Source organism: Rissa tridactyla, chromosome 3 (assembly GCF_028500815.1).
Source record: "Rissa tridactyla isolate bRisTri1 chromosome 3, bRisTri1.patW.cur.20221130, whole genome shotgun sequence".
Taxonomy (NCBI): Eukaryota; Metazoa; Chordata; class Aves; order Charadriiformes; family Laridae; genus Rissa; species Rissa tridactyla.
Genome location: NC_071468.1, coordinates 110,316,607 through 110,460,785, shown reverse-complemented (window position 1 = coordinate 110,460,785; position 144,179 = coordinate 110,316,607). Strand labels below are relative to the sequence as shown.

Here is a 144,179-nt window from a genome sequence, read left to right as displayed (position 1 = left end):
TACCTTATTTTTGTCTTCAGCTGAAGCATAAAAGGCATCAGATGAAATCTTCACATAGCCTGTGTAAATGCAAGAGGAAACAGCAGGACACATCTTAAGATGCTGTATTTTAATCTCTCTGTAATTCCTGGTATCTGTGAAACCAAAATAAATGCGTCTGTATTCTATGTAGCCCTCAGTAAAGGCATCAAATGTTGTTTTGAAAAAGTCTTTAGCTTGCATGGTGAATCATCTTATGGTACCTGCAGAGAGTAAGCAAAATGCGTCCTTCGAGGACGGCAGGAGGGACGCCGTGAGGCAGACACTAGATTACACCCCTGGCACATGTACTCACGCTCTGGTTGTCTTTCCTGCAGCCACCTTCCGTGAGACTGGCCATCGCGTGGTGCCTGAGAGCTCAGGAGCTGCCAGGCAGCCCGCAGAGGTGGGCAGCAGAAAGGGAGACAACCTCCCGCAAAGCTACGCGAGCTTGGAGGCAAGAGCTCCCAGCACGCTGCCTGGGCAGCTTTGACGGGACAAAGGGTAATGGTTTTAAACTGAAACAGGGGAGGTTTCAGTTTTAAACTGAAACAAGGAAACTTAGGTTGGACGTAAGGAAGGAATTCATTACTGTGAGGGTGGTGAGGCACTGGAACAGGTTGCCCAGGGGAGCTGTGGATGCCCCATCCCTGGAAGTGTTCAAGGCCAGGCTGGATGGGGCTTTGAGCAGCCTGGTCTAGTGGGAGGTGTCCCTGCCCGTGGCAGGGGGGTTGGAACTAGATGATCTTTAAGGTCCTTTCCAAGGCTAACCAATCTATGGTTCTACGATACCTTGGTGGCCCAGAAGTAGCCAGAGCAGAGAGCAGGTGTCCTTGCATAGCTTGGGGGAAGTCGGGTGGGCCCTCTGGAGCAAAGGCTCTCCAACCCTCCCAAAAAAATCCACTTTTGAATGATAGCACTTTAGTTTTTGGCAGGAACAGTCACTTTTAGACCTATTAATGCTGCTGAGCTGTGGCAGGAGCACAGTTTCTCTGCAGCATGTCGTGTCAGCGGGCAGATCTCCCAGAGCTTGTATTAGTTTTCAGCAGCTCTCAAAGACCTACTGGGGTGAGCAGAATGTGCCTGTGGAGAGCAGAAGAAACACCAGAGACCTGCTGACTCCAGCACCATAGGTGACCACAGTACTCCGTTCGTTCGTTTTAATCGCCGCAGTGTTTTAGATTTCCCTTCAATTGGGATTTCATTCTTTCAACCAGGCCCTTCCTCCTGCCGAGGTCCCCCGCCTCTCTGGCACGTGTGGGGAGATGCGTTGAGGAGCTCAGTCACAGCTCCCCCATCGCCAGGGCAGGCTCCTTTTTGGGTGGCCTCCAGTAACACAGTAAACCAGAAGAAAAGCCAGGCTGCTGTCAGGCCAGGCTGCTGTCAGACCATGCTGCAAGACGAGCTGGCAGGGCACCGCGGCAGTTGCCCCCGCACCGGGCAGGGCCGGCAGCTCCATCCCGTGGCGTGACACTGGCAGGGACCAGGGCTCTGCCACCCCCCGGGTCCCTCCGCCCCTGCCCTGTCCGCCCCTCGCAGAGATTCATTCTCTAAGGCTGCATTTGGTGACTGACCCAGGTGATGGCTCTACAACGCATCCCAGGCTCTCATAAAAGAAAGCCTAAGTTTTAAGGATTTTGTAGAGAGTGACTAATAAAAAAAAAAAATAAATAAAATCTAAACTGAATATATTCTTGTCGGGCTGATAGAAACCTCTTGACTGGACACAGCAAACCATTAAGCTTCCTTACAAAATTAACTTATTAAATAGCCAAGGGACAAGTATGTTTCTGCACCTGGAATAAACGTGCAATGGGTTTCACAGGTAACCTTTCCAGCAACCAACACTTCAACTGCCTGGTCTCCACGTAACCCTACTTTAAATCCAGCCTTTGCTCAGGGAAAACAGGACACTAGATCATTTGGAGGTGAATAATCATATTGAAGAAGTACCTGAGCCCTCGACTGATTTTAAGAGAAACTTCTTGAATCAATAGTTCTTTTCTTAAAAAAAAAAAAAAAAAAAAAAAGGGGGGCGGGGGGGACAATTGCACTACAGGGATCACTTTGCCACATCTCAGGCAGTGAATGCTCACGTCCCATGGGGTGAATTATCCGGAAGTTTGTTTTCTTTTCATTGTATTCCTCTATAACCATCATCAAATCACAGCCGCTTGTAAGACAAAAAATTATTTGGCTTGCCAGTACTTCCTGGCAAGTACTGCTGGAATTAAGTCGGGTTCCGGAGAGTCTCTCATTCATCATTTTAGGAACTACCCTCCTGTCCAATACGGACAGCGTAAGACGGGGTAGCTGAGCACAGGTCTTGAGCTAACACTATTAATCCCATTAATAAAACAGCAAAAGGCCATGCCTATTAACCACATTACTGCATTATTCATCTAACAATGACAAACGCTACACACTGTGCATGGACTGTGTTTTGCACCAGTCCAAAAGAGGAGAGCTGGCTGGCTGTATCTAACTCCTATTACTATTATTTTTTAAGCGAGGCAAAACCACAGTTGCTGAGAGGACAGAAGAGGGTCATTTTTTCAGCTAATCATGAAAAATTACTCTTTGGTGCGTGAAGAGATATCGCCACTTCTGAGCTTAGCGACTTCCATGCATTGAGAAGGTTTCCTGCCTGGCCACGCAGCAAGCTGCCAGCTGCAAGGTTCTGGTGGTGAAAGCATTAAAGCCATATTTTTTAAATTACTCAACCCAAGATCTTAAAAAACAAAACTAATGAATGTGAAACTACAGAACCAGTTTGCATACTTACTCAGACTCTTGATTTCACTCAAATCTGGGTTTTTCATGTGCAAACAAATGCTTTGAATCCTTTCCCCCCCCCCTTTCTTTGTAGATGCCTTTTTCCCTGACAGCACTGCAATGGATGCTGCTGCTTTTTGCAGAGCTCTGCCTTTTCGGCAGCCCAGTAAGTGGGCAGAACTCCTTCCCAAAGAGCAACTGAGAAAACAGGTCAGTGATGGAGTAGTTTTAGGAAGCGAGTTGTCTTTTACCGGGTGGGTAGCTATCCGGTAAAATCTACAAGCTTCAAGAACGCAGTCGGGAGCTGTAGGTAGACTTGAGTGGGGAAAACAAAGCTGTGGCTTGATCCGTGGGAGGGTGAGACGGCTGGAAAGAATGATGAAGAGCAGCCAGTCACCATACCCACAGCTACCCAGGGAAGGAGGCCTTTATAGACCACCTCTGTCTCCAGGATGCTGAATGCTGGTCCTTTCGCCCAGCATATGCGAGGACAGTCCCCATACGTGCGTATCTGCCAGCATCCCATCGCCAAGACCCCTGAGAGCAGAGCAACTAATAGTTCCCTGACGCATCGTGTCCAGCACCCTGCTGCCATCTACTTGCCTTCACAATTTTAGAGGAGAAGGGAGGGTGGCACCACCCCAGGGATGCTCTTCCCCAACCTCCTTCCTCTAAGGATCAAACCCCAACAAGTTTTCAGCCAAATTATTCTCACACACACCCCCTGGGAGCTGAAACAGAGCCACTGTCCCGGAGGAGTTGTGCCACACGAGCATGGCGGAGCTCCCCATCGCACTCAGCAGGGCATGCAGAGCTCCAGCTGCCTGGCACCGATGGCATCCACAGCAGAGTTGGGTTTTTTCCCCCACAGGGTGAAGGGAGTTTACGTGGACAATGACAATCAACAGAAAAGAAATCGCTCTGAACTCAAGAGACACTACAAGGGGGAAAGTTAAACCTAAGGTATTCTTCCCATCTAGGAAAAACCCTCCCAGGGAAGGGTATGCTCCAGCTTCCTTGAGTTTTCTGCATGTTTAAGATGTGCCCAGGGCCTTCTGCACACATCAGGATGTGAGCGTCACCCCATTTCCTCCTCCTACACTCAAGGGCTGAAGCAGAAAACGAGGAAGGCTGCATTTGACAGAGGATGAAAGCAATCTGGAAAGAAAATGTCCCAGTGCTAACATACCCGCTGCAGGGACCGTAATCCCACCGACTGCATGGACTGCAAGCAGAGGTGGCTGAGGCTTTGTGGCTTCCTCGCGATCCATCCCACCGTTTCCTTAGCCTGTAGCTTGTTGGGTTTTGAGTCATGATTTGCTCTTTCTGCACACATGGGAGAAGTTTGCTTTTTCATGGCCATAGCCTGCCTCAAGCTACCAGACACAAACAGAAGGTAAAAAGACAGATGGGCTTACAGATTAGACTTCAAAACCAGTTAGAAGATTTATCCCAGCAGATGAACTCAAGCCAGATGCAGCCCTGAGGCTCGCAAGAGGTGACGGATGAAGTGCCACCTTCATCATTCACAGGATGTTGAGCACGCACAGCTTTCACAGCTGGGAATGGAGAGTCAGCCAGAGGAGCACACCGAGCGCGCAGCCACCCGGCACCACAGGCCACCTCTGCCCAGAGGTGCCACCTCAGCACCAGTATGGATTCACGCTTCCGCTACCAACTGCAGGCAGACCAGTGCTCATCGGTTTGTGAGCAAGATGAGGCAAGCGGCTGCTAAGCTGAAGTTTGGCTGTATAACCACGCACGGGAAAGCAATGCTAGTCTAACTGCAAAACGCAGCATTAAACCAATGGACGCATCTGAGCGCACATGCATTTGTCTTTAGAAAATTATTAGTTTTCATGGATTTAGAATAGCTGCAAGACAAAGAGACTTTTGCCCGCACGGTGCCGGTGCTAGCACAGCAGTAGGTAGAAAAGCTTCCTCACGTGCGAGCTGTTTTCTCTCGCAGGATGAGGACGTTCCAGACTCCGGCCCCATCAGGATGAGTACAGAGGGCACCTCCTGGCTGCACAGAACTGCTCAGAACTCAGCTTGGTTCTAAGGAAGAGCAGAAAGATGAGCACAGAACTGTGAAATCCATAGTTGTGTTTCACATAAGCAAAGCGAGGGAGACAAAAAAATTGGCATAAAAATTACAGCTCTTGTTTAGGACATGACTCAACGCCCAGGAAAATCTTCCTTGAAAAATAGTAGCAGGAACAGACAGGTAGGACATGTCCCCTTGGGAGTCAAAAGTGTTATGGAGACCTGCAGAGCCCAAGGGCTGAAGAGTTTGTGCTGCTCTGACAGAGCATCGATCCTGCAGTAAAGCCTTCCCTTCCAGCTGTTCTCCTGAGGGGGAAGCAGGACCATCCACGGGATCTTCTCTTTTCATCTTCTGCACACTTCCAAAAACGATGTGCTCTTCTGCAGACAGAGCCTTGAGTCACCCCTCCCAGTTTGTTCTCCAAAGGCTCTGACTGCAGAGACTGAGTCACCTCGCAGTGAAAGGCTGTGACAGAAAGCTGGTGTCACTACATCCTCTCCTCCCCATCTCTTCCACCAAAACACGATCCTGCTAGAAATAACTATCACTGCAGTTTGGGAACCTGTCAGAGGGAAAGAAACAGCAGAGATGCTTAAAAATTTTAAGTATTTGCTGCTGCTGTCACCTCTTTTCCAGCTGAGACCTGGAGGTGACAGCCAGACTGCCAGAGCTACTTCCTCACCAGAGCGCGGGAACAGGAAGAACCAGGGCTAATGCAGCCGTCTTTTGGGTCAAAATCTCATCTCTTCTTTATTTCCAGTGTTTGTGCCATGCACAACTTGCAACACTAACAGAGCAGCACTCAGACCTCCACCTTTTGTCGACAGCTTCCGGAGGCCACGCTAGAACAGAGTTACAAATCCCAAGACTCTTGTTTTCAGACAGCATGCAAAAACCCCTAACCCTGGCAGTGGTATACACCTTCCACCAAATACAGGAGCAGGGGTGTGTAAAATTACACATGGACAAGCACTGGCCAATTTACAACAGGACCCAAGAAGTCCTGCCTTTACAGGTAAGTGAACTAGTGAGCCCCAAAGTCTTCCCTGGCCAAGATATATAACTTAATCCAGATGGATTTACATAGTTCTAGAAAGGGCATGTACGAAACCTGAAAATTCACAACTTTTTTGTGATTTAAAACCAGTCACATTACATACTTTTTATTTAATAAAAGTTAAAAACAGGTACAAAAATGTGATTCCATATCTTTAAAATATAGGTTCAAAATAAAAAGACTGAACAATATAGTTCAGGCAGTAAAGTGCAAAGAGAGCAGTTACCTCAGTCATGCTTAGTCCGTAAATAACCCCTACACAGCAGGAAGGAACAGAAAGAGCAAAGAGAGCAGACACAGCCACGCCACGGCTCGGCTATTCGTGCACATCCACGGCAGAAAGAGCCACACATCCTGGGCACAGGCGGCAAGAGGCAGCGCGCACCTGGTGGGAGCCAGCTGCGAGGAATCCCAGGCCAAGTAAAACTAACAAAGAGGGAGCCATCGCTTTTCCGCGTCATGACACACACTTTTTGAAATTCCATATTCTCCAGTCTTTCCCCCGCTACGATGCAACAAACTAACATGACAATTTACTAAATCATGACACGAGTCTCCAAACTGTTTTGCTCAGGTGAACACCATAAATGGTTGGTCTGTAAAAAAAAAAAAAAAAAAGTAGTACTGAATTGGCTACTAGACTGAGACAGGACATTCTTTCCCCGGTTAAAAGCATGCTAAAATGGCATCCAAAAGTCAAACTGCTTGTTCTAAGGGACTTCTAAAGGGATTTTAACAAAACAAAACCAAAAAAAAACCACCAAACAAAAAAAAAAAGAGGAGCAGCAATGTCTTTCGTCAGCACACAAATTTGGGAAACTGGGTATCAACAGAGACCAGCAGCTGTGGTGACCAGAGCCAACAGGGTGCAGACACTTCAAACGTCAGGCACAAAAACTTCAGTACACCGAGCACAATATTCCAATTTAGTACAGTATGAAAACTTACTATCATTAATTATAACTATAGCCTTAAGTGTAAAAGTAATGACATACTCCGCTTTCAACTGAAATGGGTCTCCGCTGATTTCAGGGGAGTTCTAGCCGAGATCAGCAAGTGTGCACTTACATCGACGAGAACCGCGTTTTGCCCACAGAGAAGCGAGACCAGGGTTTTAGAACAACGAAGCAGTGCAAGAGAGCGCATTCCTAGTTATCCACATTTTACACATCCAGGAAAAAAGTCCTCCTCAGTGCTCAACTAAGCTTCAGCGCGGGAGTGGCTGAAGAGTCCAGCAGGAATAAACGCCACAGAAATATTCCGTTCAGCAGGTGAGCCATCTCCCAGCAAAACACCACCTGGTGCCTGACAGCACAACAGCTCCGCTGTCAGCTCCGCTACAATACGTACGCACGTCCTTCCGCACCGCGGAAACCCAGCAGTCCCATTGTGTTAGCGGCATTTTATTACTCACACCACGCCAGTGCAACACAGAGCTCCTGCAGCCAGCGATTCCACTTCTTAGCCGTATTTACACTTGGTGTAAAAGAAAATCCATTCAACTGGGAGAATACCTCATTTAATAGAAAAGGGTGATTTTATACAAAGTACTGTGGAGAAGTATAAGGCCACACGAAGAGCATCATCAAGTTGACACGGTGGCTATTTCTTAAGTCAAAACACAATTAGTACTTCCTCTGGTGCTTTGATACAGGTAAATGAAAGCCTTGAACAATTTCCTATAAGGTGCACAAGCATCCACGATACATAAAAAAAAACAACTTTAATTTTCTATTTATCCTGTACTCAAAAAAAAAAATTACAGAGACCCAGCTAATTATTCACGGCTTGCCATTTTTGCATTTTTCTGTAGATTTTGATATGCTGGTTTAGTAGGACTGAAAAGTATAGCATAATTTTTAGTGTCAAAGCTTCTAAACAGTGTTTGTGCTTCTACCTCCATCAGAGAAGCCTGGCTCCTCCAAACTTCGCTCCAGTGGAGTGTGGACTCAGGAATGCCCAGTACATCAAACTTCTACCAAAAGTCACAAGGGCTTCTACTTGCAAAGGGTATGAATTTACAAAATGTCGAGGATTTCAACACTTCTTTTCTGAACGAAAGTCGTTCTGGTTTGGTTTGTTTTAAAAATGACGACACACTTAGATCTCAAACCTCCAAGGTTACCTGCGTAAGGAGGGTGTAACAGCACCAGCCCATTGCAGGATCAGGATCTGCAAGTGTGAAAATCCCAACCACTAAGAGTTATCAAATATGTGTTTACAAAATGCTCTGAATGCAATTCTTTAGGTTTACTGAAAAGGAGTTTCCAAAACTCTGGGTCTCATCCTGCACACCCCTACTAATGCAGGTCAAGTAATTTGCCTGCACATCAAGACCAAAATGAATAAATACAAAATATATTTGGTATAGAAAATACTAGTATAAAAATTAAAAATCACCCTGTTTTACTGTCCATCAAAATATTAACAGCAAACATTACAAGTGACTTTTTTAACCTATTGCCAAAATAACTTCCAAAGAGTTCTGGTTTCCTGAAGTGCTGGTGATTGCATTTGCCCAAGTATTGAAAAAAACAAATAGGGAAGGGACAAGGAAAGATATGATAGGTGTCTCACATAGCATTATTAATAGAGCGCTCAAGGGAAACTAAAGTATGCACAAACACGGGAGGGGAAAAAAGCCATTGTCAGTTCTGTTGTAGCCATCAGAGCTCTTCCTGATTTTCAGAAAGCTTGTAGAGAAGGAGCATCCTCTCACTAGCCCTGACAGACGGACGACGGCATGGGGATGAGCATGCTCAGAGCACTGCTGCTTTTCGGTTTCTCTGCTGTGGCAATTCTGTTGAGTTTGCCAACCTCTGTCTGCCAGCTGGGGATCTTCTTTGTGGTCATATGGCGGCGGGTGTGCTTTGTCAAGTGATCACTGCGCATGAAGCGACGCTCACACACAGGACAAGCAAACTTCTTCTCTCCCGTGTGAGTTCTACGGTGGCGTGACAGTTCATCTGAGCGGGCAAACTTCTTGTCACAGCCTTCCCAGTTGCAGCTGAAAGGCTTTTCTCCTGCAGGACATAAAAGAAGCATAACTTACTTTTGAGAAGCTGTGTTACAGTCTTAGCAAAGAGCTAACTTAAATCTTGCCTTGCAAAAATTGATGAACTCCACAGAACTGCTCATGTGCGCAGTCAACATTAGCTTAAGCTCAAGTTGCGTTCCAGAGAAAAATCTACTTATTCCCTGACACATATCTCTTTAAATGTTATTTAAACGAGTCTATTTTTTCCAATTATCCAAAACCATTCTTCATCTTTTTCTTTAAACTGGGTTTAAAGCTACCTTATCTGCTGACTGAACTAGAAGTGACCCCCTGCCCCTGTCCCTGCATGACCACAGCTCTAGGGCTGCTGCATGTCATCAGCAAATACCGCGGGCAAACAAGAAGCCTGGAATCGGGCCTCAGAGCTCTGCTGCTCCAGTCCTACACACAAACGCACCACTCCAGCGAGTCCTACCGAGGAATGGCCTGTCCTGCCAACCCCAGGCAGCTGGAGGTCCAACAGACAGCTAGGGGAGTTCTGCACGCCCAGGAATGACTGCAGTCAGGATGGCTGTCCATGTTAGCTTCTGCTCATCCTGGGCAACTGCGTAACATCAAAGCTATCCTAAACAGTGTGATCTACCACGAGCAAACCCCATAAAGCTCAAGATAAACATCTACCACATGACACAAATTTATGGTAATGCTCTGGAGCGGAACAAAAGCAACCAGCAGAAAGGAAGCCCCACAGAAGCGTTGTTCTTATTTCAGATATTGAGAGTAAATGTCTATTGTTTGGTGTACGTGGTATCACCTAGTTACTCAGCGCGCAGGGAAAAGGTGGGAAAAGAAAGCTGAACTGCTCTGCCTCCTGATCCTGTAACGTGGACTAGCTAGTGAAGGGTCTGTGTGCTTCACCTCCCATAGACATCCTACTCTTAATCACAATGCAAGGACACACACAGCTTCCCTATGGAGCAGCAGCAGCACGGGCTCAAAGCAAGACACTTATTACTAGTCCATGTTTATCCTGTAGTGCCAGGTTAATTGAGCAGCCTGCAGCACTTAATTCTCAAGCCAGAAGCAGAAGCATCATTCTACCTCTGAGCTCTGGTTTACGAGGATTATCAGCTTCATACAGGGTTTAAGCTCTTTCCCCAAAGGAACTGTAAAGACAAACTGGAAAATTAATGCAAATCCTGCCACAGAAGCTGACATCCAATAAACCGCAGTGTCTGTGGGGCAAGGGACAGTGGGGGAAAAAAGCCAAGGAAAACCAAAATTAGACAAACTTTTGAATGAGCTATTCTGTACCAATCTCCTGCTATGCCTATCCCTCAACATCAAAAGTAGTCCCTAAGCACTCAAGTCAGTTTTAACTTAACAGGATCTCGGAGCTAGAAAAAGGATAAGTAAAACACATGTACACTGACAACACAGTGACTGCATTTTATGGAGCCAATCAGCTCACATTAATTACAATTAATTTTCATTTACCTTTAAAATTCCCTCTCTGTAACTGAATAAACAGCTACATTCCTGTAGTAGCTCTGCCTCCTAACACAGCAGCCCAAAATCTCAACACATTCCCATTTAGCCTAAACAAAACTCCACAAAAATGTGCAGTTTCTGACTTTCTCTCTTTTCTTTTACTTTTGTAACAATTAAGAGCAACTACCTGTACTATGGTTTGCTTACACCAGATTTCTCCATGCCCCAAAAAAAGGGACTTGCACAATTCATTTCGGTCTAGTCCAGATGGCAGGATTCCACTCAAACCTAAACACACACACACAGACGGCAAAGCTTCGCTCCAACTAAAGCATGTGAAATTCAACTAACACTATGGGGTCAGATGAGGTCTCAGAACAAAGTCTGTCTTGTTTTGCTTGCCCATGGAGAATGAACATTCCTCTCTTCCCCGAGATGAGCAGAAGTTTCCCGGTCACCTGCCTCTTCCCTTTCCCACCCCCTCCCCCCAAAAAATGTGCATTTCAGCTCCCCAAGGCAACACAGTGCTGGAGTAACAAAGGACCTGCCCTGTCATACACACCAGTGTGGGTACGAAGGTGGGCTTTGAGGTGGGAGCTTTTGAAATACGTTTTCTTGCACCCAGGGAAGTTGCAAACATAATTCCTCCGTCTAGAAAAGTCCATCTGGGGGGCACAGCTTTGACCAGAAGCTATGAACACAGGAGCAGGAGCAAGGGGCAGTAACTTGGTGTTCCCAACAGTCATTACTGTTTGCGGGCACTGTGGTGTCTGTGTGACAGCAGTCTGTGGAAGAACCAGCATGACGGTCCCCTGAGGCACAGAAGGTCCCATGAGTACAGGCTGAGAGAGCGGGGCTGTCTGCGGTAAAATAGGTTTCATGGGAGTTGAGACTGTTGGAGTTGAAGGCTTGACATAGGCATTGATCATACTGCTTTGTCCATTTAAAGGGATCATTTGACAGAGAACCTGGGGGCTTGAAACGGGGACAGGTGTCACTGGGGTAGCTCTTTTTTGCAAGTCATTCTCACAATTCTTTGGTAAGTGGGTCTGTGGCGAAACAGGCCAGACTGGTAGTTGTCCTTTATTGGTCACAATATCACTGGAGTCATGTGCATAAGGCTGATGTACTGGAGAGGTTTTGTTAATTAAATCATGCGTGGCACACGTGTCCTGTGGCAGCCTGGAATGTCTTCGGTCATCTGCCCCACACCAGTCTCTGGAACTGCTGCAGCCTGAAGTTACCTTTGTTTTCTCTTGCACAGCAGGAATGTGATGGTAAGCAGAACTATCACCTGTGTGACGTATCACACTTGTTGCCATGGCCCTGCAAGGCTGAGGGGCAAAGGATTCAGATATCTCCGGCTTCTGACTGCACTGTCGCTCCATGTTGATAACAGATGGCTTGGTTATGGGGGAGGCACCAGTCGCTGACGTGACTGAGCAGGCAGCTGTATTTGCCATGACAGTCCTTGGTTTGGAGTAAGTGACTTGTGAGGAGAGAAGCATAGCAGCTGATATCTCAACAAAGTCGGGGCTGTGCGGAGGGGTCATGCACTGCAAACAAGAACACACCATTATTATACATCAGGTAATTTCATAGCTCAATTTTTCACTATCTTTACTGTGAAAAATAAAATTACACCCTCTTCTCAGAATCTCAGAACCTGCCTCTTGGGACAAACTGATTAAAGCACACATTGCCTCATCTGATGGCCACTCTGAATATGCTCAAAAACACATTAATAAAACGAAGGCAATGAAGCAGATGTAAACCTGCATAAAACATTGCATGTCCACACACTGTGCTACAAAAACTCTCTCATTCCTTTCTCCTCAGCAACAGGCGCAGCTGTAAGAGGCTATGAGACTCTCTCTGCTGTTCACAGAAAATAGACTAGCAACAGATATCGATACTGTATCATTTCAATTTCAAGCTTCCAGCAAGCCCAACAACTTTTATCCATGATTACCCCATCAGCTGGTGGCAACCTCTGAGATATATACAAATAGAAACGCTCTATCCCTTCTTATTCATCCATTGCTCTCTTGCTGACACCACCTCTCCTTCCTCCTTTACCACTGAAATCTCATGCCTATGTCCTGTGCTGCTCAAGAGACAGTGCCAACACTGAGCGGCAGGAGTATGACAGAACTCCGTCAACCCGCTGCCATACTATGTCAGCCTCTTCCCTGTATTATTCCCCTTTTTCCTGACATAATTGTATACTAGAAGCCTACTGGTTGAAATGGGCCTTAACCATCTGAAACCTGAACAGCACCAAGCCCTTTTTTTTTTTAATTCCTACTTCTGTTGCAACATAAACTGCAACAAAAAAACCTGTGATTCAACCGACATTAGTCAGCCAGAGTAGACCGATGCTCTGGAGAAATAACAGACTACATGTACAAACACATAGCATAGAAACTAATTAAACTGTATATTTCATAATGGTAACCTGTACTTTCTCTTATAATGACCAGAGTGAAGCCAAATGTCGTCAAGTACCTTTTTCATATAGTGCTTGCAGATAAGTCGGTGCTGAATCACTGAGGCTCATTCTGCCATTTTTACTCCAAGTGCTCCAAGAAACCTGCAATAACCACCCAGGCAGCATCCTCAGCTGTCAAGTTAAGTAACCCATCAGCAAGCGCTTTCACATCTAGATTTAACAAGGGATCAAACCCCTACATTCGCCATTCCAGAGACAGCAGAAAAAAACCAAACTCAACACTCCCACCTCACTATTCCATGTACACACACAGCACTGGCTGCACCATAGCTACTGTACGCAGGGACACATGATCAAGCTGTCTTTGCTGGCCAAGTTAAAACATTGCAGAGATGTAACACCCAGGTATCAGGCGTATTTATTTTGCATTCATGTTTTTCTTACCAGCGTAGATAAATAGTCCTTTGGTAATTCAGATGTAGCCTCAGCGTGCATTGTGAAATCACCAGAATCCGAGAAGGGTGTAAGTGGCCTTATCTTTAATATGTCACCTTTCTGCGATCTTTGACCCCAGGAGCTCATACAAACAAGCGCTTCAACAGCTTCGATGTCGTTCTGCTCCAAGGTGCTGCAGGTAGACCTTTCGCTGTCATGACGCTGCCTTTCACGGATAGACTCATAGATGTCCACAATGTCAACCTAAATGTAATCGGATTACTGGCTATTAGGACAAGTCAGAATACAAAGCCACCACCACCCACATACTGTCTGCTCACGATGAAGGTCATCTGAAACAGATCCCATGCCTGCGGCAAGGCTTTTACCAGTCAGCTCAACTCTTACCCTCCCCCCACAGGCTCATCTTCCCACCCCTGCCACTCTTTTAAAAAAAAAAAAAAAAAAAAAGTAGTATGATTTGGAGGAAAGGAACAGATATGTGTGTAGCTCACATTTCCAGAGTTACTTTCCTAGATTACACTGCTCTGAGTAAACACATCCCACACTTGTATACAAACAAAAAGAGCAAAGAAATCCTGACTTCCAACCTTGTTTACACAAGGCTGTTTCCCAGACCCAAAAGGCAACTCCTATTCAGTACTGATTTCATTCTGGTAACATTGAGAAGATAAATTTCAGCTGACAGTAAGATGCTTTAAGGTATGATCACTGATTCAGAGTACCACACCTTGTAGAAGCATTTTAATCTTAATTTTACCAACAGAGAAGCCAGGGTGCAGGGAAGGAAAGTAGTCTTCAAAGTGCAGTGGAAATTGCTTGTATTGTACTTTAGAAAGGTATGATACTACAAAGGTGCTAGGTATCCCAAGACGCACTAGAAGTAACATGAAGACCAATGTAATCATATTGTTTCCAAATGCAAGCATCACAGAAAATTTGTGTGTGTATGCATGCATGCAAAACACTTGACTTCTCTGTGAAAGGATACACAAACTTCATAAAATGCCTTCAGTGCTTAACAGTGATTCCAAAAGCTACGCTGAGCTGCTGCTTTCTGGCTCACGTGCCCACTCGGTCTCAACTAAACATTCAAACTCTTCCAGTCTTTAGGCACACCAACTAACTGCAAAGGCTGGGATTCAGCAGCGTGGACCCAGATTCTCGAGCCTAATGCTGTTACACAGCGTGCTTATATACTGCAGCAAAGGGTTTTAACTAAAAAAGCAACAACAAGCACCATCACACCTTTAAGACAGTCTAAAGCCCTAGAGGACTTGTTGGATGACATCATTTACACACTTAGTCAACGAATTTTGTCTTAACAAAGGTGGAATGATCCTGGCTCAACAGTGTCACAAAGATGCAAAGCTGTGTGACATTGTCTCAACTATGGGGATGTGCGTGGCAAACCCGTTAAACATAATGCCAGTACTGCACTCAGCGAGTACTTTCGCCTAAAACAAGAGGTACCGCGCATGGAGATACCAAGGTTGGGGGCAGGAAGGGGTTAAAGCGCTCTGAAGCTATTAACCGCTCTGAGAGGCGCTTCCAAAAACTTCCACTGAAAAAAACGAGAAGGGGAACGAGGGCAAAAAGCGCTGTCGGGACCTAGAGCGCCTGTCAAACAGGAGCCGCACCGGGCGAAGCTCTGCGCTAAACCTGCGAGTCTTCCTCAGAGCCCGACTGCAGGCAACCAAACCGCCAGATTATTTTTTTTTCTAACTCAACGTTTCAGGAGAGCAGTTTTCCCTAAGGAAACGTGACAAAATATTCCCCTTTTCAAAAAAAAAAAAAATAAAACAAAAACAACCACCCTTTTTTTAAGGCGAGGGCAGCAGCCCGGTCTCTCCGGCTGCCAGGGAATGGCTGACGGCGCCTGGCCGGTGTCCTCACATCACCCCGTACGTGCGCGGGCAGGGACGGTGCGGGCCCCCCTTCCTTCCCTCCCTCCCCGCTCCGGGCAGCGCCTCTTCCCGCCGGCGGGGGCCGCGCCACCCCCGCCCGCTCCACGCCTCACGGCGGCTGCCCCCGGCCGGGCGGCGCCGCGGAGGGGCGGATGGCGGGAAGAGGGGAAGGAGGAGGAGGAGGAGGAGAAAGGCAGCTGCCGCCCTGCCGCCGCCCCCACACGGCGGCTATGGCAGGGCCGCCCCCCCCCCCCCCCCCGGCAGGTGACCAGGGCGACACCCACCCCTGAGGGAACGGCACCGACCGACCACCCCCCGCGGCGGGTAACGGTCCCAACCGACCCCCGCCTCGGCTGAGCAACGGTCCCAACCGACCCCTACCCAGGGTGAGCAACGCTCCCAATCGACCAACCCCTGGGGGTAACGGTCCCGAGGGACGACCCACCCGCTCCTGAGGCGACACCGGTGTCCGCGCCCCTGCCCGCCGCCGAGCACGTGCCCGGCCCGGGCCGGCGCCGGCTGCCCCCGGCTCGGGGGGCGCCCGCCGCCCCTTCCCTCCCTCCGCTTACCGTGGACGCATCCCCCATCTCCGAGCAGGGCGAGCTGTGCATGGCGCGGCTCCGGCGGGTGGCGGCGACAGCGGCAGCAACAGCAGCGGTGTGGCCGGCGAGCAGCCACAGCAGCGCGCGCGCGCACACACACACACCGAGCACCAGCAGCCGGAACCGGCACCGCCTCCCCCCGCTCCCACCTCCCCGCCCGCCAGGGCCGCGCTGCGGGGCACTCCCTGCGCCAGACAACGCGGGCGGGGCGGGAGGGCGGGCGGGGGGCCCGGCTCCTGGCCAATCGCCGCCCGCCGCCGCCCTCTTCCGCCCAATCAGCGGCGGCGGCCGGGCGTGATCGCTTCGTGCCGGGCGGGAAGGGCGGTGCGTGGGCGCGGCGGGCGGGAAGGGAGGGGGCGGGGCCGTGCGGCGGGCGGGGGAGCGCGCGCTGGAAACTGGGGGAAAGGTCGGGGGGAGAGGGGCGGTGGCCGGGAATGCCCGCGCGCGCGGGGGGGGGGGGGTGTGGCGGGGCGGGGCGCGCGGGGGCGCGGCTCCCCTCCCCCACCGCCATCCCCCGCGCGCCGTGCGTGCCGTGCCGCGCCGCACGCAGGCACCCCTCCCCCCCCCCCCATCCGCCCCCCCCGCGGCGGCGTCTGGTGAAAAATGTCACAATTGGAGCGATAAAATGCAGCCAAAAATAAACTTTTTTTTTTTTTCTCCCCCTTCCCCCCCCCGATTATCCGTCTTTGTCCCTTCCGCCGCTCCTCGGGAGGTGACACCGCCCCTGTCCGGGCGGGGGACGTGGAAGGACCGTCCCCAGCCGAGCCCCTCCCGCCGCCGCTCGCCCGGCCGGGCGTGCCCTTCCCCTCTTTCCCCGCGTTTAACCGAATCTCCCTTTTTTTCATATCGAATGGTTCGGGTTGGAAGGGACCCTAAAGACCATCCAGTTCCAACCCCCTGCCATGGGCAGGGACACCTCCCACTAGACCAGGCTGCTCAAAGCCCCATCCAGCCTGGCCTCGAACACTTCCAGGGATGGGGCATCCACAGCTTCCCTGGGCAACCTGTTCCAGTGTCTCACCACCCTCACAGGAAAGGATTTCTTCCTGATATCCAATCTAAATATCCCCTGTTTCAGTTTAAAACCGTTACCCCTCATCCTATTGCTCCACTCCCTGATAAAGAGCCCCTCCCCATCTCTCCCATAGGCCCCCTTCAGGTACTGGAAGGGGCTATAAGGTCTCCCTGGAGCCTTCTCTTCTCCAGGTTGAACAACCCCAGCTCTCCCGGCCCGGCTCCCATTCCCAGGCCGCCCCCTCCCATCTCCCCCCGCAGGGGCTGCGGCAGCCGGTGCAGCTACGAGCCCTTACAGAACCATGGCATGGTTATGTTGAAAGGAACCTTAAAGACCATCCAGTTCCAGCCCCTTGCCATGGGCAGGTGACTGTCACCCTTCACCCCCTTCACCTTCATTTTTCAGGGAAAATGCTGTCAGTGACTAAATAGCAGGATGGGGGGGGGGACAGGGAACGTGCCCCTCATATAAGCCACTAGCCATCCCTTGTGACACCGGAGCCACTTGCTCCGCCCGGTGTGGAGGGAAACCTTTAGGGAACTGTAATTGATTTCCAATTGAGTAACGGCATCCGAAGGCGGCACAGTCCCTGCGGCGGGGGGTGGGGAGCGGGACAGGGAAGTAGAGCAGGTCACCGCTCCCGATTCCCAGAGGGATCTTTTCCCAGGCCATGTACCGCAGACTCTTCCTCTGTGTCCTGAGCCCACAGCTGGAAACCGCTGGAAAGGGGCTCCTCACGCGGGGGCAAGGCTCGTTAGACGAAGTGATGTTACACGTCTGTGTGCCGACTCGATGTGTGTGATGGCGCTCCCTTTGCTGAGCTAAAAATGGCAGCTATCGGTTTTAACATAAATCCTTAGAGCTCTTACCAAAATCCCCTTGTTCTGCTGCTGCCAGCTGAGGCCACGTTAGGTGAGGAAGGAGCATCATCTTCATCCTCGCATCGGATGTCGGTGGCAGAGCCCCGGGCTGAACCCCACGGACCCCGAGCCCCCTCACAGCCTGGAGCTTCTCCCCTTTCCCTCTTCCCTTTCCCGAGGCTGCGCTAAGGTGAATATTAATGCAATTAATACTATCCCGCATCTCTGTCCTTCCGCCCGCGCCCACCACCTTCCCTGGGGGCTCCAACCGGCGCCACCGTACCCCCAGGCCCACGGGGAGGACCCAGGGGGCTGTGGGTTCCCTCCTGCAGACAGTGACCTGGAGCGAGGCCCAAATATCCCCAAATCTCCTTTCCCAGGAGCTCGGAGGCGCCTGCCTGTGCAGGTGGCTGCGGGACGCCGGTGTCCCTGCCCTGCATCACTGTGGTCCCCAGCCCAGCAGAGCCATCCTCCGCCAGCTGCCCCGGCTCTGCCGCCGCTCCCGCATCCTCCGGATCCCTCTCCCCGCCGACCCTTTGGTGCTATAAAGGCCCGTTTAATCCAGACCGTGGGCAAACACTCCAGAGAAAAGCTTTCTTTGTCGGAGACAGACACTGTCTTTGTCCCGAGGTCGGAAGGAGCGGATGTAAGGTGCTCCGGAGGAGGGATGAGGAGGCTCCGCTCGGGTCGTCTTATCCTTTCTCCTGGGAAAACAAGGAAAGAATTGACCATTGCGTGCGAGCAGGAGGGGAAATACTTAATACTGTCAACTGAAAACAACAAAAGGGCACGCAGGCAGCTCTCCCCCATTCCCTTTTTGCAGATAATTATACAATAAGCAATTCAAAAGAGACCAGAGGAAGAATAGTACAGGCTCAGACGGTTTTCCTAATGTTTACCAGAGGTTAAAGATCAACCAAGGCCGTTGTCTGGCTGCAGCTTTGGAGTTAGTGCAATTTGGCATCAGCATCTGCTCTGGCTGAACACAGCAGCAGGCTGCTGGGGCAAACGCGTACAGCCGAGCACGTGGGGCGGGATTAAATAAATACAGATAATTACAACCCAAGCTCCCGCACAGGAGACGTGAGAAGGTACACGGGAAGAAATGAGAGACTGCGACGCATGTGTCGGATGTGTCTCTCCGTCTGCTCTCCCTCCTCGGCTGTGCTCTTGGCTGATGGAGCAGTCGGAGCTGCCGCAGCCTTGGATTGCCCCAAAATGCGCTTCCTGGGCCAACAGCAGCAGCCAGAGGAGAAGATCCCCACCACGGAGCAAACGGAGCTGCTCTGCCAGGTGGTGCCGGGCACTGGCTGATGGAAACAGCGGCAGCAGCCCCCGGCTGAGGGCAGGAGTGGGACCAGAAGGATTCACCAGGGGTGAATGCACCCACCTCGGTGGGAACAGCGGAGTTACAGAAGGGATTTTCATTGCAGAGCCAGAGGGATGTGTTCCCCATGTGCCGATATCGCAGAGCTAAAGGGACACGCTCCTCACATGCCTACATTGCGGAGTTGGAGGGACACGCTCCCCACATACCAACATCATGGAGCTGGCGGGACACGCTCCTGATGTCTGACATTGTGGAGCTGGAGGGACATGCTCCCACGTGCCAACATTGCGGAGCTAAAGGGACACACTCCCCATGTGCCAACATTGCAGAGCTGAAGGGACACACTCCCATGTGCCAACATCACGGAGCTGGAGGGACACACTCCTGATGTGCCGACATTGTGGAGCTGGAGGGACACGCTCCCACGTGCTGATATTGCAGAGCCGGAGGGACACGTCCCACATGCCGGCATCATGGAGCTGGAGGGACACGCTCTGGATGTGCCGGCAGGGGCGAGCGCGGTGCGGGGCAGGGAGGGGGGTGCAGACGTGCGGTCCCCCCCCGCTGTCACGCTGCGTGCGGGCCAGCTGCCGCCGGGGAGGTCTCATCCGTGGCTGCAGGCGATGGAGGAGCAGAGCAAACCCCCCGCGCCGGCACACTGCCTACGTGTCTGCCGGCAGGGACGGGCTGTCACACGGACAGCTTTCCCACAGGGAGGACGAAAGCGCGGTCCTCGCGTGCCAGCCCCAGCTGGCGCAGGAGCCGACAGTCGACTTCTTCCTCGCCTGCATCTTTTCGTATTCTCTTTCAGAAACAGATCAAGCTTTCCATACGTGGATAAGCATCCAAGGAGCGGGTAAGCAGCTGGCACGGCATAAGGAACCACATCCAGGTTACGGCAAAAGGAAAGGGTTTGAGAGAAGAGTCATGCAGACTGTTTCCCACTTTATTTTGGACCCAGGGTGCTGATAAAATAAACAAACACTGCCGATTACAATTTTTTTTTTTTCTCTCTGCTCCCCAAAACGTGTTTCTACCTGAAAAAATACTGACTGCACCAAACACTTCCCGGGACCTGGCAGTACTGCAGAGAGAAATCACCACTCGACCGGATTTCTTCCGAGTACGCGAAACGTAATGTTTACTGAATTAAAAAAAAATCCAGCCCACAAATACTGATGACAGGTGAGGACCGTCCAGAGACCCACCGTAACAGAAATAATAAAGTAAGCGACAGTAACGAGTATGACACACCAGCGCGCCATCTGCTCGCTCGAGTGCACCGTCTGGTTTTTCTACTGCTGCTATTCGTGCCCTGGTCTTATTTTAGTGGCACCAGGAGACAGATTCAAATAGCAGCAAAAATAAAAATGACACGTTATTTATTTATTGTTCTGCTTAAGTGGATGTCTTCATCGTTCCCACCATTCTCTTCGCCTCGATATTGCCGTTGGCTAAACCCACGCGTGTTCTGTGACACACAGTGTATTAAAGCATCAGCAATGCCGACAGATGTTCCCCTCTCTTGGTCATCTCACAACTTGCTTGGGCAGGTACCAAGCCTGTGTGCAAGCACACGTTTCATCCTGAATCATCTTTCATATTTTATTAACTCTGAAGTGTTTTTGTGCAGCGCTCGGATGCTGCGAAGGTGTCCCGTGTGACCACAGACCGACCTATGGACCGTCGGACGTGGTTCACCCGCACAGCTGCGGGTGACCGGTACCACAGGCTTTCACCGGGCAGGAGCGTCCTCGCAGGCAGAGAGAAGGTCCTCCAGCACTGACACTGCCATCTCCTCTAGGACATTGTCCATATTGACCTGCGCACCTGCACAGCGCCGAGCACAGCGTGCTGCCAGGCCCAGGGGACGTCTGGGGGGGCGGGATTTGCTGATCACAGGCATCCAGCAAATCTCATCAAATCTTTAGTTGTCTCATCAAAGGTCTTCAGTTATCTCCTCGCTGCCTCTTGGGCCGAGGTCCATGTGTGGTCAGAAGGGACGGTCAACGTGTTCTTCCCGCACAGCAGCAGCGGGCAGCTCACCAAGGGTGTTTTGAGCCCCGGTGGGGTTTGTTTAAGACCCTGGCACTTTTTCCCATTCCTTGCACCACATCTGGATTAGCCGGCTGCTATCAGAGGGGTTCCCATGCCCTGGTAAAAAGTCCCTCTCCAGCTTCCCTGTAGGCCCCCTTTAGGTACTGTATATATTAAACAGACGCCATCAAGTACGGGATTTTACTACTGACAGATACATTTTCCATTAAGAGCTGAATAAATAGAAGCCACCTATGTTCTTCTGAGCCTTTGGGGTGCTGGGGGAGAAGTCAGTAGCAGCTGAGCCGCTTAACAGTTTAAATCCCTGTCCTACTCTCTGAGGGGGACGTCTAACCCCGGCGATGTCCGCATCCCATCCCTGCCGCAGCAAAGGAGCTGGAAAACCCAAATTCCTGCTCTTATGATTCTCCCCCAGCAGTATCGCTGGTCACAGGTGACTCAGTCTCCTCCACCCCCTTGCTCAGAAGCCAAACATTACCCCACTTGCTACTTGGATAAAGTATCCCGCCAGGCCGGGCTGCTGAAGGTGACTTTGTGTGACTTGATGCTGTTTCTCATAAAATGGTTGCTTGGACTTACTCGCCGCTACTCCCCCCGCACAGCAGAGATCCTACCGCCCTGCTTCAAGGGCACTTTCCCACTTAGTTTTATGCTGTTCACGTAAAAAGGGCAAGGAATCCCTATTTTTTTCACAGCCTGGGTAAATCCTGTCGTCAGCCTCGGGTGTGCGCTTCCCCGCCACTGCTGCAGTGCTTCGGGACGGTAAGGAGACACAGTGAGACAACTGGGAAGCTGACAACACAGGAGACACAGTGAAAATAAACCCAGGCTCTAATTCTGCGCCGTGGCTCTGCTGGTTTGTAGCCACGCTGTTTACACTGGATTTCTTTTTCCATGGTGCCAACAGAGCAGAGAAACGAGCCGCCGCCGCCGCAGAGCTTTTCCAGGGGGTGGCTGCTGGCCAGGGGACGTCCCCATCTTCACACCCCACTTTGGGCTGCTCAGGGGGTGCTGTAGCTCTGGGGACCGAGGTCCAGGCACATGCTGGGGCTACCGGGCTACAACCCAGCAGAGCCAGCCAGGATGCTGCCTCCTCCGGGATGCTGCCTCCTCCAGGATGCCTCACTTCACCCAAGTCTTAGAGCCAGGATCCACAACTGCTCCGCGTGCATTCCTTAGGGTCTTTAGGTCCCTCCAACACACTTGATGGGTAGAAAGGCAGGAGACTGTCTAATGCCAAAAATACACATTTCATACACCAGTTGTCATCCCCAGTATGCCCAAGGGTCTGACTTTCCTCCTCTGCAGAGTAGGTGAAATATTTGATGCTTTCCTGCCCTGCTGGCCCATTGCAGGGCTTTGCTAGTCAACGTGTTCCCAGGGCTTTCAAGCCAAAGGAGCTTCAGCCACCTTCTTCCTGCTACAGGTTTTCTGTCCCCTCAGCTTTCACACTGTATCTGCCTCCTTCCCTGTAAATTCTGATTGTGCTTTCCATTAGAAAGAACCGACCGCTCCCGGGCACAGCAAGACCTCCTCGCACTCGGCTGTGGCTCGCTGAAGAGGCACCGATGGGCTGCATGGGACTTGAGCCTCTGAGGCTGCCAGGACATGTATGAGATGGGGCTGCAGGGCTCGCAGCACCGTGTCTGGGCACGGAGCTGTAACGCCAATACCCAGCATGGCCATCCAGCTGCTGGTCCTCTCCTTGCATCCCACCCCCAAGCCTCTTGTCCCACCCGTGAGGAAGGGTGAAGCCCTTCCTCGTCTCACCTCCCACTTAGGCGCAAGCCTCAGCCCCAGCTGTTCTCACCATCCTGTTCTCCGCTCTCCTCTCTGAGACACCCCGATAGCAGTAGGTACCATTTTATTTTCATATTTATAACAAAATCACCGCTTCATTTCCCTGAACTCTTGGCACGGTTTCCTCCAGGAGACCCACCACACACCTTCACAAGGCAAGAGGCACGAACTGAAACACAGGAGCAGTTTCCAAACATCAGGAAACACTTTTTCACTGTGAGGGTGACCCAGCACTGGCGCAGGTTGCCCAGGGTGGTCGTGGAGTCTCCATCCTTGGAAGGTTTCGGAAGCTGTCTGGACACAGTGCTGGGCAACTGGCTCTGCGTGGCCCTGCTTGAGCAGGGAGGTTGTACCAGATGACCTGCTGAGGTCTCTCCCAACCTCAACCATGTGGTGACCCTGTGAAGAGCCGCCTGAGGATGAACATTCACAGCTCTGCTGGATGGGAAAGGCCACAGACTGGGTAGAAACGCTGCTTTCACCCCAAAACCTTCCCCACACACCCAATAATTCCCAACCTCATGGTCAAACTGAGCCCGTGCCCGCAGCTCCTTCTGCTCCACAAAGATTGACCAAAATAAGCTGAGCTGTGAATGCCCTGCCCTTAACCCGGAGGTTTGTGCTTCAATTTCAGAGCAAAGACGGACTTGGCTGGCTCAGAGCTTACTTTGTCTCCAACTCTATCAGTCCCAGGCCAGGTCCTCCTCCTCCCTTCACCTGGGCATGAAATCCCAGCGCCAGGACAGATTTCCACCTGCTGTCTTTGTCCTTTATGGCATTCACACAGCCTGTCACGCCGCATTACATCCGCCCGAGCGCCGTTGTCAGGGAGCTCAAATATGCTTCGTAAAAGTCTCATGATGCACCTTTGGAGGAAAACAACAGCGGGGTGATGGGCGCGTGTAACGCAGCGTGAAAAAAACCCCAAGGATCAGAGAGGGCGGGTTTTCAAAGTGGGGCGGCGGGGGGAAATTCTGCCAAGAAATTAAATATTGAATCATGGAATTGCTTAGGTTGGAAGGGGCCTTTCAGATCATCTAGTCCAACCATCAACCTAACTCTGACAAAAACCATCACTAATCTAAACTATCATAGAATCAAGGGTTGGAAGGGACCTCTGGAGATATCTGGTCCAACCCCCCTGCCAGAGCAGGGTCACCTACAGCAGGTTGCACAGGAACACGTCCAGGCAGGTTTTGAATGTCTCCAGAGACGGAGACTCCACCACCTCTCTGGGCAGCCTGTGCCAGTGCTCTGCCACCCTCAAAGTAAAGAAGTTCCTCCTCATATTTAGATGGAACTTCCTACGCTCAAGTTTGTGCCCGTTACATGTTGTCCTGTCCCTGGGCACCACTGAAAAGAGCCTGGCCCCATCCTCCCAACACCCACCCTTTAAGTATTTATAAGTGTTGATAAGGTCGCCCCTCAGCCGTCTTTTTTCCAGACTGAAGAGACCCAAATCCCTCAGCCTTTCCTCACAAGAGAGGTGTTCCAGTCCCCTAATCATCTTGGTAGCCCTCTGCTGCACCCTCTCCAGCAGTTCCCTGTCCTTCTTGAACCGGGGAGCCCAGAACTGGACACAGTACTCCAGGTGCGGCCTCACCAAGGCAGAGTAGAGGGGGAGGATGACCTCCCTCGACCTGCTGCCCACACTCTTCTTGATGCACCCCAGGATGCCATTGGCCTTTCTGGCCACAAGGGCACTTTGCTGGTTCATGGTCATCCTGTTGTCCACCAGGACTCCCAGGTCTCTTTCCACTGAGCTGCTCTCCAGCAGGTCAGCCCCCAACCTGTACTGGTGCATGGGGTTATGTCTCCAACTATGTCTCCAAGCACTACATCTACCCCTTTTAAACACCACCAGGGATGGGGACTCAACCACTGCCCTGGGCAGCCTCTTCCAATGCTTAAATAACCCTTTTGGTGTAAACATTTTTCCCAATATCCAGTCTAAACCTCCCCTGGCACAACTTGAGGCCGTTTCCTCTTGTCCTATCACCTGTTACTTGGGAGAGGAGACCGACCCCCACCTCTCTACAGCCTCCTTTCAGGGAGTTGTAGAGAGCGAGAAGGTCTCCCCTCAGCCTCCTTTTCTCCAGGCTGAACACAAAAATTTGATGGCATTGAACAGCATCATTAACCCCAAGCGTACAGGAATTGGAAGGCAAGGGTGATTTACGCAGCAACAGATTATTTTTTTTTAGCTTGCCATCACTGCTTTTATAATTGTCTCCTTTTGTCTCACACCTTATCCTGACCTGGGGCTTCGTGCATGGCGAGTCTTGACCAGCCTCTCGCCTGCAGCCCGAGCTCTTATTTAAGCGCACAGAGCAGAAGCAAGCGGGAGAGCAAGGGCCGTTCTGGGGCTCAACACCCACAAAAGGGGGGACCCGTCACTGCGCCCCCCCGAAATCCCTTGGCCAGCGCGGGCTGACGGGCTCAAAGCAAAGTATTTCAAGCGAGAAGAGTCACAGGGCAGAGACTACGGAGACATGGACGCAGAGCTGACCACTGAGTAATCATTTTTACTTTATTTGCTTACTAATGTTTGCAAAGCTCGTGTAATTATTTAAGGGAAAAAAAAAAAAACAAGCAAATCTTATCATGACAGAATTAAAGGCCCCAGAAACAGGGCCACAGACTCAGCGGGTTGGCAGGGGCAGCACTGCCTGGCCAGGGCTCCGTCCAGCTCCGCCAGGCACTGGAGAACCCCAGGAGTTGATTTTCCTGGTGCTGGGGAACCCAGGACTCAATCCACCCACCTTTCACCGCCGCTCCAGATTTCACTCCGATTTACATTGTCTTTTCCAGCCTGGTGGCAGCAGCCACCCACGCACCAGGCTCCACCATCCCTCCGGTGTTGTCCCTCGCCTCCGGGCATCGCACCCCTAAGAGGTACAAGCACTTTTCCACCACCTTCCCACTTTCCAGAGCTGCTGCCAGGCTCAGTCACGCACCTTTCCTCTGCCCGGCCTGTGCTTCCCACCCCTCGAACCACGGCGGCGGTGACTGACCTGCCGACCAGCGCTGAAACGGGAGCACGCCAAGTGCCACGCCACTGACATGGGCCACCAGCTGCTATTTGCGCACGCACCTGCAGCGTGGCCACGCTGGAGGGGTAGCAAAATAAACAAGGTTTAATGCAGCGGGCATGCCATCCACCCCCTAGCTGTGCGCGCAGGGCAAACGGGTCGATGGGGCGACGGAGCATTGTCCTGCGCAAACAAGAAACTGCAAGATGCACCAAAAACCCTGCAAACGCCCCAGACGCAGCAGCTGGGGAAACCAGCCCAGAAGAAAAAAAAAAGCCAAAATAGCCCTTCTGCAGCATTGTGAACTACGGGAAAGGTGCCCAGCAAAGAGCACTGGTGGTGTAGCAGGGTAGTCCAAGGAAAAACAGCAAAACAAGTTATAACTACTCTTTTTTTTTTTTTTTTTATTAGAGTTGAGGGGTCATCAAGATATTGTCTAATATTTAAAAATTTAATCATCATAATAAATCAAATAATCTAAAATAACAAACCAACCCAGCTGAGGAGCATGTAAGCTCCACGTTCTTGCAAAGCCTTGAGAAAACGCTCCTGCAGTTAATTTGTATAGAGAAAAGATTCTTGAATAAGCTGCAGAATTCAGCTTTCCCACACAAAAAAAGATTGGATCTTAAAAAGCTTAACTAAAAGTTTGTGATTAGAGGCCCGAGTCACGCCCCAGGGAAGCTGCAGGGATCAACCCTGTAAGGCTGCCTGACTTGGGAGTTCAAAGCTGCATCTTTGGGAAATCCACCTTTCCCCCACAGGTAAGGGCTGCTTGAAAACAGTCTTTAAATTCACGAGGTGAACAGCAAAGGGCCGACGGGGCGGCAGGAGGAGGAAGGAGGGATGGCGTAGACACACGCACAGACACCGTGTAAAGGCCTGGGAAGAGGAAGCTATCACACGCCCAAAGGGGCAGTGGCACCGCTGCCGTTTCACTGCGGATCCATCCCCACGCTGAGGTTTGCTCTGAGAGGGACACCACGCCACAAACCCACTGTCCAGGCTTTGCTAAACTCCGCTCAGCCTTTCAGCGGGCACCAAGCTGGGTGGAGATGACACTCGGCCTCACCCAGGGCACCCCAGGACTGGCTGGGCGACGTCCCGCAGCATCACCCTACCTCTGGGACACAAACTGCGAGCACAGCCCGCATCAGAACTAGAAATAAATGAATAAATAAATAGTTACCCGCATTTTTCTAAGCCCAAAATTCTTCTGCCTCCCACGTTATTCCCCGGACACGCTGGTGCAAGCCCAGCCATTGGGAGGGTGTGGGCACCGACGCTGCCCCAGGGCAGCACCCCGCCACCGCTGCGGGGGCTGGGGAGGCAGCTAGAGCAAAGGCTTGTCGAGACATTTTCTAACGGCGAAGAGGAGGCGGCGAACACCTCTCCAGACACCAGAGCAACAGCGGGGCACAAGGTGGCAGTGCCCACGATGCTTTTGTTCGACCCCCAGCAGAGACCTTCACGCATCACCCACGGCGCACCTGAGCTCACCGAGGGCCTTTCGGTTTTGTTTTACTGCCAGAGGAAAGCGTCCTTCCCGGACACGACGCTACACGGCTTCCCCACGCTCAAAAATGAATGAGGCTGGCTGAAATCAGGCAGGGAATGAGAACGGGACTAACTCATGTGGGAATAACAGCAGGGCTGGCATTGGGATTATTTCCTTCTGCGAGTAGGAGAAACTACTAAACAAGTCACCAAAGTTTTGTTTTATAGATCCCCTGTCAAAAAAAAAAAAAAAGGGGGGGGAAGGGCAGATGCGTTTACTAGATAAAAGACTCATCGTTAGAAATGAACATATAAAATTTAATAGCTTGGTTTAAAATACATTTTTCAATTAAAAAACAGCAGGCAAAACCAAAAAAATCAGTTTCATAAAACATACATGACATTGCTGCTACTGTTATAAGACCCGTGTCCCAGAATATCTTATAGTGGAAAACAATCGTCAGATTTAGTTCACATACTTCATTAAGCAGTAAAAAGAAATAACGTTCATGTCAATCCTACCTCTATAGAGACTCTAAATCTACTTCCCTGACCCTAGACTGAGTTTCTGTAATAAAACTTCCATTTTCAATAAAAATGTGTAAATATATACGTATTCTATATATCAGGTTTAGAAAAAAAATTCCCTTGCCATAGTAACATTATTCCCCGTGACTGGTGAAGGGAAGCCCAAGCGGCGGGTCGGTCGGCTGGGTACGAGTCCCGTGGCTGCTCTGCAGGTGGTGGATTCCTCTACGGGGTGACACGTGTTGGCCAAGTCTCTTCAGCACCGTGCTCCATGCCGGCCTCTCTCCTTTGGCTTCAAGGCCAACGGGCTCCATCCACCTGCCCACAGTCACAGATGCATCCACGTGGAATTTGCTCGACTCCAGCCACAGAGCGAGAGGGGACCATGCGGTGCCCAGAGCGCTGGCAAGCCCCTGTGGGGCCCATCAATGGAGGAGGAGGAGGGAGGGGGGAATGGAGCAGTCTATGAACCAGCTCGGGACTGGTCCAACACAAATCTCAAAATACTATATTTCATGTAAATCATTAAAAAATATAGTGGGGAGGGACTTCAAGTGGTCACCTAGTCTCAGCACCAAAGGAGAATCAAATATACCTGTGACAGTCCAGAGCTATGTCCACCCTGCCTGGCTATAAAGACCTTCAACGCCAAACTCCACCGCCCCCCTGGGCAAACTGCTCTTCTCACTGGGGAAAAAATCACCTCGACACCTAACCTGAATTTCTGCAATTTACACCCACTACTTCTCACTGCACTTGCGATTGACCAGGAGAACACCTTCATGTGTTGGGAGGCTGCTCCCCTAAACCTTCTCTTCTGAAGACGGCCCTTCACCAGGCAACTCATCCAATCCTTCCTCCTCGCAAGCCACGAGCTCTGCCTGGAGGACCAGGCAGTCTGTTCTCTCTGGGACATGGGATAGGACCAGGCTCTGCTGGAAAGGCCAGGCTCAGCACAGGGCACAGCGCTCCAGCGGAGGCCTCGGCGATGCCAAGTAGAGCAAAAGGCGGGTCTCATTTCTCACAGGTCATGCTCCTGTTTATCAACTCAACATGGCATTTACCTCCCTCTTCCAAACAGCAACATGACACAGCTGAACAACATTCGGTTAGGATCTGTTAACCATTAAGTAGAATCGTTAGCCATTAAGTAAAATCATACCCTACTTTTCCAGACTATTTCTCCAGCCTATCCAGATTGACCTTCATGTCCCAGGTGATGCACCTGCAGCTCTTCCCAGCTTTCTGCTGTCTGAAAATGTTATAAATGTCTCTTTCATTATCCAGATCCCTAACAAAAGCACCGGGTGACACTGGACCTGGTACTCACACTCATCTGCTCACCCTGTAACACAGGTTTCGCGTTAGAGCCAGGTGCTGCTGTTTAAATGTTCCTCGCTACTAACTAAAGGGTGCCTTTCCTTCATAAGCACATGCATGCGATGAGTAAATACTGTACAATCTACTGCAGAGCAGTATTTTTTGGAGGTGTCTGGCACTCCCAGCTGGGGCTAGGCTCAGGACGCCTGCTACCAGCTGCCCCTGTTTGGTCTCCCCACCTCAGCAATGGGTCAGTGCCCGGCGATGGACGCACACCAGGAATGCCTAACCTGATTGCAGCCCTTAGTCCGCGCTAACGCTCGGCCTGCTGAGCCAGGATGCTGCCTTCCTCTCTCAAAAGCCCTGCCTGTGCCCTTCCAGCTGTCAACATCCTAGGACCTTGCAAGCTATCTCTGACGCAGGAGCCCATCCAGCCTGAGCTGCTGTAGTGGGCAGCATTCAGCTGAGCCTGAAGTACATTGCTACAAAAACACAAACAAACAAACAAATCAACCAACCTACCCTCCAGGAGACCTTCTTCCTGACCCCCAGAAGTGAGACTTCAAGGAAACTGCATCTGCTCAGCTCCTCTTGGAACCCAGCCCTCAGACTTGTCCCAAATCACCTCTCAGGGCAGCAGCGCGCAGACTTTGTGGGGCTCAAACTGGCAGTTTATCAGAGAAGCCAGGATTGCCGTCACCTTGCTGTGCAGGAGGGCTTAGGAGAGAGCCGGAACCTTTTTCCTTCCATGTAGGAAGATCCATGTTAAACAAGCAGGTCTCTTGTGCCTTCTATGAACGTACAAATGTGTGCTCACCTTTGGTGCGTGTTAAGGGTTTGTCCGTTTTTAAATAGTTACATTAAATATCTGTTTTCTCTGTATATGGCATCCTTTTAGATGGGCTTCATTGCATATATTCACGGTATATACAGAACACCGTATTTTATATATATTATATATCACTTGTATGTACACATTTACAAACCTTCAAAAATATATTGCACTTATATACAATATAGCTTCATCTGATGAGAGTTCACACAGTTACTAAGGCGAGTTCTTCATAAGCAAGGCAGTTTTACATTCCCCCCAAATGACACAAGTGATTTCAGTAGTCTGCCCCTGTTCAAGAGTAAACATTATAAAGACTTTTCTCCAACCTGCACGCAATTCCTACTAGTATCAATTAGTAGTTTTGCAGCTCTACTTAGCAGAAAACAGTCCAATAAAACGGTATTAGCTGATAACGGGCTCAAACATGGATACTGAATAGATAAATAAGATATCACCACTCTAAAAGGCCACCTTTCCAGGGGGTTTCCCCTCCTGTATTTACTAATGTTTTATACATGCTCTCTATTTAATCACTGATCTTTGCTCGCTCATTTCAAGTGCAAATAAGGTCATGAGCATTGCAATGTTCTTTGGAAAGAACAGAAACACAAATGTATTAAGCTAAAACACTGCTCTGCTCCCCAGAACAAGTCAACGCCTGGCTTTCTTCTGGAGAAGGTGATTAGTGTTTTGCCCAACATCCTAAATTATGGGAAAATGTTCACTTGAGACCTTTGTTTAAAATCCACAGAGGATCCATGATCTTAGATCTCAGTGAGAGTGAGCTTGTAAGATCCTCCAACTTCTTCAATCTGCAACTGGAAGGTATCTTCATTAGAATAGTGTTTCACAATGTTATCGTCCATGTTGACCAGAATTCTGGAAAAATAAAATAAGTCAGGGAAATGTTACCTTTCTAAATGCCAAAGATAGCAAAGGTGCCCTCAAATCTCAGAAAGCCTGGACTGTCCAGCGGTAACGCAAGATCCCTGCTCACCTCTCTCTGACGCATGGCTTCCTATTGCAGATCTAGCTGTTTTTACACAATCCTGCCATCAAGGCTTGCAGCCACACTTCTAGGATCTGAATGAAAGGGTTAACTCAGGCTCCCGGGCCAGGAAGGGAGGGAGATCTCAGAACTGGTGGAAAACCTTCTGAAGCTGCAAACACCTGGGCAACCTTGGGGCTCTGAACTGGTTTGTTTGACAGCTATAAACAACCATCACAAAACCCTATAGAGCTTGTGGGGAAGAAACAGCCAACGCCTGGCCACTCATTTCATTTGCTACAACAGTGAAATACTCGTGTGTTTGTGGGTGCGCACACGCACATGAATGCAATGCACACGCATACACACACACACAAAGCTGTCCTTAGCAGTGGTTTAACTACCACCAATTCAAACCTTTTGCAGTTATTCCAGCGTGTTAATTCTGCTGTGAAAACACAAGCCTTTAAACTACATTCCAAAGGTGATTAAGGGATGTATTTTGCTAGCCAGAGGGGCTTTGGGGAAGGGGCTAAGACACCAAAGTGACTTTAGAGAAAAAAAAAAACACACAAGAAAATTAGTGAAGTCAGACTACCTATTTCTATAGTGCCTTTCCGGTCTTCTATGAATGACATTGCAATAGGATTAGTATGTGGCATCCACACCCACCCACCCGCAAGTTGCATTTGCGTTGCACAGTGCACGGAGGAATTACAAAGCAGATTTGCCTACAAGTTTGAAAAGAGGAGTTCATGTTCTCAGACAGTTGCATACTCACCCTTTTTTACATTTTTTGAAGATTTTTCCTATTTTATCAAAAGGAACGTCATACTTGTCAGATATCTAGAACAAAAGAAGAAAAAAAAGCATTTGTGAAGCAAGGAGACTGCTGGCACTGCCCTCCACTTATGATTTTACAGAAAGGAACAATAAAAGGTCTGCAAATCCAAACACCCGCTCTGCCCCATAAAGGCAATACTAAATCCTGAACTGCAGCATAAGACTACCAGTGAGAACCCTTCTTCTGCAGTCTGCCAACTTCTGTGCAAAACATTTAATCGTGTTCTAAACTTGGCCACTGACTTCTCAAAAAGCACCCTCCTGCTCCCACAACAAAAAGCCCATGCAGAAAAAAACCCCACCCCTCACCCTGGTTCTCATCCTCTCTTGGCTCTCTGTTCGCTTAGCATACAGAAAACCATTTCTAAATTCAGTGTCTGATGGATCAGGTGAAAGCTAGTCATCACAGAGCTGGCACAGGAAAAAAAACCGCAAGAGAGCGAAGACCCCTGCTGCTAAGGACAGGAGCTGATCAGGAATGCCCCCCTTAGCTAGGAGGGTGACCTCAGCATGAAACCACAGCCACTAACCACGGCAGTTCATCGTGTGAACCTCCAGAAAGCCATGAGGTCAGCAACTGAAGCCTCGTTTAGTTTGGCAAATTGTTCTTATCACACTGACAGCAAGTACAAAACTGATATGCCATTTCAGGATGCAAAGGCACAGGGGGTTTTCCTCTAAGACACAGTTGTGAGCTCTTGGTTCCTTGCTTTAAGAAGTGAAACAACAAAGGCGCAACTTCACTTCAGGATCACGAGGTAGGAGAGGACTTCATAGCCTTCACTTCCCCCGCAATTAGCCTCCGTCTCCAGCCTGCCTGTGCTGGCAAAGCCCCACAGCCAGAAGAGGGAACTTCAGGTTACAGAACCATCTCTGGGCCCCAAAGCTAACAGCAGGAGCTGGCTGTACAGCCCCGAAGCCTCTGTACTCTGAGCTTCGACAAGGCATTAGTCACAAAGAGGCAGCCAGAAACGTCAGTTTTGAGCTCGTGCCAAACATTACACCATTCCTCAGAGTTAAGCTCTGTACTTCCTTTGCAGCACTGCAGCAGGGGTAGTAGAAAGCTACTTTGGAAGTCAAGCACCAGAGAGCAATTTCACGCCCGTGTGCACAGATATATAAAAGTCTTCAAGCACACTCAGAAGCTGGGGCACGGACCTCTCTTCATAAGCAAGTTATGAAAGGGGAGGGGGGGCCCCCAAACAAGGCTTTGAAAGACTGAAATAAACCCAAACCACTGAACGCATTCTGGAATTCACTCCATCTTCTAATTAAAACGCCCTCTCTGACATGAGGGACACCCACAGTGGGAGTCTGTTGATTGTTTTTTGATGCAGCTAGAAGAGACCTACACAGCTGCTTCTGCAGCTTGGCCAAAGCAGAGCCTGCATTAGAGAGGAGCCTAGAAGGTGCTTTCTCCAGCTGTGCCTGTTATTTTGGAACTATCTCAGGTCTCCAGTCATTCAAGCGTGACACACCTGGATTTTCAGGAAGGTCGAGAAACACCTTCTTACACCCAGACCCCACAAACGTGGAGTAAGACACTCAAAAGGGAAACTTCCTGAAGTCCTTTAATAATAAATTAAAGTATTGTTTACATTAATTGCCGTGTTATTGAAAGGAAATCTGCGTTACGCTTCTTATCCAGAAGAGCAGGAATATGTGGACATAAGCTGCAATTGAGAGTCTAGCTCCTGATTGTCCAGTGTATAAGGACTGGATAGCAAGGGACTACACTCGATTTTTCCTCAAACTTGTGGCAAGGACTATTAAACAGCTATATTACTTACCGCTTCCATTAGACCTTTCAGAGACGGTGTCTTTAACATTAGCGCGTCAAAGACTTCCTCTGACTCTTTTCGGACATACAGCAACACTGAAAAGCAAATCGGAGAGAGGAATTTACTACATAATTACTCCTCAAGAACAATCTGTATATGATAATGGCTAGGTACTGAATAATATACATTGAGGAGCTCATGAAGAGATATATATACACACCCATATATTCAATATACATGGAAGACTGCACAAAAGTCACGCACAGCTAGGTTAGCTCAAAACATACTTTTTGCACACAGAAATACTGTGTGCTCAACATCTTTATTGTCAAAATACTTTTAAATTTTTCACTATTTGCTATTTTCTCTATTACTTGAAAGAAAAAGGTTGTATTTGAGACTCAGAAAAGTGGAACGCAAAAAACACAGCTTCGAGACTCTTGGGTATCCGTATTTCACAGGTCATCTGCCACAAGACCTTGCACAATAAAATCATTTGACACATGCCACCACAGCAGGTGAAGCCAATCCTGGCCACCTCCTCATTTTTAAATTATTTATTTGTACAGTCCTCTGCTCCTCCTGCGCTGTCTCATTTCTCTTCCTACCCCTTGCCATGTTTCAGTAACGCTTATACCACCCCAGCTGACACACAACGCAGACTTAGTCTCCTACTAGGAGGGCAATGAAAGAATAAGAAACCCAATTAGGTAAGCATCCCTAGCGTTCTCAAGCTAGCAGGGAGTCCTTGTGTATAACATCAGCCTCATCAAAACTGCATTAAGGCTGAGGAATAAGCCATGAGAGCAAGAAAGCCTGGACTTCAACAGCTTTGCTGTCTTTAATCCATCTTCTAATGACTAGGTATTGCAGGCCGTTTACAAGGGTTCATCAGCCACAGCTTTGACACACCTGCAACACAGAACTATTACTGACATATCTAATTGAACAAGGTGAACTCGGGACAGCACAGCACCTTGATGGATTTCCTCTGGTAAACGCAGGCTTAAAAAAAGGACTGTAGATTTAAAAAGTGAAGACAGCACACGCACCCTCAGTTACAGCACAGGTCGGACAATACACCAGTCAAAGGAGAGAGAAACCCATGGGTCTCATTTTATGGCATACAGCAACAACAAAACCCAAGAAGTCTAATTTCCTTTTCTAAAATCCATCCTTCCTTACTAGTTTATCCAGACTACGGAAGTGCAGCTCCATTAAGGTCAGACTTGCTAGACTTAACCTTCGCCACATCACAGGTTTAATCCTTCTCTTTTAATCCTTTAAGCTTTGTCATGGTTCTTCCACACACGGCTGTCATTAGGCAGGTAATCCAGTACACCATCTCCAAAGGGATCTCTCACCTCTTTCCACAACAACATCCAATCCCACATCAAATTGCAAACGTGGACAACGAGTTAAAAATAAGCAGAATATTCTCTCAGTTTGTCTCTCAGCAGTGAACAGCCCATTTTCCGGCACCGTGACAGATGCAACAGTTTTATACCCAGAACTGGTTCTTGACATTCATTGCGTAAAGTCCTGGAGAAGATTTCCAAAGTATTTTGTAGTGGATTACATGATGATTTTTCTTCCCCCAAGTCCACCAAGGAGATTGGTAAACTGCTCACCGCCTCTGAGTCTCTTTCCTTACAGGTTCAGAGCCAACCAGCTTCTGAGTCAGCAGAAAACCCCCGAAATTCTGACATTGTAAAACATTTGCAGAGCTGACCTACATCCTAATATACCAACTCTTTCTATTACTACTCAAAGCCAGAAAGATCAAGCTAAAGTATACTCCAAAATAAATTAAATTAAAACAACTCTTTAACCTCAGATGCATCTCTCTATCGTGATGGACAAATAATCCAATAATTCAGTCTCTGAAAGAAGAAAATAATACCTCTTTTTGGTTCTTCTATTCTGGCCATTTTATTCGGAGTACCAATAAAGTCCTCTTCCCCAATATAGGCTCCTCTCTTTAGGTTGGAGCTGTCAACGACAGGGCAAAAAGTCAGCAGCGGTACAATTACAGCAACTTACACCTCTGTCTGAGGGCCAGACTTCAGTAGGCTGAAGTACAGCCGCTCTTACCTTTCACCCTCCAGTTCTTCTGAAGCAACAGGAAGGACCTTTTAAAACAAAAGGGAGATTTTCTTGACATATGCAGAAAAGCACACAATGAATTAGCTAGCTAGTGGGAACCTTATGTGTTACTCGGTCTTCGGAAAATACTACAAATCGCTCTGAATGCTACAAAGCAAAGTTGCATAAGGACAGACCCATTAGCTGGCGTTAACATGGTCTTGGCAGCCAACGCTCCCCCCATCCCTCTAAGTGCTTAAGTGCTATCTGTTAATAGCCACTTAACAGCAGCTTTGTTTGCGTTAAAGAGTCACTGGCATGGGAACAACAATTCTGCTACACCCAGCATGAGCAGAGGTCCAACAGCATCAAGTTAAAGGACAGGGAACCCCTGAGCCCATGGCGGGAGCCACAGGGGACAGGCAGATGGCCCACCCACCCACCTCAGTTGTAAGCACATACTGATGTGCTGACAGGACACAGGGGAAACCAAGGCTGTCAAGGAGAGAACCAGCCATGACTACATTACTGGAAGTAAGATGCTTCGGTCCAAGCAATAAACATTGGCCTTCATTTTAATACACAAATAATACTTGCACTTCTGTCCAGAATTAGAATTAGTTTCCCCTTATCATCTTTCAACCCTGCATCAAACAACACTTTGTCTCAATCTTCCAAAAGCCAGTAAGCATCTTCTTTACCTCTTTTCATAAAGAGAAATTAAAGGATCTCAAATGAGAGAGGCGGGAACATACAAGAGCTAACTAGCTTTCTATCTGGAGTGGCACAGAGTCTTCTGAGAGCTCAGCACTAGAGCCTTCATAGGAAAACACGCGGAAAAGTCAGCCTTACAGATACGAGTTTATTCTCCATCTCTGTTAGGAGTTTAGGCAGTGCTCTTAAAAAGTAAGGTTTAAATTCTGTTAGAGCATGCCAGGACTCCCAGCACAGGGAAGTTCAAGATTTTGAAACTTGGTTGCACTCTAATTTTTTCCCTTCCCGTTTCCCGTCAGCTGGGACTTTCCAGGAACGCCAAGGCAGGGCACTCTGGCAGCGGATCACAGAGCTGACACGCTTGCCAGTTCCACAGAACGGCTTTTCACCCTGCAGCAGCAGGCTGGAGGAGCCCGAGGTCTACAGCAGCGCACCAGGAACACAATGGATTTTACAAGAGACAACCAGCCTGCAGTTCACTCAATGAACTCTCAACTGGACGTGCTTTGGAAACATTATTTCAGGTTAATGGAAGCGGGAGTTCACAGGCAAATAATTTATTCATAAAACATCCCCGGTTAACTCCAGCCAATGCGACTAGGAGCAATGTCTCTTGCTCACGTGAGACTCAGCCTGTATTTGTTTACAGAATCTGTGCAGATATTCTGGCATTTCATACGTATATACATAAACACAGCATCCTAGGCTTTTTGCAAATACATCCCATAACCCTCCTCATCCCCACACCCACGAGCTTTACTTACGTGAGCCCCACGCTGAAGATTTGCAAAGTGAACATCAGGAATGAAAAGGACTGGCTGAGTGTCTAGATCCATGAAGGGCTTGAAGACGGTGATGTCTGTACGTTTGTGTGAGGGAAGCATCGGCACTTTGACATCAGAAACTGCAGATTGTAATAGAGAATAATGAAGACACCGACGGGGCTGTGGCAAGAGGCATATATGCTGTTGAACGAGGGCACTCTGCAGGCAGGGTCAAAGGGAGAAGCTCCTGTGGCAGAGGAGTCTAAAGTGGGGTTGTCTATGTCTCAGATGAGGGCCTGGACCCCAAGGAAACAGCTTTTTTTCCCACAAAGGAGTAGGTGCTTGCTCCATCTCTCCAAGAGAGCTGCTTGACTTTGTTCAGATATTAAACTGGCCTGGAGAATGGTCTGGCCACTCACCCCAACAAAGAAACACAGGTCTTCCATGTACCAAGCAAACCATCCAAACAGAGGGCAAAACCTAGTTCGAGACCCTCTTTTCCCTATCCGTTCCCTCAAAAGGTTGCTGGATTTCCCATACCATAAAGGCAGAAAGAAGACAAAGAGACAACCTACATGGTTCCAGTTGGGAGCCTCTCAAAGACAGCACCACAGAAGCACTATCACACTTCAGAGGTGGTACAAATACTGTTTTTAGTGCAAGATGTGACATTTGGAGTTACATTCCTATTCCACACTTTCAAATTTTACATTTTTGTTCATCCTGGTCACCTCAAGCTGCCAGACCCCAGTTCATCCCCCTCCAGGACCAGCATCATTTCCTACAGAGTATTTTGGTTCTCACAATGCACCAGCTGACGTGACACAAGCCACCAAGTGCACAGACTTCACCCACAAAGACCCATTTGGGAGAGAGTGAGGCAGGAGGTCCCTTAAAATGCACTTCAGACACATTCATATCAAACTGACCCCAGCTGAAGATTTCCATTCATTTTAACAAGCAGAAACATTTCATTTTTGTGTCAAACCAACTGCAAGTAAAACATTTCTCATATCCCCAGTGGAAAAGATACTTTTTTTGTTCCCTTGCAAAACTTTTTTTTTTTTTTTTAAAGATTGCTCAATCCCTTTAGAAAATAACTGTCTAGAAGTCACAAACTATCTCTGCTGTTGATGAGTCCATGCACACATGGCATTTGTGATCGTGGAGGTGGGTATAATAGCTTATGGCTTAAAGCAATCAAAAACTTCCCACACAAGAGCAAAACAGCAATGGATTGTACTTTCCAGGAAAGCAGAGGTCACATCAGGCTAAGCCCAAGCCTAGGAAGTTCACACTGGAAAGCGGCTTTTGTAACATCATAAGATCCTGGAAATCTGTATTGAAACTGTTTGCACTTTCCAGTCATTACAGAGGGCTGCATGCGGTAATCTTCTGGGAGCCGTTGGGGCTACTACCTTTGTGAAATGCTAACTGTGGGCCATAAGCCTACCTTTCACACCACATACTTTGGGAAAAAGCCCAAAAATCCAGCCCTTTCTGCAACTGTCCTTGAGCAAACGGGTTCCCTAATAATCATCTTCTGAAGCTGCTCCAGCAGCCTGTACCTGCTGCGTCAGGAAAATCCTGCCCAGCAAGCCATGAGGTGCATGCTTGTTGAACCGGTTGGACTCTTAAAAGCACGGCTCTGACAAGCACACTGAGCAGAGCCAGGGAGAGCACGCACCTGCCCCGTGCAAAGGAAGAGCGGGGAGATACATTTTCCTCTAAGCAGGTGAATAACTAGTCATCCAAACACAGGATCTGTTGCAGTCATCCGCAGCGGTTAAAGGAAAGATGCTCAGCCAGAAGAAGCTCCACAGTCTTTACATACTACGAGTGCTGAGGCCTTCACATCTTCTATTTAAATTATTTACTAAGGACCACTTTGCTCTAGAAGAGTAAGCATAAGGCTGGGAGGTGGGAGGCTCAGTCCCAAGGCTGCCACCACCTTGCTGCACAGTTACGAACGTGTTTTTAATGTAAGTTAAAGCCTAAGTTTAGGATCAACCTGGAAACACTTTGGAACAGCTCCAGTACCTGCTGCCACCCATTGCCACAGGGTCTCCAGCAGTGCCTAAAAGTCACACACTCACCCTTTCAACTGCTAAAGAACTCACACGATTTAAAACATAACAGGATCCTGCCTTGGACAGGAAGAACTAGGTAGACGTGAAATCCTAACTGACTCAGTGTGTTGCAAAACACAATTAATGGTTCCATAAGCAACTGCTTAAAACAAACACTACTCCATAGGGGATAAAAATTGATTTAGAGTTCTACTGCACAAGTTATTTGTAACCAAAATCAGATCTAATATTTAAAATACCGACGGAATAATTTCTACTTACAGGCATTCAACTGAGAGCTGGGGTCACTGCACTTGCCTTTTCTTTTGCTTTGCTTTCGCTCTTCATCCCTGATTTTCCTCTCTGCTCCCTGCCAGACAAGAGATTAAGGGGAGAGGGGAGAGAGAGAGAGGGTTGGTTTTAGTTTTTTGGGTTTTTCTAGATGCAGAGGCAGGAACACCGATTCTTCCAGAGCTGTGTTTGTGGAGATCAGCTCCACGGTACCCAAACTGCAGGTTTGCCAGAGCGTGACAACTTGGAGATCTGCCCAGTGTTTACTTTCAAGTCCTGTCACCTAATGAAATCCAATAACCATATCAAAGATGCAAACACTTGCTCTTCCTTCAAGTCAGATGGGGATATGATGACAAAAGACACCCACAGCTTTAACAACTGTATGAAACGTGAGATAAAATAAACCTGAAGTGTTCAAAACAATAAAAACTTGCAAGTTCCCCGAGTTTAAAAGTTCACTACATCATCATTAAATCCTGATGTGTTAAAAAAAAAAAATAAATAATCAAGCCACACTTGGATCACCAAGTGCAAGATACCCTCCTGCACATTGCACATGGAACCGGCAGCAGTTATACCAGCCTGCACTGATCTCAAGTTGAAGACAGGCATAATTGTAAGGTAGACATTACTACTACTCTTTTTTTTGGGGCCAGGCTATGGGGGAATCCACGAATACCTAACCAGGTCCTTGCCATGGTTCCCAGCCCTCCAAACCAAGCAGTAGTAGGGAGAGAACTACGTTTTCTGCAAGGTGCAAGCAGCTATGACAGAGAGAGAGGAGGAAGGAAGGTGGTTTGTATTGGAATCACGTTCATTCCTCTAGCTCTGCCCAGCCCTCCCAACATGACTGTGGGTTAAGGTAGGGATGTCGCATTGCCAGTTGCATACGGTGATAAGCCCACAATAGATCCCCAACACTCAATCCTGATGCTACCACCAGATCACTGCCCAAACTGGTATAACACAAGTTCTACCTGTCTCCCAACACCCTCCTGCAAAGCTAGGCAAGAGGTAACAGTTCCAGCCACAGGAAGCCATTATTTCTCATTCCCACCCCTACAATGCTGCCAAAACACACCCACATCCTTGGACAGTGCTGGAGGAAGACTAGATTAGTTACGGTGAACAAGATGACAAAAAACACTTGGCGATGGGGTGGGAAATGGTGCCTAAGGCAACAGCCCTGCTAACCTCCCAGTAAATCAATACTCTATAGGTGACAGGATGCCTACGCCTGCTAGGTAGCAGCAGGCACGTTTGCACTAGGAATAAAAAGGAAAATTAGCCTAAATATTTGATGTGCGTTAACATATATCACCTTTTCTTCCACCTAACAGCAGGGACACAAGCAGTTTCAGGCAGCTGCTGCGAAAGAGGCAAAAAAAATACTAATGAAGACACAGACACTGCCAGCTTCGTTTGGCCTCATAAAGGCAATACAGCCCACTACAGTGAAGACATCCCACCTAAACCTCAGCACAGCTGGACCCGCACCTCTCTGCAACTTCCCTTACCAGAATAGTCACAACACCTCAGCTTGACAGCAGAAAAGATCAGCTTTGGTTCCAGCCCTGCGTTTTACCTTTCACATGAAAATAATAAAGTTCTGCTACTCAAACACTGTGCTACAGAACAGCACCTGCTTCCTTGTGGAGAATGTGCTAATCCATCAAGAGCACACAGTTTGAGAAAAACTCTGCCCTCCCATACCTACAGCCAGAGTTCTGCTTGAAAGTCAACTTGTTCCAGGCTACCGGGGCCCAGGTAAACACATGTCAAATTCCACATAAAAAGAGAAAGTTGTGTCTTGATAACAGGTTTTTCTGCCTTGCCAGTGGAGCTCAGCAACAGCCACGCTCAGATACTTTTGAAGAAAAAACATTAGCAATCCTGTGTTCTGCTGTTATGGAATAAATAAGCTTGTAAGAAAGAGGTTTCTCCAACTTTATCACCTAGAGAACAGCCTGCAGTCTGAAAAGCAAGATTTCACACTCTTGCTTGTGTACTAAAGGCTGCAGGGTTGTTCTGGTTTTTTTGTTGTTTTTCTTTCCTTCAAAGTCTCCAGTTGTGTAAGGGACTCTTGGGCTGAGAAAGGAAAGCGGCATTTTTGAGGAGAGCTGCCATCCCTTCACTCTGCAGAGAAATGTGATGTATTTGATAAAGCAACAGAGATGCAGGGAGAGGATGCAACATCAAGTCATGGCACGTTGGGATCCGGAGCCCTCATGGCATCACAGGATTCCCCGCTTCCACACGTGGGCTGTCAGTCAGACGTGCTCCAAAGCCGGAGAGCTGCTCCCCCGCCCCTCTCTGCTCTGCACGCCCTCTCACACTGGGTGCAGCTCTGGCACACAGCCCACAAACCATTCAAGCTCTTCCTCCGCCCTGTGGCCCTAGCAGCCAAGCCATCAGGGGATACTGGTGGACAAAAAATTGGACACGAGCTGGCAGTATGTGCTTGCAGCCCAGAAAGCCAATTGTGTCCTGGGTTACATCAAAAGAAGCGTGGCCAGCAGGTTGAGGGAGGCGATTCTCCCCCTCTACTCCGCTCTGGTGAGACCCCACCTGGAGTACTGCATCCAGCTCTGGAACTCTCAGCACAGGAAAGACATAGACCTGTTGGAGCAGGTCCAGAGGAGGGCCACGAAAACAGTCAGAGGGCTGGAGCACCTCTCCTGTGAGGACAGGCTGAGAGAGTTGGGGCTGTTCAGCCTGGAGAAGAGAAGGCTCCGGGGAAACCTTATTGCAGCCTTCCAGTATACAAAGGGGGCTTATTAGAAAGATGAAGAGTAGCATTTTACCAGGGCCTGTAGTGACAGGACGAGGGGCAACAGTTTTAAAATGAAACAGTGTAGGTTTAGATTGGATGCAAGGAAGGAGTAATTTTTTTTTTTTTTTTTTTTTTTTTTTTTTTTTTTTTTTTTTACAATGAGGGTGGTGAGACACTTGAACAGGTTCCCCAGAGAGGCTGTGGCTGCCCCATCCCTGGAAATGTTCATGGCCAGCAGCCTGTTTAGCGGAAGATGTCCCTGCCCGCAGCAGGGGCATTGGAGTAGGCGACCTTTAAAGGTGCCTTCCCACCTGTATTCTGTGATTACGCAAAAGAAGGAACAGTCTCCATGTTGCTGCCCATCCACATCAAAGCTGCCTCGCCCCATCTCTCTCTCCTTCCAACAGGATCTCACTCGCTTATTCCTACCATCCTATAAAAACCTTCCCACAGCACTGCCTATCACAACAAGAGTAACAGCAGGTCCCAGAGGGCAACACTAGCTATAGCCTGTTAAATCCTGCATTTAATCTTCCCTGTGTGGATGCCTAGCTGAGGCACAACTTACAGCACAGAAGGTTGTCTTCCACTGGGACAGGTCACCCCCACACAGCCCAAATAATGCTGGGCCAAGCATGAACGAAGCTTGTGCTGTAACATGCCACAGGATGTCACCATTACGCCCACACAGCTTTACTCAGGTCTTGAAACCACATAGCTCTAGAGGAAAACCAAACATCCTGGGCACCTGTGGACCCCCTTTCCACTGAGAGAGAACAAAAGGGAAGACACAAACACATGAAGAAACTTGATCTCAAAAACTAGAAACAAGTTATCAGCAGCTTTCCCTTCCACACCAAGCGTGGGAATCCTCCTCCTTCACTCCTTTCCCGTGCAAGTGTTAACTAAACTGTTTGACCTTCTGTAGGATATCTACCAATTTGTATGCACACACCCCAAAAAAAAAAAAAAAAAAAAAAAAGAGAGACAGCAGAAGACTGCCTGCCATGCCAGCGTCTGGGTTCAAAGTCAGTTCAGGCAAGCAATGGAAGCACAGCCTTAACAGACAAAAGGAATAGAGGGGACCTACACAGAGCTGTCCCTGTTAGGCGGCCACAGCATCATCATTTTGTGCTGGGCTTTTTTTTTTTTTTTCTCCAACAGACCTCCACAGGATAGACTTGGCCCTCCACAAAGAAAACATGGACAACAGTGCTTCTACAGGTAAGAGTGGCCACCTGAGGACAAACACATTAAGGACCGCAATACGTGTGGATACTATAGCAACGATGGTCCTCTAAACATTCAAGACCAGCTGATTGATTACCCAAGATTCAAAGCAGGGCAGAAGATGGGTGCTCCTTCTGAAATGCCAATGCTCTTACAGGAGCCTGGAGAAGGTGGCCAGCGCTGGGGTCTACAAATCGGTACCTGCAGATGTAAGGACATGGGTCTGCTCACAGGAGCACTTGCCTGGCACCTCAAACAAGCGATTGAGTACACAGTTTGAATCAATGTGGTGATAAACGGTATTCAGCTTGTTGGCCTCCATCCCCAGCTCTCATTACCAGACCCGGCCTGATCTGAAAGGCAGCAAACTTCAACACCGTTTCTACAAATGCAAATTACAGAATCATCAGGCACCAGCCTCACACTGGCTGCCTGTTCACAGAACGAGCAACAGTCAGATTAAATACTGAAAAGTAATCTTTTCTCCTTCCCTCCCTCCCCTTTTAATTCAGGGCCAATCTGCAAAGTATCTGGAGGAATAAAGCAGGAGGAAAGGTCAAAATACCAAAGGAAAAGAAAAGATACATTGGCATGACTGTACTAATAGCTTTACTGAGATTTATGGTATAGACTCAAATGGTTTCCTTTAAGCTATGTTGTTGTGGTTTAGGCAGGGCTGGCCACTAAACGAATGACAGAGTGTCCCTTCCCCTCTGGGATCACACATCTACCCTTTTATTGACCGATTTGTCTTATTAGCAGTAGCACAAGCCTGTCAGTAATTTTAGCGCAGTATCGGTAACTGACTGGTCATCTTATGAGTAGAAGATTCCCCCCCTTCCCCACAGCAAGTCTATATTCTCTACAATACCAGTGAGTACAGGCTCATAACACACAAGAGTCCCAGATAATGGAAGAGTTGTAGATGACACACTTGCTTCAATCTCATTTTAGAGGAGAAAAGGAAAAGAGAAAAAAAGAAGGGAAAAAAAAAAAAAAAGACTGACGAAAGCCCAAAAGACGCAAGCCTTTTAGGCTCACTGGCAAGCCTTTCAGATAGCTCTGGAGAGCATTCTTTAACTCCATGGTAAATTCTTTGCAGAAATCATCACAACGGAAGCCTTCTCAGGAGGCACTTGAAGGAAGATGACTAAGTAGCTTTACACTGGCAGCTGCTACAGGCAGCTTCTCCCAACCATGCAAGGAAGCAGAGGCCTATTTAAAGTATATAGATGGGACAATAAAACACGGCAGGATGGGTCAATGGGATGCTACAGCAGAGGCAGACTGCAGAGGGCTCCGTATATTTTGGGAGGTAAGTAGAGCAATGCAGATTAATATTTGCAGCAGTGTCCTGAGGGATGACAACAAGGCAAGACCACAGAGCATGTAACCAGTGCAAACCTAGCACAGAACTCGAGAGTGACGGCCACAAGCCCATCTCAGACCTGCAGCTGCACAGAGAGATATTCGAGATATGACTTGCAAAGAGTCTGTGCTATGAAGATGGAGTCTGGATGCAAAAAACGAGAGGCCCTAATCAAGCGGGATGCCAGCAAAATAGGAAGTCAGTGTGGTTCACAGCGATCAAAAGGAAGACTGGGGAAGTCCAGGCGGCATTCATCCCAGTCAAACAGCAACACTGCACATTACTTGCTCTGGTCCTTCAAAAGACTGGTCAGGCAGGAACAGATTACAAAGACTGGGAAATGTCCCTTCTTTGCGAACTCGGTGAGGCTTTTACAAGTGCTTTCAGCTCAGCTCCTGCTATGTTTCTTTCACAGCTTCAGGTGAACAGTGGCTTTGGGAAGGGTGTTCATTCTGTGTGCTAAACGTGTTAGGCAGAGCAGTCAAATTACAGCACCCATCCAGCTTGTAAATGGGCTTAGTTATACTGCTGTATCTCACAGCAGCACAATGAAAACAGCAACATCTTCTGTTCTCAAGACATGCACGTCACCAGTTGGTTTTTTGTTGGTTTGTTTTTTAATAACAAATGCAGTAAGAACACTAGAAGAAATTTAGAAGGACCAACAAGACATAACTTGGGCAAAAAGACAAGCCTTCACTTGCTCCAATCAATTGCAATGATTTCTCCTCCCGATGGCACTCTGCGGGACTTTCCAGTGCCTGGAGTACTGACAGCCAGTCTCCTGCCACTGACTGACCTTTCTCCAAAGTCAATGCTCAGGAACACTTCTCAGCACTCCAGCAATTTTAGAGCAGCAAATTTATCTGAGGTCATCATAACATCTATGAGCCAAGCAGAAGGGGCTGAAATTCTTTCCTTGCAAAGGCTGAATGCAGATGGGAATTTTCAATGGGCCAAAATAGCAAGTGCCAGAATTAGAAAAAAAAAAAGCTGCTAAGCTGTGGAATAGCCTTTTCCAAAGGGTCACTGGCACATTGACTCAACCTTACCTTGTCGCAGAAGACTTTAATCTGGCAGTAGGCTCTGTGGACAGGTTTGTTACTCCTGTTATTGTAGCTGTAGGTGTCGATCTGAAGATTCAGGGGCAGGCCTTTAACTCCCTTCTGAGAGGAGAAATCCGTGCTGAGGCAGTTCACAGAAATGAAAACCTGTAGAAGAGGAAAGCAGCACCCATCAGCAGTGACACACAGACTCCTGGCTGGCCGCTGAGCAAGGGACTATTTGGCAAGTGCAGAGATCTAAATGCTGGTCCTCAGCACTACAAGTAGGACCTTCTGTCTTCTGAGAGATCAGGCAAAATCCACAACAAGCAGTACTACGTTCTTAATCCTTTATATAAGCCGTTACAAGGGACAAAGCCGCTTTGTCCAGAGTGAATTTCAACAAACTCTCAAACTTTATGAAGACTCCACCCATCTTTTTCAAGATCTCAAACTTTCTGTAACAGTAATCCTCCTACACCCAAGTCTCACTGCCCAGTGTTTTACCACCTTGGTAAGAATACAACCATGCTTCAAAAAATTTACGTTACTTTGGGCAAGTTAAAACAAAGCTTTTCATGAGTTTTACGTAAGCTGCTATGAGCACAGCTTATGCTTGAAACTACGTGGAGGTTTTTTTGGTTTGGTTTTGGTTTTTTGGTTGGGTACTTTTTTTAGTGATATTAAAAGCTTTTAAAAAAATACTAGACAACATGTTATCTTTAAACACAGGAATAATACCGTTATTTCAGTGAAAGAGTTTCTGCACTTTACACTTTAAAAGATGAACACCATTGTGAATATTCCCCAGTAAGACCTACAATACCCTGCTAGCGTTCAGATCAAAAGGGAAAGAGTAATATTTTCATTACTCTAATTAAAAAATTGAATTATGGGGAAAACAAATTAAGAGAGATTTTCAACATATCTAATTTAATTTTCATAATTGCCTTAAAAAAAACAAAAAACAACACACAACCTACCCCAACAACAACCCACAACCAGAGAACAAGCTAAATGCTGCTTAACAGAAGGAAGAAATATCCTTGTGTGGATATGAACAGATAGACCAGAGCACTTTGTATCCAGAACGTGCACTTGCTTTGTGCCAAGCCTTTCTGCAGACACAATCCTCATTACCGGTATGTCTCAGAAGAAGCTGTAGTGATTAATTACCAGGAATTTATGAGCTACCAAGACCTGCAACGGCTCCTCTCCTCTCCGTGTCAAGAACAGAGGCTGGGAACCCACTGCTTAAAAAGAAATTAAAAATAATCAAAGCCCTGGAAGCCTGAGCATCTTGGCAGAGATCTTGCAGGAATACTGTCCCACCACCTGACTGCTCACTTATTCTGCTACTACCACGAAGCACCCGTTTGACAGGCTCCGCAGTCAGTTAGTGCCACCTCCCGGAGCCATCCCGGTGTTGCAAAGTCTCGAGGTAGGTTTTGAGAAGCTTATGGGTTTGGGTTGGATTTGCGGTTTTGCAAAATGTTTATCACGGGCTTCTTTGCACAGGTTCAGCAACACCTTTTACTAGTTTTAACAAAAGAAGGGAAATGGAAATGTAATAACTTTCACCAGACTAGGGATATAAGCTCTTTTTCTTTCCCATATATAACACAGTAGTATGAAAAGCCTGGGAGGAAAAAAAAAAGAATAGCATAGATAAGCATCATCTCTCGTAATAACTTGTCTGAATGTTCAAGATTCACATGCAACTCCTTGCAGCCCCTGTGAGCACCGGTTATCCCAGGGCGCGGAGACAGCTGCTGGCACACCATCCCTTCCCTTGTGCACACACACCATCTCACAGAGCTGGCAATGCCCCCCCTCGAGTCCCTCTTGTGCAAAGGGACATTGAGACGTGCGAGACAACATCTAACTCACGCCCGCGTGGCATGCCAGCAGAGCCCCATCGCCAGCCACCCGACCTGCGCTGCTTGCACTCTGGTGGCCCAAGCCAGGATGACACAGAGGGACATCAGCGCCGAAGGAGCCAACGCTCAGTGCCCGCTCACCTTCCAACCAGTCCCTCAGCATCCCAAACTTGCGTTGTTCCAAGACGACTTCTTTTGAAAGCGTTAAACACATCCCAAATGGCAGCCAGGAAAATTATTTTAAAACAAGCTCTTTTCAATCTTCCCCAGACTAAGCTTTGCTTGCTTTTATCCACCCCGCTTCCCTTTTTGCTGCCTTCAGCTTTACAAGGGCATTTTGCTTGTGGCGCTGGCACACCCCGGGGGAAAGCTTCAAGGAGTTTGAAGAGCTGCTTTCATCCACTTCGCAGCTAGGTAATCAGATGGATGCACAGCCTGAATAATTGTGTTCCCTGAGCAGGGTTTTGGTTTTTTTTTTTTTTTTTTTTAACAAGAGCCTCAGCTCTGGTGTTTGCATATTTTTACATTTTAAATTTTAATTTTAAATTTATTTACCCATACTGAATATTCACACGCAACTCTCACGTCTGTATGAAGAAATGACTGCGTTCTACAAGAAAACATGCCCGAGCAGCCATGTCAGCAGGTCCACCACAGCCTCAAAATTTCTGCGAAATCCCTCATTTGAGTTTCACACCACGGGACACCAGTGGACTCCATGTGCAGCATCCGCCACCAGTTCCCTCGCAAGCAGTGTCGCTTTTTTACTGGATAATTCAGGTCTATGTTTTCAGTTTTCGTGGCTTACCAGCCACGCAAAGCCCATGCGGCACACTGTCTTGAAGGTAGAAAGAAGCATTGGTCTCAGCACAACTACACGTGCTACAGCAGCAGAGCTGCATGGGTATCCCATGGGAATTTGGGATTGCCTGTCAGATGACAAAGATTATCCTCCTACTTTAGAGTCTCCTCATTTGATTAGCTTTGACTTTAAGCAGCTGACTTCATTTTCATGCCATTTAAGTCTTTGGGACTCCGGGCAGGAGATGGCAACTAAAACCTAATCACCTCTCTGAGGCAACAGAGCGCCAGCCTGTCTTCTCCTGTTCGTACAAAGCCATTTCAGTTCAAAGGGATCATCTACTCCTCTCTACCCACCCTGTAACTCCTATTTTTGAGCAACTTCAGGTTGCCTCAAGTTCTACAAAGACAGAGTTTTAGCGAACAGCTTTTCCAGTTTGGGCTAAAACAGTTTCAAGCCAGGTGCTTTTTCGTTCAGGAAGACTTGACTTGCGTTTGAAACGTAAGGCCAAGTGACTGCGCCAGCTACATCCCCACCCCAAAATTGCCAGAAGAAAGAAAAACGTAACCGCAGAAGTTGTTCTGCGTCTTCAGCCTGCTGAGCAGGATTCCTTTTCATGTGTCCAACCTATTTTTCTAAGGGCAGTTCCGCATTCTCAGCTATATTAAGATTTGTTGTTACTTTTAAAAAAAACATTTTCATTTCACCTCCCAAGATTCAACATAAAGACAGCACTTAAAAATAGAGTACTGTCAAGCCCAAGCACTTACAAACATGAGTCAAGCCCTCAAAAGTTACGCAGATTTTCTTTAAAACTGAGATTTCTAAAAGGATTAGAAACCTGTTCTCAAGTAATTTTGCTTGCTCGGCAGTTAAGCCTTAAGTCTATATTTGAATCACATTTCCAGGCTTTTCTCTCCAATCAAAGCCTGGCTTTATTTTCCCATTCTTTTTTGTTGATTTTTTCAGGCTTTTTAAATTATTATTATTATTAATCAAAGTTGAGATTCTCATCGAGACAAATGGCTTCACAATGGTGAGGTTTAAAGACAAAACACCAAACAGCATGAAACCTGTGAGCTGGTACGAGCTGTTAACCGCCCCCCGCCCCCACCTGTTGGCCAACACTCCAACACACTACAAACCCTCCTCCACCCAACACCAGGCTGGGTTTCCTGCAGCCTTTGTGGCAGAGGAGCAGCAGCCCAGCCACACACAACGAAAGACCGAAGGCAGAAGGATTAAAGCACCTCCTCCAGGATCCCGCTGGAAGTCAGTGTGGGAAGAAACCAGACCTCATGACTTCCCAGTCTGTTTCAACCACCTGACCACTCCTCGCCTAACTCAGGAGAAACACACCGTGCACCTATGTTCAAATCTACGAGAAACAATCTTCCATTTTAATAATGCAGGAAAAAAAAAAAAATTAATCCGGCAGCTCTGCTGTGTGCCCTCAAGGAAGGGCAGCAGAGACAGCCAAGTTCTTTCCACACAGCACCTTCCACACAAGATCTGCCTTTCAAACAAACCAGGAAAAACAGGCATAATTAAAGCGCAATCAAAGCGCTGCAGGAACCTCACTGTCAGCGAGATGAAAGATGCCTTTTTTAAATGAAGGCTTGCATACCCAGATCTCCTCTCCTTGGTTTATCTTGGACACCATGCTCTTTTGTCACACAAAAAGCACCAGCAATTTTTGATTAGTCCAAAGGCTACATATGCAGCAGCTTTAGATGAAATGTCACCTTGTACAGCCTCTTCTGACTCACTGCAAAGCAAAGTTGAAAAGGAACAATATGTAGGTACACGGCAACGTCTGTATTGCCATAGGCAAACAACACAGATGGGTATTAGCACACTGTAAACTCTGGACAGTCCCCAGCGCACACACAGGTGTGGGCAAGACTGCAACAGCCACGTAACAGATCCCCCCGTCGTGCAAAGCCTTGTACGTCCTTCTGGGTAAGACCCTACACAGACAGACTTGGGACTATTCCAGCCCTTGCTCCACGTGGCTTTCATTTCAACAGAAGTCGGGTAAATTGAATTCACTTCCTCCTACTTATGCTCCATTCTATTTTTGTACCCAAAGGATGAAGACTTCACTCAATAATCCAAGTCCATTAGGTATTTCTTTCTCCATTGAGAATTCAGATAAAACTTTAGCTCTATTCTAGCACTAGCAGGCAAAAGCCTCTCATTTTAATGTTATATTCAACTTTAAATTGTCAGGATGCTTTTGATTATGGATTACTGTGTTTGGACACAATACAGAGTTTGCAGCCTACAACACGACAACCAGGGACAGGTTAAACTGCGATGAGATTCCTTCCAGGGAATGCACTTGGATACTGTTTTTCTTGACCTTGACTAAATAATTTCAATGTTCTGCCCAAGATACAGTAGGCAAAGGGATTCCGGTGTGTCCTGGGACCATTTCCCCAACACAAAGGCAGTGTCTCACCTGTGGACTGATCACTGCGCATCCTACTTGCAGACCAGCCTGAGGCCACACGCAGCCCTTGGGACTCACGGGACGCATCCTGTCTCTCACTTCCCGCAGAGCAGCAAGGCCATTCCTGTGGTCTCTGGCCAGGGAAGGCTGCAGTCACTGCACAGCTGACTTGATCTACAAGTTATTTTCACTTTTTGCAGGACAAGGATTTCTATAGCCCTTCACTGAACTGATCTGAACAGAAGCCTTTGAGGCTACCACAGCAGATTAAAAAACAGAGGAACAAATAAGGTAAAGGATCCATCAGACCTAAATAAAAGGACTTGGATATGGACTAGAAGACTCGAACTAACCTCCTCCTCTTCTCCCTCAGAGGACCAAGACATGCACCATCCAACAGTAGGGAGCAGGAAGCTACACAACTATTACCAACGCCAGGACAGAGCCGCTCCTCACCCTGGCTGCCGGCAGGAATTCTGGGAATGTCAACGCAATGTCCAGCGGCCACCAGGTTGGTTGGTCTCTGGCAGCTGCATGCGCAACTCAGGGTTATGCAGCCGTGTGGTCACAGCACTCTTTGCTGGCTAGCTGAAGGAGCAGTCCCAGGCCCAAATTCCACAAACAACTCATTTATCAGCCCTCCGCTAAAGAAAAATTACCCGGAAGCTCAAAGGTTGTTATTTAAATGTTGATGATGGCTGAATGCATGTGGTTTCTCCAAAGGCTTGGACAAATATAAACATAAAAGGGAAAAATAAAGGGTCTTTTCTAAAGACTTATCCACATGCATGTGCACAATATAGGCCTTAACATACTTCATCCGTGCTGTGAGCTGGCTGGATTCAAATCACCAGCAGCCCAAAAGCCTTATCAGTTACACCAGCGCAGCCCCAAGCCCTTCGAGAGTCAGAGCTGTCAGCCTGGGCACCGCAAAGTGCTAACGTAGCTAACGTGGCTTCCAGGATTGGCACCGGGTCATGGCCAGGCAGCTTGGAGCACGGGCAGGGCAAGCACAGGTCTGCCTGCACACATCCGTGAAGGCACGTCCTAAGAAAACAGTGCTGGGAAGCCTCTTCTGTCTTTAAAAGAAGGAGGGCGGGGGTGGGGAAACCAACAAAAAAACAAAACCACACCACACTTTGGTACAGATCACCTGAGAGGTGGATAATCTTACTGCTCTCACATTCGTTTCTTCACCTCCCACATGCACCACAGGTTTTGCATCAGCAGGAGGCATGCCAGGAAAGAGAGATTTAAAAAAAAAAAATTGGGCAATTCATGCACCTGTGGGCTCCCCAGCCGCCTCCTGCCTTCGGGATCGGACACTCCAAATAAGGTTTGTCTGGCAGATGTGCGATAGGGCCGCATCCACTCCAGCTCTGCTCAGCCAGACCCAGCACCATCCTCCTCGCAGCCCGGGGAAGTTAGTTTGCATTCAAAACCTACGAAGCCCAATTTGGGTGACTGACACAAAACACATCGCGGGTCCCACACCATGCCAAGGAATGCCAAGTGGGAAATATGACCCAACCCCGGATGAGAGAACATCCTCCTAGCAAGTTCACTCCATCAACAAAACGAAAATGAATGGTAATGAAAGGAAAATACATATTCCTGCTCAAAGAGCAATGCCGATTGTTATTCCAACCTGTTCTGAGGCAAGGAAATACAGAAACATCTCCGCTCTCAACACGTGGGAAACCTGGGGATAGAGGTTCCCAGTCCCACTGATACTTCCTCCCACCCCACGCTCTGATAAGATAAAGGTGCGGGGCCAAGCATCAGCTTTTGTTGGGTTGGTTGGAAAGAAATGAAAAGCAGCAGTTTGGCAAAAAAAATTGCAGCATGTTAAAGAAAAAAAAAAAAAAACAACAAACAAAAAGCACAAAACCCACATCACCACCAAAACCAAAAATCCCTACACAAACGGAAAAAAACCCACAATCCACCCACCAAATAACCTCAACAAAAAACCCCAAAACAAACAAAAAAATAGCAACACAAAACTGAAAGAATTTCATCTACAAAGACACAAAAATGGCTGAAAAGGAAGTTTTGCCACCAGGTACTACAGGAATAGAGAAAAGGAAAAAGAAGTCACCTCCCAGTTTTCTCTATAGATAGATAGAAGAGATAACATCTGGAAGATTTTTTTTCCAGCTTAAGGACACACATTGGGAGCTCCACAGTTGGTTGTAAGACCAGACAGGTGGTGGAGTTTGGGACACCGAGTTCTGAAGAAACACTGTTGAGTTGAAAACCTGCTTCTAATGTGCAACACTTGAAAATCAAAGGTAACATATGTTTGTTTTTAAGAAAACCCAGGACAGAGCAGGGAGAGGTGTGTATTAAGAGGCAGGTAAGCAATACTTGCTATGACTTTCCTATGTCACTGCTCCAAAGGCTGTGTGTACTTGTGCCTCAAAGTATTTGTGGTCTGCAGCCTTGGCTTCAAACCAATCTCTTTCCTTTAAGTATGTTTGACTCATCACATTTCATAGTTTCATTTCCAACTAGCCAAACCTGTACCTCCTCAATGCTGCTGAAGGTGGCAACACCTTTTTTAATGAGGCATATGACTGCTGTTTCATTACAATGGCATCCATATAAATGCATGCAATATTCATCAATCAGAAAAGTTGAAGTTCTTCCTACAGTGAAGACCAAGTGAGGATTATGCTAGAATAAACTCTTAAAATAAATCAGTGGTGTACACCCCAGCCTTACTTCAAGTTGTAGCAAGAGATCCACCCTCTCCAAAAATTGAGCTCATCTGAACAAAGAATCCTGCCCAAGAACTGCAGTCAACACACACGAGGATCTGCCAGACCACCCTCATTGTCCAATCTGCTATTTCAAAAGGTCAACCCAAATTAGCCTCAAATTACTTTAGTACAGGACCGTTCCACTTTTCTTGGACCCCAAAAAAATAAAAATAAAGCAGCAGCATTAATTGCTCTGTCATTGAGTGTGTCACTTAAGAGATACCACAGCACCTTTCCTTTGGTGGAAAAAGCAAAAAGCTCTACCATAATATTCTCCAGCTCTAAATCCCCCTGTTACGCCCTTGCTATGTACCCCTTTTTAGTAGAAAGGCTCCTTTCACACTCAGCATCTGGCTTACAATGCCTTTTTTTTTTTATTATTATTTTTTTGGAGGGAAGGAGTGGGAGGACAATAGAGCCCTTAATGTGCAGTGACGTCATTTTTGGCTACGGTCCCACCATCCAGCCTAAAGCAAGCCAGACAGAAGACCTCCACAGGGGCCCTTCTCCGGGAGCTGCTGGAAGCAACACTACATTTCAGAAGGGACCCATTGGCAAGCATGGAAGGGGTGCCCCAGCGCAACAGCAGTGTTCTTGCACTGTTAGGACTGCAAAAGCGGGGCAAAGAGGGTCTCGCAATCACCGTGCAGACAACAACTCGCCCTGTTCAGACATGAGGCCCCAACCCTCCTGTTCCACCAGGCAGGAGCTCAGACGGGATTTGAGCAAAGCAGGATCCAGCAAAGCCAGTTAACCCTGGGGAAACCGATCTGTCCAGATTGTTCAACTGCCACTGACCTGAGAGCAGGCCATGTCCCCAGGCCAGAGTTAAGGGATAGAGAATTTGCTTCACAGCCTAACGGGTAACACAAGAGGTAACAGTACAGTGGCCAACATTATGAACAGCCTAGCAGAAAACACTCAAAAGAAAAGTGCATTTGACCATGCACATAGTGGCAGTTTTCATTAAAAGACTTCTATTGGGTATCAACCAAGAGAAGGAGCACTGGGCATGCCGAACAGACCTGGGAAGAGATGGTTCCCAACCTCAAAAATTCATTACCTGAACCTACAAATGCTTCTCCCAGTTGACATATGGAGGTCAAACACATAAAAAGGGCTGCAAGGACCAGATTCCTCTCTTCCCTATCTTCAAAATCCCCTGATTTTAAAGATGGCCAAGCCCACTCAGTCAATGAGGAGGGGCAGGCACCTCCAGACAAAGCTCCATCCCAGCTCTAGACATCCCGTCCCTAATGAAGTCATAGAAGCGAAAGATCACGAGCTTGTGTTCAGACATCTAAAAGCTGTTCACAGGAGAAGAACCCCACCTTGACTGTCTGCCCAACACAACAGACATGCAGGACAGGGTGGGAAACTGTTTGAAGTCTCCACAGGCCTCAGGGTAACTCCAGCATTACCTGTTGCATGCAAGCGAGTATCAGCTACACATCTTTGTCAGACTCATCAGACCACACTTCCACCCAACCAGGATGGCTCCTGACTCAGTGCACTGGCTTTCCTAAATATCCAATTCAACAACTCACCAGTTTATTAACTAATTTCCCAGTTCACCATCTCCCTCTTTCTGCTCACAAAGCATGATTGCCTCCTCATTCAGTTCTTCCCCGCCCCTGACGTGTAACGTGGTGTGGCCAGACCTCACCTCTAACGCAGACACACCTGGAAGCCCACCAGAATCACCACCTCCCCACTCCGCAGTGTCTCTTTGTCAATCTTTCTACCCTGTCCTTGCTCTCCTTCCAGTCTCAGGAGCACCACTTTGGGGCAGTCTATCTTTTCCTCCCCACCCTCGGCTCCCTTCATTGTCTCAGAGCAAGGAGTCTTTGGATCCTGGCTCTGTTTTCAGCTTGAACACACTTGAAGAACACTTAACCCACCACTCTTCCATAGAGTGGCCACTTCTAGCAGCTCCTGTGATGTCCCAAAGCAACAGAAGAGGGCAGAGAGGAGCTGCTAGAAAGAAGCACACAGCATTTGCTCTGAAACCCATGGACATTGACTTGTCCCAGAGTGGGAAGTGTCTGTCATGCATGAAATACTCTTGGTTTCTACACAGATGGGCTCACAAACAGCACACCAACGCAGCCAGATGTGTGACAACTTCAGTCGTGCAGAGCCAGACTTGCCTGCTGTGTCCAGCGTCTAAAGCCCTGGAGTTGCCCTCAGCTCTCCCAGCACAATGCAACTGGGAAATGCTGGTTGCTGAGGGCATCTCAAATATCCTTTCCATCCCCCAAAACTCCACAGCTGCAAAATCCACATGTTTTCCTTGCTACAGAGTGAGCATACGACTCTTATCACCCGAAAACAGTGTTCCTTCACCAGAAAGCTGTATTGTACAAAAACCTTGAAGTGCTCCAAGGGAACTGGCAAAGCACACTCTCAGGCAGTTGGCAACCCTCCTGCACAGCAGAGATCCGATATTCCTGTACAGCCCCACAATGAGGGCTAGCACAAGAAGGGCATGAACCTGGTCCCAGAGCTGCCAGGTTCTTGTGATAACACACTATTTCTCCCTTAAACATGACACACACACACACAGAGTCCTGGCTGCCTATATGAGTAATTACATCAGAAACCCCAGATGCAGAGCCTCATCACCTCCTGTTTGACACTGCTGCACAGGACCAAATCACTCCCACAGCAAACTGGGAGCAAGAGGGAAATGGAAGAAGCAGCAACCCCAGAAGAATCATTCGGCCCTGGTCCAGGTAACCCCAAGGCTCAGGAAGTAAGTTTCTAATAATCGAGGCTTGCTAGCTGGTTAAACATATCATCTGTGCAACACTGCTGCTGTTATTAAATGTAAGACACTATTTATTACTGTGGAGGATTTTCTGTAGCATCAGAAACTCATCTCTCTCCATTGCCTGCTCTCTTCATGTACTTCAAGACTATTACTGGGGGAAGGAAGGGGGGGAAAAAAAAGGGGGGGAGGGAATGAAAGAGAGAGAGCATGCAAGGAAAAAAAAAAAAAGGAAAATGTAAAAGAGAGAGCATGCAAGGTAAATGAACCACGCAATAAAAATTGTTGAAATTGGCTCAGGCATCTCCTGATAGGATCACAGGAGTTGAGAAAGAACTGCAGCTCTACTGGCAAGAAATCTGATCATTGACAAAACGCATCAACTCAGGTTTAAAAAAAAAAAATACAGTTAAACAGATGCTTAAACACACAGAACACTTGCTAAAAATGCCAACTATTTGAACACTGAAGTCCAGAATATTTTTATCTTTGTATGATTCTGATCCCAGGAACTAAAGCTTGCACTCTTGGTATCAACAGTCCTCTGCAGCTTCATACAAATCAATACTCAAGTATATGGATCTCGCACACTAAGACTGTGAATCTGGAGCTAAATTTGCCTATGTAGCTGCAAAACCACTCTAGGTCACATCTGCCTGCACCACCTCATCTGAGCTCTGAGCTGAAATACCGCTTTGAGGGTCCTTAGACCTTTTCAAGCTGCTATTGGCAATTTCACTAAGGACTGAAACAACTCATTCTGGGGTCTGTAAAGCACTTGGGCAGTAACAACCTGATTCACAGGGCTGGGCTCTGTCACCTGGTGGGAAAGGATGGCTTTCCTTGGGGTAGCTATGGGCAGCACCAGCTCTAAGCCCTGCTCCTGGGTTAGCAGCACATCCCTACTGCTGTAGGATGGCTCAGCCAGCCGAGAGGCAGCTGCAGAGCTGCAACGTGCTTCCAACTCCTTGGGGACCTGAAATCATTGCTCTGTCTGCATGATCCATCCCTGCGTGCAAATCCTAAACCCTCAAGTGCATCTCAGACACAGATTACGAGGGTTCCTTGAACAGAAACATGTTAGACTGGCTATAGCAGCAGGGTACCATTTTGGGAATACTTACTGACTCCTTTTGACAGCCCTTCTGAAGTTTCATCTATTTGTTCATATAGCAAACTGCTTCATGCTTCAAAAAGATCACATCAGCCTTTTAGTCTCCTCCCTGCCACCCCTCTCAACCCAACTGAAACCAAGTCTGGTGAACAGGGAAGCCTGGCACCCAACACCAGCCTCAAAGATAATGTGACACGTGCTGCGAGGCAGAACTTTCTCCCATCAGCAGCACACATAGCTCCTCGCTGCTGCCTGCCAACCATCCCAGACTTCTCCCACAGAGCCGAAACTCAACAGCAGCCCCCACACAACCCCTCCCACTCTCTTTTCTCCAAAGCTTTTGTGCTGCACAGAGCAAAGCTCATGCTAACAGTGAGGTCTGTGCAGTGACACCATCCCTTGTGCCTCCTGCAGAGCATAGTGGCACACGCAGCTCCAGAAAAGGACCTTTGCATTCTCTGCTGAGAGCTCCTATGTCCCCCAAGCTGGGGCTCTCTCTAGACAGCACTCTGCAGTCACCAGTAGTTTTCTCCATGATGTTAGTGACTAGCATAGGATGTCCTAGCAAGAGAAGAGCCAGCCTCCAAAAACCGAAGGAAACTGTTCCCAATTTTTAACAAAAACCCAGGAAGTAATGAAGCTCTCCAAAGAACACTCCTGCACCTTGACTCCAGCAACAAACCACAAACTCCAGCAAATGCCTCTGGAACAGAGGCGACTCCGCTCTCTGACCTCCGCTCTCCTGGCACCCAGAAGATGCATAGGCTTTTTTCAAAAACTGGAGTGGCTTCAAACAGTTGCAGTTAGCTACTAGCTAGGGAAGCTGCCTGGACTTACACGCCTACCCTAGTGACCACAGTTCTGAAAAAAAAAAAAATCAAACCGGAGTTCACCAGGAGGCTGCTCTAACTTGAAATAGGTCACTGGGTGCTGGGATCTGAGGTTTCAGCAACACATGCTTTGGAGCTCAAGGGCAGCAGCTACTCTCTCTTCTGCTAAAGCCAAGCCCATTGCCACAGCCTTATCTTCCTCAGAAGCTGCCCCTCGCCTCCTGCGGGGATCCTCCAAGATACTGTGCTCCCTGCCAAGCCTAGCTATGCTCCATCACACTTCCCGTACCACTTCATCTGCTCTGGAAACGCTTGGCGCTTCCTTTTGTCAGTACTTGTCTGTCAGGTAGACAGTTCTGCCAAGAACCTTAAAGCAGTTGCAAAGCTCTCCTCAGTTGCACATTCAAACCCTATTAAGAAATAGCCAGAAGGTTTTGCCTAATATAAGAGCGTAAACAAACTTGTTACATGCTAATCACCAGGTAGGCCACACACCCTTCCCCTCCCCCAGTCCCCGAATCTGCTAAAAGGACAGGAAATATAATCATGGTCACATACCTTTGCTTCCTCGTTGATGTCCCAAGTGAAGGATATGGCATTGTACGCAATCTCCTCAATGTTACTGATGGTGTTGAAGCTCTCCTTGTAGTCAGCTGTTAGAAAGAAGGATGCATGAGTGAAAGGAAGAGGCGATACCCATCTGGAGTCCTCAATCACACAAAGCAGCCAAAACTGCAACTCCTCGCCAACCTCTTGGGGGCAAAGGAGTAAAAATGGATCATTAAAAAGGCTGGAAATTGTTCTCATACAAAAACCAAAAAAAACCCCAAGAAACGGGAGGAAGGAGGAAAACAGGACTCGGCAGAAATTCCAAACTAGAAACTCCAGTGAGAAAGGCAGACATCCCAAATATCACATGTCCTGTGCTATAACCTGCTATGTGCAGGAAACTCTACCCTGTACAGCAAGGGCATAAGCTCTCAATAAAACTCCTTCAATAACAAACAAAGATTTGCATGCGCGTCTGCTTTAAGTGCCAAGTGATTAATCCCTGCTTTTATTCACAGAAGGAAGGGACGAGGAGTACAACTCAGCCTTCAGCCAGAGAAGGCTGGAAGCCAGCCAGCCCCAGCCTTGTCTGGAGGCAAGTGGAAATTTGCAGTGTTTTCTTTTTTTACATGTACCAAAGACCAGTTATGAGAGAAGCTGTGGGAAGGAGGATCATTAGTGTTGAGGTATTTCTATGAGGATCTTGTCCTTTGAAGAAACACAATATTTAGGACAGCCACAGAGTCTATAAGCTGCGATTTAGCTACAAGCACCAGGATATGCCAAAGCAACTGTAGTTTGAAGGGTGGTGCTAGATCTCCCAATGCAAAACCCTAAACTCTGACTGCTCACCAACAAAAATCCTCCAAAAATCAGCCTCTTTAAGGAGTCCTGAAAACTACCGCATTAGCTCCAAGCAATCAAAAGCTCTCTCCGGGCTTTCAGCAAAGCTATGGACAGCAGAGAGCATGATCCAAAAGTTACCTAAAACAACAAAGCTTCAACAGAAAACCAAACCTTGCCAAGGAATTAGGTTTGGAGTTTGACATCAGCAATGACAGTGTTCCTTACCTATGTCAATGCATCTTTGTTTGGCCGTGTGCTGTCTTGAGTGCCAGTATTTCCAGTGCCTGAGCTGATCTTCCCTTGTTTTGTCTTCAGCAAACACAACCATGATGACACTCTGAAAGGACAGGGGGAGGGAGTAAGATATAAAAAAAAAAAAAAACAAAAACCACAAAAAAACCCAAAACGCAAACACATGAAAGAAAAGGCCAGAGAGTACATTTGTTTTGGAAGTTCTTGTTGGTATCAGGTTTTCCGCTTTAGGCTTTCCAACCTGACGCACCACAGTATAGCTGGCACACCGCTGCCAAACAGGAAGGCAGACAGCAGCGCTTTCTGGGTCATAAACAGAGATGAGCAGAACTGCTCTCCTAACTGGAGTTCAAGGATCTCATTCCAGGTGTTGCATCACCTTTACACAAGTGCTGACACCACTTCTTAACAGACTGAGCCAGGATGGGTTGGTCTGGAAGTAGGTGGACAGCAAAGGAATGAACATTGACGTAAGAGAGCGAGTAAGCTAGCCTTAGTGCTGATGCTCTGGTTTAGATTATTGCACTTTGGGAGAGTTTAAGGCTAACATTGTACACACCCTCTTTCCCAAGAAACCACAAGAGCTGCCACTCACTCGGACTTTACTGATGGGGTGATGGATTCCTTCACTGCTGCTGACTTCTTTCAGCGTGATTGGGTAAAACTGACCTTTATTCAGGTAAGTCATCGTGCTGTCCCCAGGCTTCTGTCGGAGGGACTTAGAAGCTTCCAGAGTGTATTCAAAGTTATTCCTACGGAGCGAAGAAGGCAGTGATTACTAAGGTATTTTCCTGGAAAGCCGATTAAACATTCCACATTTAATTTGGAGAAATTCCAAAGTCGTTAGTTGACTCACTAAGCCATCAACAGGCAAGGAAGTTGGAAAACAGGATGAGCCCCTTTTTCAACCATTTCCTTCATGAATGAACATTTAAGAGAAGTTCTTGGCAAGCTAAATCCCAAGACACATCAGCAGGCAAGACTGGAAGCTCCCTATTCAGGCTGAGAGCAGCAAGCTGCTCTCATGAAACAGGAAAGTTATCTATTAGCAATTAAATTAAATTCACAACCTAATAAGCCATTCCGCGGCCATGGCCTTTCTCTTCTCTCTTGGTCAACTGCAACTAACCAAAAACTAGTTTATTCCCCTCCCTAAGAGTTCAGATGAGTTTCACACTTCCTATTTCTGCTGTAGATTTCCAGCAGGGAGAGAGCAAGGCAAGCCGGGGAGAGGGACACAGCTGAAAGCCAACTCCAAGACCACTGCAGGGCTGACAAACAGCACCGCATCTTCCCATGGGACAGGGAGCGGGTACAAGGACAGCAACTGAAACTGGGTGGTATTTCCAGCCCTGCAGGTAAGTTTTCCTTGAAGTAGTTTTCCTTAAAGATATAGGTAGGGTTTTCAGCTGTGAAATTCAAATGAGCAGACACTGTTGTAGTTTTGAGACCCACAGCCCCCCCAGTGCCAGACAGAGACTCGGCACAGAAGTACTGCTTGCTCGTGGAAATTGTAAGAGAACAGGAGGATACAGGCAAACAGGGGCCTTAAGCATTACCCAGAAATGCTGTCAAAAACATAGTCTTCTGAATTCATGTTGGCCATCCGGAGATTCAGTTCAGTAGGAAAGAAAACCTGGGACAGACACAAAACAAAACAGCACAACAATTAACAAAGCAGCAACAAGAAAAGTCAAGATTAAACAGATACTTGTTACCACAGAACTTCTGGCAGGCAAACTGATAATCCGATAACAATTGATTTTTTGGTCTGTACCAACAGGACACTTGAGCAAGGCTTTAATCCAAAAACTTTTGGGTGTCAGCTAAGCACATCATCTCACAAGCCTTCTGAGTCAGCTTAGGGCAACACTTTAAAGCTTTCCCAAATCACAAAGAAAGGGCATAGCTACACAGTTCCTTGAGGTCTGGCTTAAAAATCAAAACATGGTTACGCTGTTGTTTTCAGTTGGTACCATAAAACAAAAACCACGCATTTTCATCCAGGTTTAGCTCTCACTCAAGGCCCCTAAATAAACCACCTGTTTTCTACTGACACACACCACACCTAGAAACTGTCAGTAAGGAAGCTTACAGACATAGTCACTTCACTTCGGTACCTGCAAAGGCACCGTGGAGTGCTGAACTCTTGCAAAATCCTGGCCCAGTGCTGTGGATCAAGATAACTATTTCCATGCTCTGCAAGCCAAAGGTTCTGTCACTAGTAAGGTTAGTCATTCGTTTTTGATAAATGATTTTATGTTGTGAAGGTTTTATTTACTAAGTTATACTTGTGCACTTTTTCTCAGAAAGTCTTCTATTCCTAAATCACTGGGCAGATTTCTGGCTCACATAACAAGAACAATTGAAGATGGAACCAGGTCTCTCCATCCAGACCAAGACACGCACACATGCACACAGCGCCTTCCTCTCTTGGTACCTCTTGCACGCCCTCCTTGAAAGTCTCTGAGAAGGTGGAGTCTGGCGTTCGCCTCTGGGAGTTTTGAGGCTGGGTGTTGGAATTGAACTGGTCGGGATTGAGGTTCCTGTCGAAGACCACGACACGCTCGGGGGGCTCGGGGTGGTAGACGCTTGGTGGGATGCCCACTGTAAAGCCATGGGGCTGCGTCTCCGTTTTGATGGAATGGGTGGGCATCGTAGCAATTGAAACAGTGACTGTTGTGTCTGGGGTTGTAAGGTGGCCTCTCTTGTCCATGCCCATCTGGGGCGTGTGTGGAAGGACAATATTGAAAGGCACATTTTTCAGAACCTGGACTCTGTTTTCTCCAGCAGAAATGAGCGACTGTTCTGTCACATTTGGGATGCTGTTCCTTTAAAGGGTAAAGAAAAAAACATGCATAAATTATACAGCTCATTTTCTCATTAACCAAGAGCTAGAAATACTTCTCAGCCTTTTGGACAAGGACAGCTGATACCACCTCTCCTGCTTGTGCAAAACAGCTCAATCCTAACCTGAAAAGCTGAGAAACTCATTCAAAAAAAACCTCACCCACTAACAACCTCACCTTGGATATGAATTACCCTGGAGCAAAGGGTGAGGGTTCGCAGCCCAGATCCTCACTGCTTGGAAAACAGCGGTCCAAAACTAAGCACTTCGATGCCCTTCCCACCGTGCATTGGCGCACATGGGCTCCATGAAGCTGCTCTTTGGTGGACGGAGAACTGACAGCAAGGTTGCTCCTCCTCTGCCCTAGGACTGCGCATCACCCGGGAAGCACTGGTAGGGAAATTACACCCCTCTTTCATGCACAAACCCCCGAGAAAATCCACACCGAGACTCCTGGGAATGGTTTGCATAACTTCCCACTCTCCACCCCACCACACTCATTTCTGCCAGGACAACACTGAGGTCTGTGGCCGAGCTGACCTCATTGCTAGTAGCCACTAAGTCCGCCTGCCCTCCCTTTCTCCATCCCCACAATGTGGTTCTGCCCTCTCCTTTGCACCAATTCTGACGCTCCCCCATCCCCTTGGTGAGCCAGTTCGGCTTGTTCCACTGGCAGAAAACTAGCCATTTCTTTTTTTCATCCTGCTAGGTTATGGGTCAGTGGAAGACCAGAGCTGGTAGGAGAGGAGCAGTGGTAACACACGGCTGGGAACCAGACTGCTCCTCTCAACAACAAGCTGTTCAATCGGCTCAGCCAGACCACAAAACCTCACCTTGAGTCCTTCAAGCATTCTAGCCTGTCCAAAGGAAGAGGATGGTAGGAGTGGAAGCCTGGCTTGAATGAACCTCTCATTTGTAATATTTACTTAATCAGTATCATCTTCTGCTTGGGAGGCACAAGAAGGGGAGGGGCAGGAAGAGGGAAGAAAAAAAAAAAAAAAAAAAAAAAAAAAAAAAAAAGGAGTTCCAGAGGATACTAAAGAAGCCCACAAACACTACAAACCCAAAACTAAATCACAAGCACTCTCAAGTCCTTCCCTGTCAGCCCATGCACAAGGAAGCAACGCTGCTGGTGCCTGAAGAACAAAATCATCAGTGAGCAACTGAGACAACCACATGCAAAAATAAAAGGGTCACCAGTCACCTCCGCAGCCTTGGTGTGCCTGTGCTACCAGGCTGTGCTTAGTGTTACAGAGCTGCTTTTGCTACACTGACTTTATGACACCAGCACTTAGAAAGCAGATGGATGGTGATGAGCAGTTTGGGCGTCAGCTCTCGACATCATGGTCCAATCCCTGTCCTGTTCCTGGGGCAGCACAGGAATTTGGGGCACACAGTAAGAGCAAACAATTTCTCTCTTCAGCACAACATTGCAGTGCAGCAAGTTATTTTCCATCAGCAGCTTCGGCGGTCTAGGAGGGAAGGGAGATAAGCAGACATGCAATAATAAAAACTAATACCTTTTGCTATGGTCTTGGTCAGGATGTTCTACCTCTGGTTTAGCTGTCGAAGATCTCCTCTCCCTTGGAACCTGGGAAGTGCAAGACATCCTATAATTGCACTCTTCCTCTCATACAAAAAAAAATAAATTAATTATTTCCTCAAAAAACACAGACATTTAGTCAAATTAAGAAAGCACTGCTCTCTGATACCAATCATTATTAGGATTACAGCTCCACCAATGTTCGCGCAGCTTTGGGATAACAGGCCTGCCCCAGGCCATGCCCTGCAGATCCCCATGTAGCTGACCCAGCCAGCTGTGCCAGCCCTGGGCTCCTGTGAGTGCCAGGCGGTGGGAAAACCAGTGCAGAAAATCATCCACCCCTGACTGGAACACCAGCACCGAGGTGAGCAGCACCACGAGGACAGTCCCCAGGGTTTGTGCTGGCAGCGCAGGTTTTCTCTTCTGCAGATTGGCAGAGTTCAGCTTGCTGGATGAGCTCACGGCTTATGAAAGGATACTGCTTCACAGCCCTTTCCCAAAGAACACATGCTCTCCAGGCTACTTCCTCAAAAACCACCTGAGGCTTTCCTTTCTCCTCGGAGAGCAGAAGATTCAGGGAGGACCAGGTCCAATAACTGTAATGCTCATTTTTGAGCATTAACAGCTCATTTTTGTGCATGGCCACCTACAACACATTGGCCCAAACCGTATTAAATCTTCTATAAACAAAAGGATTTAAGACAGCTCAATACTGCTCCTCTTATTTTATGCCACGGACAGGATTTGCCCTGTAAACATCACACACTGCAAACACTGTATCACACAAACCACCTAGTTCACACACAGACATATGCCATTTTCCTGGCTGCGCTGCAAGGCCAAAGCTTACAGAAGGTGGTGAACTCTTCGACCTGCAGTGGCTTGGTTCACCAGAGTACACAGCCAGCGCCCCAGCGACCTGAACGGCTTTCGCCACCACTGGCACAAGCCCGTGGTGCTCAGGCCCCCTACACTGCACACAGCAAGTCCACGCAAGCTCCTCAGCAAACACATAAACAGTGCCCAGAACTTTTGTCACCCTCATCACGCCTCCTGAATGAGCAAAGCAAACATTTTGCAGCGTAAGGAAGAGTAAACTCTCACCACTTTCCATTGCTGAAGCCTGCTCAGACACTGCCCGCGTTTGCCAGCTTGGGTGCAACGTGGGGAACCACTGCTTTACTGCTAACTTGAGGACTGATGGCATACCTGCACGAACAGCATACTTCTCTAAACAGCCCCCAACTAAAACCCACGCCCTGGCCCTTGCACATAACCTGGAATCTCTAGTAACACCAGAGTTGTTGGATTTTCCGTGCTAGGAAGCCAACACTAACTAGCCACTGAAAAACAAGAGTCTTCCGAGCTGAGTTTGGCCTCCAGTCCAACACTCCTAGACTCTAGCTTTTGATCAAAAATTTGTCTCCCATAAGGCCTTATTAACGACAGTTGAGGTATCAGGGTACCCCATTAGTCAAATGGAAGAAGACTCAAGTTGTTTTCTGTTGTTGTTTTGGGTTTAGGGGTCTGGGTTTTTTTAATACAAAGGTGATCTCATCGGCTGCCTTTAATATTGCAGAGGAGGTGTACTAGAAATGTCTAAACATCGTCCCTCTAGCAGCCCTCAATAAATCTTTCAACCTCTAGCCATTTTGTTTCATGCAAATACATGGCATACCTGCTCTTCCACTGATTTTTCTGTACACCCACTGATACCCAAACATAAGAGGAAACCCTGAATTAGACATTAACATACAGAAAATCCCTTCTGCTTTGCCAACTGTGACGGATCGACATCAACATTCTCTCTGTAATCTACAGGTTTAGAAGTCAAAATTGATTTTGTGGATTAAAATCACTCTGGTGAAATTGTTGGGGTTTTTTTTCCAAGAGCATAGCAAGTGCAGGCACAAAGCAGAAAGCCAATTTTCTCACAAAAGTAGCTGAATAACATCCACATCAGTGAGTCTGTGGCATTTTTTCATGTGCGTGTGGAGTGCTAATCTCCATATTAAGCATTACAAGAATATTTTGATATATAAGACTTATTCAGTTCTTAAAAGCACAGGCAATTATTTAGCATGCACAAGGCAGCCTTCGCCTTATGCTTGGAGGCTGGCAATTGCACTCCCTACTGTTAAAAGGCACTAGCCAAAGTATCAGGCACACAAGCCAAGTCAGCCTCCCAGCCTCCCTGCATGGTCAGCAAAGAAAAAACAGGCATCTCCACCCAGTGAGCCAGGCCACCATAACGCTGGACTCTAACATGAGCAGGACACTTCCCTGGTGTGTGGGAAGTGTCCTGCTTCCCCAGGGTGTGGGACCCTGCTGGTCCCTCTCCCCTGACTTGTACATGGACTGGACCCTGCCTCAGACTTCTGGTATTTAGGAAAGAAAGCTCAGCAAAATGTATCCCACACAAACTGGGTGGTTATCTGACTGTGTCCAATTCACCTGTGAGCACCTAGGAAGGCGCCTGTCTCTGAGAAGACCGTGAACACTGAGTAAGACAACCACAGTTGCCAAAGGATTAACAGATTACAGCAGTTGAAGCTCATTGAAGGTCAGAGGGATGCGGGCAGCAACTCCTCCAGGTGGACACTTCTACCACCAAAAATCTGTAATTATAGCTTAGTATCAGCTGAGACTAAGGTACTACATCAAAGACACAGCAAAAGCCAATGATCCCACCAGAACTGGGAGCAAAAGGAGAGAAATTTCTTCCTCCACATGTCATTCAGACACAGACATGCTTCCAAAGTTTCATTCTTCACGACTATTTCTACAATATATTGCTCCCTGCAGAACCTGGAGTTGACAGGCAAAGTGCAACTGAAGCTTTTAATCCATTACATTAAGATCCAGGGGATCTTACTCTACTAACCTAAAAATAAACCAATTTTAAGAAAGTGAGACATGGGATTTTTTTTCCATTTAAAACCCACATAGTTTAAAGTCCTTGTGATCTATTCATAGCTTCTGTAAAATCCTCCAGCAAATGACACCTTTTCCACAGGTGGAACAAGAGCTCCGCTGGCTGCCAGAGCACACCCACACCAATCTACCTTGTAGTAATCATACAGCAGTCCGAGGGCAGCTGCGCTGTCTTCATCACCATTGATACTCATCATAGCTTTGGTAGCTGCTGTAAGGGGATTTTCAAGAAAGGTTTTCCAGGCCTCATCTTCACTGGTGTACGGACGTCTCTGAGAGTAGAGAGAGTCATTCTGAAGAACCAACACAGGTCTTTTACTTGAATCGTGAAAAAAGAAGAAAGAAAAAAGCCACCTGTTAGAACACATGAAAAACATTCCTAAAGTTCTTCTAAATTAGCTGCCCCAGTTTCACAGGGTTCATATTCTGATTCAGTGCACTGCAAGGATTAGTCAACACAAAAAGCCCAGAAACCTAATTCTGATCTCACTCATGCTCAATGTAAATCAGGATTAATTTGACCGAACTCAGCTGGATTACACCAGCCTATATAAGATTGCAAAGCCGTTTCAGAGCACAACTGACCTGCTCATGCTCTGAATGCAACCCAGAAAGAGTTACACATGCTTACTGGTCTGCCACCTACAAAACCTCTATCACATCCTATGTAATACTACTGAGTCACAACCTGCTCCAGTTCCCAAGTGGGACTAGAAAACGTGAATTAACGAAATATCTCTTTCCCCAGAGCTTTCAGAAGGTGCCTTTGCTCTCAGAGTATACCTGAAAACACCACCTAGAAGCTACCAATTAGTTGTAGACTAACACAGGGAAATTGGCCAGAGGGATCTCAAATCAATTTGGCAGTGAATTTTTCTGACAAGGGAAGCCAAAAGACTTACTACCTGGTCACTGCTGAAATAATCTGTGACACTAGTTTGAGAAACCCTCAACAAATAACTGGGAAAAAAAGAGAAAAAGTGGAGGTTTTGCCCTTTAAATTGTAGTATAAAATATATATATATATATTTATTTATTCTGAACATTTTGAGATTGCTGGGAACAAGAAAGCTCCAAGACTACTCGGACTTTCTGCCCACAGGTGAAAGTAGGACCATCTGTAGAAAATGCTGTCCTACCACCCTAGAGAACTTAATATATTTTGTTTCTATTAGCAAAATACATGCTTCATCTTTCAAGTCAGTTCAAGCAAATGTTGTTTAAATCTGACTTTTAAACCAGTTCAAACAGTTATCTTTCCAGTACAAGCATAACATGAGTTTACTGCAGATTGGTGGGGAGAGAAGTGAGGCTTTTTTGTTTTCCTAAATATCCCAAACTTGGCATTTTTTAGTGAATTGGTAATAGTTTAAAATAAATAAATAATTATTTTAAAAAACCCAAACCCCACAAAAAGCAGTTCCCCACCACCATCACTCCCCTTCCCCAGCAGATAAGCATTCTTTTCATCTATTTACCCAGATGCATTCAGAGATTGAAATACACTACAAATACGAAAAGTTGTGAAATACCAAGTTGTGAAATACTCTAATCACTATAATCAGCTTAACAGTATCCTACATTTATCACCACCTTCTACCAAAAAGATTGCAAAGCACTTTGCAAATTATGCGTTCAATCCTTTATCAGTTACACAAGGAGTCTCACTGAGCTGCAATGGGACAGCTTGGCTGAGCTGAAGTCACTTAAAGCGAGTGGGTGTTTCCAGGACTTGTAAGAGCACTTTGTGGCTATAAATCACTATTATACAGTTGGAAAAAAGCAAACAACAACAACAAAAAAAGACATGCTCCGGCACCAAGCCCTTTCTTCAGGTCTTCGTACATATTTGTGTACACACTGATGCAGATACCAAAACACAGTGTACCGAAATGCAGATACCTCCAGTATCGAGGACACCCACCTTCTATCATGGATTGCACAGCAGAAGACAAAGCAGGATTTTCTTTAGAGACATAGTACAAGCTCCTATTCTTATACATTGTGACAAAAGAAACCTCAAATATCCATAGCAAATGGGTAAATCCTCCAGTTAAAATCAGTCGTTAATGAAAAAGGCAACTAAAGTAACCTGGGTGCAGTTCACTTGATCCAACCCTGCCAAGCTGAAGGGCTAAATCAGCCTTGCTGGGACTCACAAGACTATTAAGCTGATTCCTTCCAGCAACACAATGTTCACATGGAAAAAGAGAACCAAGGGAGAACTAAAAAGACCGAGAACTAAAGCAGCCACTAACCAGAAACGCAGCAAATGCGAAACCTACATATTTTTGTGCGATTCCTTTGTCATTGCAACACCTAAACATAATGCACGTTGTCTACTCCCCTAAAAGCAGTGCAGAAAGGATTATCTGCAGAATTATCAAGAGAAGCGCGGGTTTCGGCAGTAACTCAATCCCTTAGCAGAACCACAGCTTCTTTCAGGAAAATGAGAATGTATTAATAAGAGAAGGCAAACATTTATTTTTCTAAGTTTTAGGTTTCAAGATTACTGGCACGTGGATTTGCTCACAAAGTAGAGGACGTGTCCAGCAAAGGCTGGAAATAAGTTTCCTACTGCAGTTTTAATAATTTCTGAATTATATTTCTATGTGGCCGAAGCAGAAGGAGAGGAATATGACAACAAGCAGACACGCTCCCTTTGCCTGCAAGGATCCCACAGCCCACAACGTTCCGTGCTAGGACCACAGAAACTATTCCTACTTACTTCACCGATCCAAAAGCCTCCCTTTCTCTCCCTCACTGTGCAATTTAAGTCAAGATGTCAGGAGATCCGCAGCCGCAGCATGTTTTATACCTGGTCTTTGGGCAGAGCACACCTTTAATGCTGAGGCAGCAGAGAGGATTTCCATCACCGGCTTCTACGTGCCAGAAGAGCGAAGCGCAGGTACCTAAATTGCTATAGCCTCATCTATTAAGTGTCATCGGAGGTAGAAAATACGTATAAAAAAATCCTAATTATAGGGTGAAGTTAGCAAGCTGCTGCGTTTGAGTCCTCTTTCTAGAAAGTAGTACGTTTAAAAAAAAAAAAACAACAAACTTCGGTAAAAAAAAAATAAATCACGCTTTCCCTGGGAAATTAGTGCATTTGAGCCACCGATCATTCAAAACACGGTAATTTTATCATCGGTTCTTCGAATCGCCTCAGAGTCACCCCGTTTTCTATTCGCCCAGGGTGCCCACGGCCGCCGCCTCCAGACGGACACGGCGACAAGCGCAGGACTAAACGCGGCGAGGGATCCGCTCGGAGAAGACGCCTCGGCGTCCGACACCACGAAGTTACAGAAAACCGGCGCTATGTTCAGTTTTAGGTCTTTTAAACACCCGGTTCCGCGCAGTACGAGGCAGCTGCAGCCGAGCTCGCCGAAAGCCCCCTTGCTCGGGGGAGGGGGGCCGCCAACCCCCTTACCTGCCGAAATCCACCTTGCCGGAGGGATGCGCCTCGTAGAAATCCATGGGGGCCTCTCCCGCCGCCGGCAGCGGCGCGGGGCTCCGGCGGGGCGGGGGACGGGACAGCCCGCCGCTGCGGCTCCGCCCGCCTCCCTAAGCCGCCGGCAGAGGGGCAGCCCGGCGCTGCGGCGGCGCCCGCTCCTCCCGACGGCGCGGCCCGCTCGCCCGCCGCCGCCCCGCATTTAAGGCGCGGCGGGGCGGGGGGCGGACGGCGGCGCTTGACCCACGCCTCGCCGCCGGTGTCGGGTTTCAAAGCCAGCCCGGCCTCGCCGCTCGCCTCGCAGGGGCGGGGTGGCCGCCGGGGTCGCCCCACCACGGCCCCCTCCGGGCTCACCCCCCCCCCCGCGCTGCTCGCCCCCCCCCCCCCCCCCATTCCGCCCCCTGCCATTTCGCACCGCCCCGCCGCAAGCTCCGGTTACTCCTCCGAGAAGTTGGAGGGGGACACCGGCTTCTCCCCCCCACCCCGACCCGGCCCCTATAGGAGAGTGGGCCCCGGGCGGGCGAGCCCCTCTCGTCACAGTTCCGTCCCCCCTAGAGGGGCGGCAGCACCGGTCCGACCGGACCCGGTTCTTCATCTTCCCCCCCCTTCCCTCCCGGCTCACTCACTTGTCGTAGTCTTGTGTCATGTCTGGCGGAGGCAGCGGGCGGCAGAACTGGCCCGGCGGGTCGGGAGGGCGAGGCGGGGGCGAGCGGAGCGAGCAGCGCGCAGCCCGCCGCACCGACGAGTTTTGTCGGCTTTTCTCGCCCGCTCAGGTGGCTGCCGCAGCCGCAGGTAGACGGGCGCCGCGCGCCGCCCGCCATTGGCTGCCGCCGATGGCGGGGCGGAGCCGCCGCGCCCCCATTGGGCGGGAGGGCGCGGGGCGGTGCCGGCGCTCGTGCGGGGCTCCGAGAGGGACTGGGGGCGCCGCGGCGGAGGCGGCCGGTGGGGCTCGGGCCGCGCCAGGCCGAACCGAAGCCGGCGGTGGGCGATAGGAGCCGTCGCCCTTTCGTTACAACGCGGGGGAACGGCGAATAAAGGGACGAGTAAAACTTCGCGGGGAAGGTGATCCCCGGCGCAGAGGCCCACCCTCCCGCCCCCAGCAGCGCACCTCGCTGTCAGAAGCCGCTTTTCTGAGGGAAAAAAAGCCCTTTTCCTCCCGTTTTCACCGCTCCCCCTACACGTATAGCGTTCGCGGGCGCTGAGGCGCTGGCACCGGCGTCCCCAGCGCTCTTCTCCCGGCGGCAGTAGGCGAGGGCTCGGCGGGCGGCCCGTCCCGCTCCGCGCTGAGGCCCGGGGCCGCGCTGGAGGGGAGTCGCCTCACGGCACCCCGGCCGGGGGCCAGGACTCGCGGCAGGGGACGCGGGAAGCACCTTGGGATCTTTTTCCGCACTAAAAAAGGGTGTACCCTTCTCCCTCTCCTATCCCGTATAACCTTCCTTCTTTTTCCTGTACTAAACGCATTTTTTGGAAAGTCTGGAAATGACAGAAAAGTTTAGTGTACTGTACAGCAGATCCTATCATCGTTATGTGCCTCATAGATGAACCCGGATTTGGAGAGAAAGAGAGGTTTAGGATGGAGTTACTGCTGGAAATGCATCTAAATCTTCTGGTTTAACAGCAGCAGAAACATTACGAATCCATCGGATATATCCAAAGTGGCATGCATGAATTTAAATCAGAAAAATCTTAAGTTTCTCCTTGAGAAATAAGGGTGGGAGGTTGCTTGTTTAAGTAACACGTTGAATCAAATCCATATAGCAACAATGCTATCTATCATATGTCATGCTTCAGATAGCTACTGTAATTTAAAAGTATGGACACTAATAAAAGGTCTCTCCTTCTAGGTCAAAATTCTCTTCCCTATTTGTACAGGATATACTCCAATGCAAAATTATAGAAGGATAATTCAAGCAGCCAACCGAAGGAAATATGAAACTAAAGGGAACAAACTTTCACTAAGGGTCTAATCCTGGAAGTTGCTTAATATCCTCTGACTGGATTACAACTAGCGTTCTAGAAACAAAATACTTTGTTTGGATCTGCAAACATTGCTATTAGGATGGCAAAAGACAAATAACATTACTGAAGTAGGATCTTGCTCTACAAAGTGAAATGAACTGATGTAAATTGTTCTTCATGACATGCAATAAAAGGTGTCCTACATTTTTAACCTATTTGGAAAAATATAATTCAAGATTACACAGAAGAAAATTTATCTGCTCTCACATACAAAAAAAACCTACTGCCATCCAATTAAGACGTCAGATAGTTACATTTTCTCAAACGAGTATAACCTGCTTTGTTTCCAATACAAATTACAAAATGAGCTCAAAATTGCAAGTATTGGAAAGGACTGCTAACTTTCTCAGGTGTTATTCACTCCTCACACTCCCCACTTGTGCTCGTAGAATTCTGGGATGTGCAGACACAATCACTGCTCTTTGGCACACATGCATACTTTTCATTAACAATAAAATATAATACTACCCTGTAGCTGTAAGTGACCCAGATGCGGTACGTGATGAAGTTCAGTCGCATGTTTACGTTGCACCGGAATTGCTGAAATCTTAGTAATGTGCCACACTTGGTATTTCTGCTTAAACTAGAATTTACCAGGATTTTATTCCAAATAAATCAAAGCTGTTGTCTTTGCAAAAGGGACAGCTTTTTTTAACAGCCTGATCCGACAATGAAAACTTAGTTATCAACATAGCAATCACTTCCACGTTCAGGAGACAATGATATAAACACCGTATTGTGACACCGCTGACTAATCTACCGGTCACAATCTAGACTTGGTAACACCATTTGTAGGTGTATTTCTGTGATGTCACTAACCGGGTTGCATCATCGCTGAATAAAATCAGGCAAGAAGCACAAAGGGATTTAGCAGAGCTTTGGCTTGGGCATAAAGCTGTGCTGGCCTGATGCGGCAGCGCTCTGGCAGGACTTCCCTTGCCCTGCGCTGTCGGGCGTTCGCTCCAACTTCTTCCCTCGCTCGGCCCTTTCGCCTTAATCTCACTGCTCTCCTCCGCCTCTCATGCCTTTCCCTTTACCTTTCCTTCTGCCTCCATCCTGCCTTCAGCGTTCTCCTTCCCGTCTTCATGTATTCGTTGCCTTTTAAATGAACCTCACTCAAAATACAAATGGAGCCCCTCTGAACTCACGCGCCATTTGCAACGACCCGGCCAAGCACTGTCTCAACGTGCTCGCACCTCCTCCTAGTCTGTCTTTTGACGGAGAATCTACCTAGAGAAACAGGGAAGTATTCTGGGCAAGGATTAGCTACTGTTACAACTTACCTAACAAATAAGGTTTTAAAATCTCATACCTGATAATTATCATCTACACGCACTGGCCATTCACACCTGTGTAATATACAAACAAGTTGCATCAAGTTTGTAGCAGTACTTTTGATTTCACAAAACGCAGCAGGGAGTCAAAACAAGGTACTTTCTGCTTAATCTGAATCCCTAAAATGCGAGGGCCAGGCTGCAGAGCTGGCTGTAAAGAGCGGTGAATCTTCTATACTCCCCTCCGCTACACGGCACACCAGGCAAGCTTTTCTCTTCTGCAACAGGCCTGTGGTCACCGACAACAGAACTGGAAAAGAAGGCCCAAAGCAGAATTCGCTGAAGGCATCAAAGGGCTGGGGAAAAACAAAAAAAAAAAAAAGAAAAAAAAAAAAAGAAAAGCCCAGGCAGAAGTTCATGAACTCCCTAGGAAGTGAGGTGAAAGCAGGCACAGTGGAAAGAAATAGAAAGACAAGTGACAGCGGAAAAGGAAGCTGGAAATGCCTTGTAGGAAAGCAAAGATGGAAAAAGCTGGGGCGGGGAAAAAGGGTAAAAAAATAAATGTAAGTACAGTATGTGAAATACAGGACAGGAAAATAAAAGAACCAGTTTGCTTTTTTGCTTCAGTCGTATCCCTATGCACGAGCTTGCAGGCCGTCCTTCGAGATTGCCCTTTTAATTCTGTATTTAGCCCTAAAGATAACGCAGACGCTGTTGAGAGCATGCAGACTGTCCAGGGACAGGAGATGCAGCTCCATCAGCCTGACTGAGGCTCCTCTGAAATGATTATAACTTAAATGAATCAGTTTTGCAGTAGCCTATATATTAAAAAAATAAGTCAGACTGAAGCCGAGAATTTTATCAATGATAAAACCTTTAGCACACTAACCAGTCTCACTGAACATTTCTCATCTCTGCTCGATGTTGCGCTTGCTCTGGGTTTGACTTCTGCGTACGCAGGTCCTGCCGCACAGGCCGACAGCGGTGGTAGCAAGGGAACAGCGTGTGCAGCTCTTTGGCTGCATACTGTTCTCTGCCTAATCCGCTTGGCTCCGCTGCATGGAAACCACCCAGCTGCCCAGTTAGGAGTTACAAGTGCCACGGATCTCAGCTCCCTAAACAAAAGTGTTTTGTCACAATCGTGTATCAACGCAGCACAACTTACCGTGCATGTGAGCTCCAGGGCCGGGTGGATTCCTTCGCATCCTGGCATCACAGCAAGTTGCAGGTGGTGGTCACAGGGAGCCCTGCCGCCCCACATCACGGGACCACGGTCGAAGTCCTGCTCAGAAGCACAGGAGCCAGCCTGCCTGCAGAAATGAAGCCTGCCTAGCTTGTGAGGAGCCGACAGCTCACCAGGAACTCGCTAGCTCTGCAGTCTGATACCCTGACCTTGAGAGCTGGGGCACTTGGATACAGTTTTAGGACTTTCTTTTCTTCCACGGGCCTGTAAAGAGGTGGCGTCTTCACCCCTCTCTCTCACAGCTGCCCTTACTCCGCACCCCTCAGGCAGCCCTGTCAGAGGCGTGCAGTGCTCCTCCAGACAGCATTGCAGGTGTCCTCCATGAACAGGCAGCACAGAAGCACCCCAGGATCCAGATCAAGCTTTCGGATTGCAACATCGCCACTGAGTGTCTTTAGCATCTTTCTCATGAGGCAATGGCAGGGTCTGCAGCTGATGAGCAAAGCCACTGCTAGGACAACAGGGAGCAGACACACAATACTTCTACGATACAGAGCAGCCATGTCAGATTATTAGAGGAATGTGGAGGCTTGTATTTTCTTTTAAAACTACCTGATGTACTGCTGGAGGCAGAGTGTAGATGCGGAGGATCGTGGAGGAGTGTTCTTGCTCTCAAAATGCTGCCGTTAGCAGTTGTACAAGGGCAGCTATAACCTCATGTGAGGACACGAGCATTCATCATCTCCTGTTCTGCCAGCCCTTACTCGCTCTCTTGTTCACTGTTTCAGCAGCATCCTAGCACAAGCAGTGGTGAGGAAAGCTCTTTCACGTACACCTTTTTCCACATCGTGGCATCCCCTTTATATCCTCCCTCATCTAATCTGGCCAGGAGCAAGGGAGCTTCATGTGTGAGCAGCAACAAGACCAGTAACTGCAGAGGAGACACTGGAAAGCATGCATTCTGCATTCAGTGCAAGGACAACTGCAGCGAGAGACACTGCTTTGGCAAATCCACATACTAACATGCTCAGCCAGGAAATACGTATGACTGTATGTGCTGGGAAGCCCATTTCATTTTGGATCAAAATAGGAGGTTCATGAATTGAAGTTATCCTGATTCTCCTGTGCTTGCAAAGCAGCATAAAACTTACTCAAGCTGACATGGGGAAGGGACAGATGCACCAGGGTGCAGACACTTACTCAAGGACTTAACATTTTCAGACTTCACCTCTCCCAAAAGCATTGTGGGTCCTGATCCTGGCCCTTTTTGCTCCCAGCCCTGCAGAAGCACCCTCTTAACAACTTCCTGTAAATACCCTGAAATCATCTTTTCAGGATCATCAGCAAAAGTCTTGTTTGTCCATAAAGGGAGAAAAGTCATTTTGAGGCCTTTTGAGCTTCCCAAGAAGTTATGAGAAAGCGAGTTATTCATTGCGTTGCCTGCAACATTGCATGAAGCTTTCTCAAGTCTTCCAAACACTGTTGTTTCAGGGGACATGTTAAAAATGAGTTAGGAAAGATGTAATTGCAGTGAAGCCCATACAACACACTATAGCCAATAAATTAGGGTAGTATTGCTTACAGGCATTGGGCTTTGACAATTCTCATTCTCTTGTTAAATCAGGTTCAGGGCCCTCGCTCTGCATCAAAGGTTAAGGAGAAAGTCAAATACCTCTCCTTCGTGTCTGGAAAATGGTAACAACTTTAAAAAGAAAAATGTATTTGACTGAGACTAAGTTGATGTTGAGAATGCAGACACATGGAGGTAGTGAAAAAACTAGTAAGGTAAAATTCCAGTTCTGCTGAAGGCTGAACCTTTCAAAAGAAAATGAGACATCTCTCATATTTCTCCACTGAAACAACAGAAAGGCTGCATTATTTAAGAGAATTCATAAAGCAAGGTTACTTTTGCGCTTTTAAAGATAGAAAAAACATAGTACATTAAAATATAAAAACCTAGGAAATAGCCTAAATTCACTTTAGAAGGCACATCAAGGTCTCAGAATAACTGATTTGCTATTGTCTAAGTTAATAATTATTTAACTATTCTAAATCTTAATATATAATGTTTTAAAAGTTTAATCTAAAAAAACCACTTGCCTTTATCTACACCCTTAAGAACTCTGTTCAACTTTTTGAGTAAGAAACAAAACAAACCGGGTTCTCTCTACTTAAAATTTCCATGAGAAAAAGTACAAAAAAAAAAAAAAAGTAGCTATCAGAAAGTTGAGTTTTCCCCGGAAATTTTCAGCAAATAGTTACAGAAAGGATCTGTAACTTAAAAGTCAATAGAAGAGGTGGCTGGAACTGTGGGGTTGCGGCAGACACCCTCCCCTTCAGCTATCCGCCGGTAGCTGTCTGTTCAACCAGCGCGGCTCCACCTCAGGGTTATATTAACTGGACCCAAAGCAGTTGTCCCAAGTGAGCTCAACTGCACTTCACTGAAGATAAGGCACTCTCGTGGCTCGTCAGCTTCTTAAACATCATTACTCCAACATAAGTGTTGATTGATTAAACTGGATAGAACTAACATTAAGTATTTCAGGGGCACACCCTTTACTTTTAAATCTGGCTCTTAACCTATGTGTCCAGAAGGCACATGGCTCTTGATGATTAACTGCAAGCTTTATTCCAGTTTATTAAAGTACAGCTTTAATTTATTCTAACATCTAAGGGAGCTTTGTTACGTTTGTAACAATGTAACAATGAACACAGTATTTTTAATTTATGAAGCTCAGATTTTACTACTACAGTACTTTTAAAAGAAAGGTGTACCTATAATTAAGTGCATAAGTCTTTCAAATAAAGACTTCTGAATTAAATAAATCCTTTATGTGTAACAAGGTGTCTTTTAGATAGTTAATTCAAAACTTTAACAGATGTTATAGCAAAAAGCATGAGACACTTTCGGTCGCTTGAGCAAGCACTGTTGAGAACACTGACAATGTGTATTACACTTCTGTAGATTTTTAACTGACACAAATACTCATCTAAAGCAAGAACAATGAATAATTTTACCAGATGCTTAGAAAGTTTAGTGATTCACTCAGGTGAGGTCAAACATAAAAGATAATGGCTAATTTCAAAACACAAACACCGGACACAAGATGAGATTCAAACTGGTCTATTCTGAGTCCATTAATGTTAACATCAGTTCAAGACACATCTTGCCAGAGGTCTGAAGTATTTGGCACAACGTGGCAATAGATTTAGACATACTAAACGGTACCCACTTATGAAACCTCTAACACATACAACAAGTAACAACTCAGTCTGCTCTTTCCTCTTCCCCCATGAAGCACAGTTTAGCTCTGTACGGCTAAAACTATGCCTTCGCATCTGCATGTTACAATCGCTTTATAGACTATTGCTCTAAATCCTTGTTTTACAATATCTACTTAAAATATCTGAAAAAGTAAAAAACTTTCACCCAAACTGTGTCTTCTCTGTCACCTTAAGTTAGGACACCATGCTCAATTACACCCTGCCTCTACTGAGCCAGCAAAGCCTCCTGGTTTGCCGGTATTTCCAAGTAACTATTACAACTTACCTTTAATAGTCCTGTCTGCTCTACCTGTGCTTGAAATACTGCTTTATCACTTAGCTCCAGACAGGTAGGGCAGCACACCTGCTCTCCTATCATTTGCCTGTTCCCCATTTTTAGACGACTGCTTCACAGATTGAACCACAACAGATTTTAAACCCTTCCATCATATTCTGAGAACTGAACTATATTCGCTGAACTGATTACCTTCCCAGCTTCCATCTCACCGAAGCCCTTGCTCAGGAAGGAAGCTATTACTCTTTATAAAGTCTGCAGACACCATTTTTCTTGTCTATAATAATGCTTAGGAACAGCTGTTGATTTTGGTTTTGATCAAATAGATTTGGCAACTTCCGTACCGTACTGATGGCTGGAGCTGCTGAAGTTTATTTCATTCAACTGAAAGCAGCATTATTCATGTTACGGTGTCTTTAATGTAGCAGCAGCACCCAACTTCATTTACACATCGTCTGGAAGTTTTCAAAACACAGTGCATGAATAAGATCGAGCATGAGAAACTGGCAGAATGGCTGAGGCGCAAGCTGCTGAAGGTGCTGGATTATAAAGCAGACAGAAGAAATTCAACCGACAGCAGCCTCGCAAAAGAAGAACGACAGGAGGACCCAGCACTTACTGTTGCACAAGAAACAGGATGGGCAGTGCCAGGTGTAAAAGTAGCTGCAAAATCTGTGAAGCCTGGAGTGGAACACGCACCTGAAAGGTGTTAACTTGAACGAGAGGCTCAGGCATAACAAGAGACTGGCTGATACATGGGATGCAAGGAAACGTAGAAAACAGTGCCAGAGTTGCTCCAGAACAGCCTGTTTAGAAAAAATGACTAAAAAACTCACTGCGCTGAAAACATCAACCAACTGCTCCTTTTATTTGTTAACACACCATTTCAAACCAAAGTAAACATTACTTTCTAGAAATGTATTTGCTGTCATACAACAGTAGGTAAAAAAAATAGATAATATTTTAATTGCAAAATCTCACGATGTAATTAGATGCTAACGTGCTGTCCATTACACTCGAAGTATGTACAATTATGCCAAAAAAATGGTAATTTTATAGCGTCCTGTTGGCTCTGATGCAAAGTGAGGAAATAAATTCTGATAAACAGATTCTTTGGTAACTTTCCCAGCTAGAAACCAGTAACTTAAATTATAGATAAAATGACACTACAACTAAAGTACAGTAGTAGATCTCAGCACTACTATCTTAACAAAAAATTTCCATGCAGGAAAAAGGATCAATATGATACCATGGTTTGGGATCCAACTAATTTACAGAGTTTTAATACTGTTACTTTTAGGCCTTTTTACTTCCTTAGGCCTGTGTTGTATTTTGGCTTTTTACAGAGTTTTTTGTTAAAAAGTTTGTGTTCTACCACACACACCTCATCATGGATATAAGAGGGCTGTATCCGCAGAAGAAAGGAGAATAACTGTATTACAAAATGGTAACTCTGGGGAAAGTCCACTTCTCTGTAATGAGCCAGATGACCACATGTTCTGCAAAGAAAGAAGGAAAAAAACACCCTAAATTACAAGTGCATTTAGTTAGTATTTAGCTAGCGTTTATATATTTAAATGTAATTAGAAGAAAACGATACATTTTATCAACGGCATAAATCACAATTCTGGTCTACAATGTCGATTCTGTTAAAGGGTGCACTCCTGCCAAACCTTGAAGTAGAGAACTGGACCAAGACACATTTAGAGATGGTGCAGACACAGCGAGGAGGAAAAGCCTGTATAGCTTCTTGCACCATGAATCAGGATCATACTCAACCATACAAAGAACACATTCTTTGCCTTTCAGGACTTAACTGAACCACTGGTCATTCTGCCAGCTTTTAGCAAACGTAGCAAAGTGTGAAAAGGGCTACCTTACTCTATTTTTAAAATTTCTAAGACTCTCCAGGGGGCTGGAGCATCGCTGCTATGAGGACAGGCTGAGAGAGTTGGGGCTGTTCAGCCTGGAGAAGAGAAGGCTGCAGGGAGACCTTATAGCCCCTTCCAGTACCTGAAGGGGCCTACAGGAAAGCTGGGGAGGGGCTCTTCATCTGGGAGTGGAGCGATAGGACAAGGGGTAACGGTTTTAAACTGAAACAGGGGAAATTTAGATTAGATAGTAGAAAGAAATTCTTTACCGTGACGGTGGTGAGACACTGGCACAGGTTGCCCAGGGAAGCTGTGGATGCCCCATCCCTGGAAGTGTTCAAGGCCAGGCTGGATGGGGCTTTGAGCTGCCTGGTCTAGTGGGAGGTGTCCCTGCCCATGGCAGGGGGGCTGGAACCAGGTGATCTTTAAGAGCCCTTCCAACCCAAAACATTCTATGATTCTATGATCCAATGCAGACATCCCAGGATCTTTTCTCTATTCCTTGCCCACACTCTCCATAGGGCCCCCTCTCCTCTTCCTGACACTATTGCATGGGTTTATAACCCATCCATTTCTTCTCTGTTGCCTTTGTGGGCTAAATGTAAATTACCTGTCTAGAAACAACCGAGAATATCTAAGTTCAAGTCAAAGGAGTAATATAGGAAACACCAGTGCAAACATTGACCCGGTCAAGAGAAAGTAATTAGTGCTGTAGCAGCCTTCTGCTTAATTATTTTGTAGCTTTCACAGTGAAAATGTTAATGAAAATGGTGAGGTGATTTTACTGATGAAGTATATAATGAAAATAGCAGGCTGGACTTGCTGGTAACAAGTGTCAGCCTGAACAAAAGAGGACACAGGGGACAGACTGCAGAGATAGCTGCGTAAACATTAAGTTCAGCATTTTCGGTTGGAAAAATACCCTGTTCTGGGTTGGCCCCAGATTTGTTTTTATTAAAAGTGGTAAGTTTAAAATAGTATAAAATTAATCTGTTTCATTGAAAAAAAAAATCTTTTACATTGATATGGGGATTTAGGTGCTATTCATCATATAAGCCCTACTCATCTTCTAGCTTAGTAGGCATTACCCTGGGATGTGGAGAAGCAGAGTTTAAAATTTCCCCCCTCTGTCTGATTCAGAGCAGCGGTCTTAAATATTCACCAGAACAAGGACTGGAACCTGTCTGTCCCAATTTACGGGCAAGTGTGCTAATTACTAGACTATAGAGTCATTTGCTCGCTTCCCTCTGGCCCAACAAACATTTACATTTTACCTCAAACTGGCGGAACAGACGGACCCATCCTCGAGTGCCACGCAAGCCGCACTTCAGGGAGATGAGTCTTTGTTTAAAGCCTTCCGAAGTCTGGCAGATTAGAAATCTGAAACTAGGTTTTTTTGTGCCGTACAACCCACCCTATGCCCTGCCTCATGTTCCTCAAAAACTGCCAGCAACTTCTAACAAAAACTAAATTAGATCAGACATTCCAGCAGCGCCAGAATGAGTTAGCTGACCCCACAATCCAACGCGTTTGCTAAACTTGAGCTTCACTGAGAAATGTTGTCGGCTGAACCAAACCTGCATTTTTGGGCTCATATGAATTAAGACATTTTGCTATTTCCTAGTCCTAACCCTGAGATTCAGCAATTACAGCTCTTATGGCAACTTAGGTGTCAAATCTCAGTTTTCAGGGCAGGGGACTGATATTGTATGTTCTGAGGCAAATGCATAATTATGTCCGCACTGTAGAGCGCCTATTTGATTAACTGGAGTTATACTTTTCACAAGAGTACCTAAACACAAATTTTTGCCCTATCTTGTGCTATTTCTGTGCTACTTACCCTAAGAGCATCTCCGAAGAGCTAAAAAAATTCCCAAGTGGTTTTAAATTTAGATGTGATAAGGGAAATCCATTTTTTCACACGTTGTAACACCTCATCTTATATCACCTAAAGACTTCTATAGCAAACCAATTTAGAATCCAGTTTAAAACTAAAAGTTTTAAAAGAAAAGAAAACGTAAGAGCATTTTACCAACCATTTGACCTATTTCAGCTTTACTGATCTGAAATCATACTTCAGTCCTAGGATTAAAGTATTTCAGTAGTCCCAGCTAGACCATGCTGATTTTTAGGGAAAGAGAATTGGTAAGTTTGTATGTATAATAGAACTAAAAACAAACACTTGCATAGGATAAAACCTCATATCTGAGGGAGTAGATGATGTTTTCCAAAGTTAAGTAAGTGTCAGATGTATAATTAACTACTTGCATTGCAAATGATATAATGGGAAATTTAACCGGTAAGAATTTAAATTCAAATCTTGTTTCATGAAGGCTATGACAGTTTGCCATTAACATTTTAATATATTACATATGAAAATGTAGGCTTAAAAAACAGACTTTGCATGAAAGATTATTCACACAAACATACACCGAAATATCCACTCGTTCTGTGTGTACATAAGATTTACGCAAATTTGTGGTAAAAGGATTATTACCTCTCCTCCCTTCAAAAAAAAAAAAAAAAAAGCTTCTTATTCATACAAAAGAATGAATCCATACAACCAAAGCTCTTGTAATATAACACTGTGTTTACATTATTCCAACCCATTTCTGTCACAGTGGATATGTGAAAGGTAATGTGAAAAGGAAAATAAAGATAAGCAAATAAATCCACTGAAAGACAAAAAAGACTGCATATGGGTAAAAGCCAGTTATTTTCAAGGGGAATATTTAACGTTTTACAAATCAGAAAGGTATCTCTAAGATTTTATAGACGCTGTTGCTCTCTTAAGCATGCCATTTATAAGCATATACCAGATAAAGATATTTAAGATGTTATTCAATGCGCTAATGAAATTTCATTTCACATTAATGTACCCTGACCTCCTTTCCAAAAAACCACGCTCTAACTGCACACATGAGAAATTCAGGAGAATCCAATCCACCTGCAAAGGTCAGCTTTTTCACTCTTACCCACCAGTACATTCACCTTCTGGATCAGGATTTCATGATACGACCAATGGCCGAACTGAAATCTAGCCTATCATGCAGAGGCCGTACCACACTACCCAGGGAGTTTACAAGAAACACTATTTTAGATATTTCCTATTCCTTGGAGTAAATGCTGCCAAACTCCCATGCTCCCTCAGCAGGGCTTTTGCTCTCTTATCTCTGGCCACAGTTCTCTGCCAGCACCCACCAAATCAAGAATTCACCAATTTTTGCAGAATTTGACCCAAGACGAGAAGGTATTAAAGGAAGAGTGAGAAGTTCAACACAAACCAGGCAGATGCTTAAATATCCATATAATTTTGTACAAGGCTGGATTAGCTGGGCGATCATTCTCATTACTACTTAGGTCCTTGAAAGAAAATAATTTTACCAACAAATAGCATGACTGTTTTGATATACCCTTAACTGAATATAAAAATTCCCTTTCACTTGAGAAGTCAGGATTTGGGAACAGTTCTATAGTAAAGACAGACACTAAACTTCCTTAGTAGCACAAACTGTTTTCTTTCTCCATGTTTCTTCTTCTACTTTTCTGCTTGCAAAAATTACAATTGTTGATTCCCAATATGCTTAGATGAAATAGTGATGAAGACCTTTCCACTTGTAACTTTTTTTAAAAAAAATATGTTCTGGAGGCATTAATTGCCTGCTTATTTCAACTCTGCCTGCTAATTTTAACTTCAATTTTGATTAAGGCCACCACAAAAGCAGTATAATGATTTAGCAAATTAATTTCCTGTGCTTTTTTGTGAGCCAGGGGAGAAAGGAATGGAACTGTTTTCCCATTCTCTGGAGAGCTGTGGCGCAAGTTTTTTTCTAAAACACTATGAAGAAGGAAGTGAAGTGAATATTTGTACCCAGCTGCTACTCTTGCCATCTGACTCTAGTTGTTGATTTTGTCTCATCTCCTCTCTTCTCTAAAGCTCACTTTGATCACTCTTCATATTACAATTTGTCTACTCCCAATCCAAGACTAACCATTCTGCACACGCCCCTTTCTACAAATTATTTTAACTGTGTGTGAATACATAGCTGTGTACACACCCCATATTTGTCATTTGTAAAAATATATATATATTTTTTTATATATATATATATATAAAATATATATATGGCACTTTACTTTCAGGAGAACTTCACAAAATATATTTCACAAAAATTTGAATACTTACTTCTCATTACATAGTTTAACTGTACACAGCCAATAGTCAGGGTTTTTGACTGTAAGTAAACCATGTTTTTCTTGCAAAACTCCCTTCAGGCTATGCCCGTGAAAACAACTCCCATCTGTGTTTTCTTCAGACCAACTTAACTGAAAACTTGAAGGATTTGGCTTTTCAGCAGGTAGCACTGAACCGGACAGCTTGCCAAACTGATTTTGTAAGTTCACAGCCGTTTCTGTACAAACAGAAACAAAGAAAAAACAAGGCAAAAAGTATTAGAATACTGTTTAGACGCGATTAATATGGAATGAAAATAGGGTATTTGTGCCTTATTTTATCTTATTTAAACCTCTGTGTGGAATACTGAGAAACCCCCATTCTATTTAAAATTCAACTTTGTCACACGGTATAGGGAAAGATTTTAAAAGACAATTAAAAATGCCACGGCTTTCATACATAATGATATTAATACTGGGGTACTCCAAAAGCATTCCCCAAGTAAAACATACAAAATACATTTGATACTGCTGCTATTTTTATTCTGATAGAAAACACATGCCAGGACGCCTTTCACTATATTTACCTGGTTATATGCTATCACTCAGACTAGCTAAGATTTTGTTTTGAGTAATTTCCTGTGTATCAGAATTAAGGAAGCCTGGTTTCATAGACATATGGATTTAAGTTAAAGTTTTCCATAGTGCAAATTTCAACTGGGAAAACAAACAAACAAACAACAACAAACCCCACTCCACCTTTCCCCACTGCTAGTAAAAGAATGACAAACTTTCATAAGTTACTGAGGCTGAGAAGGAAAAGAAGGTATGACGATAGATCAGCACGCACAATATGACCACCTAAGCCTTGCTTCCCCAGGATAAAAAGCAGATTAAAAAACACTGTTGTTGGAGCTGCAACTTCTTTTTATGACTTGTCTCTGAATAAATTCATTCATAAGCTGGAAAAAAAGCAGAAGAGACATCCTAGAGTAATCCAAAGACTGGGAAGCTTATCTTACAAGAGGACACTGAAATCTACCATCAAAACCAAAGTCTGAGGAAGGTTTCTGAAAACCTGTATCTGGCACATAAGTGTTCTAGAGCACTCTTCGTGTCTACTATTTTAAATTTGGTTTAAGATGTATCTTGCCCAGTTGCAATGGCATTATGTGACATTCCTCCTTGCAACAGCTAGTGGTAAAGCTCCGTAATCTAAGTGGCCCTCTTTTAGCTCGAAGAGAAGCAGAGCCGAGTGAGGAATGTAGAGTGCCACAGAAATGATCAATAATGAATAAATGCAGGAACTAAAGGCCATCTGATCAGCTTGAAATAAGCAAACCTAAACGTGTATTTCCATGGAACGTGACTTGACTGCAGGAGCAACCCTACCGAATTTTGCAGAGTAAGAACATTTAAAAAACCCCAATTGCATCCTTGAAAGAGAAATCCAACGCAGGTTATTCAAACCAAACAGGATTATACAACTTGTTTAGAAGTCCTTGAACCAGTCCCCTCCAGAAACTGGAAGAGTATATAAATGGAACAAATATCACTTGACACACTAAATCTCTCTCCAAATATCTGCTCCTTACTAAATACTATTAAACGTAGAATGAAGAACTTCAGATCTAATTTTGTTGAATAAAATGCTGGTTTTCCATATTTGCACAGATAAGTGGGGGTTTTGTGGGTTTGTTTGTTTGCTTTTATGGCAACATAAAATACAGTAATTTCTTATAAGTACTAGTAGAGCTACTAAAATGAAGTAGATGTACCTGCACTCTAACCATGTATAGCTAGCTATTGAAGTAAAGCCATGTTCAGACAAGCCTTCCTCACTTTCTACGGAAGACTGCAAGAAGGAGTGGGAGACAAGAGGGACATGCAAGGTCTACCAAAGGACATTCTGGGATATCCACACCAAAGGATACAAGGAAGTAAAGGAGGAAACGGACAGGAAAGCTATGGAAGACCACCAACAATTCATGAAGATCACAGTTATATAAAGGCAGCTAACAAACCAGTGAAGATGATAACAGTAGGTCATTAGGAAGACTGGCAAAGGCAGTTTCAGTTAAGCATGAGGAAAATGTCTGTTTGAAGAATTCCAGCCACAGGTTGTAAAATTAAAGTAAAAAAAAAGCACTACATTAATTGTACCCAGAGATGAAAGAGAGAAGAGAAAGTATTTTAAGATGTAAATGTTATCACAGTCAGGGCTGCACATTTTCTATGATGGGAAAAGTTGGAGCAGATTTCTGACTTGCTGGAAAGGCAAAATTTACTCACGTCTTCTCTTAAGAACTTTAGATTTCTGCTTGTCTGAATAAAAAAGTACCTTTTCACATCTCCACAGATACCTAGCAAAAAGAGACACAAGAATCATTAGGAAAAAGCAAGCTGGAGCAAACAAGCCAAAGGATAGTAATTTCTTACAAATACAGCTAGAGTTATTAAAATAAAATAATCTAATGGTTAGTGCTATTATTAAAAGCCACTGCCCCCCCACACATCTAGGAAGTCTTTTTTCAGAGTAGGCAAACTGAGGCATGTATGCCTAGATTTATGATAATCAGTTAATTGTTCAGTTGTATAGGCTACTTGTCACAGAAAGTGAGCATTTAATTAATATGCTAGATAAACATTATGAGTGTAAACAGAAAATTAAGACAGGGATTTAATCGCTCTATTCACTCAAGCTTGATGGATGGAAATGTGAAGCAAAATCTTAACCTTTTTAATTTCTGCGGGGGTCAGGATTTCACATAAAACTTTCTACCTTAAAAAAAAGTACTTAAAACCTCTTACTTGGCTCTTTCTTCATCCAGTTTCTTTTGCTTCACATCCAAGGAACATTTTATAACCTTGTACCACTTTTTGAACTCAAAATACGGACCACCTGAATAAAACATTCACATTTTAGGTTGGGAAGAAGTCAAAGAAACATGCAATACACAGAAGGTGGTCTCCATGCAGTTAGACTCTGTGTCTTCCACCTGTATTGCACACCTATCCTGAATTCTATGTGCTTTAAGAAGACATACTCAATCTAACAATTCTGTAAGAAAGAGAAATGCAGAAATGCAGTGAAAGAACAGCAAGTCGTAAGAAGTGCAAAGAAGCTCCTTAGCTTAGGATAGATTTCATAAATTTAGCACAATTCAAACCCTTTCCCTCCTTCCTGAAAGTTAAGCCTAGGAACTACCCCTTCTCTACCAAATGAACTAGATGTCCACGGTGGGAAGTGGCCTTCACCTGATTGAAAGTTGACTTCAAGGGATTAATGCAACTATACCTCAAGCTTAGGTTTAAACAAGTAAGATCTAAACAAGCTCAGATGTAAAATTTCAAATAGTTTCATCAGCTCCTCACTGTTCGTTCTACTATCCATGAAATGTTATAGGGCACGAAGAATGGGCTAGATAATTGTATTCACTTCATATCAGCCTCCCATGGTTTTCAGCACAGGAACTTCACTCCATATCTGAACAAATATTTATCAGCACATGCAAAAACATTAAGGCAGATGGCATTCCCGCAGCCCATTCATCATCCATGCTCCAAAGAGGCACAGGACTGAAGCAGACCAACTGGGTACAGTAAGTATAAGTATTCCAAACAGAACTATGGTGTAGATTTATATATTTAAAATATAATCAACTCTTATTACCCATGGGTGGATTATCTGCATTGTGAATTAACCAGGCTTTGCATTTCCCCATCACCTCAGCTGCACTGCGTGCGATGCTTGCATCATGCTTTGCTTTGCCAGCTAGTTGTTTAAACGGTTTTGAAGGTGAATATACTATTCTTATAATCAAGCTTACATACGTTTTGTATTATCTGCATTTTTGCTATTCCAGTTACCCTGCCACAGGATGTCTTAGATGCTAGAAATATGGATGGACTCAAAAAGCAACAGACAAATGAAGGGAAGAAAAACCCTTCAGTAGTTCTTAAAATTCAAAGGTGTGGATAAAACTTCTTTTGTTAACTCCTTAAACCCAGAGGTTTAAGTAAGTATTCCTAAATTGCTGGGAGGGCAGTCGGGAGGGGAGGGAGGCAGAAATTTTTATTAAATTCCCTATGAATTATTAAGCACCTGTCACAAGCAAAACCATTATCAGAGACATGATGCTACACTATCATAACCGTTCACCTGGCCAGTACTGCTGGTCTGATGTTCATATAGCCGAGCTGGCTGGAAAATACACAGCTCTGTGATACACACATACACATATACATCTCAACCACATGTTTTATTGAAACATGGACAGTATTGTGTATCTGTGTAGTTCATAGAACACACACACACACACAAACCCACTAGGTAACTACAACTAGCTACTACTGTACAGCTTCCAATCTGTCTTGAAAAACTGTAGGAGTTGAAATACTATTATTTTTTTTTAATTAAAAAAAAAAAAAGACTAGAGAAAGGATAGTTAAATTGAGAATGGAATCAACATAAATTGGATCTTTAAAACTCAGTATTAACCATTATTCATTTCAGCACGCTAAGTTTGAGAAAATGCCAGAGGCAGTTTTCAGATCTGGCACCAATCAGTGCTCTAACAGAAATTCTCACATCAGCTCCTCTGCACAGCTGCTCACCATCACCCCAACATTTTAAGGATAGGGACAACATAGCACAGCTTATGGATCACTTGGCACCAGCAGATTTTAAATTAAAAAAGTGGGCAAAGAATGAGCTGTTAATTCCCAAGGGCAATGAGACTAGTTAATAGGGGAGAAACCCCATTAAGACATTAATGGCTTTGAGCCTCAGTTTGTAAGCAGTTGCACAACTTCTACTCATCGCTATCACGTACTTCAAGTTTTCAAGGGAAATGGAAAGGGAAAAGAAACTAAGATCCAAAATAAGTTTGTGCATCCACTTGAAAATGAGAATGACCAGTTTTAGTTAACAGTGATGACTATCTCTAGATACAGCAGTAATTGTGCTCACGCATGTCTAACACCAATTTTATTATTGAATTGAATTCTAAAAAAGTAACAGAAGGGTCAAAATGGACCCCAAACTGGATGGAAGGCGTAAAAGATAAACCACTGTAACACATCTTTGATCTTATCTTCAACTGTGATCTGGATCAGGCCATGGAATACCTTCCTGAAGATTTCTAATCTTTGATTTGGTCTTTCTGCCCTCAAAGAACCATGTTCACACCATTATCTTCTCTATCTTAATTGCTGCTAGCTTTTCCACACTCTCTCAGGATTATTTGGACTAAGAAAATAGATTACATCTGAAATAAGTTACACACTAAGACATTTTATTTAACAAGACTAAACAAGTTTGGATTTTATCATAAACGTGGTTTGATGCCCCTAATAAGTGTCTGCTATTTACGAACGAAGTGCGTTCCCTCTTTACTGCGTATCCATTCATCTTCACCTACCATGCATAAAATTCTAAAACAAGAGGCAAACGTGCACAAGGAGAAGCAGAAAAGTACCTAGCAAAATGTGTTCCAAATTCCCCTATCCAGTACAATAAGAATTATGCAGGTAAACTGAGATGACTTTATGTGAAGAAGTTGTACTGTTTTCTTTGAATAAAGATTTGCCCTAGAAAAATAAATGACAAAACCACATTTTAACGATCAATAAGACAAGTCTTTCTAAGCCTGATTACAAAGTTATCTAATTTACAAAATCGTAAGATTGCTTCTACTACAATATTTCTGTACCTTCTTTGTTATTTTTATTTCTTTCTTCAGCAAAGTCTGAAAGTAACCTGAAAAAAAATAAAATCAGGCTATTTTGTAGATCCAAATACTGCATTTTTGACATGAAGTTCAAATACAATCCACAAAAATTACACCCTAATTTTATGCCAAGTTTCAGATTCAAACTCGATGATTTTTACAAAGAAGTAATATACAATGTCTAAAACGTTTTCAGGTATGTTTTATGCTACTGAACTTAATCAAAATTAAAATATTATAAATTTAATATTACTAAAGCAAGAATGACCCAAGACAATCCTTTGCACTATTTGAAATTTGGATTTGCTACAGGTTTGGCCTGTACACTTACCATTCATAGTGATCATCTAATAAAAACAATAATTTGAGCACAACTACAATAACTGCTGCAGCAAGAACATCGTATTTCACGTTTCTTGTTGACTTATTTCCAGGCACAAGAGTCAGGAAATCCGCTTCTCCAATACGGATCTTTTTCACCACGCGACAAGTCCAATTATGCAATTCATCTGATTAATGTAAATAAAAATATAAAATGAGTATGTCGAGGCAAACCAGAAGCACTTGTACAGTGCAAATATGTTGGTCATTTGAGGAAAACAATGCTTATGTCTTTTAGGACCATTAGACAGCAATTTTTCAGGCTGAAAAGTATTTTTGATTATTTTTAAAAATACTAGGCAACCTTCACTGTGCTTACATGAAAAACAGTCGTGACTTATTATATTCTCACATGGAGGGGAAAAAAAAAAAATCACATTTTTAATAGTGTTTTGGTCTTACTCAAATGACGTTAGAACACTAATGAATGCTATTGTGGGAAAGCACATCTTAAATCTACATAAATATAGTTCCAAAAAAACCCCCAAAAGCCAAAAACTTGTCACAAACGTTTTTCCTGCATGTTGACTAAGCACCCAGGCGAAGAGGGATTCAGTACCGCAGAGAGGAACAGGGCTCGCTTTAGTTTAAAGAGGGGAGCTGGGTATGAACAGCAGCCTAATCATGGGAGGGCAACGCTCGCTGCCGCCCCGACCGAAGCCGGCTGAGGGACAGACCGTCCCAGCCCAGGTTAAAACTGGCATTACACAGTAAAGCCACGTTATGTCAAACAGATACAGCTCCAGCTCCAAAAGCAGCAGTGTGATATCTGTACAGTCTCTCATTACTCTATGCTTATTTTTCACAGATACAAATCCCCCAAATTTCTCACCTTTCCTGTTCAGCAAGAAATACAGGAGTTGATTACATCACTGTCAGATTCCACAAAGGTTAGCAATGTATGACTAAGTACAACCTTAATCCAGCTATACTTTGTACTCTCCTGCTGCTTACAAAGAGTTCAGTAGGAACTCATTTTTAATCCTCTCGTACATAACAGTAAAAGTTAAACAAAATCTGTAAACCAAATTTTCTTATAAATACTGCCAGTGCATTTTCTTTTATTTCAGATCCTTAAAATGGCCCGTTCATTATTATTTAATGTCCTAAGAGGCACTGCCAATTCATTGCTTAATTTATTTTTTAGGAGTTGTTAGACAGCAGCAGCAGTCCTTTTTCAAATTGTAAAAAAATGCTTCTACATGATAAAAAGTTTAGTTGCAAGGAAAAAACAAAGGGCAATATATTCTTATTTTACAGTAATTTTCAAAGAGTACTTGGCTTTGTATTTCTCAGCAATAAATCTGAAAACGCCATATTTCTAACTGCTTCTTTGATTCAATTGATACTTCAAAATCTAAAACATAATGTGATCCTCTATAGGCTCCAGTGCAACACTGGTGTAAAACTACAAAATAGGAATTTCTACCCTGGAATTTTAGCCCTAAATTTGTTGTTTGTCTTCTCTTTGTTCAACTGTGAGTACAAAGAAAAGCCAAGGAGCTTTGTCCAACAGAACTAACTGCAAAATAAGACAATAAAAACCCCCAAACTATTAATTGTTGGAATGCTTTGAGGAAAAAAAGAAATACTAATTTACAGGCTACTTGTCTGTAGAATTCCTCTTCAGCAATAGTGGTATTTGATAGGAGGTATGGTAGCCCAACAGACACAGTTCACATACTAGGACTTACTGGTCTTTCTCTGGCAATTTAATACTCAAGACTTAACTTCAGGATAAACAAAAATATTCAATAGTTATGCAACATATGATTTCAAAACTAAATTGGAATCAAGTGAGACACCAGCTGATTTGTAACACAGCATCGTTTGTTAATACTAATATTAATGCTAATACGCAATATTATAGAATATATATTCACTATTATATATGAGACAATTCCAGCGCTAAACAATCAGGTCCCGACTTCATAAATCATTTAGCTAAAGTTAATAAATCAAGTGACTTCAACTAGTGCCTCTTAGTTCACATGGATACTGAAAGGTTTGAAATGAAGTATCCACTCCACAGCCTTAGAGAGCCAGCACCAGAGTGCCACTGCATATCTGGGCCTATGATACATACTCTAAATGTTTGATGAAGGTGCTTTCTATAGAAATTATCTTTCAGTTCAAGCTTAAATGGGTATAAATTAGAAGGAAAAGAGCAGGTGCTTTTAAAGTAGTAATTCAAGTCCTTCTAGAGTTTAATAAACCAAAGAAACATTTTATCAGTTCGGGTTTGGGAAAATATTTACCAGGTAAATTGGCTTCCATCAAGTACTTCATGCACAACATGTCTGGATGAAGAAAGCAGCTGTCTGTTATATCTGGAAAACGAGGCAGGTCTAAAAACGCCGCAAGCTCAAGCATTTTGTTGTATACTTCTTCATATACCGGCCATGACTGAAAGACAGGGTTAGAAAGTGTTACACATTTGCTCTGTTAACCATATTTGTTATTCATTTTAAATTAGTTATCGGTGTTAAATTCTGTATTATTTAATACAGAATTACTTATACAGACTCTTTCAGCACTCTGTGACTAAACATACATGCAAGAATGGAGCCAGACTGCAGTATTGCAAAGAGAAACATGCGCTACTTTAAAAGCCCATGAAATACAAAAGGAACAAATAGAAAGTTGCTTCAGACCTGCAACCAACCCACTACCTTTTTGTGATCAGTATGTCTCCAGATGCTCCAAAATTGAAAGAGCATTGGAAGAAAAAAAAAAAAAAAATACAGGTGCAATTGAGGGTGAACTCTCTAAAGAGCTGAGATCACAGAACCACAGAAGGGTGGAGGTTAACAGGGACTGCTTGAGACCATCTAGTCCAAGCCCTCTGCTCGGGTCAGCTACAGCAGGTTGTCCAGGACCACGTCCAGTTGGACTTTGGGTATCTCCATAGATGGCAACCCCACAAGCTCTGTGGGAAATGTGCTCCGGTGTTTCACCACACTCACTGTGCAAGTTTGTATATTTTCCTTATGCTTAAATGGAATTTCTTGTATTTCAGTTTGTGTCCATTTCCACTCATCCTGTCACTGAGTACCACTAAGCAGGATCTGGTTCTTCTCCCTTGTACCCTCCCACCAGGTATTCATACACGCATCATAAGCCCCCTCCCGCCCCGAGTCGTCTCTTCTCCATCTCCAGGATGAACAGTCCTAGCTCTCTCAGCCTCCCCTCGTTTTTCAGAAGCTCCACTCCCTTCATCACCTTCATGGCCCTTTACTGGACTCACTCCAGTATGTCCATATCTCCTTTGTACCGCAGAATCCAGAACTGGACCCATCACTCCAGATTTGTCTCCCCAGGGCTGAGCAGAGAGGAAGGATCGCCTCCCTTGACCTGCTGGCAATACTCTGCCTAATGTGTCCCGGGATGATGTTGGTGCTCTTTGACACAAGGCCACATTCATCTTCACAGAATCTTGTCCACCAGAACTCCCAGGGCCTTCTCTGAGAAGCTGCTTTCCAGCCAGGCAGCCCCCCAGCACGTGCTGGTGTCTGCGGTTATTCCGCAATAGGTATTTATCACCGAGAATACGATCGATATGAGGCTGACAGGCCTTTAGTTCCCTGGATCCTCCTTTCTGCTCTTCTTGCAGACAGGGGTGATCTTTGCTTTCTTCCAGTCCTCAAGTAACTCCCCCAGTCACCATGATTTTTCAAAAACTGACAGTGGCTTTGCAACGACACCAGCCAGCCACCCCAGCACTTGTGGCAGCATCCTGTCACGGCCCATTAACCTTCATAAGTCCAGTTTGTTTAAATATTCCTAACCTCATCCTCCCTCCAACAAGGGTAAATTTACCTTCCCCCGGGCTTTCCCATTGGTTTGAGGGATCTGGAATTGGTGAAGGCTGCAAAAACATGAGGTAAAAAAAGGCATTCATCACCTTAGCCTTCTCCTTGGGTCTTTGTGACCATGTCCCCATTCCCATTCAGAAGCAGGCTCATGGTCTTCAGAACCTTCCCACAGAATCTTTAATATAATTTTTTTAAGAAAAAAAATAAATCTAATTCCATATTTGCATATTTATTCATGAAAGTTCTCACAATTTCTACTGAGGTTTTCCTGCTAGAGGAGAATATAACTTGCAGCCAGATTTTGTCACGCTTATTCATAATGAACTCAGCAGGACCCGGTGAAGTTTGCGTAAGGTTGGACTGTAAGACTTGACCCTCATTTCTCAATACTTTAAGAATTAAGAATGTTTTATTAAACATTCTTAATTCTTTCTATTTTAAATGATTACTTATATTTATCTCTTAAAGTGATAATTTTCAGTGGTTCAGGCTACTCTACCATTTTAAACATATAAAAAGCATTGCTTTTTCTGCTTGTGTTGGCGGTTCTAATTCAGTAGAGCGCTTGATCATGTATTCATATTTATCAAGTCAATTTGTGCATAAGATACTTTCCTATAATAGGCCTTGAGCAGGGATTTACACTTTATGCACAGGTTCAAAACTTTCCCGAAAAAGAGTGAATTCAGGCTTAGTTTTTTTCTAGACCAGAATAAAAACAGAGCAATCATGTTTAAAACAACAGTAAGACTGCAATAATGAATTTTTATTCAATCATTTGGCCTCATCTCTTTTAATAAGCTGAGTAGCCAATGCTCAAATTTTATTGTTTTGAATGACTGCCAACATTTCCTTTTCTTTTTTTTTTTTAAATTATCTCCCCCTCAGACTGCAGTTCAGACTTGCTTAACTGTGTGAACACATGCTTAAGCAAATGAATAATTTTGCTGTCACTTACTATTACACATGCAACTTTTTGTAACAGTTAGGAAGTTGTACCCTGTTCATTATATTTTCTAAACAGTGTTAAAAATTGGCTTAGAGTGCTACAGGACTATCTTGAGAAACAAGAAAAACACGCATTACGAGACTTCTACAGAAGACCAGGCTCACAGTACTTTCCATTCCTGTTAAAAAGCAATGCTAAACTGAATACCAAAACAATCTGGAACAAAACCTGAATCAGATGTAACTTCTCTTGAGCGTATTTGGAGAAAAATTAAAGTCCCAGGATAGTTCAAATAAAAGCATCACGTAAATACCAGTCCTAATTAGATATAAAGGAAATAAGTTTTTCCCTTTAATGAAAGGCAGTTGAATTAGTAGCTTCTTAATAATATATGAGAGATGAAAATAAATTAAGACACGGGAATTCAGTCATTTGAAGCATTCCCGTTGTCAAATATTAAACTATCACCCATGAAGTTATCTGAACAGCCTAATTTAACACAGAGGTACTTTGAGGAATAAAACTGCTAATTGGAGGGCTCAAGCTAGGCACCTTCATTACCTTCTATCTGAGCTTCTCTCACTGCATCAGGCTAAGGGGACAGCTTTCCTCTGCTAGGTACTACTGAGTCATCCCTTCCTCCTCAAGCCCGACACCGACTTCTGTCTCAAAGCTTTTGACTGCAAGTTAGAGAAGGCAATTGGTTCTTTTTCAAAATGGCTAGAAAACAGTCTTCCCTTTGCAATGACAACTGATGCTTTCTTTTTTCTTTTTCTTTTTTAAAGAGTAAACAAGTGGTGTAAAAGCTACAAATAAAAATTACTACCGAGAGCTATCATTTGGCTTATTTTAGAAAGGATGTTAACAGACAAAAAATGGTTTTAGTTGATGTGCGTTCAAAAAGAAAAGTAAACACAATTGGACGTGCAGATCTAAGAAGGGCGTACTCATCCACCATAAAGATCAACCAAATCAACTGCTACTTTCCAGGGCTTAACCCCCTAAGCTCACAAACATTCACTGTAGTACTCATGTTTCTACAACACAGCGCTGAGTCATGACGATGCAAGTTCCACCAAACACCACGCTGCCAGGAGTACACAGTAATCTCTTGGACTGTAAACTGCAAGCATAAGCTGGATCCAACACAAGATCACATCTCAGTAGAACACATCACAGCAAAGATCTGAAGGCTGAAAGGTTGAGGACTGCGGGGACTGTAGAGCATTTCAGTCATCAAGAACTGAGGATTTTTACCAGTCACTACATACCCTGTTCCTGCCCTGTTTAATGCTGAAAGAGCTGTGTGTTCAAAGAGCAAATCTCTTATTCTGCAAAGTTTCATGTGTACTGGGAGAGTTAAAATAGAAAGAACATCCAAATTCCACGCAACAAACACAGCAAATGATAGCACAATATTAAGAATAAGCAAGATGCAGCAAAAATGCAGCTTCAAAATAAATAAAAGTGATCACCTTCTACCTAGCTATGTACCTCTGCCAGAAAAAAAGAACCTGATAAAACAAGTTGCACTGAAAGTCAACCAGCAAATCAACCAGGAAAGCAAGATCCAGAGCTGGGGCCTCCTTCAGGAGAAAAACCTCTGCCTCCAGCACCCCACGATTAAACCCCAAGGGAGGAATACTTGGACAAGAGGGGACAGTGTTAGATCATACACCACATGCTCTCAAAGTATAACTTTCGCTTATCCAATCATAAATTAAAGAATTTTGCATTACGTATTTTCAAGTTGTGTTTCTGTGCTAAATGTTAGGACAACTCCCCTGTCCATCAGCACGTGGAGTTACTGAGCTCTCACCTTGTTTCAAGAACCTGGGAAACACTCCACATATAAAACTCAGTTACAAACCCTTGAGGGCACTTAATAATTTCAGGAAGACTGACAGAAAACCCTTTTAAAGTTATGCCACCTGCTAGCCTTTTCAGGTGTTTCGCAAGCTGGGATTTCTTCAGGACCGATCAACAATGCTGACAGAGTCTACAGCTTGTCTAGATTGGGTACAGAGGTTACTGAGAACTTTTCTTAACTGTTTTGTCTTTAAAATCTCCGTATCTTATTCCCACAAATAAGGTAACTTCAGATCTTCTCCAGAAAGCAATAGGAAAGATGAGAACTAGGGAATATGCTTTTCTTTTCTTTGCCACCATCCTCAGCTGAGCACAGGAGGACAAAATACACATTATTGAGTCGGTGAAGAACTGTCTAGAACAAGGTTTTCATGGTGATAAATATTCATTAGACTATTTAAATTGGTTGCCTTTATCTTTCAAAGTTACATGGAATTTTTCACCTGTATTAGAAAAGAACAAGCTGGTGTTCAGAAGCAGATGAGCCAAACTATTAGCATGATAATCAGATCACGGTAACAGGTAATTGTTTTGGGTAAGCCAAGATTGCAGCCTCTCCTACTTGTTTGGACAATATCAGAATGTTGCTGATCAACAAGTAGAAAACAGTATGCACTGGCTGGCTTTCTAGATTCATTTGCAGGCTCCAGAGCTTCTGGTTTTACATGTGGTCTGACTGACCCTCCTTAGATGACTGTATAGGCTGTTTCCTTCTGTATCAGAACAACATCCCAGCAGCCATTACTTACATTTTCACAGTTCAGGTTATCCTTCTACCTGTGAACTTCCATCCGGAAAACCCTTTCTTCCCATGCCTGCACATTCTCTAAGGCTCTACCGTCACCTGTCCAGCAGCAGACATCTTTCCTAAGTGATTCCTTTAATGACCATTTAATACTGGAATCTAATAAAGTCCAACTTCACTTTTTCATTCTTGGCTTTTTGTTGCTCTCTGGGAACTTTTGATGTTCAGAGTTTGGCTGTAAAAAGCAGCACAGCTTCATCACTTTTAAGATGACCAAGACAACCTAGACCGAGTTTGAAAAAGAGTGTTCCAAACTTCTCAGGAAATGGACCAAGAAGGCAATTTAACTTGGAGATTTGGAAAACATCAAGTTAGGAGGCTTGGAGAAGGGGTTTTTACAACACAATCCAGAATTTTGGTCCAATTCTTGCATAAAGCAAAAGACATTTATTGTAAAAATAATAAATCAAGTGGATGCCCTAATGTGTGTAAACATCTTTGAATATAGTCTGCATTGAAACACACTTTGCCAGGAACCTAAACTAGCTTTAAACTTCCATAAGGTAAAATTAGGTACCAACAACGAGCACAGCAGTCGAGTGCTCTACGGAGCCTGGTTCACCTTATTTTGCTTCTGCTGCTCAACTGGTTCAGATATATCTGGTCGTCTGCAGCATAAGCCTGATGTGGGACGATGCCAGCCGCAGTGCACACAGGTTACATAAAAGAATTGACAGTAAAGACAATAACTGTATCAGCTGTGAAATTTACACCCAGGTTAGTATTGTAAACTGAATGAAATGACCTTGCGAACCAATCATTACGTACTATATCCTTAATGTCATCAGCTAGCCCAAACTCCTAGATTACTAAAGATTTTTTTTTTCGTGCTTTGTGTGTACTCTCACAATATTACCAATCTGGCTACCTCCCATACAAACACGCACGAATGAATCTTGCTGATGTATATCTTTTAAACAACATTTTTTCCCCCCTTGCCTAACCTCTGCCCACCTCTCAGGGACCATCACCATTCCACCTGGAACAGCAGCAAGCTAATACAACAGCCATCGCACGCAAATTAAATGTGCTTTAGCACTGTGTTTTATTATGAATACAAACTTTAAAAAATAAGCATCACTCACTAATACTTTTTTCCCCAGCTATGTTAGATAGCAAAACTAATGTTAGTCAACTGTTGCACTGTTCGATTCTGTGAAGTCTCAAGCTAAATTTTTCACGAATGCCTTCTTTGCAGAGCACAGGGTATACAGAACAGACACACGTGATGTAAAGGCTGGACATCGTAAACACTGTTACCACTGCTATGTAGAAATGTCCCAGACTTGTGAATTGCTGGTGAGTATGAAAGTATACTGGGGAGAGCCCCTGTACCCCCCCTCCCCCCCACATTTTTTCCTATGTAACTATCAGAAACAGGAGAGCAGAATCAATGAGCTTCCAGTCTGACTCGGTGCAGCCATTCGATGTGGACTAAATGAGCGGATAAATTTCTGCAAACCCTGATATCCATGAATCACATACAGATGCTGATGTAACAGCGAGAGGGTGTGCCTGGAATTATTGAAAGGGAACCAAATGACAAGAAGAACAAAGACGGGTGAAACTGTGACAACTCCATTTAGATAACTGCTAAGAAATATGCATCTCATGAGACTTCTTCCACCAGAAAAAACACAAAGAGACCAAGCACACGCTTACAGTTGCTGCTTTACAAGCCTCATCAAGCAGAAGGGATAACTGAAAGGTAACACAAGACAACGAAATCAATTTGTCCACCTTGAAGCCAGGCAAACACGTTGCCCAAATTATCTGCCTGGCAACAAATGGGCAGAAAAGGTGGCAGGAGGAAGAAAAGTCAAGATACCATTTGAAAAATCATAGATGATGTCACACTGTCAGCTACTACGTCTTAAAATCCCAAACTACTCCTGATCATTGTTGCAGAGGAAATGAGAAGGATCTTCGTATAGAAAAAGAAGATTAATTTTAGAAGACGACTCAATAAAAAATGTTTATGCATCTTTGAGAGAAAAAAAAATATATAGGTGTGCTAAGATATTAGTCTGCATTAAATTGACACAGGCAGTCTTTACTGAAGAATTCGAGATTGCTTGTGGATGAGCCAGCAACCACATACAAGAGAAAAAGCTAATTGAACATCCAGTACAGTTGTACACTTTTACCAGAGGAAATGAAAAGAGAGAAGAGATTTTCATTGGATGCATAGCAGACCTTTTAATATACTAGTTTCAGAGGAAGACATCTTGTTCATTACACGATTCCTGGCCAAAGTGGTTTTTGAATAAATGAGTTTCAATATTATTAAACCAAGAGAGACACATGCTTGAGCGTTAGCTTGATCATGCTCACATGCTAACTCTGACAAATATCGCTTTTCTAAAAAAGTAGTCTTTCTACAAACAGAGAGAGTAATCCAATAAGGAGCTGAACTGTCATAATGTACTGAAATTTAAGAGTTTGAGAACAGATTTCATCGAATTTCATAAATATTTTGTTAGGTTTGTTTTCTTTCTTCATTAAGTAATGCTTTAAGACAGGTATGGACAAGCTACAGTTTCTGTTACACAACAGCAAGCTCCCATGATAAACTTGATTACAATAACCCTTTCAGCAGTGAACTTCCTCCTCAGCTTTTTTTTTTTCTTTCAAGTAAAAGCCTCACCCTTGCTTCTTTTCATTCTGCACTGCTTTCTACCCTGAACAAGTACAGCATGCACCTGTTAAAATGCACAAAAAATACAGAGCTAGACAGAAAAAAAATAAATCCCACAGACAGAGGCAGCCACCCCAACAAAACTGAGATTACAAGGTATCTCAAAACACCAGCAGACCACAGCAGGAATCGCTGCTTGTTTTGGAAAGTAAAAACAGCATTAGAAGATTATTTTTTAAATAAACAAGAACAACTGGCTTCTGTCTTAATTTGAATCCTTTAAATAGTTACCACTAAAAAAAATATAAAAAAAATCATATGGCAATTAATCTCATCCAAATTTTAGACAGGAAAAGAGGCTCTTACACATCAGACCTTAAATGTTTTTAGAACAGGATCTCAGCAAACAGAGCAATGTGTCTAAAAGCCAGTCTGGTGGATATACTTTCCAGGGAAGCAGAAAGCCATTGTCATTCCAGTCTGAACACTCTGGGAGAAAACAGAGCAAACACTTGACCTGCATTCACAAGTTTATTAATAGATTTAGTCAGGCATTAACTTTGTTTGAATCAGCCCCAAACTAAAATATAAATACGCAATTCACCAAAACCTGGAGTGTGAGACAATCCAAACAGCAGCAGTTTCCTAGGAGCTGTGGGATGACTTGAAGACCTGGGTATTAGCCAGTAACAGATTATTAAATGATAAAATAACCTTTTGAAAAGCCACTGTGAAAAAAAAAAAAAATAAATACGGGGACAACTTTACAGGATTTTCGAAATCTTCAGGTTTCCTCATGATGGTGCCACAAACCCACCCCATTGCCTCAGGCAGGTCTCTTTGTCCCAGTTTTCCACCTTGTGATAGAGCAGCACGACACCACCCCTGAGAGCCCGGCCCTGGAGGAGCAGCCACCGGGCAGCCAAAGGCACCTCGTGGGATGAGGGGGAACCACCAGCACCAAAAGAAGAGAAAGAACCAAATATTCCGCAGCTGTGCTGGCTTCACATGGCACGCACTAAAGCAGGCTTAAACTCCCATATTAAATGAAGAAAAGGAAAAGAGATATGGAGCGGCTCATTTTTTTTATTGCGTGTTAAACTAAGATGCTACAATATGAGATGAAGTGATTAATGACTACACCCTAGCACACTTACACATCAGTCTCAGCTAAAAGCAAATTCATTCCAGTAATTCCTAAATTCCATACGCTTTACTTTAAAACCTTAATCGCTATTCAAAGACATGAAAGGAAGACCGTATTAGCTTAATCTATTCACAAATCCAAGACCTGTGCTTACTTTTAGGGCCCCAAAAAAATTGCACAGAACTGAAGGCTGTTTAGAAATATTATGGGTAAAATGGAAAAACCCTTAAGGTGCCATCTCTGCCATTCCAAGATGGCTCCCCCACGGCCTAGAATTTATTTACTCTTACATGGCTTTTCACGTTTCTCCTCTTACCACATTTCTAGGCCAGACTTCTTGCCAGCGTTCCTTCTTCCTCCTAGTGTTGGGATCATCACTACTACTCAAAACCAAGAAATTTCACATTGTGAGTTTTTAAACAAGCAATTCCTTTAGTCCCTCCACCAAAACAAACCAAAGGATCACTAGAAAAATACTGGCATTCAAAACCCTTTTTCAAAAAGCAGTTTTTACTTAAGAAAACTGTATAGCTTTCATTGCTTAGGATTCTTTGACATAAGCTAGAGATACCCCTTTTAAGCACTGATTTTGCATATTTTTACTATTTAATCATTCCTCAACATTTTTCAAGCTGAATACGAAACATCTCCAGATCTTTAAATCTGAAACTTTGAAGGATGGTATTTGGTTCACCTAACTTAAAGGCTTGAACTATGACTTAAAAAGGAGTTGTGAGATAACTAGTTAATGAAAAATGAAGTTTTACGATCTTAAAAAAAAGTCTCCTCAGAACACAAAAACCACAAAATGAAACCGTAACTAAAATCCCAGAACAACAACAACAAAAAAAAGCGTCTGTACCACACCAATCCATAAAGATCTACTTAGCATTGCATCCAGCAGCAAGCAAGAGAGATGCGTAGGGAGGAATTTAGGAACCAAACAAGCCACAATGACACTTCACCAAGTACCTGTGCAGCTTCACACCGTTTGTGCCCCAGTCAGCAGTGAGATCGCTGCATTTTTTAGTTTCAGATACCTTTTCTTTCCTGGCATTTGTCCAGTCGTTATCTGGCCCTTTCAACACCCAAAACATCCTACCGCAAGGAGTTTCACCAGTTACCCACAAGACACGGGCAGCCACATTTCCTGCTGTTTGATTCTGAATCTGCAGAACAGCAACCTTTTCTGACACCTCCCAGTCCTTGTACTGGAAGAGACATTGAAGAGTTGCCTCCCAAACACATTCTACAAACTATCGCCCGATCTTCCTTTAAGTCACCTCTTCTTTAGGCTGGAAAGTTAGTAGATAAAGTTAATTGTCTCCGGTAGGAAAACTGTCCCTACATTTGATGATCCCTGTTGTGACACTCTGTACCTCTTACTTAGTTCTTCTGTAACTTTGAGAAGAGGGAGAACAGCAAGAAAAACCCAGCCAGAATTCCATGGAGTATTTAAAAATATGGGTGCATGATAGATTTATACATTGACATAAAGTTGATCTCCATTTCTGTACTAGAAGTCAGGAGTTATTAGAAAATAATTCCAATGTAGCTGGGCTACAACAACGGCATGTTTGAAAACAGCAACACGAAGCGATTACAGAAACATGTATAATTAAGATCACGCCGATATTTAAATTAAGGCTGGTACATGAACATAATAGCATTGACAACACCTGTTTACGGAAAATGCTACAAGTTTTATTCTTTAAAAAATAAAATCTCTTCCTATTTAACAAACATAACAGCATGGACAAATCTGTTGACTGACATGTACGTCATGGGTGTGCTTGGACACAGAACAGACAACGGTGGGGAAAAAAAAAAAGTGTATCTCTGTGTTTTAATAGCAGCTCATGGGCCACTGAATCATCTTTTTTTAAAGAAAACCAAAAAATAATGTGTAATGCTTACCCACTGTAATGATGCCACACAAAAAACCGCAAACTTGCACTGTATCTGTCTTTTAAGGTCTTCTTCCCACTCACTTTATCTTTACTTGTACTACTTTCACCAAATTGACTCAATAGACTCATATATATATATATATATTTTAAAAGTCAACTGTAGGACAGGAAGAAAATTTGAGACATTTCAAGATGTATTTTCTCCATCTGTGTTCTCATAACCGTGAAGATCAGAGAGTATATATTCCAGTAGATGCAGAATGGGGCAGGTTTGCCCTTTTTTTGTTCTTCCCCTCCTTCCCTCTCCAGTAAATCTGATCAATGGGGTAGCATTTTTTCAACACTTGTTCCAAACTGCTCAGAACATAGGATTAAGGATTTTATCAAGAAAGAAGAGGAAAAAAGTGAAAAGACAAGACTGAATAGAATGATGAAGACTAAGCAACTTGTAGGTATACTTTTATTTACATCATGATTTTTTGTTTAAAATTATCATTCTTCTTTAGAAATGACTTCTGCAAGTTAGGTAGTCTTTACTTGCATCGATACAGGCATTTTACCTTTTCCTACAAGGTTTACTCATCAAAAATGGTCAGCAGACAATTTTATTTTAAAAACCATCTCGGTTGTAGTCTTTAGCTTTCGTGAAACTAGAAAATGATTTAACATATCATCATTCAAAATAGTAATGTCAGTTTAGTGAACACGTTGTCGTCACCTATCAAATTCCCAATACCAAAGCAGTCACCAAATGGTATAAATCGTTTCCACAGTAAGAATTTCAGTACAGTGACCTCATGCAATATTCAGAATACAAAAGTATACAGAGGAATTTTGCTCCTCCTTAGACAGGGGGACAAAAACCATAAAGCCCTAGAACAGTGATTCATTTCATCTGCCCCTCCTAGAGGAGTACTATAATTAGGAAACTAAATCCACACCCACAACTAAAGAAATAGGAGCACTTAAGAAATACTGTGAAGTTTATAAACTTCTATTGACATACCCAAACTCTGTAATGAAGCAAATGCTAATCCTTCTGCTTTTAAGTGGATGAAATTATAGTACCATAAATAGCATCTTTGATATAAAACAATCACAAAGAATGAAATATCATTTGCTGTACAAAAGCACTCCGCCACATTGCATCCAATTTAGGGTACAAATGAGGGAATGTTACCAGAAAACCCAAGCGACACACTAGCCTGATGAGCAGGACAAATATCTATCATTTTTAGTAACACTAAAGACAGTCATCATGAGATTCCTATGGATCTTCAGTGGTCAATATTACAGCTTCATATCAGCTTATGCCATATAAGCTTAGACTTTACCCAGAATATCTATCCCCTGGCTCTATGTTTGGATAAAGGCTGGTATGAGCCGTGTGCTCTACAGCCATTCCTGAGTAACATCATCCTCACAGACATCCCGCTCTTCCCTGAGCACCTCATGGTTTGAATACAGACCTTACTCTTTCCTGCGCTGCAATAAAGTTTGCTGCTCATCTATTTGCGTGAGAAGATACTAATTTTTTCTGTATTCGAAAGAATGATGAAAAAGTGCTTAGGCTTTGTTCTCAGTGCAAGGTCGGAAGAATTACCACTGTGAGGGAAGGCAGCATGCAAACTCTACGAGCTTGCCCAGCCCTCCAGGAAAAGAGCTGAGCGTAGGCAAGAAGAAAGAAGCATCAACATCTAACAACAGTCCCTCTGCTAACCTCCGTCTATCCTTCTTCAGTATCTACGTTTAAGTCATCTAATGAAAATACTCTCGGTAAGTGATAGAGCTAGCTACTTTTCAAAGCCTCCCAAGGAAGATCCTATCTAAGCTTAGGCACTTCAAACACAGTAAAATATTTTATCAATTTGTGACTGCAGGAAACAAAACAAATCAGAAGCAGCTCAAAAGTATCTAACAGGAAAATGCAGGCAATTGTTTCCAAGGAGAATAAGCTGTGTAATACACTTAGATACAGAAGTGATAGTTTCTACGTGTTATTCGGTACTGTAAATTCAAAGAACTAGTTTTCAAGAAACTTGTAATACTGATGCTACTTCCGGTCAGAACCAAATCATTCAGCCAATCTTAGCAGCATAAATTACATGAACCCCTCACACTTTATAACGAGCTGGAAGAGACGATTAGAAATTAGCGAGGACCGAATGCCGAATTACTTCTAAAATTAAGACACTACCCTCAAAAGCTGAAGAATACAACCAAGTCCTAGTTTTGGTTATATAGAGCAGGTGATTGTCAAAATATTGAGCAAGCTTCTCTTAGTCCATGAGAAACCCTCCAATTTTATGTTTTCCTCCAGGCTACCTGACAGTTCTCCTGCCCCCAACATTCACAGGGAAATCAAAATCAGGAAGCGTCTTGAACTACTTAAACTCATCAGCTAAATTTACAAAACAAAATGGCTTTTACTATGCTTGAACAATGCTGAATTGATTCAAATACATTTTTGTGGCACATTCCCAACCAGGTTTTACTGAGCAACTCTGTTGTTAGATGGTCACAAGGCACAAAATGTTTATACAGCACAAGTATTAATAACTGTATTCCAATTGTAACGTTGCCTTCAATGAAGAGAATCAGAAAAAGGAGCTAAATCTGAGGTTCAATAGCTTTCATCTTCCTGCCATAGTAAAACTTATCAACACATAACCATATTGTGACATAAATTATTAGCATTACATCGTTATTATGGACCTGGAAGAGAAGTCCAGCACTGGGTAGTACTGCACAAGGATAAAAGTCCTGAATTTAAACATGGCTCTCAGTAGGATAGCGAACAATACGAAAACATGTAGCTCCTAGATATGAAAGTATGTGATTTAGACCTCTCCAAATACAGCTCGGGCAGGTCCCTACACTCCCAGGCAGGTCTGTCATACCCCTCTTTTTATTGTGGGATCAGGGGATAAAGGGAAAACCATAAATAAAAGATCCCCCTTTTGAAGCAGAAGGGGGGATCTCTCTGCATAGTGCTCAGGGACAAGCTCTTGGTTAAAAAAAGGCAAGAAACAGCACTATAGGTATTCTGCAATGAAACAAAGAGGTAAAGGCGACTAAGCTGTAAGCAGCAGGGAAACGAAAAAAAAAAAAAACAACCCAAACCTTGAATTTCAATGCCACAGGTAAATAGGTAAGTCGTGAAACAAATACGAAGAAAAAGCAAGATTGTTCTGTAACTGGAAAAAGGATATGAATACATCTTGTTAAAATAACATGTAAGGAAGAGAAAAGTTATGTCTACAAAAAAGCAAAACAGTATCTGATAAAAACAAGTATTTTACAAAGGAGAGGCACGGATAATTTACACACAAGAAGCTTCAAGGAAATAACTGAGGAGCTCTCTGAAACACAAATGTTGTTTTTTAAATAATCCTAAGAAATTCTAAACATCAAAGAACTCTCCACATTAATATGCAGTATTTAAAAAATGTAAACGGGGAGATTCAGGAACTCTAGAATGATTAGCTTGGCACAGATCCTGAACAAAATAATACAATGGTAATGGGAAAAATGGAAGCTAAAAATATCCTGTCAGTCAAGCAGCCTTCATAAGGTCAGGAGAGGAGAGAGCCGACTGAAGCTCCAGCTCCCACAAGGAGCTGCTCTGAAAAACCTTTTTCCTTCTTTATGGGATAGTAAAAGGGGACCCAAATCAAAATTACTACAAAGTTTCACTGGAAGACCGTAATTCATAATTGTACTCAAAACTCAAGAGCTGCTCTGCTGGAAAGCAGAGTTTGCAGAACAAAGGAGCAAAACAGAAGCATCCTTGATAGAAGAGGGATATATTGGTAAATTCATCTCAGAAATCAGATCTCCCAAATCCTCAGCAGAAGTGAGATTTGATTGAAGGTGACACAGAAAGGTGGGTGCCAGAAGGATTAGTCACAGAGGAATACAGATACAAAAGTGCTGTCAAGAATAAAATCAAGCAAAATCTAAAAAAAAAAAAAAAAAAAAAAAAGTAAAGAAAGAAATGGAATAGAAGAACAAAAAGAAAATACAAGCTATAGAATACTGTAAAAGAAGAAACCAAAGAATTGGAAAGCTTCCAGACAGCGTAGAGAAGAATGATCATCTCTCAATGTTTAAAGCAAGCCTTTCACTCCCAAATAAAAGAGGAAAGAAATCCAAGCTAGGAAGGGTGTGTTCCTCCAACTCAAATAAAATAAAATAAATCCAAAGGATCATACAATAAAATGCTCTGCACTAAAGTGGCACTTTCTCACAGGAGCTAAAGTTTTCCAGTCTACTTTATAAATACATTATAGTACCTACTTCAGCACCTGTGAGAGGTTACCTTATGGAAAAGAGACCCTGGATGAAACAGACCTTTTCTTAGGAGAGCAAATATTTCTTTTCAAACTCTTCCTTTTCCCATCAACGCGAACATCAGTTCATAGAATACTCTAGGTTGGAAGGGACCTTAAGATCATTGTCATAAGGGAGCATGAATTAAAATTTAAAATTTAAAGTGAACACAATGGAGAGCTGCCCAGAGCTACCGGCCTAATGTGACACAGACAAAACCAGACATAATTTTAATATAGAATGATAAGCTATTAAGCCTGAAAGAAAAAAGGTACCGGGGGGAAGAAAGGAACAAGAAGCCTTTCAGTTAGATGGGAGGAAGGGGTGAAAATCCTGACATGTGCTTTTGTCTTTCGTGATTCTTCTTCTCTTGTCCACAACACTGATTTCTGACTAGCACAGTATATTGCTGCCACTTTACCAAGGTACACTCAAGATTTTTCTGCAGGTAAAGGTAAGGAAAATGCTAACATCCCTCTCAGTCGGAAGTTTAGGAAGGATTTCTGTATTATGGAAAAACCTGAAGAGTAACACAAGGAATTATTTAAGAATCAAGACATCTAGGGATGAAAACGGGCAAATTATATAGAGTAGAATTCCAACTAAATAGCTTCGGTTAATATGGGTACATTGAAGGCAGGATGTTTAAAAGGAAACAAAAAAAAAAAAACAAAGATAACCAAAACTAACCTGGATATTCATTTTCTCACATTGCAAGGTCAAAGCTGTCTGAATACGTACATTTCTTCTTATAGGCAGGAATACTTAGCGGATTATAAAAAACAAAAACCGCAGTGGAAGACAGAGAGGAATGGAATTAAATAATAAAAAAAAAAAAGGAATCATTTTTAAGATACAGGCTCCTAGACAGCAAGGTGTATCAACAACACTGTCAACACTGAAGCATTCAATGGCCTTGTAAAAGGCAGAAGGTTTCAGACAGAATTGTGCAGCTACTTCCATGTAAGATTTAAAAAGAAAAAAAAAAAAAAAGAAAAAAAGAGAAAGGATTATATAGAGAAGCCACTCTATGACCACACTTTAGGGCAGAAGTAGTAGCAAGGATTATTCAGTAAATACCCCTTCCTTCTGTCTTCGAAGGCAGGCTGGTGGACAATTTCTGAACAGAATTCATCTAACACCCACCAAGCTCAACTCTCTCCTAGGCTCCCCATCCCTGAGAAAAAAAGAGATTCTTAGTAATTTTAGGAAGAAAGGAGTTATTTCAAAGTTGGAGGAGAAACAGAGAGGGGAACTTCACTGAGGTCACACATCGGGCTCCTTGCCAAGTCCAGATATTTGTGCATCTAAAAAGATGACCATTCCAGAAGCTCCTCAGAACAACAGCATCTGAAAGATATTTATGAGACTACACCTGTCCTGTTCCACAGAGCACATACTCCAAAGCGATGTGTTTATTATCTTCAATACTTTAGTAAACCATGTTGCCCAACAGCCATGGGAGTCACCTGCTTACCTATATATATACACGTACATTTAAGTTTTTGTGTGTGTGTGTGTGTGTGTGTGTGTGTGTGTGTGTGTGTGTGTTAAGAATGTGAGAATCACAAACACAATTTATTTTTGGACCTTAAAAAAAGCCAAACAAACTGATCTACTATGCATTAATGGTAAAATATGCCAAAAAGTAATGAGTTTTATAAAAAATAATGAAAGCTAAAGGTAAACTTGAGACAGCAAAGCAGACCCAAAATAATTACAAAAGAGATAATCGGGTATACAGTCCTGAGTCAAAAAAGGTAAAAAACCCCAGATCTATGGCAAGGACAAGTTGTTGCTAGCTCAAGAGAAAAGGGATTTTGTATGATGAGGATACAGATAAATCCCTAAAAGCAAAATAGAGGATGTGTATCTTAAGGATGTATCCCTACTTCAAGCAGAAAAGGAAGAGGGAATTTGTGTGTAGCTCCACTGAAGGACAGATACTACCAATAAAAATACAACAAACTGAAAGCAAATTAGCCACGGAACTTTATACATATTACTACTAATTTACAAATTTGTTTTAGCTCCTACACTGGTAGGCTTTTAAAGAAACAGATATTCTCTGCATTAAAAAGGAAACAAAAATGACTTCCACCTAAAAGAGAAGATATGACTGCGCTCACCAAAGATGTGCTGGCTACTGGCACAAGCTCCAAGATCAGCAGGGATTTATTGAAGTTAAACAAATTGCAAATAGCAAGAAAAAAAACTTGATCTCCTGCATAGAATAAAAATCAAAACTTAAGTATCTTATTCTTTCTTGATGCATAAAAAAAAAGGTTTTAATCAAATGGAATGATAATACTTGTTTTAGAAAAATGAAATTTTGCAGAGTAAGATGAAAACTTTCTTTTCTTCTCTTGTATCGGGAAATTAAAACTTCTGAACTAAGAACAGAGCAGGAGCATCCTGCTACTGCTGCTGTTTGCCTTCTGAACCCTCTGATCGTGCATTTAGGTAAAACTCATTTACCAAAGGCTAACTTCTAACATAATCACGATTTTCATAGAGGGAGGGATAAATAGGATGATTAATCAAGTGAAGACTTAGAAAAGAGACTTGGAGCAATGGAAAAATAAACACGTATGGAAGATAAACAACTGATTTTACACAAAGATCTTTTATAAAGTACTTTTATCCTTCATAAAATACTCATGAGAAGAGTACTTCTGTCCAGCTAGGACCTGACACGTTTCTAACAGTTATGCATCATAATAAAGATGATACAGAGAGGTGGAGGCTCCTTTTCCCTTTATTTATGAGGCAGAGCTCCCAGACTTCTGGACAGAGATGTCCAGATAGGATAAACTTTGTGATGGGTATTTTAAATAAAGTTCAGTTTGGGCAGAATGAAAAACTATGTCCTTATTATTAGCTATTCCATTACTAAAATATGAAGGGCTTATCTGCCACCTACACTGAAAACGTGAAATGGAATACAAAGCATACTATACCATTTGAATCATAGCATACTTGAGGTTGGAAGGGAGCTCTGGAGATCGTTGAGTCCAACGCCTCTGCTCAAAGCAGGGTCAACTACAGCAAGCTGCTCAGGATTGTGTCCAGTCAGGTTTTGTGCATGTCCAAAGATGCGGACTCCACCGTGGTTCAGGGCAGCCTGCTCTAGCATTCAGTCATGCTTACAGAAGAAGTTTTATGTTTAAATGGAATTTCCTGTATTTATCATCAACTCCTGTCTTTCTACTGGGCACCACCAAGAAGAGAGCCTGACTCCATCCCCACTCCTTCCCGTCAGGTGTTTACACACATTATTGAAATCTCCCCCAGCCTTCTCTTCTCAGTGATAAAAATCCCAGCGCTCTCAGCCTCTCCTTGTATGACAGATGCTGCAGTCACCTCTAATTGCTAAATTGTACGCGGGACAGGCAAAAATTGTCAGTGATATAGGCTTACACAGCACAGAAGTTCATCTGCTGGAAAGCCTCAGACTAGTCACATTCCTTGCACATGAAATACTACTACTAAATGACGAGGCATAAAAAAAAATAGCCTTATGCATGTACACGTACACACGTCACTACATAGAAAGATAGAAAGTAGATGTGACTCACCTTGTAATAATTGTTGCATTTATTTTTTTAAAGCTATAACAACTTCAACCTTGTACAAATTCCATATATTTTGGGTATCTGGGAAATTGTTACTGAAAAAAAGCATTAAGCCACTGAGAATATTTTTATATAAGATGAGTCTTATCAGTTAGGCTTCGTCTGTACTCAACTGATAAAACAATACTTAGTATGACTTCAAATCCTTCAAGCTATGATGACATAACTACTTCTTGACTCAAATTTTGGCTGCAGGGAATTAGCACAGGACACAATTAAACACACTAAAAAATCTGTTCAAAATAAAAAGGAGACATATTGAATAGTCCTCTCAGTTATCAAGATTTTTGACCATGTTTGCAGCTTACATTCACTAGACTTGAAGCACAATAAATAATGGCATTAGAACATCTTATCTGCCTGGTCATTAACAGTCATAATCCCCTAAAGGTTTTGAAGATAATTGTCTATAGAAAATTATATACAGAACACCAAGGAGAAAAGAAAGCAGGCTGTATTTTCAGGATGGAGTATTGCACAATCTGACTTCCTGATCCAGGAAAATAACCTCATCTCTTGAGTTTCTCAAAACTCAGATGTCAAAACCAGATACAGTAAACTATTGGTAATCTCAGTGCTGCAATGAGCAGCAAGATCAGTTCTGAAACATGAGATGCAGGAAACAGTCAGGAAGGTTTTTACAATTATCATCCCAATGACGCAGTCAAAAATGTTAAAACTAAACCTGAGGATGCATTACACTAAAGGCACATTGAAGGTAAAGTAGGAAGCAGATATTCCTTGAAAGAGGAAGCCACGATAATACTGAAGTGGCTGGAAAATAAACTGTACGGTAAGTTTACAGAACTTTCCCTATGTATCTCAATGAAAACAAATTTAAGAGATTAATTGATTAGCATGATTGCCTACTTATGCTTTGGAAGCGAGGGGTGCAAGTGTCAGTATCACAGACAAGCAAGATGGAAGTCAAAAGTTACACAAATTCAGCTTTCAGATCAGCAAGTTCCCATAAGCTAAGTGGCAGACCACACTAGACACAGACTCATCTTAAGCAATAATAAGAGGAAAAGAAATTCATATTTGGGGTTTTTTTTCCCCAGTTTGTCAAAAAAGGAAAATGCATATATGCTATACAAGTGTTTAAGCCAGAGAATGAAATGGCTACTTCTTTTTTTAAATAAAAAGTGGAACAAGATTAAATTTACCAGCTTCTAGCTCTCAAGTTGTCAACCCCCACTTCCGTGTCAGGACATGCTACAATCCGTAGTGGAAGTGTGCTTATGGAGGGACAGTAACATAATCCAAACTGAGAGCTCTGGGAGAAAGCAAGCTAATAGGGACTGACGAAATCAGCTTTGGGATTGGGATCGGATCATCCTGCATGCCAGAAACAGCTCTATCCCAAAAGAATGCAGTAGGATCCTCCAAGGGCAACGGTCATCTCCTCTCTGCAATCCAGATCTCCCACTTTGAGGCATGGCACAAGTTTCACAGCTGCAATTCATATGAAAATATTATCTGTGTGATTCTTAGGATTTGGAGTGGAGTGTTATTTTATTTAATTAGACCAGAATAAAAGTTCTGTGTAACCATTTTTCAGAGACAACACTACCTCCAAAGGATGGAGGCAAAGAAGGACAGAGAGACTGAGAACTAAAAGAGCTTACAAAAAAAAAAATTACACCCACATTTCAACCTGATCTATTAAGGAAAGACCTAAGACAGAAAAAGAAATCAAGAATTTTTATATTATATTTATCTCCTGGTTTTTAAAAGTTGAGGTAATAACAGGCAGGATAGCAGTAGTATATAAAAAAAAATGCTACACATTAGCTTCTGAACAACTCACGACCTGCTGAATATAAGCTGCATATTGGAGATGGTAACATTACTTGCAACGTCATCACTGGGGGCTTGGGCTACAAACACCTTACAGCAGGCAAAAACCTAGCTTTTCCTGTTAGCAGAATTGCTGCTTTCTGCTCTTCAAAGCTAAGATTTTAGTTGCTCACTTCAAAAATCAAAAATAAACCTTTGTTCTGCAACACAAACACCAGTGGGCAATCGTTACCACAACACGTAATAATCTTAAATAAGGGAAATTTACATTTTACTCAAGACGGTCCATCACTCTTCAGCTTCTAGAAAGGCTGTAACCCCTTATGTAGATTTTAGGTTTGATATATTTCAACCAGTACAGCAAGAAACAGAACAAAAGATATCATCTAAACCATATTTTATGAAAAGAATATGGAATTACAAACAAATTCAAGAGATATTTTAAATAAGCACCAAAAAGGGTAACTTATTGCCCTTAATCATGAAGCCAAATCCTATTTCTGAGTGTTCCAAAAGCAGTTCTGAATATCTTTTTCTCCACAAGTACTTATTGATTTCGGTTTAACTTAGGTAATCAGCTTAATAAGGCTGGTTAAAGATTAAAGCACTCCAAGTCACAGAGCGCACCAGTTTCTGCACAGGCTCCAATAATGTGAAACATGAACTCCACAACATAAGAATAGATTTAATCAATCTATTAGTACAGTGACCAAAAAAATTAAAATACCACAAGATAACTAGGTTTTTGTTGTGGTTTTTTTTCCTTAATCTTTCCCTTTAAGAAAAAAAAATTACCTCTACACGAAAGATCTTAAGATCAAGTCCATATAATTTCATCTTCTCCGGAAAATGCTGAAAAACATTCAGATATGGAATATGACCTTCAACAACAAACCTGCATTAAAAAAAAAAAAAAATGAAGACCAAATCAAAATAGTATTTGGTATGACAAACGCATATATTTATTCTAAAATTAATACACAAATCAATTTCTGATTTGAAATAACATTAGTATTATACTGCCTAAGCGATTCTACCCGAAGCTACACACCCTTAAATGCTCCACAGGACAAAAACCAGTTCAATCGTTTAACAGGCCTTTACGTTGAAGCTCAGATACGATTGACAAATGATAATGTTATGGCAGCAAGCTTACAATCAACATGCTCGTATGGAGTTTGTTCCACACATTCTTCAGCTACTGTGTTTCTGAAACTGCTTTAAAGCCTCCTTGGAATGGTATAGAATTTTTTTTTTTTTTTCAAAATTCTAAAGCTTTAAGTAAATTTTAGTTTTAAAACACACACTTTCTGCTGGAGAAGTTTGAGGCAGGTAATGTGGCAGGGAAGAGAGTCACAGAATGATGAGCAGATACACAGAACTGAAAGCCCATTAATTACATCTGTATTCTGTTTTGTTAAAAAAAAAGTATTATTTGGGTATTAAAAGAAATGGGTTTGTATACTAATTAATTTTTTTTTTTTAATTTGCACCCAAATAATGCATTTTTTTGTTAAAAACTGGCTTTGGTAAGTGGTTGACAGTATTATTTGGGATTTTTCTTGGCTTTTTCATACATATACATATATAAAAGTATACACACACACATATATACACTCATAAGATGGGGCTTAACAACAGCTACTAATAAAAAGCCACCACCACACCAATCCCCTGCTCTTATCTAACACCTTAGGTGACATTCACAGCTGCACTAAATTGAAGAACTTAAAACTTGAGTGATGGCTTCACAAAATGGATTGAGCCAACCTAAGAGCTCAACATAACTAGTACTCTGGCTGTGTGCTCCTGTTGCTCATCATCCTCTTCTACAAATGTAACTCACAACAGCAAAAGCTTGCCCGTTACCCTGTTTCAAGAAAGGTTTGTTTCCCACCACCTAACAAACTGGGGAGGCTCACAGATGGTTCCAACAAGTGCCTCACAGAGGCAGGAGGAGAGAAGAAAGGGAAGCAAGACCTTCCTCTTTCAGCAACAGGGACCCATTACTGGTTCAGCTGATGATAAGCTTTGGCTGACACGTGTTAAGGTGCAATCACACAATTAGCTGACAGATCTGAAGAGCTGGTACCAAGACACCAAGAGCAGCAACCTCCTGAGCCAGCACAGCAACAGCTGGAAGAGGACAAACAATCAAGACCTTCCTTGGGGTGTGGTGGAGCAGTGATTGCAGCCAAACCACCCTAACAGCTTGCTGCCTCCGAAATGGGAAATCCCACCCTCCCTGCAGTCCTCTGCCACACACTCCTCCCTGCTGACAAAAGCACTTGTGTGACTTCTCAGACAGAGGATTAGATTGAAAACGAGTCTTTTGTTTTCCAGGGTTTGATTTCAACTAGACAGATTTCCAGACTCAGCTGACTGCAGGGACGTTATTGCCAGCACAAGGCTGAAAGGGACTGTGGTGAAGCAAATTAACCTGCGCCAAAATATCCGGTGAAATTTTCTTTTGCAAAATTAGTTTTCTGCAGATCTACTTCTTTCAACTAACATAGCAAAAACTGGATGAATTTAGTACCCAGGGCAAAAGAAAGGGCAAGAATGTTTATGCAGGACCACAGCAGCTCAGCTTGAACTGATGCTGAAACCACATCATTATACTGCAAGAGGCAAGCAATGTCCATCAACATTGGTGTCTTTTTTGAAAAAAAGTTTTCACTAACTTGGCTGTACCAAGTTAAAGCATTGCAACTGTTTAAAAAATGACGACATCTTTCCTAGCTTGAAATTACTGTCTCCGTACAAAAGAATGCTCTTCTCTCTCAGGTTAACAGTTGGTTTTAAGTTCTAAAAATAAATGAAACAGCATAAATACCCTGTTATGAATACAATGTGCTGATGATTCAGGTTTTTAACACTTACTCCAAGAGCCCAGATTTGGAATAGCATTTCAGAACAGTTTCTTCTGCTGTTCTTCCAAACCTTTCATTTACCAGACAGATGATCAAAACACTTGTAAGACTACATTGTATCAGTGAAGTGCTTGAAAACTTGACTGGGCGATACAGTACACAGTCCATGTGCTTTTAATTACAGCAGCAGCATACATTAGTAACGTCCAAGTATGAAAAAAATGCTAGGTCCTCTGCATGCTACGAGGAAATGATGCATCTGTTGAAGCCACACAGTAATGCCACAAACTGATTACAAGTTTAGTCTTGCCAGCACAGCTAGGTATAACCTCATTTGAAAGGCATTAGTTCTCACAATCTCAAAGTCTAGCATCTTGAAACTTTTTCCAAAAGCCAAGAATTTTGTTATTTGGATAAATAATGCAAAGTGTATGGAGTGTTGGGAGACTATTCACAATGGAAAAGGATTTGATGTGTTGCATAGAGTAAGAAGGTTGTTAAAAATGTTATTTTTAAACCAAAACGTTCCTGTCAGAGGAGGTAATTGTACTGTTTTTTCTGCTAAGTATGTCAACTAGCAAGGAGGAATGTATTTTTGGTGTTGTAAATCCTTTAAAAGCTGGCAGATTGCCCTACCATGGTGCCTAAGCATGTATCACAAGGGAGGAGCAGGAGTCAGCTGACTTCAGGGTAGGGAGAAAACCAAACTGAGAAAAAAAAAAAAAAAGGCAGAACTTTAAGTACAACTGTAATTCAGCTGGTTTAAATAAAACAATTTGCCTATAAAGATTTAAAAGGTAATGCTGAATACTTAATGTTTTCTCTGCATAGTTTTCATCTCTGGTCTGTCGCTATTTTGATCTGTGTATCTTAATGCATGCAAAACTGTGAACGTTGTCTGATTTTTTTAAACTTAAATATTCAGAAGTTAGAAAACAAGAATTTTATGGTAGTACATGCAATTTAAAATTCTTTCCCCTTCTTCATCAAACTTGTGAAAGGCAAAGACCTTAAGGGTAGGGAGGGGAAACATGATAATGTAATTACAGTCTTATACAACTATCGTATCATGGTAAAACTTTGCAATACAAATTACATTCTTTTAAACATCACTTTCTGCATTTAATTCAGTTCATATTTTCAGTGCATTTGAAGTCACTGAATCATTCCAATTTACCCACTTTCAAAAGTATTACACCCATAAATTGTACCTAATTAAATGATATCTTCTCATTCAAATAATCTTATTTCAACTTCCAATTATCAGTTTCTGATCATGCCTTTCTGTGCTACGCTTACTACTTGACTTTTTGTCTCCCCTTTTCCAGCTGTTTTTGCTGTTTTCATGTTTCCTCTAAATCCTTTCAAGCAAACGTGCTCATCTCTTAAGGATTTTTCAAGTGCCAAATCAGTAATATACCATAATATGCAAACACCACAATCAACCTTTCCTCTTAACTGTTGACTTCAACAGTTTTGGGTTTTTTTTAAACCACACCATCACACTAAGACAGGAACTTGTGAGGATGTATTTGCCTCATATGACCCCACAGGCTTTCCAGTAACAGTTTCCAAGATACAGTAACCCAAAAATAGATGTTTAATTATTCATTTAATTATTCATTTTTCTCTCCAAACAGGATGGGCTAAGCAAGAATTCTTTACTGTGACCCACTTGCTCTGTCTCAGCAATTGTAATTTACTACTTGGATTTTTGCCATATACAAGCATTATTAGGCACTATTTATATATTTATTTTCTAATCATTGACAAAAATACAGAGTATACAATGGTAGTTCTGATTCCTATAGAATTCCCTTAGGAACATACTGGTCAGTAATAAATCTTGCTATTGAAAACTACTTTTGAGTTCTACTATTTCTTAATCCATTCAATAAATACTTCTGTGTTGAATTCTGAATACTGTGGCATTTTGCTGAACATTTTACAAGCATCTTTTATGCAACAACAGCTTATCCAGTTATGCAAATATGCAATGGTTTGTGCAATTCTGACTGATGAAGGCAACAGCCACCCCCTAAAGTTAAATCAAAGGGTTAAACATTGTTTTGCATAGAAACAAATTAGTTAGTATTAACTACTGTACTTTGAGATGTACAAACCTCCCCTTTTTGAAAAGTACTTGCAAAAGGGCGTTCTTCAATACCCATCCTTCTCAGAAAGTTTGTACAAAGCTAGAAAAGTGCAGGTGGAAGCTGGCACTCCAGGGGGGAGAGATCAGGCTCTGGGGTCGGCTTCCCTTGCATTCATCACGTTTTCAGCAGCAATACTAGTTACACGCACCACAGGTGGGGCATGATGTACTCGTTGCCTTGCCTTTTAGCTCACAGGTTACATACTTGAAAAATAAAAATTAAAGAATTGAAATCTGCCCTATCAACTGAATTTTGAATCAGTTTTTCCTTTATTTTGTCCAAGTTTGCAATTTGAATTGCCAAAGCACAGTTACTTGTGTCTTTCTGTTCCTTAGATTTTGTCAGGGTAACATTTTTTCCCCTCCATCCTTTTAGAAATGCCCAGTATTTCAACACTTGTTAAAAAGCAGTTATCGATATACAAAAGGCCTTCCGAGGAAGATCTAAGAATTCCTTAATTTAAACTATTTGGGCCTGATTTAAAATATTTATTGCTAGCAAGAAAGGTTGAATTATTTTTCATTCCTTAAGTAGACTGGAATATTTCAGTTGGAAGAGACCTACAACCATCATCTATCCCAACTGCCTGACCACTTCAGGGCTGACCAAAAGTTAAAGCATGTTGTTAAGGGCATTGTCCAAATGCCTCTTAAACACTGACAGGCTTGGAAGTAAATAAGGAATGTGTTTATAGCCCTGTAGAGGGGTGAAGGGAACTGCATTGTCAGCAATAGTTTGACGGACTCCATTTAGCATCAAACCCTACTATTAGAACATTTTATCTCTACTACATTAAAAGCTGTATTATTCTGAACTCTAATAATTACAGATACAAAGACATGAAGGCAAAAAAGGACTTCCTGTATTAATTTCTGTGCCCAACGCCATTGCGTGAAGCAACTTAGCTACCTTTCAGATCACTATATACCCCTGCTATTGTTTGTACGACGACACTGATGTAAGTCCTGGAGAATGTTTACTCATTTAATTCTGGCATGCTGACAACAGCAAAAATAGCAGAAGTGTGACCATACACACCTCCACTGGATCTTAAGAAGGTTTGAAGGAGAAGGATAAAAACTTCTTTATCTCCAAAACCGTCTCCCTTACAGGTCTTTGAGATTCGTTGCAAGCAACAGCAGAGAATATTCTCCAGAAGCAGCAGCACAAATTGTTATGTCAAAGAAAAGATAAGACAACTAAATAGAAAGAACTTCTCACTATTTCTGGGCAGATTATTAGGAGGGCAATAGTATAGATCTAGTTTAAAAAAAAAGGTTTTATTTATGAAAGCCACAAATATTTCACTAGAGACTATTCGTACCTTAAGAGATCAGATAATGTCATTGGTTCTCTCAACCAGAGTAACGCCATGTAACAAAATGAAAGGGTCATTGGCATTGTCATCCTCAGTTTCTCCTTTCGGTTCTTCATTAAATACAAGCTACCATCTACCGATCCAGAGCACACAGAGGTGCTTTCTTGGGTTTACGTTAAAAACAGAAAAGAAAAAATAGTAATTGATATGGTACACACACAATCCATGCTATACAGAAAACAAGATAAAGAAACCTTTGTTCAGCAACTAGTGACATTTTGAAATCACCACGTTGAGTAGTTAGGTAGTTTGTGTACTTTTCTACTAAACAGCTGATCTCTAATTTATTCATCTACCAAGATATGAGACGACAACCTGTTTCATAAACTGCTACTTCATTTCACTAAGACATTGGATCACACGAAGAGACAAAACTCACTCTAGTACCCATCAAAACAGGCATTTTGTTGGAAACTACACTTAAACCTGGAGTTCTAGAAGGACGCTAATTCCTATGCAACATAAAACTAACATACTTACAATCTGGAAATGCTATTTTCCATTTGAGAGATAAGGGAACAGTGGGGAAACAAGGGAAAATTTGATGTGCTTAAAACAATGCCTCGGAGTTGGGGATTAAAATAAAGAGTTTTAAACTTCACAGTCAGGACTTCAATGAGAACATGATTTACACTGCAGAAATTTTAGTGAGGTTAAGGTATGTAACCATCCTCCATAAAATCTCTAACTGTGGAAATGTAAGTATTCTTTTAAAACAACATATCTACATTCAATGAAGAAAACCCACCTTCAGAATAAAAATATAGCAAATGGTAAAGAAGGTAGGAAAAAACCCACAAACCAACCACAAAGAAAAAAATTTCCTTATGGAGATGAATCACTGAAAACTAAGAGAAGCAGCAATAAGAAATTTAATTTAGGGGAGTGATTTATGAGTTAGGAACTTTTTCAGCAGTGAAACCTGGGAATTCAGGGAAGGAGGAAGAAAAAAAGAAAAGCCCCTCTTCCCTAGATCCTGACCCAGCTAGGAGGAATGAAAATGTTTTGTATTTAAAGCACGCCAGGACAAAATATCAGCACTGATTCTGCGGAGATTTTCTGACTCTGTTTCCCCACAGACTGTTCACCTGTTCAGACAGGAACAGCAAGGGCTGGATCCGCAGCCTGGGAGCTGCAGAGCCATGGCAAGCAGCCTGCAAAAAAACAGTTTAACAGTTCAGAGAGCTTGGCAGCTCTATGGTTATGCTGGCAGGTGACAGCCAACCCTGTAGGGCGACAGCGGCCAGCGGTAGGTAGAGGTCCAGTGCCCACCGACAGGCAGTATGAAGACAGACATTGCACATACCGTGTTCCTGAGCCAGAATTGGCCTTTGATGCCACCTACCGGCTCCTAAAACGGTGGCCGGTAGCACTAGGGACACAGCAAGAGGTTCAAAGAACCGTCTCAAACACACGCCTGGTACAGACTAAGACAAGGTCTAGGTGACAGCACCCTGAGAGGTCTATCACGTAGAGGTGCGCAAGGGAACAAAAGCAGGAACATCAGTTAATCCTTTTAGTCAACAGTTTCACCTTTTACATGGATACCTGTGCTTAAAGGCAGCTTCACAACTGAAGCTTCATTATTAATTTCACATTTAAAATAATCCTCATTATATTTGTGGCCTTAATGATGGCACTCAATTTCCTTTTATTTCTTCCAGGTTATGCAAGGCTTGACAACACACAGTTACACGCGTATAATAATTTAAGATTTAATAGGCTTCTCTAGCAACATCTCAGTGCTATACTTGGTGGAATTTGCTGTTATCGCTACACCAAAATAACAAAAAAAAAAGCTTGCACGCTGGACAAGCCCCTTAGGAAAAAAAGGGTGTTGAGGTTTCCAGCCTGTAGCAATAAGAGCTCGGTAAAGACAGCACTGAGAAGGAAACCTATGAACCTTCACAAGAATTTATAATCAACTAGAACACATCTAGTATTACTTCTGTTAAATTTCAATACACAAAATAATTCCCGTGTCTGTCTGATTTCAACAAAATGTACTTTTAGTGTTGCTGAACTCTTTATCCATTTCAAGTGCTTTTAGTAAAATTGGTATGACTGCTTAAAGCTGAATTCAGTCTCTGAAACAATAGACCAAGAACACAATAAATTATGGCCTATCTTAAGACTATCCAGCTGTTCTAAAACTCTGAGAAATATAACTATAAAAGGAACAAGTATCAAGGAAGAAAGGAGCTCCTCCAAATGTCAAAAAGGGGAAGAAAATTCAATGGAATATTTTCACTAGAAATTTTTCACTCAATTCTTTCCTCTTCATATAATATATATGTGTAACACCCAAGATCTGCTACATGTGCAAACATAGTTACTCTCTACCTGAAAATTTTGTCATTTTAAAATATAAGGATGAAAGGTACTCATATTCACAAAAGTTTTTGTAACCATTTTTGCACCTTTTTCCCCCCTCTCTAATTATGTTTGGATTTTTTTAAATTTTTTTTTAATTGCTGCAGATCAAGTTTCTCATTCTATTACCATTTCTGAACTTTATGAAATAAAGAGAAAAACATGAATAAACAAGACTGCATTCTTCTGAGGATAGACAGGCAATATCACAGAAGAACAGAAATGTGACATAAAGAGGAGAGTACATAACAGGGGGAAAAGAAACACTGAAACAGACAAAGAAGGAAAAGGCAAGCAAAGAATAAAGCAAAAAAGAAAAAACATCAGAAGTTTAAAATAGAAAAAAAAAGCTTTCAAACATGCCTTGAAATATATTTCCAATATCAGACATTGCAGCATTGTCTGGCATTACACTTGCCCAGTAACACCAAACACTCCCTTTTTCTATAACATTTTAATTACAGAATGCTAAACATTTTAAGTATTTTCAAGTTGATATTGCGAACAGAAAGGAGAAACCGATGGAATGCTAAAAGAAGATTTTTGACAGAAGGGGTTATAGGGAAAGTAGTAAAAAAAATGCAGAGACAAAAGATACAGAAGTACCAAAAATATTGCAAGAAAAAAATTAGAAAGCTAAATATATCTATGAGATGGGAAAAAAACCCAACAACAAAACAAATGCCAAAAGAACAAACTCATGTTTTTTAACATCCAAGTCACGACTGACAGCGCTGCTGTTAGCTAAACAAGTGCTTATTCTTTAAAGCTGCTGTGTTTGTGAATACCTAGTTTTGCAAATATGATAGCAATTTTCTCACACTCCAAATAGGAGGCACGGAGCAACCTTATTACAAAATAGAGAACTTCCTTCTGCATTTCCCATTGTATTTCCAGGTCCTGTTCAATTTTAATCTCTTTGGGTAGGGGTGGGGGGGGGAAGTCTTCTATTTCTGGTAGAATATAAAGTACTCTATTGGCAAACAGGACATAAAAAGTTTACACTTTCCAACCGGTTCCTCCAATTCATTGTACATGAATACACTTTATATATATTTATTTAAAAAACTATACAAAAATGTTTTCCAGATAGCTCAGTTCGTTGCTCCTACCTGAGACCTTGCTAATTGATGAGGCAAAGCTGCTATCAGTCTGCAGATCCCCCTCACTTTCAGACAGAGACAACAACTGAAGAGGGCTTGGTGTCTCCGGTTCACTGTCCACATCAGTACTGCTATCGCATACCTGGGTTTTGTAAATCAGTCATTGCATTCACTACTGTTAGTTACTGTTTCAATCTGAAGAAACCAAATAAAGCATGATAGATGCAAGAACAACAGTAAATGAAGTTTAAACTCAAACTGTTCACATTTTTACTTTCTCTATGAATCACTGGTATGTAAGAAAACCCTGCAAAAATGTATTGTTAAAGGATTTCTCAAGATAAAAAGACCTCTAGTGATTACATTGCATTTCAGTCTGCTACAATGACCAAAAATTTGGCAATACAAAGAATCAAAGCTTGATGAAATAAGTAACTTCAAGAGAGCAGGCAGGAAGGATGGTAGCTGACGATGTATTTTGTATTCTAATTTCTGCTCTATCTACTGACCATCTAAGCCAAGACAAAGCAATATTTTTAAATAAGCAGTTTTCCATACTCGGAGAAGTGTTTGTCTCTCAAAACAGGAAAAAAACGAACAACAAAATGGACACAGGGAACCCTGTTTAGAAGACATCCTTCATACTGAAGTCACATTAATACAAGCTAAATATGGAGCTTGAAAAAATAAGGTTTCTGTTGTTGCTTTTTAGAAAGATACCAAACATCTCATGGGATTTGAGCTTTTCACTTACTGATAATGCTTTGACAGTTTCTCCAGCTGATGTGTTGCAATATGCCTGTTTGGTCTTCTGAAGGTAACGCCTCCAAAAATTGCACAAAACTTCATCCTGATAAATACAAATGGATAGAGATTAGTGCAAAGTTCACAAGATCATTAATTGCTGAGAGAACAGAGCGTAATTTATAACTCAGGAATGTGAATAATGTTCCAGCTCTAATTTTATTAACTGTGATTTATAAACTATGTTTTAAAATTACCAGAGAAACTAAGTTTCTTTTCATATGCTTAGTGTTTTTAGACGTGGAGTTGTTAAATTCACTTTAAAAATTAGAATCTTTTAAAATAACGCCTCCTGTAACACAGGCACAGTGTATACAACTCACAGCGACATCTACATACCTTCATTTGTGGACATACTCCTAATGCTTCTAAAGCTTCAGCTTGTTTCTTGAGTACGAGCTGAAAGCCTTCACAAACATACCATTCACAGCCTCCATCTAAGTTAAAAAAAAAAGTATGTTTTTTTTGTTTGCACTGTTCTGGGTGGTTTTTTTTAACCTTATGCACATTTATTTCCACTTAATATTCAGTTCTCTTGGTATCAGGACAGAGACGTGTCCCCCTATTAAATAATTTTAGCTGGTCTATGCTCTAGGATCTACACTGAATACTCCATTAATTTCCATTTACTCACAGTGTTGATCAAGAGGAAAAGCTACTGAACAAGCACTTCTCTCCACATATTTCCCAAGAATAATATATTTCACTGTAATTTCTAGTGTAGCATTTGTAATTGAGTGGAGAGTTAAGTGACCAGTTTTAAAATAAGTGCAAACCCATCATTAAAAAATGAAATATGATCATTTCTTTCCCATCCCCAGCATAGAAAACTGGAACACATTGTGGTGGTGAGTCAGGCAAAAATCAACCAATATCACCACGTTCTTCACCATTCTCTCCCACAGAATTATACACATTTAAATGAAAGAAACTTTCTCAAGATATTCAGAGCTTCTAGCAAAGCTCAGCACTACACGAATTTCATAGACTTGGCCTTCTCCAGTTTATTCATTATCCCTCAGACCACTCTACATTTACTTTTCACCCTTGCCTCTCTATATTTACTACTCCTTTCTCCTTTTCTGCTGGATTAGGTTTGAGACATTTTCTCAGCATTTCTCAACTTCCTCTTCATTCCCTCCCCACCTGTTCTTCACTATCTTTTCTTCCAATCACACAACACATCTCAACAATTTAGGAGTTATCTGCCCTAAGTTTCTGTCCTGCTTCAATGACACTGGCTTTAACAGTTAACCACAGATAGAGCTTACTCCTATAAATGCATAAAAATAAGTTGCCATAGCATAGTGTAACTGCACTCACAGAAGGGACTGTATGAAGCTAAGGATTTCTTTCTTAAGAAGTCTGGCTAATGAAGAAGATGGCTAATGACTTCCCTAAAAGGAGAAGTAAAACGCATGAAGTGGTACACAGCTCAGACTTTAGGAACAATACAGGCAAGTGGAGGTGTTAAGGTTGTTCCCCTTTTTATTCCTTCCTTCATTTCCCCACAATTGTTCTTTTGAAAGGAATGTAGTGCTCCACTGCCTCCACAGTAGAGCAAAGATAGGTCAGCGTATCAGAGACAAAGCTAACCCCATGCTTTGTAATGCACTGTAATGCATTTTTGCTTTTTGAAAGAGGCCACAAACAGTAAAACATCTACCCAGCCATCACAGAACACATACATAGCTCCAGCAGCAGCCTTGCCATAACACAGTGCACATATCATCATATGTAATGACTGCTATTCCTCTGAAATTAAACTCACGAAATTACAAGTATAGAAGTGACGCTGGATAAAAGACATAACATTGGTTTAGCTATTATAACTGCATGAAATCTCTTCGATGTAGGCTTGCGTGTAGGTTACAGGGCCAAGTACCTGTAATGCAAGCCAGACTGACATTCTAAGAGCTGGACCACCATCATATCTCATGTACAATGACAAACAACTTTTCTGGTTTTGTGATAGCCATCACAAGGAAGGAACAAAGGGATCACCACACCTGAATGCATGCCACTGGTATCTTCAGTGAGTACTGGTTTCCACAAATCAAAGTGGCAATAAGTTCGGTTCAATGCAAAAAAAACCACCACCAGGCTCACAGAGGTCACCTGTGGCTCAGGAATTCACCAAAGGTGACCACTGAAGGTTCCGACCGCATTTGGGGAGTGTATTTTGTTCTTATTTTTACAGTCTTTCCTAGCTATCTGCCTTTGTCCATTGTCAAAGACATAATGGGCTAGGTGAACCCTGGCTGAACAGATACTCTTATGCAAAATACAGAAGGAAACTCATACATACCAGTTTTTTCCTGCTTTTTTAAACCTTTGGAGATTGTCTGGATTCTTGAATTACAAACAAAATCAGAGTTTACAACGTCTGTAGTTCTCTGCAAAACAGGAATATATCTTAGCAAGAAAAAAGCCAGGTGTAACTGGCATAAATAGCCCTATCATAAAACATAACGGGGGAACTTGTTTATATTTCCTAAACTAAAGGGAGACTTTTCATTCAGAAATTGCAAAAATAGAGAATTATATGCGTCAGGGTTTGCCTGCATTGGTACTGTACTGAAGCGCAGCAATACCTCTAAGGCATCTAGACAGTATGCCAGCACCACAGACACAGCAACACAGCATCTTAAAATGGCTCATTTTAAATTGTGATTTCAAGGAACATTAGTTTTATACAGTGTCAAGTCAAGCATGAAAAGAGAAAAATCACTATACTGCCTTCAACTCCTAATATCAAGGAGGAAATCTAATATTTTCTAAAAATAAACCCAAGAAAATCAAAATAAACCTTTTTTTTTTTACCTCAGTAACATTGTGGCAAGATCTGCAATAAAGTCTGCCTCCATCAGTGAGACCCCAGTTCACTTCTGAACATTGGGCACAGCGTTCATTAAAATCTCTCTAAAAGGAAAAAAAAATTATAATAGAGTTTCACACGTGCTCAAGCAAAACAAATGGCACTATTACTAGGTGACTGCAAAGTTTTTGAGATTATTCACTGAGGATAATATTTATGCCCTTTGCGTTAGCTCTGGTTGATAACAAGTAATCATTGCTATCAGTCATAGATAAGTGTGAACAAATGATTTTAGCTGGCAAGCATCAGCTCTTGTGTATGTGAACATTAGTACAAGGGGAATAATAATGCACACCTGGCACACATGACATAGCTTAAAAGAACCAACATCCATCAGAAACGAAAGCAGAGACAAGAAGTAGAGAGCGGGAAATTAAAGCAAAAATACGTTTCTAGAACCTGAAGAAACATGAGTGGAAGAAAGCATGCACGAGCCGGTGAAGACGGGCGCAAGGGAGACTTCCCAGAGAAACCAGAGGAGGGAGGGAAAAAAGGGAAACCAACAGATTAAAATAAAACGTTTTTCAGCAGCCCCCAACAGGGCTGCGCTGGGGACCGGCTGCCCCCTTCCGGTCCGGGGGGGGGGGGGGGGGGGGGTCGGCCGGCGCCTCACCCGCGGCCCCTCGCCGGCCCTCGGCCGGGACAAAGCACCGGCCGCCACGCACCGAACAAGGGGTCCGGGTAGGGCCTCGCCCGCCGCCCCCAGGCCGGGCCGGGCGGGGCCCAGCGGCGCCTCCGCTTTGCCGCCAGTCCCCTCCCCGCCCCACAGCCCGCAGCCACCGCACGCCCGGCGGGGAAGCGCATCCCACACGGCCGCGCTCCGCCACCTCCCTCCGGCCCAGCGAAACCAGCCGCCCCCACCGCTTCCCTGCGCCGCTTGGCCCCCACCGTGGCCTCCTCGTCCATGCCGGCAGCCGCCCCCGGGGCCCAACACCATGGCAACTGCGCCGAGCGCCGGCACTGCGGGCCGGCCTGGAAACGGCAGCCCTGGCACTTGCGTTCCGGGCCGGCCGCGGGGCCTGGCGTTCCCGGCCTGGCTATCCCTGTCAAGCCTGTCCCCGGTTGGGGGGCCGCCATCTCCCGCTCTGCCGTGGGTGCCCCTGGGTTTTGTCCCATTCCCCCATCTCCCCTCGCCGGAGAGCTCATGGCGGCACGGCTGGGAGGCGCTGAGGGACCCCGGTGCCTCTTGGGGTGGCCACAGGCCCACCGCGGTGGCCAGAGGGCCCGCCCGGGCCCCGGCGGGAGAGCAAGGCACGGCGGGGGCACGGGGCCCGTCCCCTCTGAGGGGACATGGATGCGGCGCCGCCGGGGTGGCACGGGGTGCTTCCCCTCTGAGGGGACGTGGGGCGTTTTACTGAAGGGACGTGGGTGCTTCACCTCAGAGGGGATATTGTGAAGTTCACTGAGGAGATACGGGCCTTTCAAGGGGGCATGGGGCCGTTCAGTTAGGGGACGTGAGTGCTTCAATTTAGAGGTGACTAGGAGACATTGGGCACTTCACTGAGGCAACATTATGCACTTTACTGACGGGACATGGGTGCTTCAAGGGGACACAGGGCACTTCAGTGAGGCGCATAGGTGCTTCACCTCAGAGGTGATAATGAGAACCTCAGTGAGGGGACATGGGTGCTTCAAGGGGACATGGGGCCCTTCAGTGAGAGGACATGGGTGCTTCACCTCAGAGGGGACATGGGGCACTTCAGTGAGGGGACATGGGTACTTCATCTCAGAGGGGGCATTGGGCACCTCACTGAGGGGACATGGGTGCTTCAAGGGGACACGGGGCGCTTCAGTGAGGGACAGAGGTGCTTCACCTCAGAGGGGACACTGTGAACTTCACTGAGGGGACATGGGTGCTTCAGTGAGGGGATATGGGCTTCACCTCAGAGGGGACATCGGGCACTTCATTGAAGGAACATGAGTACTTCACCACAGAGGAGATATTGGGCGCTTCACTGAGGGGACATGGGTGCTTCAACTCAGAGGGGACATTGAGTACTTTACAATGAGGGTGGTGAGACACTGGCACAGGTTGCCCAGAGGGGTGGTGGAGGCCCCATCCCTGGAGACATTCAAGGCCAGGCTTGATGAGGCTCTGAGCAACCTGATCTAGTTGAAGATGTCCCTGCTTACTGCAGGGGGGTTGGACTAGATGACCTTTAAAGGTCCCTTCCAACCCAACACATTCTATGATTCTATGATTCTGCTTCACTGCGGGGACAGGGGTGCTTCATTTCTGAGGGGCCATGGGATGCTTCTCCACAGCAGTGTCCTGGGGACCAGAGGGGACATGTGCCCCTCCAGCCCCAGCCCACCAACATGCCTTTGCGCTGAGCTCCTGCGTCCTCGCCCTCGTGTTTCCCTGACCAGGTACACGCAGCAGGGGACTGCTGAGACTCTCTCAAAGGTGTTGGAAGGGGGACTGCTACTGCCTGTACAAAAGGAGGCCACAAGAACTCATTTAACTATGTAAAGTGTTTGGAGATCCTTGAATGAGGGAAACTGTGATTTGAAATTCGCTTTCAATTAAAAAAAAAACAAACCCAAACCTCCAGATCTTGATGTAGGTCTCTAATTTCTTTCACGCTAATAATAATGTTTAAAGATGTCTAAACACTGAGATCTGTTATTGCAATGAATTTGCCCACAAAATTGGAGAACAGGTTTAGGCCCCTTAAAAAAAAAAAAGGTCCACTAAGTGAAAGCATGGGAAAAAATTAAAGCTAAAATATACATAGAAAGAGGTGAGGCTGCCTTGACAGCTGTGGTTACATTGATGTTGGAGGATACGTACAGGGCTGGAGGGGAACTGTTTATGTTCAAGAAAAAAAGTTATTACTCATACCAACTGTGATCTTTTTTCAGTGTGGGATGAACATTTGTAACATCCATTAAAGAGAATTACGCATATAATTCCTGACATGTTAAAAAGGTGATTGTCAGCCTCACAGAAATGCAGCTAATACTTTGATGAAACAGATCCTACTTGTGATTTTAATTTCCATATTTTTTGTTTGTGGAAATACTGTTCTGGGAAAGCAAGGCCATTTCGTGTGACGGAAAGAGTTTGATCTTTTTGTAATGAATTTCTAAGATGAAATACTACCTTGAAAAAAAATCAAGGTAGCTGTATCTGTGATAAAACAGGAGGAGCGCTGTTCCAGTTCAGAAGATAAGGCATTGCTCCTGCTGGGAGCGGTGCTCATGTGTGACTCGATGCTTAAAGTAGGCACACTGGGCCCGCTCAGTGGATTTAACTAAATTGAAGAACTGGTTTAAATTAAGTCTGGAGGCGACTGCTTTGATGAGGCAGGACCTCGGAGTTAGGACTTCTGTTTTCTAATTACAGCTGGTCAAAAAAAAAATGGTAAAGAAAGCGTAATCACAGGACTCTGCCAATTTGTCAAAACCAGAACACTTCATATTCAAGGGCAGCAGTTGAAGATAAGCACAAGAAGAAGGAAAGGGTGGGTAGCTGTATGGGGAACTGTATTGGTGTAAGTCTGGGCATACTGGTATAATTCTGGGCATACTGGTGTAACACGCCAGTATAAAGTTTTTGAGCTGGCAAGCACTTACTCGCTGCTTTTGGACAACCCACACTGCTTTTCTAAGCTGCGTTTTTCCATGCAGGTGAAACAGAGGTACGGAAAGCTACCAAACTTTGGAAGGGAAGTTGTACAAAGACTAATACTGATATTACTAGTTACTTATTAGTATCCAGGATCTATATAAATGCAAAGCTTCTGTGGGTATTTCTTAAGACCACCAACTAATTATTGCAGACTAGTAATCTAGTAGCAAAAAATCAAAGCATAATAGGGGTAGCAAGTTTTGTACCAATTTCTTAAATATTTTTTGAAATGACATGTATAAAACCGGTTTTTCAGCATATAAAATTATGTGTAACCTTTGTCCCTAATTACAAGTTACCCAAGCGTACTGATAGGGGTATGATAATTTCAAAGTCAGGAGACAGACTGTCTTCCTGCTTCAGCTCACTTTTCTAATTAAGATCATTATGCATAGTAGTCAGATTGATTCGAGGCTTAGATAAATAATACGTCCTGTTGTTTCCATTGATTTGAATTTTTAATGAACTGGGTTCCATTGCTGCTATCACATTTCTGGCTCTTGACTGCAGACTTTCTACATGTGAAGACGTAAAAACTACATATTGGACTGAAAGACATGTCCTGTGGCCTATCCTTGGGGATAATGCTCATGAAATTGTGCTGGCTCCAGGACACGAACTTCTGTAGCAGAGATTCTCCCCAGAGTCTTCAGCGATTGTCAGACACCTACTACAAAGAGTTAGAGCAGAAAGGCAACCTCATCTGCTCTGAAGATCGTGCAGATCAACACCAGGCAGATCTACCAGATTGAAGTTTATAGAAAATATACATCGCTATTGGCACCCACAGTTTGTTTTTTGCACCATCTCTCCATGGAAGAACTCATGTTTAAAACCAGACGGAAAACAAAAAGGGAAATTAGGAAAACAAGAAGCAGATGTCTTCAGTTTAACCGGTGTTTTTAAAAGAGACCACACTATAGAAAGAGTCAAGGGGAAAAGCTGTGCCAAGCAGAAGTGCCATGGAGGTAAAGGTGTGGAGAGACAGTTGTGCAAGGAGCCGACAGGAGAAGGGACAAAGGTTGGAACAGCAGCAAAGCATAGGGGTTGCAGCAAGCTGGGAAGGGGAGGATAACCAGGGAGGGGCTGAGCTCAGTGGAGCTTTGAAGGAAGCGACAAGAGGAATGAATTTAACGTTACAGCTTAGACACACCCAGCATTGCTTTGCAATAGTTAGTGTTTATTATACAGCTTCAGATCTCAAATTTTATTTTTTAAATACATTTCCGGCCCTGGAAAACCTGAAAATATGACCTCAAACACCCGAAACAACAGAAAGCAGATAACTTTTTTTCCCCACAGGTTTTCTTAAGCTGTTCTTAGGATGTGAGCAGCATGAGGTTGAAGTTTTCGCTACCAAAAGCGACAATACTGCACCCAGGAGGGAGGGCAGACTTATCCTGTCTTACACACCAAGTTTGGGGTTCACACCATCAGCTTCTGCTTTGCACATATGCTGCAGCCCAGCCCATCTCATGGAGGTGTGTTGTGGTGCCGCAGTCTCACTCTCGTTTCACATGTGACTCTCCATGCCACAGAGAGCTGGTGATCATCTGTGATCATCTAACCAGGGGTGTTTGGAGACACAGACCACAAGGGAGGACCTCGCATTCAGACAGATGAGCTGCTCTCGGAGGTATGACTCTTTGGGTTCAACCTCCTCATGTCATCTGAAGCCATGCTAACATGTGGTCAGCAGTGATTTTGGGAGATCTGGCTGGGGATGCTAAAGTCTTGGCTGGAGTCAAGTAAAGACCATTGTGGGTTCTGGCCTTCAAAGGCAGGATCTCTTTCTTGAGGAGCACCAAACTGATTTCTCTCTGTCCATATTAGTGGAGGTCACAACCCCCAGCATCTGGTGACTATCTTAACCTTATCCTACAGAGCTACAGAAGGACACTTCTAGCAGAGAAGGTGATCTTTGCCGCCACAAAGGAATAAAACAGGCAGTGGGTGTTTCAATGTCCCGTTTCTCATTCCAGGCGTGTATAATGCCTTTACTTTCTCCTTTTCCAGATTTTGTTGAGCAGCTAACATGAAACATTCCTTCAAATTGTAATACTTTAATAGTGTCAGACTTTGTCTAGTTTCCAGCTTTACTGAAAGAAAAATACAGAGCATATTGAAGGGGATCTTGGGTTCCCCTATAGCCTTGTGTGTCTGTAGAGCCCTGAAGAGTGTTCTCAAGATCATTCTCAGATGTGTTTAATCCACAAACGCAGTGGTATTTTTAAAGGAATCGAGAGCCACCTTGTGGAGCTGGGATTCATGAAGGGGCTCCAAATAATACTGCTGGGAACTGCTAGGAATTCAGATCAAACGGGATGATGGAGGTCGTTAATCCAGTAAACTTGCACACGTCTGCACATATTCAGTGAGTACCCGGCGCATCACACAGCTCCTCCGCAGATGAAAACTGGGCAGCAAAGAAATACACTTGTGGGCAGCAGCAGGCAGGAATGTAAGACTGTCAGAAGAACACAGAAAGCAGCAAAATCAGGGAAGCAGAGTAAAGTACTCATTATGTCCTACGAAGCCTTGGCGGTGGGGCGTTGTTGGTCACAGGGCATTTTTCACCATATAATTAATTAAGTCCTCAAAAGTGCTGATAAGTTTTGGAATTATTATATGTAGATTTCTGTTACAGGCTTATTTTGTCCTGCAGTCATTCATTAACATAGGAGAATTAGGATTCCCAGGGCCCAAATGCCCCATGCTCCATAACCAGAGAAATAGCAAAGTCGGGACCACTGATGGACATAGTCCATAACTGGAAGTATTCACCGGTCATTGTTCCTGTATAGAAGAGTAGTCTTGGTTCTGAGGTTGTAATAGGTGCTATAAAATGTTTCTTTTGCTGTTTTTCTCCCATCATTTCTCATGGTGAACTCTGAGCTGCTTGTCAGTACCAAAATGTGGATACCAGCACACGGTCTTACCAAAACAAGAGGAGAGGTGTTTGATTTTTTTCAGTACCTTAATGCAACAGCAGTTTATCTTCAGCACATATTGTCATTAGTTGACATCTTAAAAATGTATTTTATATAAGCACAAATTTTAAAAGTCTCTCTAAGTGGTAGACCTTAAATATCTAAAGAAACTCAGACAAAAAAGAAGGGACTGTGATGCTGGAGTCATTCTCCCGGTGCTAGAGGTAAATGGCTGGTGATCAGTCTGGTTATTGAATCATGACACAACCAAATCCAGCACAGGACTTCAACACTGGTCTTACATGCTTTTGCCCATCTTCTAGTGAGCTAAGTCTCAGCTCCAGAAACATTTTTAATTAGTTACACACTAGCAGAGCTCTAACTTAAATTAAATTTCAAAAAAGATACCACTTTCAAAATCCTTGTTAAACAAACCATCTTTAATATCCCAAAGCATGCTACAAAGCAAGTAGAGTGTGAAAGCCATCTGAGAAGTCATTCTTTTTAGGTCAAGTCTTAACAAACAAACCCAACATATCCTTTATGTTTAATAGAGTTTAGTTTCCCCTTTTGTTCAGACATTGTTTTGGTAAACAGGAGATATCTATTGGTATCCCTAATGGTCGCTTCAGACTGGCTTGAATTTTCCCCTGGTAATTTAAGTGTAACCACAGGTAAGATGACATGTGGTAGTAGGAGAAAATTCATAAAAAGACACAACAAAGCTATGGCAAGGAGCCAACGACTTCTATTTTAGTTTCAAAAATATGGAAATCTCAAAAAAGCCTGCACCTTTTCCTATTGTACTTATTCCGTCATGCTTCCAAGAGGCCATGATGCATGGATCCATAGAGCACTGGGAGCAGGTTTCCAGTGTTTGTTCTACAAGAGGTGATTCTACATTAGAGTACATAGAGGTGAAGAAGAGCCGAATCTATAAGAAATAGAATTGAGCAGAATGGAAACCTCTATTTTCAGAATGTTCCCAAGCTTTGGACTCAAATCTGCGCTTCCCAAGTTGTCTCTGTCAAGCGGAGAACGCAGCAGCATTCAGGAGAATCCAGAAGAACCAGTAGGATTACCCTAGCCAGGAGCTGTACTCTTCAAAACCTCTGTGTGTGTGTGTGTGTGCGTGTGTGCGTGTTCAAGGTTACAAAGGATGTTTGATAAATGTCGTTTCAAACCAGACGTGATCCTAGCAAAGTGAGTGTCCTGCAAAGAAAATTAAACCAAAAATAGTACTTAATATACCCTAAAGTAAAGAAAAAATTCTCTTTCTCAATTTATATTCCCCACCCACACTATATGGCTTTTATGATAGTTTTTATTGTAAATACTTATGCAGGATTGTCGAGTTTAAAAGGAGAGTTTAGAAACATATATTTTCTGTTCTAACTACAACATTAAAACAATTGCAATTGAATTTCTAGGAGGGGGGGCTATAAAAAGTAGTTGTGATTGCTCTTATGATAGTAAAAATGAAAGTATAGTAAAATAGAGTCATAGATTTGCTTTGACTTACAATTTCATTTCCCCAATGGTTTTTGCCCTCCTTTTCTCGCCATCTGTTCTCTTGTCCTTTCTTTCTGAAGAAAGAAAAGGTCCCCATCCCTGTTCAAAACTTGCTTAAGCCTGTAAGTTACAGCATGCCATGGGACCTAGACAGCTTCACACCAGTGTGAATATATTGTGCCTCAGCAAGGTCCAGTGCTGTTCTGAGCTCACATGTGCACTGGGGCATTTGCGGTGGTGGTGGCATTACTAAATAGACCGTAATGGCAAGAGACAGACTTTTTGCTTCACCCTGACATAATATCCTTAAAACAACTTATTTCTGTAGATACCCGGAAAGGTCCCAGAGGAAAGCTTTGCTCCTGCAGTGCTGAAGACTGCACATGTCTTTGGTTCAGGTATCAATGATACGATGGAAATACCAAAAGTGCAGAAAGCTTCTGGCCAGGACTGAGAGATGCCCAAGACTCCATGAGGACCTGTTTGAGTATAGCAAATTGAATCGCAGCCCTGTTTTATCTGTATAGTTCTAGCAAATTTTTGGCTTAAGAGGATGTATTTAGCAATGACAAAAGGATCAGGCGTTATAATCAGGAGAAAAACACTAAAGCCAATTTTTAAGAGCTTTTGTGCAATGAGGATGAGAAGAAGAAAGCTAGGGATGAGTCACGCTTTTTTCAGCTTATTGATATGTTTCATCTTGAGGCTTTTTAGCTTTTAAACAATATAGTCTCTGTTTGAGGACAGTGATTTAATTATGATTGAAGATTGTCCATCTGGTGGCCTTTTAATGCAGTATTTAACAGTATTCATTGTGTTCCTGCACTAGTTTTTTTTCTTGGTTTTAAACATAAAACTATTTGGTTGCTCATTGAAGTATAAACTTCAAGATCCCATGCAAGGCCCATTAAAGACAGCGGAAAAGATTTCACTTGTTTCACTGGATTTTGGATCATGCGCTCTTGGACTCTGAGTTGGACTAGGTGTATGTATGCATATTGTGGCAATTATCACAGGTGAGTGTGTTTAGCCTTAGCTCACCCTTGGGAAACAGAAGTATCGCTGTCACCACTTGCAGATGGATCTGTAGATCTGCACACCACGAGTTCTCTTAGTCAGATCAGCACATAATCCTGCAGCACGTAATTCTGGAGCAATAGTTTACTATTGCATCAGGAATTTATTTCCCTTCCGTGTCTTTGTTATTTATTTATTTATTTATACCATCTTTCCTATTCTTGGTACGCGAAGAACTTACAAGTAATTCCTTTTCTTACAGCCCCCACTTCTTGGGTCAGTATGCACACAAAAAACATTTCGTGTTGGCTATAGAGGTTTAACAAAATAGTAGTTCTTTTTCCCAATCCCTGCTGCCTACCTGGAGCACCACTTCAAATGAGATCTCCTCAAAAGAGACTTTGAAACCGGGAAGGTGGGATGCAAATCCCCAGCACATGGACCCGCTCTGGGAATCCCACCCTTGCCCTGAGGAAAATCCAGCACATACCTGTGTAATAAAGTCACTTTTTCTTAGTGGTCTGATCACGCTCTGAATGTAGCATGTGAAATCATGTGGCCTCACGGAATAGGGATTTGGGGGTTGATTTTACTCAGGGATTTTTTTCAAGGGTAGCCAAATAGATACTTGCTTTCTCACATGACTATATTGTGTGGTGAAAAGGCCGCGTGCCCAAATTACTGCTGCCTTCACAATCTTTATTCAATTTCTTGTTTTTAGTCACACACATAAGACAGTATATGCTAATTCCCAAGATACATATACCCAAGATAGGGAAGGGATAATTTACTGATTTAAAAATTCTAATGTACTCTAAGTATCCTTCACAATTGTCGGAAAGGAAGAAAAAGGAGATCTGAAAGTCAGACCAGGAATCTTATTTTCATCTTATCCCTGTCCATATGACAAGGGCAAGCAAACCCAAACAAAGGCATAAACAGCATACACCCATTGCCAGAATTGCTCACACCATTTAGGCAATTTAAAGCAGTAAACAAAGATAAGCGATCTGCATAGAAGCAGCTTTAGGTGACCACAAATGGATACCGCTGCTTAATTCAACCCTCTCTCACCTAAACAAGTTTGTTTTCTCAGCGGTGTTTATTTGTACTAGGGAGTGCTAGGGAAAAAAAATTCCATCCTCCTCCAGATTATCTGCTTCAATGTTGTGAAAATTCAGTATTTCCCCAGCCTGAGAATATATTCCTCCTACAGACACACTCTGTGTTTTGTGGTCTTGCCAACATTTGTTGGTTGGTTGGGTTTTTCCCTGTAACTCATAGCATTTTGCTGGGACTGGAGCTGGTCTCATAAGTGGGAGAAGCCCTGCAAAGTTCAGTCTGGAAGGGAAGCCCCATCTGACCAACATTTCTGTCTCAAGAGGCAGGGAAGCGGGGAAAGGAGAGATAAGGCAGAAGCAGATACGTGAAGGTTTGAAAAAATAAATTGGGGGATGCTAGCAGGGGAATGTTTTTCCCATTTTTCTGATGCTGAAAAAATGGAAATGTTGAGGAAAAACTTAAGAAAAACCTTTGTGTGAAATATTTTTTTAAAACCATAGAATCACAGAATGGTTGGAGTTGGAAGGGACCTTAAAGATCATCTTGTTCCAACCCCTCTGCCATGGCCAGGGACACCTTCCACTAGACCAAGTTGCTCAAAGCCCTGTCCAACTGGGCCTTAATGAAATCCACAATTAATTGCTAGGCTAAAAAGTTGAAAATTACGTCCACTTCAGGTTGTCAAAATGTTTTTCTGTAGTTCATACGCATTTCAATCTTTTCCACTTTCCTGTGAAAACATGCAGTATTAGGCAATGGCACATCCCTTGTGACACTGCTGGCCTGGATACTGAAGGTCATGCCCATTCTCAGTCCTTACTGAGCTGTAACTTCGTTAACCTCTCAGGTACAGGAATTCAGGAGTAGGAAAAGCTCATCCGTTCTGGGTAGCCTTCATGGATCTTCCTTCTTGTCTTTCCACGCGACAGCTGACCTGGGAAGGTGGAATAAAGGAGCCCACGGTGTTTTCCCCTCTGTCTGAAGTTTCGTGGACTCCCTGAGTGGGCAGAGGAGCGCGGCTGGGGCTGGATGGGTGTGCAGAGGAGGGCTGGTGTACGGGCTGGGAATGGAAAGGGGAAACAGATATAGGATGAGAACTTCTGCGTCAGGGACTACGTTCCAGAAATATGGGGGATACCACAGTCCTCCCCTATCTACACCCAAGAACAAGAAAGTCTTGGAAATATCAAGGGACAGATCAAAATCCACAACTTCGTCTCCAAAGAAATCGGGACTAGTTGCCTGCTACTTAGGGCCTGGCGCATGAGCTTTGAACTTGTGGGGTGACAGTCCTTGAGATATCTCAAGCTTTGGCAAGGTAGCAAGAAATGCTCTATATTTGCCTGTCTACTGATTCTTTCACCTGACATCCAAGGCACACATGAAACCGGTGCAGAATTAACATTTGAAGTGAAAATCTGTCCACTTTCCACCCTTATTCATTCACAAACCCATGAGAAAAAACAACACATGGTTTATTAGTTAACTTTGCTATTTCTAAACTTGCAGGAAGGTTCTTTCAACAAGATTATATAATAAAGTATGTTAAAATAATCCATTCACAAAGCAAGTCTGAAATAACTTTGAAGCACAGGCTGACACCACAGAAAGTTCTCCTATGTGACCCTTAGCTTCAAAAGAGTTAAGAAGGTGCTGGCAAAGGCACAGAGATTATCTCCACCCACACGGGAAAACATACATGGCTGAGAAACTCTGTAGCAGCACACAGGGAAACAAAACAGTCTAGCCCAGAATTATCCTTCTGGAGGAAAAAGTGCTCCCTGCTGGGTAGCAGAGAGTTTCCAACCTGCCAAGCACATCAGAGACCTGCTTCAGGTCTGAATGCTCCGTCCTTGCATCTTCATCACTCTTTGGATGGGGTGTAACCATCGAGAGAAAGAAGGGCTAAAAGAAGTACACATTCTGGCTATAAAAACAAAGATGGAAAATGCGATCTGGGTTTTTACAGCTTCCCCTGATGTCAACGGTCTGGGTGCCCCACGCAGATGCTGCTCTGCTGCTGCAGAGCACACACCAGCATCTGGGGAGATGGCGCTGGGGTGTGCCGGGCTGGCGGGGCTGGGACGCTGCTGCTCCCTGGGTTTGACCGGCGCTTTCCAGACAAACGCTGTTATGCACTCTTTGCTCCAAAGACTTCATCATTAAGGAAGCTAAAGTAATATGTGAGGAGACTGAGGAGAAGTAAAATTAACTATTTATATATATGTATGTATATTTAATACGTAGCCGCAGTTCTCACAGCTCTCCACTTAACCATTGCTTTCTGGGAATGTCTTGTGTTAAGAAGCAGAGCTTGAGGGTGGGTTAACACACAGCTTAAATGTTCTCCGTGCCTAACTCAGAAAAGTATCATGAAGAACATTCCCACTGGAAGCAGAAAATGCAGAACATTTTTCTAAGTCTGAGGCAAAAAGACATAGAAAAATTCATGTTGGCTATTTTTCTTTTTTTTTTTTTTTTTGCAACTGTCAATTCTTGAATCATGAAATGATTCTCAGCATCATCTCTGAACCCCAGGGGTTCATTCTGTTTGGGATGCTTATCATCAGGAGAGGAGGTGAGATTCTGAGCCTGAGGTTCATTAGAGATGTGGTTGCTGTGGTCACTACACAGCGATCGGGCAGGAACCTGTCACTTGTGGCACGCGTAGGCCAAACTGGGTCTCCTTTTCCGTTCACGTTCCCTGCCCTCCTCAGAGAAGGGAGCTTACTCCTGTTCTCTCTCCTGGTCACTTTTATCAGTGGTATAGTTAGTTTTACTTCTCCCTAGTCTCCTCACTTTTAACCCCAAAGACACAATGGGAAGCACCTGAAAGAGACAATTTCTTAACTCAGGATTTTCACTGTAGGACCCTTTGGGAGCAGCTGGCAACCATTTTCAAAGTTTCCTATTTAGTCTTATCACTTGCCTTCTTTTCCCAGGTATTGCTGCATGGAAAACCCATCCATGACTAAGAAGCAGTGGTGACCGCCACCAGCGTCCCAGTTCTGGGGAAGACCTGGTTGCATGTTCTGGCAGGAGACTGCTGAGGCAGGAAACCATCTGGCCAGCTGCATTCAGATATCGGGTATATTTAGGATCTCACTGATATGACTCCATCCAGATTCACTTGTACTGGGCTGCTACTTGGGTTTCTGCGGTGTAGGGTCTTCGTGTTGCCAATAGCACACGCACTGAGAAAGTCCTCTCATTTCAACTTATCGGGAACATCTATAATAAAGTCAAGCTCCTAATTTCAATCATTTGGATCATATCTAGGTTAGATGCCTAAAGTAGTCAGTGTGATAAACACGCCTTGCTCCCAAAGCGCTAAGAGCCGCTGAAATAATATACCTGTATTTCCATAATTGTATGCCTTCATGCTTATACTGAAGGGCGTACGATGGTTTAAAAAATAATGTATTTCTCAGTTCTCTGTCTGAGAAAGTGCAAAAGATTTTCATACATGTTCCCATTTCCTTTTCTAAGAACCCTTAGTGCCGACTAGAGGAGTCTGGGGTTTTGTGGAGGTTTTGTTCCTTCATCCAGCACCACACAGTGTTGCTGCCTTGCTGCAGTGACTGTTCTCATGCCTTCCCCGAGGAAACCCCGTTCCTCCCTTCCCATCCCCTACGTTGGTAGTTTCTCTTTGCATATTACAGTTTCTAAAGCATCAGTATGGATAAGCATTGTACACTTTTAAACCACTTTTCAATGCCTCTCAAGAAAAAACAACTAGGAAGCTTTCTATGCTGTGACAGAAGTTTGATTTGGCTGCTATATTGCACCAAGGCTGGTATTGTTAAGTCGCCTTGTTTAACACAGATTGCCTTCCAATACAGTTTATCCTTCTACACATTTGTATGCTTGATCGCCAAATTAGAAACGAGTAAATATGGTCAAACAAATACAAACACCGCAAAGGAGTTTTCAGACTTTCAAATGCAGCCCTGGTTTGCACAAGTCACGCAGCTGTGCCCAGCCCTGGAGCGGAGCTGCAAGGCTGGCTGTTGGCCATCAGCTGCTGCAGCGCCGTCAATACAGCTTGCTGGTTTCTGAGCCCTTTATAAATAACAACTATAGGAAGTTTTGTAATGACATTCTTGAAGCAAAACCTTAATAGAGAGGACTTGCATTAAAAAAAGAAAAGAAAAAAGAAAAATAACTAATTCAGAGAATGAGAAGCAGTAAAGAAGTCTCTATATGTGTGCACCTACTTCTACTGTGTTTTGGGGGTTATTCTGAAAAGAAAATCTCTCCTGGAGATGGGAGCTGCACCTGCAAGAGAGATGCAGGCTGAGGTCTCCTAACACACTCCTCAGTATAAAATGACACCATGTTACTTCCAAGCAATACAGGTAAAGATGCTTATGGCATAGGATCATAGAATTGTTTACGTTGGAAAAGACCTTTAAGATCATGAAGTCCAACCATCAACCTAACGCTGCCAAGCCCACCACTAAACCATGTGCCTAAGCATCACATCTACACATCTTTTAAATACCTCCAGGAATGGTGACTCCACCACTTCCCTGGGCAGCCTTTTCCAACGCTTGACAGCCCTTTCAGTGAAGAAATTTTTCCTAATATCCAGTCTAAACCTCCCTTGGCACAACTTGAGGTCATTTCCTCTTGTCCTGTCGCCTGTTACTTGGGAGAAGAGACCAGTTCCCACCTCTCTACAGCCTGCTTTCAGGTAGTTGCAGAGAGTGAGAAGGTCTCCCCTCAGCCTCCATTTCTCCAGGCTGAACAACCCCAGCTCCCTCAGCCGCTCCTTATAAGACTTATTCTCCAGACCCCTCACCAGCTTTGTTGCGCTTCTCTGGACATGCTCTAGGACCTGAATGTCTTTCCTGTAGTGAGGGGCCTCACCAGTGCCCAATACAGGGGGACACAGTATTTCTGATACAAGCCAGGATGCTGTTGGCCTTCTTGGCCACCTGGGCACACTGCTGGCTCATGCTCAGCCAGCTGTCGACCAACAGCCCCAGGTCCTTTTCCACCTGACATCTTTCCAGCCACTCCTCCCCAAGCCTGTAGCGCTGCATGGGGTTGCTGTCACCCCTGTACAAGACCTGGCACTTGGCCTTGTTGAACCTCATACCATTGGCCTCGGCCCATCAGTCCAGCCTGTCCAGATACCCCTGCAGAGCCTTTCTACCCTCAAGCAGGTCAACAGTCTCACCCAGCTTGGAGTCATGTGCAAATTTACTGAGGGTGCACTCAATCCCCTCGTCCAGATCATTGACAAAGATATTAAACAGAACCGTCCCCAGTACTGAGCCCTGGAGAACACCAGTTGTGACCGGCCACCAACTGGATTTAACTCCATTCACCACAGCTCTTTGAGCCTGGACATCCAGCTAGTTTTTTACCCAGTGAAGAGTACGCCTGTCCAAGCCATAAGCAGCTAGTTTCTCCGGGAGGATCCCACCAGAATCCTGTGGGAAATGGTGTCAAAGGCTCTACTAAACCCTAGGTAGCCAACATCCACAGCCTTTCCCTTGTCCACTAAGTGGACCTTGTCCTAGAAGGAGATCACGTTAGTCAAGCAAGACCTGCCTGTCATAAATCCATGCTGACTGGGCCTCGTCACCTGGTTGTCCTGTATGCGCCACCTATCAGTTTTAGAAATATACTTTTCCCATCTCAAATTGTACACCTAAGAGATCACAGAGTACTAATGTACTCTTCAAAGCTTTTGCTTAAAAATTCTGTTTTTTAATCCGAGGCAGTTAAACCATCTAATAAACAAATTCTTGTACTTCCAATAACTGTATGTATCTGGATGCCTGCCAGTAAAAAATCATGGAATCATATTAATATCATACATTGCGTTATACAGGTTAATTTATTCTTGAGTAGACCATTAAATATCTATTGGTTTTAAGTGACATCATTCATACTCACTGAAGTTCTGCTGATAAACCATATATAGCAGAAGCAGCTGTATAAATATGTATTAATTGAGCCCCTGAGCAAATGGCTACAGTAATAAATCATTTGTCATGCATCCAAGTAATAAAATTGTGCTGAAGTCCTAACTGATGCAATGCCACCATCTTCAAAACACCATGTTTAGCTCCTGGTCCTTAGATAATTTTTTACATGCACTTGACAAAACATTTTAAAATTCTCTTGAGGTGTATGTACAGCTTCACATCCCAGTTCTGGAAAATCCTGTGCCTTGTCCTTAACAAAGATCTTTCTGTAGGAAGGGTTTCAAATTATGTATTTCTGAGGGTTCATTTATTTCAGCTTTCTGGTATATAAATAGCTCTGGGGCCTACTGGAGTG

At 44.0% G+C, this 144,179-nt stretch overlaps 3 protein-coding genes across 9 annotated transcripts; all 3 read right to left on the bottom strand.

The window, feature by feature from the left end:
• Positions 1 to 6,043: 6,043 nt before the first annotated feature.
• On the bottom strand, positions 6,044 to 15,937 carry KLF11 (KLF transcription factor 11). 2 transcript variants are annotated; one of them, XM_054195910.1, is made up of 4 exons: positions 15,771 to 15,937; positions 13,283 to 13,537; positions 10,949 to 11,942; positions 6,044 to 8,920 (listed from the first exon to the last, which is right to left on the bottom strand). In XM_054195910.1, exons 1-4 carry the CDS (start codon positions 15,810 to 15,812, stop codon positions 8,616 to 8,618), a joined length of 1,596 nt encoding a protein of 531 aa, XP_054051885.1. In that variant the 5' UTR covers positions 15,813 to 15,937; the 3' UTR covers positions 6,044 to 8,615. The 2 variants fall into 2 exon arrangements, with proteins under 2 accessions (XP_054051885.1, XP_054051886.1); XM_054195911.1 differs by lacking the exon at positions 15,771 to 15,937 and adding an exon at positions 12,895 to 12,979 and having other exon boundaries at positions 13,283 to 13,358.
• An 11,769-nt stretch (positions 15,938 to 27,706) lies between these two features.
• On the bottom strand, positions 27,707 to 67,929 carry GRHL1 (grainyhead like transcription factor 1). Its single transcript, XM_054195909.1, has 15 exons — positions 67,751 to 67,929; positions 64,663 to 64,733; positions 62,735 to 63,125; positions 61,854 to 61,930; positions 60,890 to 61,046; positions 60,268 to 60,379; positions 59,206 to 59,300; positions 46,041 to 46,199; positions 39,605 to 39,692; positions 37,254 to 37,393; positions 35,785 to 35,822; positions 35,594 to 35,682; positions 33,700 to 33,785; positions 31,848 to 31,912; positions 27,707 to 30,957 (listed from the first exon to the last, which is right to left on the bottom strand). Exons 1-15 carry the CDS (start codon positions 67,814 to 67,816, stop codon positions 30,843 to 30,845), a joined length of 1,749 nt encoding a protein of 582 aa, XP_054051884.1. The 5' UTR covers positions 67,817 to 67,929; the 3' UTR covers positions 27,707 to 30,842.
• Positions 67,849 to 128,686, bottom strand: TAF1B (TATA-box binding protein associated factor, RNA polymerase I subunit B). 6 transcript variants are annotated; one of them, XM_054195903.1, is made up of 18 exons: positions 128,616 to 128,686; positions 127,673 to 127,771; positions 127,158 to 127,245; positions 125,189 to 125,286; positions 124,800 to 124,895; positions 124,055 to 124,187; positions 120,516 to 120,672; positions 114,958 to 115,057; positions 93,521 to 93,668; positions 91,213 to 91,390; positions 90,864 to 90,910; positions 87,961 to 88,051; positions 87,442 to 87,512; positions 85,163 to 85,388; positions 80,490 to 80,604; positions 79,805 to 79,911; positions 75,529 to 75,673; positions 67,849 to 67,937 (listed from the first exon to the last, which is right to left on the bottom strand). In XM_054195903.1, exons 1-18 carry the CDS (start codon positions 128,631 to 128,633, stop codon positions 67,935 to 67,937), a joined length of 1,920 nt encoding a protein of 639 aa, XP_054051878.1. In that variant the 5' UTR covers positions 128,634 to 128,686; the 3' UTR covers positions 67,849 to 67,934. The 6 variants fall into 6 exon arrangements, with proteins under 6 accessions (XP_054051878.1, XP_054051877.1, XP_054051882.1 ...); XM_054195907.1 differs by lacking the exon at positions 67,849 to 67,937 and adding an exon at positions 77,129 to 77,186 and having other exon boundaries at positions 75,658 to 75,673; XM_054195906.1 differs by lacking the exons at positions 67,849 to 67,937; positions 75,529 to 75,673 and adding exons at positions 76,096 to 77,025; positions 77,129 to 77,186.
• Between the last annotated feature and the right edge of the window lie 15,493 nt (positions 128,687 to 144,179).

Excerpts from the sequence above, each read along its gene's own strand:
- KLF11 (XM_054195910.1), bottom strand. The coding sequence starts at position 15,812 with ATGCACAGCTCGCCCTGCTCGGAGATGGGGGATGCGTCCACG. Across the intron at positions 11,943-13,282 it reads AGGACTATTTATCTACGCTG|TGCATGACCCCTCCGCACAG; the intron begins GTAAGAAAAACA and ends TCTTGTTTGCAG. Across the intron at positions 8,921-10,948 it reads CCACCTTCGTACCCACACTG|GAGAAAAGCCTTTCAGCTGC; the intron begins GTGTGTATGACA and ends TATGTCCTGCAG.
- GRHL1 (XM_054195909.1), bottom strand. The coding sequence starts at position 67,816 with ATGATGAGTATCAATGGTGATGAAGACAGCGCAGCTGCCCTCGGACTG. Across the intron at positions 61,931-62,734 it reads TCAAGGAGGGCGTGCAAGAG|GTTTTCTTTCCTACTGAACT; the intron begins GTACCAAGAGAG and ends TGTCTGTCCCAG. Across the intron at positions 37,394-39,604 it reads CAGCTCTCAGTTGAATGCCT|TTTCTGATGTCAAAGTGCCG; the intron begins GTAAGTAGAAAT and ends TACAATCTGCAG.
- TAF1B (XM_054195902.1), bottom strand. Across the intron at positions 93,669-114,957 it reads TTAAGATCTTTCGTGTAGAG|TCATGGCCGGTATATGAAGA; the intron begins GTAATTTTTTTT and ends CCTGTCTTTCAG. Across the intron at positions 80,605-85,162 it reads GTTAAACTATGTAATGAGAA|AACATGTGGTCATCTGGCTC; the intron begins GTAAGTATTCAA and ends CTTTCTTTGCAG.